The 144,179-nt window shown below is 42.5% G+C and overlaps 3 protein-coding genes and 1 pseudogene across 17 annotated transcripts in view; 3 read left to right on the top strand and 1 right to left on the bottom strand.

Annotated features, from left to right (window-relative positions):
• PLEK (pleckstrin) overlaps positions 1 to 29,437 on the top strand; it is a 41,616-nt gene extending 12,179 nt beyond the window's left edge. For 5 of the 10 annotated variants that reach the window (XM_061622612.1, XM_061622610.1, XM_061622618.1 and 2 more), the window contains 8 exons: positions 2,601 to 2,756; positions 7,602 to 7,783; positions 8,552 to 8,643; positions 9,727 to 9,911; positions 19,974 to 20,078; positions 22,812 to 22,895; positions 24,783 to 24,852; positions 29,063 to 29,437. In XM_061622612.1, coding sequence (XP_061478596.1) covers positions 2,601 to 2,756; positions 7,602 to 7,783; positions 8,552 to 8,643; positions 9,727 to 9,911; positions 19,974 to 20,078; positions 22,812 to 22,895; positions 24,783 to 24,852; positions 29,063 to 29,202 — 1,014 coding nt within the window. In that variant the 3' untranslated portion in view covers positions 29,203 to 29,437. Of the gene's footprint in view, positions 1 to 1,629; positions 1,852 to 1,999; positions 2,068 to 2,207; positions 2,415 to 2,600; positions 2,757 to 7,601; positions 7,784 to 8,551; positions 8,644 to 9,726; positions 9,912 to 19,973; positions 20,079 to 22,811; positions 22,896 to 24,782; positions 24,853 to 29,062 lie in introns of those variants that run through there. The other 5 variants (XM_061622609.1, XM_061622615.1, XM_061622613.1 and 2 more) reach the window with 5 other exon arrangements.
• Positions 12,096 to 12,214, top strand: LOC133384665 (5S ribosomal RNA; annotated as a pseudogene).
• A 37,989-nt stretch (positions 29,438 to 67,426) lies between the features above and the next one.
• Positions 67,427 to 80,562, bottom strand: FBXO48 (F-box protein 48). Its single transcript, XM_061626190.1, has 3 exons — positions 80,510 to 80,562; positions 71,477 to 71,837; positions 67,427 to 67,776 (listed from the first exon to the last, which is right to left on the bottom strand). Exons 2-3 carry the CDS (start codon positions 71,801 to 71,803, stop codon positions 67,615 to 67,617), a joined length of 489 nt encoding a protein of 162 aa, XP_061482174.1. The 5' UTR covers positions 71,804 to 71,837; positions 80,510 to 80,562; the 3' UTR covers positions 67,427 to 67,614.
• A 239-nt stretch (positions 80,563 to 80,801) lies between these two features.
• APLF (aprataxin and PNKP like factor) lies at positions 80,802 to 130,927 on the top strand. Of its 6 annotated transcripts, none has more exons than XM_061626189.1 (12): positions 80,809 to 81,061; positions 83,112 to 83,223; positions 83,634 to 83,705; positions 93,202 to 93,359; positions 98,135 to 98,300; positions 99,144 to 99,267; positions 107,649 to 107,728; positions 110,057 to 110,454; positions 113,262 to 113,387; positions 116,197 to 116,243; positions 119,066 to 119,107; positions 129,802 to 130,927. In XM_061626189.1, exons 4-12 carry the CDS (start codon positions 93,256 to 93,258, stop codon positions 130,008 to 130,010), a joined length of 1,296 nt encoding a protein of 431 aa, XP_061482173.1. In that variant the 5' UTR covers positions 80,809 to 81,061; positions 83,112 to 83,223; positions 83,634 to 83,705; positions 93,202 to 93,255; the 3' UTR covers positions 130,011 to 130,927. The 6 variants fall into 6 exon arrangements, with proteins under 6 accessions (XP_061482168.1, XP_061482173.1, XP_061482170.1 ...); XM_061626186.1 differs by having other exon boundaries at positions 80,809 to 81,069; XM_061626188.1 differs by lacking the exon at positions 80,809 to 81,061 and adding an exon at positions 81,159 to 81,211.
• Positions 130,928 to 144,179: the final 13,252 nt, after the last annotated feature.

Raw genomic sequence — 144,179 nt, 5'->3', positions numbered from 1 at the left:
CTTCAGCATTAATGCGTAAAGCACTCATCCAGTACTTTTTAGGCACACCTTGATCTCTACAAGAGTGAGCAAAAACTTGGAAGAAAGTAAAAATATCATCTGTCTCACGAAAGGTCGGAAAGGATTTTTTATGGAGGTCTGGTCTTCCTCCTCGCGGTTGTTGCATCTCACGAGCAAAGCTTTCCCTACTCCGGCGATCTTCCTCCATAGCCTTGAACTGCAGGGACAACAGCTTCATTTGCTTAGCCAGGTAGCGCTGCATGCTCCTAGGCAGCTCTTCCTCATCCAAATCTGATTCCTCCTCATCTTCGCTATCCTCAGTTTGCTTAGACACAAACTCCTGGTCATCCACAGAAGGCTGAGGCATAAACGACAGAGCAGCAGCGCCTTCTTCCAGCTGAACAAGCTGACTAGGCAACGCAGTGTCTGCCAGGAGCACATCCTCGGCTCCATTCTTTTGAGATCTGGTTTTTATCTTTTGCGACATTCTGCACTAACCTTACTACCCAAAGTAACAAACAATTGTGTCAGAAGTCTCTTTAAAATTTACAACTTGCTGCAATGCACTTATCTCACACAGCGTGTTCACTTAAGAGCAGGAATGGCTTCGATCCTCACCACTGCCAGCCATGTCATGCCCGCCCGACCCTCAGGGTCCCGGGAACATGCATCAGGCTCAGACCCCCACCCTTAGGGAAATGAGACTGGAACCGAAAAGCTATTACTTCACCCTTGCCAAGGCTGTGTACGCTCATAACAACCCTGCAAGGTAGAAGGTAGGCTGCCACCACCCCTGTATACTGGTCCACTCAGAGCCAGGGGATCTCTGAGCCCAGAAGGTATATAAAACCAAGGTCCTAAAAGGCAAGAGTCACAATTACACTCCTTGCCAGGCACCTCTGGTTTAACACTTAAAATCCAAGCTTTTAACTTCTTAACCCTCTTTGGTAGTGAGTGACTGAGGTTGGGTCAAAACACTGAATTTAGAACCACCCCTTCTCTCAAATGAACACACCAGGTTAAATAGAAGTAGCTTTATTAAAATAGATAAGTGCACATATCATATAGCAGCAAGTAATCCTTTAAGACCATTCACCCAACAGGGGTTTAGGTTCTTACAAGAGAATTCATACACACAACAAGAAAATAATAAACTAGCTCACCTAACTACTTACATACGAGGTAGTTGGTTGCGTGGCACCTCTCCTAAGAGAGATGGATGTTCAACATAAAGCAATGGAACCAGACATAGGTTGCCTTCCCATAAGCAACCCCAGGAACCATAAGGCAGAAAAGGTTTGGAACTCTGGTGCCAGTCAGCATAGGCAGAGAACAGAGAACAAAGGCTGTGGGTCCCTAGCCCTATACTTAAGGGAAAAAGATCCTAACGGTCCAAGATTAATTGACCAATCAGGAATTGACTGATGTAACTTTCTTCTCGATGTTTCTCACATTTTCGCGCCTTCAGGCCCCCCTCCCAACGGTGTTTTCCAACTGCATAGGCCAAGGATGACCTTGGGTGCCAGGCACTGGCTAATCAACAAAGATAAACAGGTGCAGCTTGTTAAGGCTTCTTCTAACCGTCTTCAGCTGGGAAAATGAAACTTAACTTTGCAAAGTGGCAAGGCCTGTCCTTTCTGACTATAACCATCTCCCAGAGTCCCTTACTGGAACCAAAGTGTTGTCATCAGATTTCTAATAACTCATGACCATTACAGGTTCATGACAGTGCCAAAACTATGGAGTGTCCTCCTGAAGGAAGCCCATGTGGCTCCATCACTGCTTGCCTTCAAACAAGGAAAACACAGCTGTTTATGAAAGTCTTTGGGGCAAGTTAATATTATCCACCATGTATGAATACATATTTCAATTTTTTATGGTGCTGTTTGTGTTTGCATTTGTTTTACTGGAAAATCCTAAGCATGTTTATTCAGAACTAGATATGATTGGTTTAATGATGGCTGGCTGGGGATAGGATGGGACATATGTGCTTCTCCATCAGCAAGTTGTCCGTGTATGCTGTGAAGGCCCATGGAAAGCTCAGCAGGGATAGATCTACAGCTGGTGGTAGGCCTTCAAACAGGACAGAGCGGTGGTAGAACTTAAGCAGATTTAAATCCACTGGCTCCAAAGTCCAGGCCTGGAGTTGTCCTCAATAATCCCCCCCCCGGTTTAGAAAGAACCCAAGAATTGCCAAGGGGAAAATAAGGAAACATAATTCTCCTCACATGCTGGCTGGTGCAGGGTTTTGGAAGTGGTGGACTGTCTGCCTTTTCACACCTTCCCCACTTAGGATTTAAGTTCTCTGAGGTCTGAGTCTGGTCAGTGCTTTGGATGGATAACTGCCTGGGAATCACTTGTATGCTGCCCTCGGTTCTGTGGTGGAAGAAAGGCAGAATTTAAATGTGTGTGAGGTGGGGGTGAATAAATATTGTATTTTATATTGTTGTAGAATCTCGTTGGCTTCTTTAGGATTGATAGATGTGGCTTGAAATGTTATGAAAGAATGAATATTGGTTTAGATGTAGTTTTTAAAAAAATGCTTTCATCAGTTTTGTCACGGTGCATAAGTAATGTTGCTCAAACTGGTTTGAATACAGGGTAGCATGTTTAACACCTGGAAGCCAATGTGGGTTGTCTTGTTAGAAGATGGAATTGAATTCTTTAAGAAGAAGACTGACAACAGTCCTAAAGGAATGATTCCTCTAAAGGGAAGTACCCTTACAAGTCCCTGCCTGGATTTTGGTAAAAGGATGGTGAGTATATATGTCTTTTGAAGTATACTGAATAAAGCAGGCAGAAGTGTGTGGGGTGCTCACACGAGCTCTGTAGTTATTTTGTCAGATCAACCTGGCTACCTAAGCTAATACTATCTAGTGTTTGGAGAGGCTGGCATCCAAATTCAGCCAGGGAAAAGGCTAAGGCATGTGGGGAACCTGGTGCCCTCCAGATGTTGTTTGACTCCAACTCCCATCAACCCCAGCCAGCATGGCCAACAGTCAGGAAAGATGAGATTTGGAGTCCAGCAACATCTGGGGAGCCATAGGACTCCCCACCCCTGTTCTAAGAAAAAAGTGCTAGTAATATTTGTACTAAGGACAAAATCACTTGACAGTTTTCTTCTTGTTATGAAGATTTATGTTGGACAGTGTTGTTAAGGTCCAACATGCACAGGAACTGTCCTTTGACAACCCAGCTCTTCATGAATCTTTATGCAAAACCAACAATTAGGGACTAGCGATAGAGTGGTGAGGAACCTTTTCCATTTCTGAAAAAATCACAAAATTTAATAGCAAACTGAATTGGTAATTGGAACCACATGCTCCTCAGTCAGAAAGAACAACAGCAGTCTGAACATATAGTTGTTGCTGAGCTGAATGGGATGGAAGTATTTAAAAATAAGCAAATAGAACAGAGAAGGTGCTGGCCCTTAATGGTCCTAAATATTGCAGTTTGATTTGGCTTAGTTGTTAAGCATGTTGTTTCTGTCCCAGAGACATCTATTGTATTACACAGTATATGGAAGAGATACATATGTAGGCTGTAATCCTAATCCACTTACCTGGGAGTAAGCCCCATTGAATTCAGTAGGACTTACTTTTGAGTAGACATGCTTAGAATTGCACTGTGAGCCACAGAGCAGATGCCGGACCACAGTGCTCTAAGTAATATTTTTCTCCCATGCCAAGTGGGCAGCAGCTGAAAATCCCACAATGCTACTTGAGAAACAACTCACATCATTTTCACACTACAATTCCTGTTCAAATACAGAATGTTGAGTACACTCATGCTACTGCTCTTCACAAAAACACCAAGCACTTCGTTGTAAAAGTTAAATGCTAAATAATGTACTATTGTTGTTATATTAACTTACAACAAGCAGCTTAAACAGGAGAGTATTCTAGTTTTGGTAGTCCCAAGGGCAGTTACATGGCCCAGCTCTTAACTATGGCTAAGGAATTGGAAATGAGTTGTTAGAGCACATTCTCCTTTTGCAGCACAGATCCCTGTCTCTGGCCTTAACCATGGTTAAATGTTGCATCAACCAGATTGAAAGCTACAAGATTCTCTGTCAATCAGGTTGGAACCAAAATTCATACCAGGGGTAGGATCCAATCTCAAGGCCTGATCTTGATTGTGATTAAGGGACAGGCAGCTTTATGTTTGCACTAGAGCTCTTAATGCTACAGTTGCTGAAATTCCCTTTTCTACACAACTATGGAAAGTGCAGGCACCTTGCCTTCTTTTAGATTGCTCCTTGTTTATAGGAACAGCCCTGTTACCACTTTTGTTTAAATTATTATTATTATTATTAAATTTATACCCCACCTTATGGCCAAAAGGCCCTCAAGGCGGCTTACAAAAACACGAATATAACACATCATAATGCATAAATACAATAATGCAATTCTCAAAATTAAATAACAAATAACATTATTAAAAGAAAAGAAAAAACATTTAAATGTGTCACAATAAGAGAACCAAACACTTTATAAAAAGGCCTAGATAAAAATCTTCAATTTCCCAGCAAATAAGTAGCATTCTTATTTTTAACATATAAATATACACAGTATATAAGTAGCCAAACAATAATAATAAACAACAAACTAATGAGAACATATACAATTAAACAATCCCCACAGACTTCACAACAGTGTTTAACAAAAATATGCTGTAGTCCAAATAACAGCAAAAATGAATCTCCAAAATTAAATCTTGACCCCCAAAACAACTAACCCCAGTAGTCTATAGACATCCCGAGCAACAGGTTCACACTCACAAACACTCACACACTCACACACTCTCTCACACACACACACACTCTCCCCCTCTCCCCCACTCCCACTCTCCCCCACTCCCACTCCCTCACACTCCCACTCCCTCACACACTCCCTCTTCCTCTCCCCCTCCCTCCCACTCCCTCACACACTCCCTCTCCCTCTCCCCCTCCCTCCCACTCCCTCACACACTCCCTCTCCCTCTCCCCCTCCCTCCCACTCCCTCACACACTCCCTCTTCCTCTCCCCCTCCCTCCCACTCCCTCACACACTCCCTCTTCCTCTCCCCCTCCCTCCCCCTCCCTCTTCCTCTCCCCCTCCCTCCCCCTCCCTCTCCCCCTCCCTCTCCCCCTCCCTCTCCCCCTCCCCCTCCCTCCCCCTCCCTCTCCCCCTCCCTCCCCCTCCCTCTCCCCCTCCCTCCCCCTCCCTCCCCCTCCCTCTCCCCCTCCCTCCCCCTCCCTCTCCCCCTCCCTCCCCCTCCCTCACACACTCCCTCTTCCTCTCCCCCTCCCTCCCCCTCCCTCACACACTCCCTCTTCCTCTCCCCCTCCCTCCCACTCCCTCACACACTCCCTCTTCCTCTCCCCCTCCCTCCCACTCCCTCACACACTCCCTCTTCCTCTCCCCCTCCCTCCCACTCCCTCACACACTCCCTCCCACTCCCTCACACTCCCACTCCCTCTCACACACTCCCTCCCACTCCCTCTCCCCCTCCCTCCCTCCCCCTCCCCCTCCCCCTCCCCCCTTTAAAAACACCTTTTTTAAAAAAAGCTTTAAAAACATCTTAAAAAGCAATTCCAAGAAAGATACATACTGGGATAAGATCTCTACTTAAAAGACTTCTTGAAAGAGGAAGGTCTTCAGTAGGCGCTGAAAAGGTAACAGAGATGGCGCTGGTCTAATATCTAAACGGAAGGAATTCCAAAGGGTAGGGACCAAACCTTAAAGGTCCGCTTCCTATGTTGACCTCCTGATATGATGCTATTTGCAGGAGACCCTCACTGTAGAGCACAGTGATTGACTGGGTATATAAGGTTAGCAATCATGCAAGGCTAAGGCTCATGATGACATAAGACTTGATAAATGTAATCTTATAGTTGTGTACTCAGAAATATGTACCATCAAGTTCAGTGGAGTTTATTCCCTGGGATTGCACCCTAGGGTTGCCAGGCTCAGGGCCTGAGACTGATCCTGTATCTGTAGGAGAAGAGAAAGTCAGCCAAGCGCAGGTGTTCTTGCAATACTGTAATGGGAAAAACCACAAGGTGGAATTCTCTCTTCCCCCTGTACAACTTTTAAAGATACAGAAGACCTCTTGGTTGTGGTCTTCTGTATCTTTAAAAGTTGTGCAGGGGGAAGGGAGAATTCCACCTTGTGGTTTTTCCCATTAGTGTTGCAAGAACACCTACACTTGGCTGACTTTCTCTTCTCCTAAAGATACAGGATCAGTCTCAGGCCCTGAACCTGGCAACCCTATTGCACCCTAAGGTTTCATTAGGCTATTTTGGGATCCTTCCTTTTTATGTTCCCCCCACTATTAAAGTTTCTCTGTACTTCTGCAAACCTTGCAGTTCCCCCAAGCCTGCCAATACCAACCCCTGATGCATGGATAGTGCTGCTTTTGGTTACATAAGGACCAGCATTTGGAGAATGCATTCAATATTAGGATTAGGGGTTAAGAATGGAGGTTTCAGAGTTCTGAAGTAGGATTTCTACTTTTTAACCAATCCTGTGCTTTAGGGCTGCAATCCTAGGCATTAAGTCCCATGGGGATAAAATTGACTTATTTATATCCAAATCAACATGCATCAGATGAGACTGCATTAGCTTTCCAAGATTAGGGCAAATTGATTAAATGTTTCTGTTCCTGGAATTCTCTACTAGCTGGAGTGTACAGTGCCTTTCTCCGACATCAGGTTGGACAGGGAAGCCAGAAAGATGATTGGACCACAGCAGTTTTCCAGAAAGGGGAATGTGAGTGGGTTAGTCTTTAAAAAGTTTCCACCAGCTTTGGAAGACATGCTTGTGACAAGGACCCTTTAAATTCAATGGGCTGTATCCAGCTAAGTTCTATTCAGAGGAGACTAACTGAAATTAATGAACCTAAGTTAGTCAGATCTATTAACATCAATGGGTCTACTCTGAGTAGGACTTGTATTGACTACAACCCAATGGAAATTTCACTTTCTTCAGTTGTATGTGGTTTGTGCCAATTCTCTGGCTTACGAAAATTATATATTCAACTTCTGCTATGCTGTGTCTAAGAGCTTCACACCATCATTTAGGGTTGCCAGGTTCAGAGCCCGAGACTGATCTTGTATCTTTAGGAGAAGAGAAAGTCAGCCAAATGCAGATGTTCTTGCAGCACTGTAATGGGAAAAACCACAAGGTGGAATTCTCCCTTCCCCCTGCACAACTTTTAAAGATGCAGAAGACTTCTTGGAGCCCGGGCTTGGCAACCAAGAGGTCTTCTGTATCTTTAAAAGTTGTGCAGGGGGAAGGGAGAATTCCACCTTGTGGTTTTGGCCGTTACAGTGTTGCAAGAACACCTGCACTTGGCTGACTTTCTCTTCTAAAGATACAGGATCAGTCTCAGGCCCTGAACCTGGCAACCCTAATCATGATGTCACAGTGTGACAGTGGGGGTGGGGTGCTGCAGCAAAGATGACTGGGCGTAAGCTCCATTGAACTTGGTGGGACTTGTTTCTGAGGAGACAAATGAAGTTTTGTGCTGTCAACTGATTGTTAATATGAGCTGTGCTACAAATGTATATTCTTATGCAACAAATAAATGTTAACCATTATGAAATGGTTCCATTCTAGTTTGTCATCAAACTCACTACTGCCAAACAACAAGATCACTTCTTCCAAGCCTCTCATCTTGAGGAGAGAGATGTCTGGGTAAAAGACATCAAGAAAGCCATTAAGTGCATCGAGGGAGGTCAACGATTTTCTAGGAAATCTACCAGGAAGTCTATCAAGCTTCCGACATTGGTCAACCTGGGGTTTGTTAAACGTTTACTTTCATTCATTCCAGTAGGAGAAGAGACTTGGTACTTACATGTGCTCCTGAACATCCCAAAATAGATTTCTTCAAATAATGTTTCATCAGTTGTATGAGATATGTAAGTGTGAGGTGAGCCTCCGTAAAGGATGTAGGCATTTGCTATGCCTGTCTAATGCATGTTTCCCCTGCCACATCTATATTGTCAAGTGTGTCTGGGAATTGCCCTGTAAATATGCCTTGAGTTGCAAACTGGGTGGCAAACTCAGAGTCAGTTCATACTCTGAATACAAACCATATGCTTAAGTGATCATTCAGATTTGAGCATGTAAGATAGAAGGAGCTGCCTTCTAATGAGTCAAGGTAATGGTCTATTTAGCACAATACCAACTACCCTGACTGTCAGAAGCTCCCTGAGGTATGTGGCATTGCATTTCCAGCCCTGGATGGCAGGATCTTCCTATTACATACAAAACATGTGCTCTACACTAGGTTATCTAGAATCAGTAGCCTCTTGAAAATGTTGATCTTGAAACAGTTGTCTTGGAATGTACCATGATGCACCTACATTATATGTTCTTTTTGGTTTGTTCATCTGTATATAAGCTCTTCACAGAACATATAACTGATACATCTGGTGCTATATTCATTGTACCATTAAGCAATGGAGTTGGCAGAGTTCTCTTGATGCATTTGCAGGAGGAATTTAAATTCCAAAGGGCCAAATTGAACATTGTGTCCTAATTATTCCCCACTTTTCTATGCACAGTACGCTGTATCTCTCAATGAAAGATCCTGACAAAGGGATACGGGAAATGAAGCTGGAAAAAAACAAGAAAATTTTCAACCATTGCTTTACAGGTAGAGAGCTCTTATTTCCCCCTTTTTAAAAACACTCAGTTGAGAAAAATGGGTACTAAAAATGGAGTCAGAATGGGAAGCAGTTAGATTGAAGGGAAATTTCAGTTGTCATTCCAAAATAGTTAAATGTGCCAGATCCTAAGAAAAAAAATCCCATAGAATTGGACAGAATGTGGCCATAAGAGGGGAAATTGTTTTTAGGAGATACACTGCTCATAATTAAGGCTTTCTGACCAAGTGGACCTGAGTCCATAAAAGCTAATGTCACAATAAATTTGCTAGTCTTTGATATGAAAGTTGTGTTAGTCTTCTAGAATCAAGAAAAAGAAATGTGTTCAACAGCACCTTGATACTAATTTTGAGGAAGCTTTTTTAAATTAAAAATGGCTTGAATGTTTTGTAGGCAACAGCCTAGTTCATCAGATGCTGAGCTGGAAGTGAGGAAAGTAAGGCAAAGTCAGTTAAAAGCTGACCAAGGGTAAACATTCTTAAAGGGATGATTTATGTAGGATCTTTATGCTGTGCATGATTTGCAGATAGCTAGTTGTGATCCAAGCCAATGAATTTACTTAATCAAGTGACATCTCTAATATTTACAATTAATAAACAGGATGGGTTGCATCCAGCAGCGTCATTCTAGCAAAGGCTTCTGTGAATGGGAGGAAATATAATTTTTGTTGATTACCCCTGTCTCCTGCAGTCCCCTCTGTCTCCCTTAAATCTGTTTCAGAGAGTTCAGGGGCCTTCAGAACAGCATGGGGGACTGCAGGTAAGAGAAAACTAGGCAGGAATTGCTCTCCTCTCAACCCCACTTCCATTCAGGGAAATCTCTGCTGGATCATAGAGCCTTCTGTGAATGGAAGGACGGCATCAGACACAAGCCTAAAAATTTAGTATAATTCACATATTCTCTGACAATTGAAATCTTGTAGGGCCCAGCTCAAATGAAGTCCAGCTACAGTCGTACAGACTTTATATTTCTGAACTACAAATTGCAATTTGAATTTAATTGAGAGCAGGCCTCTTCAATTTGCTTAATTATCACAGTCTACTGTATTTCATTTTCTGTTTTTCTGCCATTAGGTAGCTGTGTGATTGATTGGCTCCTGTCAAATAACTCTGTCCGACATCGCCAAGAGGGTCTAATGCTGGCGTCTGCCCTGTTGAATGAAGGTTATTTTCAGTCTGCTGGGGATATGTCCAAGAATGCAGCAGAAGGCCTATCAGAAACTTCCTTCCTTGACCACGAAGATGCCTATTATTATTTTGTAAGTAATAGGATGTGACTTCTTCATGGGATCCTCGGGGGGGGGGATCTAGAGAATATAACTTTCAGACTAGTTGAAGGATGAGGGTCTGATCTAATGCAGCATCTGTGTATCTCCCTCTTTCTGTTGGAATATATGCCCATGTATCTTTCTAAGTAATGTTCATGGAATCCCCATTCACTCTTTTTCAGGGTACATATTTCACATTGTTTAATGCAGATGAATCAGCCTTCTCTGCTGCTCTAGGTGAGATCAGAGCTGAATGGTGGCATATTTAGGGCAAACGCCTTCAAAAAATTGACCCACCCCCTACATTGCCCTCCTCAATTCTCAGCTTGAGGTCAGCTTCATTATTCAGCTAGCCTTATCTTCATATATAAACTAGAATCCTTTCTCCCATTTTAAAGTGAAGATTTACCTTTTATGGGGTTACTCTTCTGCAGTGGCGTAGCTAGAGCTTTTGCCGCCCGGGGCCGTCCCTGAGTTTACCGCCCCTCTCAATACACTCCAAAAATACGTCCGCCCCACCCCCCACTATGCCACTGTCGCATCCCAAGTGTTTGTGCTGGAATGTGTTCCTGAACTCTGATAATGTCTCTTGCTTGCCTGGATAGAGGATAAAGGATATGAACGTTTGTGTAGAAACTGGCCTACTGTACAAAGATAAAATTTATATTTGTTGCTCCACCCAGCTGTGTTTCTGGCTCCACCCATAACTGGCATATGACCCTCAGAAGGTTGCCCCGAGGGGAATGTGGCCCTTGGGCTGAAAATGGTTCCTCTCCATCCCTGCTCTAGGAATTTGCAGGTTAGACTGCTGCATTCACTGTATTTGAAGGCTGCCTGTAAACTGCCCTTAGTTCAAAACACAGCCTCTAGGGTACTACATAGTATGTATTGGGGATACATACCACCAGTGGTTTGATCTCTACTGTGTCAGGTCCATTTCCGGACATGATTCATAATTCAAAGCCATTGATGTCCTACATAGCTTAAAACCTGTGAACTTGAGCAAATGTCTTTTCTCATGTTAACCTGCCTTAGGGCCATCCTCCGGGTGCCTCTGCCACCTGAAGCCAGGCTACAGGGGAGAGGGCCTTTTCAGCTTGTGGAACTCTTTCTCTAGGGAGCCTTGCCTGGTGCCTATGTTAACACTGTATTTTAAGCAAAAGGCAAAGACTTTTTATTTTCCCAGGCTAGTAACCTCTGCTGTATTTTCCCCTGTGCTGTGATTGTTCTTAACACTGCCTTTTACTGTACTGTGCTTTTATTGATTATTGAAAACTACTCTGAAAATCTTGTGTTGGACAGCAGTATAGAAATTTTGTAAATAAAGCAGTCAATAACCCAAACCCCACTCCCATGATAGCAGTCTGATTCATTTCTGGAATTGGAGGCATGGTAGAGAACAAGGAATTTGTGTTGTCAACCATGAGGAGGTAAAGCAGGAGAGGGGGAAGTTCTTCCCATCCATGTGTCCCTTTTCATGTTAAAATAAGACCCCTCCCATCACTACTCTATTTGTGAACTGGGCAAGGATGCAATCAAATAAATGTAGCCTGCTGCCCTTAAGGAGCAATACATTATTTTATTACTGTATTTTTACCACCATTGGTGGTGAGGGAGCATCTGTATTTTCTGTCACTGGAACCAAAATGTTCTGTCACTGGAACCAAAAACCCTATCTCTTTAGCACCCCTGAGGCCTTCCACTTGAGTTTGATGTGATGATTTGGCACAATTCACTAGAAAGCATGACAAATAAGGGTTAGAATGCAAAATGTATGAGGGCAGACTGAAAGTTAGCCATGTGGCTCTTCTTAGACTGCATACAGATGTAGGTAGCAACAGGAGTGAGTGGTGTTGACTTTTTTTTTTTGCTGTGAGGTGCCTGCTTCCTTTCTTAAAGGACACACATACCAGGCTATGAATGGAAGGTCTATTGTTTCCTGTGCTACTGTGCTTCAGTCAGACTGATTTCTTTTGTTTATTTTCTCAAGTGCCTGCATGGATAAGTGATCAAACATTTGTTAAGTGCTTTATTTTTACTTTCCAATAAGTTTTTTTACACTTAAAAAAATCAGCTCAAAGAAGGGGTGATTGACACAAAGGCCAGCCAATCAGCACTGACGAAAGCCCTGCTCCAGCAAGAGAAAGAGGCTTTATATGGGCTGATCTATCAGCACTCCATGGCTATACTACCCTGAACACCCATTATCTCATCTGATCTCGGAAGCTAAGCAGGGTTAGGCCCGGTTAGTACTTGGATGGGAGACTGCCTGGGAATACTGGGTGCTGTAGGCTTAGAGGAAAGCCGTGCTAAACCACCTCTGAATACCTCTTACCATGAAACCCCTATGATTACATCCAAAAAAAGATTCATAGGGTCGCCATAAGTCATAATCGACTGGAAGGCATATAACAACAACACCAGCACATTGCAAATCTGGCTTCTGCTGCAAGGTGGATAAATAAGATACCCCAGAGTTCAATCCACAAAAAGAAGAAAGTGTAGATGCCTAAAATGCAGTGAGTACAATTCCATTGAAGGCTCACTAGTAAAATGATGTAAGCCCGCATGCACCCTAGGAGGAAAACAGATTAATGTGTGGAGTCTTGTTATGTTTCAGGCACTATAAAATTCATTTATTGGGATTTCTCTTCAAAATCAGGAGGCAATCCCTAGTTTCTTTCCCTCCTCTCTCTGCATACTCCCACACCCCCAAGTCTCTTCTGGGAGTTTCCCCAACCCTCTGGAGCAGATGCAGGCGCACACAGAGAATGGAAAGAGAGAGGAAGTCCTGTTGCACAGGCAGAATTAGCACTGCTTTTGCTCCAGAACTCAAGCCTCTCCCGCTGCAAGAATTACGACCCCAGAGAGCAGCCCCGCTCCGAGCCGCTCCAGCAGCACCAGCCACAAGGTGCGTGGAGGATGAACGCACGAACTGGCTGAAGTTCTCCGGTCTCGTGCGTATCCAACCCCACCACCCTCCTCCCTGGTTCGGATCTTGCCTAGAAAGTTCTCACCTGCCGCCTCAGCCTGGCGAGCCCTCCCAAACTAGGCAACACAAAGGATGAAGTCAGAGAGCAAAGCCCAGCTCTGGCTTGCCTGGGCTGGGAGGGAGGTGAAAACTGGTCGCCAGATAAAGGCGAGCCAGGGGGGAACACGCTACGCTCAGCGCCACTTTCTGCCGTCCTGAGGTGAGTTGGTCAGGAAGTCCAACCCTTCCATTCCCGCGCGTGCTCGAGCTGCCTCTTAAATAAAAATTTAATTTGTTAGTCGCCTATCTGTCCAATTTTTGGACACTCTAGGCGACTTACAGCAGCAACAAAATACAATATACAATACAATAAATACACTACCCAATACAATAATACCACCACATTAATCAATTAAAACCAACATCGAAAACATCAGTTAAAACATTACAATTAAACTGGCTCAAGGTTCCTGAAGGCCTGCCCGAAGAGCCAGGTCTTTAAAGCTCGTCGAAAACTCATCAGGGAGGAGGCATGTCGAAGATCATAGGCGAGGGAATTACAGAGGGTGGGAGCCACTACCGAAAACGCTCTCTCTCTGGTCCGCACCAGCCGAGCTGTTTTGGCCGGTGGGACCGAGAGGAAATCCTGCGTGGCTGAGCTTGTAAGGCGGGTCACTTTGTGATACTGGAGGCGGTCCTTTAGATAAACCAGGCCGGAACCGTATAGGGTTTTAAAGGTCAATACCAACACCTTGAATTGGGCCCGGTAAACCACTGGCAGCCAGTGAAGATCTCTCAGCACCGGGGTGATGTGTTCCCGACGACGGCTATGCGTAATCAAGCGTGCCGCCACATTCTGCACCAGCTGGAGTTGCCGGACCGTCTTCAAGGGTAACCCCATGTAGAGCGCATTACAATAGTCTAAGCGAGAGGAGACCAGGGCATGTATCACTCATGGGAGAAGCTGTACAGGAAGGTAGGGTCACAGCCTCTGTATCAGATGTAATTGATACCAAGCTGCCCGGCTCACTGCCGAAACTTGAGCTTCCATGGACAGCTGGGAGTCTAGAATGACCCCGAGGCTGCGGACCTGATCCTTCAGGGGTAATCCCACCCCGTTAAACACCAAGTTGATGTCTCCCAACCTTCTCTTATCGCCCACGAGCAACACCTCGGTCTTATCAGGTTTTAGCTTCAGCCTGTTCTCGCCCATCCATCCACTAACGGACTCCAGACACTTGGACATGGTCTCCACAGCCATCTCTGGTAAGGACTTAAATGAGAGATAGAGCTGAGTGTCATCCGCATATTGGTGGCACTGCAGCCCCAAACTCCTGATGATGGCTCCCAGCGGCTTCACATAGATGTTAAATAGCATGGGGGAGAGGATAGAACCCTGTGGCACTCCACAAGTGAGAGGCCAAGGGTCTGAAACCTCATCCCCCAGTGCCACCCGTTGGTACCTGCCTGAGAGATAGGAATGGAACCACCGTAAAACAGTGCCCCCTATCCCTAATCCCTTTAGGCGGCTTAACAAGATACCGTGGTCGACGGTATCAAAAGCCGCTGAGAGATCCAGGAGGATGAGGAAGGTACATTCTCCCCTATCCAACGCCCTCCTCATATCATCTACCAGGGCGACCAAGGCTGTTTCAGTTCCATGTCCAGTCCTGAAGCCCGACTGGAATGGATCTAAGAAATCCGCTTCATCCAAGTGCGTCTGTAGTTGTTTAGCCACCACTCGCTCTATCACCTTGCCTAAGAATGGTAAATTAGAAACTGGGCGAAAGTTCTTCAACTCTTGGGGATCCAAGGAGGACTTTTTCAAGATAAGTTTTATCACTGCCTCCTTGAAGTCTGATGGCATTGCACCCTCTTCCAAGGATGCATTTACCACCGCCTTGATCCCTTCGTCCAGTTTCTCCTTGCAGCTCACAATGAGCCACGAGGGGCAAGGATCAAACAGACAGGTGGTTGGCCTCACAGTAGAGAACACCTTGTCCACTTCCTCAGTGAGAAGAGGCTGAAACCGTTCCCATCGGACCAGAGTGCAACTGGCCGCTTCTGGCCCACTATTTGTACTCACGGCGTGCGGAATCGTGCCCTTCAGATGCTCGATTTTATCGGCGAAATGTTTTGCAAATATGTCACAGGAGGCTTTAGAATGTTCCATGGGTTCCTGCGCAACTGGACCGACCAGGCTTCGGACCACTTGGAACAACCTCCTGGGACAGCATTCTGCCGACACAATAGAGGCAGCAAAGAAATCCCTCTTTGCTGCCTTTGTTGCCACATGGTAGGCCGCTTTTGCTACTCTAACCAGTGTCCGATCGTCTTCAGTGCGAGACTTCCTCCACCGGCACTCTAGTCGTCTCACCTCCTGTCTCAGACCTCGCAACCGAGGTGTGTACCACGGTGCTGTCTGAGTTCTATTCAGGGGGAGAGGACGTTTCGGAGCCACTTGGTCTACCGCCCTGGTAATCTCCCTATTCCACTCTACCACCAGGGTTTCAACCGAGTGACCTTCTGACAGCTCCATATCTCCCAGCGCATTCAGGAATCCCTCAGATTCCATCAGGCGCCTGGGGTGAGCCATCTTAATAGGTCCCTGACCCCTGCGGAGGGTGAGTGGCATTAAGAGGTCTATATTCACCAGGTAGTGATCTGACCATGACACGGGGTTTGAAGAAACAGCCCCCATTTTCAGAGCACTACCCTCCCCTCCCGAGACAAACACAAGGTCAAGAGCATGACCGGCTTCATGGGTGGGCCCTATATTACTAAGGTGCAGTTCCCAAGAAGTCATGGTTTCAATGAAATCCCGAGGGGCCCCCGTGAGAGTGGTCTCAGCATGCATGTTAAAATCCCCCAAAACTAATAAATTGGGGGAGAACAGCCGCACAGCCGAGACCACCTCGAGCACCTCGGCCAGGGAGTCTGCTGTGCAGCGGGGTGGGCGGTACACAAGTAGAATCCCTAAACTGCCCTTTGGGCCCAACCTCCAGTACATGCAATCGACAAACTTGGTCTCGTGGAGAGGAGGTCTGGCAAAAATCAAGGACTCCCGATAGATCACTGCCACCCCCCCTCCCCGCCTACCAATCCTCGGCTGCTGTGCATATCGGAACCCAGCTGGACACATGGCCTCAAGTATAGGAGCCAAGGCCTCGTCCAGCCAGGTTTCCGTAATGCATACCAGGTCTGCGTCCTCATCCAAGATCATATCATGGATGAGAGATGTCTTCTGTACCACAGACCTGGCATTACATAACAGCAGTCGAAGATTGGATGGAGTCCTGCATCCCCCGGTTCTCCCTCAGCCTGCCGCTGGTCCTCTGACCTGCCAAAGCTTACTTTTTGTTGCCAGAAAACCCACCAGTTTGGGAGAGATGGACCGGTTAAGCAGCCCACCCGCCGGGGGAAGAGTCAGGGGAGGAGGTTGGCCTCACCTGGTGCTGCCCTCTTGAGGACACTGGGGGGCGCAGCCTCGGCAGAAGAAAGAGCGCACGGGCAACAGCGCGGGCGCTCCAGCGGGCGCGGATGGTTGCCCATAGCAGATTTCCTCGGCGTGAAACAAGAAGGCTGGCCCTGGGAGAATAGGCTAACCTCCCCGCCCTGTTCTTCCTTCCATATAAATAAAATAAAATTGTGTCTCACATGAAAAGTGCCGCCCCCCAAAAAGTGCCACCCGGGGCGGACCGCCCCTTCCGCCCCCTAGCTACGCCACTGCTCTTCTGGATGTGTTAGCTGTACAGTAGACAAGGGTAACTTCTTTCTCTGAGATTGATTTTAATTGTGTTACAGGATTACAGCATGATTTATCTTAGCCATCCCAATTTATTTAACTCTTGACTAGACACTTGGATGATCTAGGATGATTCAGTAACATTCCTGAGTTAATCTGTGTCTTAGTCTACATTCCTAAACACACTTACTAAGGAGTAAGCCCCATTGAACACAATGCCTTGGATTGGGCTAATCAGTCAATCCTCTGCTTCCCAGCCTTTATTTTATTGTAAATCACTTTGATGGCCTCTTCAGAAAAAGCATAACATGGCATTTCAGTGCTGCAGCTGTAGGAATAGGGCAAGCCAGTGTCTTTCATAAAGTTAATGACTGTGAATCACTGCAGTGTAAGAGCTGGTCTCAGTTAGCTGTCATTTCATAGGAAATGCCTTGTGCTCATCTGCAAATGTGTTCAACTTACACTTTGGTGGGTGTCCCCCCTCCTCACATCCTAAGATGGTTAATTGTATATATGACTCCAACGATTTACACAGGCCATTTGGAAATACAGGATTGTGTCCAAGAAAGTTCTACTCAAGGGAGATCTGCTGAAGTTAATGGTCCTAAGTTAGGCCTATCCTTTAATGTCAACAGGTCTACTCTGAGTACAACCAATATTAGATACAACTTGGTGTATCTATAAAGCCAGACCTCGGATTTGGGGCTTCCATCGTATATGTATGTGCCTTATGCAAGTGTGTGTTAGGGCCAAACTGGTTATGCATGTGTTTGCTAAACACATGCATGTCACTTTGTCTGTAAAGTGAGGTTGGGGATCTACGTTTACCACTAAATGGAGTATGGGGTGGGTGGGAATAAACCTGCCCTTCCCCCTATTACTTCCCCATACTCTGTTGCTTGAAAGCTTTAGTTATCAGAAGGGGCAAGGGGTGGGGGTTTAAGCAATGATGTTTTGGAAGGGAAGGGGTTTTGCTCCATCCCCTGTGTGCTCCATTTTGTGAAGATAGTGGACTCTTTCTACCCCTGCTTTGTAGCCAGATGAGTGAGTGCACAACTAGTTTGACTTTAAGGGTGGCCTCCCTAGTGTTCTGTATGCATAATGAGATAGACCGCCAACTACATATGCAAAGGGAATGTTAGTGGTATAGGTATTGGCAAGATCCCATATAATCAGTCCTGAGGGTCTACAACTCTGGCTGGCAACTAATTCTTTTAACACCTGTTTTGTGGTTGAACATTGGCTTTTCCCTTTGACTCAAGGTAGAGACACACTTACTGTTGTGCTGGTTCCAGTGCATCTCTATCTCTGTTTTCTGAAAATGGGGGCACACAACACAAGTCAAACTCCACCCCTTTTTATTCTAAAACCTGATCAGATCAGCTCTAGTGCACTTTTTTTATTCAGCTGCAGACAGATTTCACAACTGATTGGTAGATCAACCTGTTGCCCCTCCAGGTGTGGCCAATGTGAATGCTTTGTTACAGGGTCAGGCACAGACAATGATTGGGCCAGACTTTGTTGTGGGAGGTCCTGAAAAGTCTGAAGTCAGCAGTGGGGAAAGGAGGTGTGTCTAGCCGAGATCAGAGTTGCTTCAAAATGTAGCCAGAAAAACCATTCTCACTGCTTTTGAAGCAACTAGTGTGCCCATGACCTCAGTTCTCTTTAAACGGAGACAGAGGGGCTTCCCTATCTAGCTTTCCTCTTTGTGGAATGCAGATGCAGGCAGATAGTTCTTTAACTCTCCCCCACCCATACTTCAGTGTGACCAGCAGCAACAGAAGCTTTGAAAGCTCCCTCCCCATATTCTGCATCTCAGCTGTTCAATCCCATGTCCTTGGATCTTGATTTATGTTCCTGAGGAAGTAGCAAAACAAGGTGAGAACTTTGCCTGAGCCTCTGTTGTTGACGCTGGAGAGGAGGTAGTTTTAAAAAGCTCTTTGCCATGAAGGAAAAATAATTTTGGTACATCCTTCCTTCCTAATATGCGGCATGGCACATAAATAACAGGCCACTAGTATAGGAGCCACTATGGTAGTGATTTAGAAAAGTATCATACTAGTTACTTAAATAAAGTTAAAATAAGTACTAAATAGCAAGGACAGAAGAAGAACCGTGCTAGATCAGACCAAATGGCCTTTTTAGCCCAGCATTCTGTTTCCCACTATAGCCAACTTGATGCCCCAATAGGAAACCCACAAGCAGGGCATGAGATCAATAAACAATCTCCCTCTATTTTTCCCTAGTGACTGGTGTTCAGAATCGCACTTTCTGATCCTGCAAGTATTATAAGCTGATGCTATAATTATTAGTATTTTTATTCCACCCTTCAGCCAGAAAGGGCTGCCAGAGTGGCGTACAAATATCAGTGAGAAGACAATCCCTACCATTAGGCTCATAATCTAAGAGACATGAAGGAACAGGAAAAAAGCAAGCTCAGGCAAACTAGTAGCCATTGATGGCTTTATCCTCCATGAATTTGTCTTATTCCGTTTTAAACCTACCAAACAGATGACATGACTGTCCTGTGGTTGGGAATTTCACAGTTTAGCTATATGTTGTCTAGGGATGGTTAGAATATTTGCAAAATCAGATCTGGTATGGAATTCTGGGATAATCTGCAAGTTTGTCTCATCATTGAACAGGCACTCACTCTTTGTGTGCATTCACGGCTGTTAGCGACACCGTAATTTTAAATCTGTAATTTTAAAAAATAAATCTGCAGTGAGAATTACGTAATTATTTTTGTAATCTGCTATATAAATCTACAGCAGCATAAAGCATAATGGAGAAAATTATGTATTTTTTCAGAAAAAATAATAAAAAAAGGAGAACTGGGAATCGTGATAACTAGTAGAACACAATTTATAGCGAATAGGAACTAGCAGCCCATTTGACAAATTGAAAAATGGAATAGAATCAGACAGTGAACCCCATCTCTATTGCTGTGTGAAGATGTACCTCCTTTTGTCTCATCCACCATCCAGCTTCATTGGACAGCCCCAGCTTCTAGTAATAAGAGCATGAGACAAGCATCTCTCTATATATCCACTTTCTCTACGCTATGCATAGATTTATAGGGATGTCCTTTGCCTATGCCTCCAATCAAGTGAAAGAAAATGATAAATAGAGCCAGTGTGGAGAATAGTGTACAGACTGCTATTCTACAATAAAACACTTTTTGTGAGCCTTGAGAAGTTTAACAGATGTTGGTATTATTTGCCAATTTATTTAGAAATATTTTTAACTCTCACTGCAGAGCAATGAATCTAGAGTGACAGACCAAACTCTTTCAGGAAGTCTTTAGCAATGTGGCTTCTTCTATGTCTTAAAACAGGCAGACAGTGGATTCTTCTGTGAAGGCAACTCCAGTGATGATGATGCAGTCTTCAAGGAAGAGTTCAGAGGCACAGTGGTCAAACAGGGATGTTTACTGAAACAGGTCAGTATATACCTTGTTTGCTAAGATAGCACAGAAAGGAAATTGGTGCTGTACAGAAATATAGTCCTTCTCAGGATAGCTTCCTATGCCAAACCCTCTCTTGAATTTGTAGCTGTGTTCTATTGTGTTGAGTTTCACAGCATCAAGTGTTGTGTTGCTAGGTAGCAATCAGGCAGTGGGTGCATAGTGGCTCCTCCAGAAAAATTCTGGAGCTGGCTCATCTCTCATCTGCCTTGGCTTTGTTTAGAAAACCATACTAAGGGGAAAAAACTGAAGGAAGCTTTAATGGAAAGGCAAAAGCATTAGCAACATTAGAGGCAGCCCAAGGCATTCTGCTGCTCTGAGACAAAGGACAAGATGCACTCCCTCTTTCCCAAGGGCAGCAGACTAGCTTAGAGGATGCAAGCCAATCCATATTGCTCATAAAGTTCTGTCCTCCTGCACCTTGCTGCTGGTCCCTATTCCAATGTATTTTCTGCCTGGGACTGCTGCCTCACTCTATCTAATGGTAGGCCTGGCTCTGACCAGTATGCAAAAGCCACAAAGATATAGTAGATGGTAGTGTTGGGTTTGGACATGGGAAATCCAGATTCAAATGAGCAGGGCCTTGCTGCTATACATGTCAATGTGAAGGATATATTGTAACCTGCCCTGGAGACAGCATCGGAAAGAAAACTAGAACAGGACACAAACATCAGGAGATTATATATCTCTGCATAATGTATCGAGGCACATGTCCTACTTTGGATGTATGAAATATGACATTCTTCAAATGTCCAGTGACAGTGTGACAGTGGATTTTGTGTTGCACAATTCTAACAGAATTACAACACTGTGACCACGTACAGGACATATGAAGGTTTTAAAACCATGTGACTCACTGAGCTTGCCACTTGCCTCATGCTGTCCTAGCAAGAAGTTGCAACACTTGGAAGAAATGGTAACAGACTAAAACCACTGTCGAATTTTAGTCATAAATTCTGGGGCACTTTCAGGAATATCAATGACACAGCATCCATATGTGAAAGGAAAAGTTTTGTTTTCTTTCTGGTAGTTTTTGATTAATTCTTCTATCTGAATTACTTCAAAAGATACTAAGTTTTCCCACTCATTCAAATTGGCTCTTGGTTGAGTAGGTTTTTTCACCTATCCCTCAGTCTTTGCTATGCAATTTGTTAAGTGTTAATATGCTCCTGTTACAACTTAAGGTGGAAATGGTGTTGGGTAGGATCAAACATAAGGGGGAATCCCAATAGGGAGTCTAGTGGAGTACATACAGGCCAGACTCCTAGTTTGGGAGGGGCTGGGCCTCATCCAGCTCGCAATCACTCCTACTGGTTGGCCAGTGAGTTCATAACTGGATTGGATTACACCTGTCTTGGAGTCTAACACTGGCCAACTCCCAAGGGTGATTCCTCAACTGCTCATTGGGGCTGACACAACATTCCCTCAGCAAGGGCTGTTGGAATGAAAGCAGATCCTTTTCATACTGCCATGCCAACCCTACTTATTTGATGTAATTGATAAAGTTGTGGCCTGTTTTCACCCATAAACCATTGTTGGCTATTTTATTCCCATTGCTTATGGGAGGACACATCCTGCTCCTGCCTCACAGACTAAATTTTATAAGGAACAAAAAAGGGCACTATAAAAAGGGGGTGTGATGGAAGTTTCCCAGAAAAGAGTCCTACAAGATGTTTTGGATGTAAGCATTTTGGTGTAAGAAAGCCTTTTATTGTGATTTGTTTGAAGCTGAGCAGTATATTGCCTAAAGTTATCAACTGACATCTAAAAGGCATTGCCACAGACCTGCATTCTTCCTTAGAAAAAAAGTACACATTATGGTCTAGGCCCTAGAACAGTGGTTCCCAGCCTGGGGGCTGGGACCCTCAGGGGGGTGGTGAAGTAATCCAGAGGGGGCCGTGAACAGTAAAGAAATGAATTATTTATTATTTTTTTAAAAAAAGTCTTCACTCCCTCGACACTGTCTGCTTTCCACTGCCGCTGCAGATGACACCTCCCCCTTGCTCCAAACGAGAGGGGAGGCCTTTTGCTGAAGCGCCAGAGCATCTTTCAGGCGCACTAAGGGCAGGCATCTGCCTATAAAATACATAGCAGATGCCAAAGGAGGCTGAGGGTGGAGCTACCAGGAAGAAGAGGGGATTACTATCACTGATTCCCGTCTCCTTGCACTGCCACTACTGGCAACGACCTTACTTAGAATGAGAGGAGAGGGCTTCTTGTGAAGCAAAAAGAAGCAAGCCTGCAAAGAAAGGCTGCGTTCCCCCGTCCTTCCTGGAAGCCAGCCTGCCTCCCTGTGGGGAGGGGGTCACAATTTTTTTTCAGCTTATAAAGGGGGTCCCGTGCTCATAAAGGTTGGGAACCACTGCTCTAGACTATAACGGATATTTTTCCCAAGAAAGAATCAGCAGCCTTTTGAAAATGCAGATCGGTGGGAATGGCTTTTAAAGGTCAATTGTAGTTGCCTGGGAATTTTATTGAAGGGTGGGATATACATCCCTCAAATAAAGTAAATAAATAAATTATAGAACCTTGATTGTGTTGAGGCAGCAAAAGCAGTCTAAACCCATGGAAACTCTGCTTTTGACTTTACTGAGATGCAGATGGCACAACAGCATTGCTCAGCTATTGTAGTATTGCTCAGTTACATTTTTTGCATTTATTCTTTATTAAGCAGAAAATGAAAGTCATTCATTCATTAAATTTATTTAGGGGCACCGGAGGAAAAACTGGAAAGTACGAAAGTTTGTCCTGAGAGAGGACCCTGCCTATATGCATTACTATGATCCTGCAGGGGTAAGCCCCTTTGTCTGTGGTGTTGTTGCAGCATGTTTTGAAGGACATTTGAAATGAAACTCACCTTCAGAATCATGTGTTTGAGTGTCATGATTGCTTATGTGAATTGTGTTTAGTTGCTGGCGCCTATCCAATTGATACAAAGTGTCTTCAACAAAATTTTATCAACATTAATTCAGTGTTGGAGTCCCCTTTTCACAGCATTGTGGGTGGTATGAGGAAGGTGTCACTGAAGCATCTGCAAGTTCAGAATGCTGCTGCTCACCTCTAAGCAGATGCCGGAAGGCATGAAGACATTTAATCTGTCTTGCACTGGTTCCTTGTTAGCTTCTAGGCTCAATTCAAGATGCTGGTATATAGTTGCCTTTTAAAGCACTTCATTGGCTGCTATTTGTGTACCATAAAAACCACCTTTCCCGATATGAGAATAGAAGCCTAGACATGCCTGCTTGCAAAACAATCAGTTTTAGTGTATAAGTGGTGCAGTATGGCTTAAATGCTGCTACTGTGTAAAATGTGTTCTGTTTACCTCCTAATATGAACCCCCACACTATCTGCTTTTTGCAGGTCTAGCTCTTTCACTGAGCAAAGTAAGAATATCAATTGTAAAGACAAGGGCCCTTTGCTATGATTGTCCCAAGGCTGTGGAACGATCTCTTAGAGAATGTTGGGAGCAGCTATTCTCTCATGGCTATATATATATTATAAACTTATTTATAGGCAATCTTTTTGGGCATAGCCCTATCAAGGCGACTTATGTATCTTAAAAACACAATGCAATTCAGTACAAAACTGACAGCAGTGCAATAATTATTTAAAATACAAGCCAGTTTTTAAAAAAAATAAAACAGCTGTATAGCTTTAAAAAAAGCTATATATTATAAAACAGTTCTCTAATTCAAGCTCATGAAATAAAACCTAAAGCAGGAAAAAATGGCCTGAAATTTTGTAGTGTGTGGAGTGAGTGTAAAATGCACTTACTTCAGAAAGCATTTGTCAGAAGAGTTTTAGTACAGAGTGATTCCCCCCCCCTTTGTGGCTTGTTCTGTTGTTTTAACACAGCTTTTCTTCCATCTGTTCTGATCCTCCTGCCAACACACTGATAACACTGAGTTCTAATATTATGTGTCACTGAGAGAGAGAAAAAAACCTGTTCGTTCTTTCTACACACTTCATGACTCGCAGTCAAACCTGCTTCCCTTCAACTTTATTCTATTCTTAAGAGCCCAAGCTCTTCTGATTTTCCTCCTAGATTGCCTCACAGCCTGTGTCAACACACACACACACACACAGCCGCCCCTAGGCACCGGGAAGCGGGGCAGTTGCCCCGGGCCCTATGCTTTGGGGGGGCCCTGCACTTGGCAATGAGAAGCTGGGCTGTGGCAGGGTTTTTTCTCTTCAGCCGTGCAGTCTCACCAGCTGCTTCCCGCTATTGGGGAATCTCCCGCTCTTTGGCTGCATGCCTGAGTGGTTTCCCCCCTCTCCGCTCATCAGCTGTGAAGCGGGTGTGTGTGGGGCACTTAGCTAGCTAATTTTAGGTGGGAGGTTTGAATCCCCTGCCTGAGTGGCTTCTTTGTGCTGCCTGCTGCTCGCTCATCAGTGGTGCAGCGCGTTTACAGGCAGCGCTTGCTGGCTTATTCTGGGCAGGAGGTTTGAAAGAGAGAAAGAATGTGTGTGTGTGTGGGGCAACTATGCTTTTGCCCTGGGCCCCGCACATGCTAAGGACAGGCCTGCACACACACACATCCATGGTTGTTTTTATCTAAGTGTCAAGACACACACGGTCATGGTTGTTTCTATCTTGTTGATTTCAGCTCAAAATTTAATTGGTTTTCAAAATGAATTTTTAACCAAGATAAAGATGGTTTGTTTTGGAATTCCTTTCAGGGAGAAGAGCCACTTGGAGCCATTCACTTGAGGGGTTGTGTGGTGACAGCAGTTGAAGACACACCAGATGGTAAGCAGGAGCACAGATAGACCATCTCTCTTTCAATACGTCTTTATTCTTCATTCTTTGTAATATATTCAAGGCCTGGAAACAAATGGTTAAAACCCAAACTGGGGCTTCCAATGCCATTTTAACTGAGCAGCCATATAAACAAATCAACATATTCCTTAATAGGATGAAACATTTCTGGAGATGTCCCTTTTCAAAATAGCCATTTCATTCTGGCTTGACAAAATGGGTGGGGAGCCTTTCTTCACTTGAGGGCCTCATTTCCTTAGGAGCCATCTTCCAGGGTTTGAATGCCTGTGGTAAGCAGGGTGAGAGGCATAAGAGTGAGCTGGGCAAGGGATGTGACTTTTACCTGTATACAGTAAGCTCCATTCCATCCATACAGAAGTTCAAGAGGGTTCTACACACGTGCACATCTCTCTCCATTCAGGCAAGCACGAGGCATTATTACAATTGAAGGACACATTCCAGCCATGCAAAAGCACTCCAGGAGGGTGTGAAGCAGGGCCAGTAAGGAGCCTCATTTTGGGGAAAGGCACATGGCCTGGGGAGAGTCTCAAGGGAGAGCTGGAGGGGTGCATTTGGCCCCTAGGCCTAATGTTCCCCACTCCTGCAATAGATGGTATAGACGATCCAGCGGTCTGGGGCTGGAGAGATTTTTTTCTCCAAGAGAGATGAAGAGAGATTGGAACCCTATACCCACTTTCTTGGAAGTAATCTCCATTACACTCAATGGATTGTATCCAGTAGTGACTTATATGTTCTCAGAAAGCACTTTGCTTGTCCTCCCTCCCCGCTGTAGCTCTCCATGTTCACAAAAATCTGCTTTTGAGGGTTGGGCAAGCAGTGGGATAGGGTTCAGAGGACTGCGGTAGATGGGGAGATCACTGAAAATTGGGTGCCCTGCCTTTCACAAGCAGAAATGATTTCTAGGAGCACAAAGCGACCACTGGATACATAACCCAATGGTTATACATAACCCAAGTAAGCATGCATAATATTTCATGGTAAAATGGGATTACTGCTTGTGATGTATGCATTAAATATATCTGAAAGGCTGCCTCCTTTCCTACAGACCCTCTTGGCTGTTAAGATCAGCAGAGAGGGCATTCTTGGTAGTTCTACCACTCTCAGAAGTTCAGGGGTGATGGTGGCCCAGGAGAGGGCATTCTCTGTGCAGCTCCCAAGTTGTGGAATTCCCTTCTCCAGAGAAGTGCATCTGGCATTTTCACTGTACAGTGTCAGTGAATGCTGAAGACACACTTCTTTACACTGGCCTTTGACACTTGAGGTGTAGTTTTTCAGGACCCACCCTATGCCTGTGATTGTTCTGTTTTAATTGTTTTTAACATTGAATTTTACATGGTTGTAACCTGCCCTGGGGCCTACTAATGGACGGTGGGAATCATCATCATCATCTCTTTTTCAAAGTTTGGATATTGCCTCCAGTGTTGCTTCAAGGTTTTCAAGGGCTCTTCAACAAGAAACCCTCCATGGCTGTCCCTCCCTTACTGAGTCTGCCTCTTCACTGCATCAGGTCCAGGAGGATCTTGTCAGTTGGCCCTCTGCTGGGAAGTGGCCTCCAGGCAGATGCCAGACCATTCCAACCCTAGATGCTAGCCTTGATTGTTTCAAAAATCAATTGGGTCTGAGACAATAAACAAATGTGTGTACATCAAGGACCAGAGCCCCCCCAGGCATAGGGAAGCGGGGCAGTTGCCCCGGGCCCCGCGCTTGGGGCCCCCCCGCACTTGGTGATCTGCTCACCAGCTGGCTCCTCCCTCCCTGCCTGTTCGCCTTCGCCAGGCAGGGTGCAGCACTCGCTTGCTCTCTTTCTGCCCGGGATGGGGGCTTGCTTGCCTGCCCGCCCGCCCGCCATGCCGAAGCCGCCGCCGCCGCTCCTGCTGCGGTCAGTGAGTGGTAGTCTTAGGTTCAGTTTCCCACATTTCCGCAACTGTTTGCACATTGTTAAAAAAAAGGTCAAAGCATACTTTCCCTAATATTTATATTTTCCCTAATGTAATGCTTGTTATTTTCACTAATATACATACAGTAGGGCCCTGCTTTACGGCGCTTCGCTTTATGGTGCTTCACTAATGCAGAGGTCTCAATTAGACGCAATTAGACTAAAGCCCCACTCACAAGGCGCTTGTTCTGCTTTTACGGTGGTTTTCTGGCATCGCACGCCATTCTATTCAATGAGTTCCGCTTTACAGCGGTTTTCACTTTACAGCAGGGGTCCAGAACGTAACCCGCTGTATGAGTGGGGTCCTACTGTATTTTAAAGTACACTTTACCTTAGTATATGCATTTTTGTACACATTACTTGGCTGGAGAACTACACTGCAAAATTTGGAGAAGTGTAAATTTCAAAAGATAACTATTTTGGTTCACATAAGTTCACATTTTGGTTCAGAAAGTGCAAATTAGGTAGATTCACCTTTAAATGTGAACTGAATCAAATGTCTTCCCCATCTCTATTTCCTCGTCATAAGGCATTTTCATGTGTAAAGCTTACATTAGTTCATGCTTAAATCAACCTGAATGTAAAATCAACATTGGCTGGAAATTCTTGTGATTTATTCTGTATAATCACTACCCACACACTACAGAGCATGAGAGAGATTTTAAAAAGTGATGGATAACCTGTGGGCTTCCAGATGTTGGACTCCAACTCCCATAATCTCTGGCTATTTGCTGTGCTGGTTGGAGCTAATGGGAGTTGGAGTCCAACCACACTGGGCCACAGGTTCTTCATCACTGGCTTAAAAAGCTTTTTAACTTCATCATTGAAATCTTAAGGAGAATTACAGCAATATGAATGTTGTTAAAGTAGGAGCATAACTTCAGATGGAAGTGATTTGCCAGGAATAAGAGAATCACCATGAAAAGCAGGCACATAAACATTTGCGACTGGGATTGGCTGCCTGGGCTCCTACTGGGAGGAACGGCGGGATACAAATCTAATAAATAAATAAACAAAATAATAAATAATGGCCCGATTTAGCTGATTTCCAAGCTAGCATTCTGGGCGCTAACACAAACCCCTCTCCAGCAACTGGGGAAAACCTTTCAGAAGTCCTGTACAAGAATCCTGCCTTATTTATTTAACATCTTGTCCTTTCACCTACCTTGGTTTCTGGCTTTGGGAGGCAGTTCTGTTTCTCTCCTACACTGGCCAGTGCTGGCTCCTTGATTTTGGGGGACCTCAGTGGGGCATCCTAACCTGGAAGAGATGAGGCATGCAAACATGATGTTTCATTATTTATTATTTGTTTATTAAAAGATTTCTATTAGCACCCTTTACAAAAAATGGTCACAGGTTGATTTACAAAAAAGTAATATAAAAACATGGTACATAATAAACAAAGACATTAAAATAATTTTCATAAATTACATAAATAGCATAATTAGAAACACCATAAAATGGTGTTAGCCACTAAAAGCCTAGGGTTGAAAGGTGTGTGTTTAGTTTTTATCTGACCACATCTAGGGATGGAAAGATCTCTCTGTTTTGGTTCTCTCAGTCTTTCATTTTTCTAATGTTAAATTCAGTTCTCTACATTTAGAGAACCAATAGCGATTTGCAATTTTTTTTTAAAAAAAGATCCTCGTGAAAATTCTCCACCATTTTAGTGCAAATTTCTCCAAATATACACATTTTTGTAGGTAGTTTTGACAAAGGTACACATTTTTGCAAGCCATTTCTCATCATTTCATGCCTTTTTGCATGTTATTTTCACTCATGTATTCATTTTTATGCACACTTTCCCCTAATATATGCATTTTTGTAAATGTTGTTTATAAAGGATGGGTGTGTTTCGGTTCTCATATTGTTTTGGAAATTGTGAATTTGATAAATTCTGCTTGAAATGTGAGCTAAATTGAAATTCTCACCAATCCCTAACCACATCTGATATTTGATATTTCTGTGCAAAGTAAAAACGGTAGCGCTGTTAGGGCAAATGGTGGTGACAAATGCCTAGCCTATCCACTCTCTGGAGCTGTCTTTGATACTGGCAGGTATTGCTCCCAATTTCAAATGGAAGAGGGTCTTATATGTATGTAGATTTGATTTTGGAGGGGGAAATGGGAAAAAATCCTCCTGTTTTTGTAACAGTCATGTAAAAATGGAAGAAACTATTGAGGCAGAAGAACTGAAACATCTCCCCAACTCCTTCACTCACAGTCTTCTTTCTCTCATATTTAGGCAAGAAAAATGAAGTTGAAGGGAACCTGTTTGAAATCATTACTGCAAATGAAGTCCACTATGTATTGCAAGCAGCCACCTCTGCAGAACGTACAGAATGGATCAAAGCCATTCAGATGGTTTCCAGGACTGGAAAGTGAAGAACTACCCACTTGAGCAAAATATAACCATCTCTTATTCAAATGTGTTTTCTTTTCTTTTTTTTGCCCAAGCAACTCTCTGTATCCATTCATGGATATCAGAGTGATTCTACTTTTAAACCTTTCTTTGACAATTATCCAGCTTAAAATTGGCACAGTATTTAATATGCTTGTATCCTGATGGCTTTCTGTACCTACCGATCATCCCAAACACGACCATTCGGCCCAGTCACAATGGCCTCTAAATTTCTTTTATTAACTACCGGCAAGAAAAACAGAGCTACTCTGAAGCAGATGCATGAATAAGCATTAAGCAACCCTTATGGTTTCTGCATATGATAGTAGTGGAAAAATATTTATAGAAAAGGACTTTTGTATAAAAAAATTCTTCTCTTATATACAGATCTTCACATTTATCTGTAGAAGCCCCACTAAAGTAAATGGAGTTCTGTTTGTCCTAACAGTATCAGAGTCACACAGCTAATGCTGTCATGGAAATATATATTTGGGAGGAAAAAAAGGTTTGTTCTTCTGTCTGTCTATTTTTTTGGTAAACCAATGAGAAGAACAGTGAGGATTAACTTTCCACACACACATCTCCAGCACTACTGGCATTGCTGAATAGACCATAGGTTTCAGGCCACATTTGTAGGTATTAGTATGGCATAAATAACTGGTGGATTTTAACGTTAACACAAAGTGATAGGGAACCTGCAGTTCTCTGGATGTTGTTGAGTTCCATTTCCCATTAAGCCCAGTCAACATGGCCAGGGATGATGGAATCTAACAACATCTGGAGTGTTGTAGGTTTCCCATCATCACTGCTATCATTCAAATATACTTTTCTACTCCATTGTAGTAGTACATGCTCTACTAACCCATGCATCTTTTCCTCATTGGCATGTCCCACAAAGGGAGCTTTAGCACTTCTGTCAATTTGAATTTAAACGCTACACACCTCCAACTTTTCTATAAACTGAAACATTGGCAGTATCAAACAGTGAGACTATTACACATTCATTTCACCTGCTGATGTCTGTGTAATCCTATGGGGCCCTTACTTGGGACATTGGGAGTAGGTTCCACTAGAGACAATGGGCCTTCTATATCAGGCTGAATAGCAGGGGTGGCTAACCTTTTACGGTCCAAGGGCTGCATTATCCCTCCAGGGGCCAAAGTATACAAGTGAATGTGGTGAGAACAGTAGTTCTCAAGGCTGCCTTCCCAAAGGGTTTCCCATCAGCTATTTTGTAATATCATTTCAAATCACTAATCATCATTAAACACGTTAGCCTGTTATATGAACAGATTTTAGGGGGCTCTGGGATTCACAGACTTTTTGGCATCGAAGCAGATGACCTGTGGAGCAGTCAGTAAAAATGAAATTTTAAAGGGGGGGTTGGGAGGGCACAAAAACATTTTGATGGGCCAGTTATAGACCACAAGCTAGCCATCCATAATATATAGGATTGCACTGTTGTATGATCAAGTTGTATAAACTTCATCAGTCATCACCACCTTATAGTAAGCAGAGAGTCATTTTTCACATTTGACTTAGCATGAAGAGCAACTTGAATGAAACAAAGCCTACAATCCTAATGATACCTTTGGGCAGTTCACAGGTTTGCCATGCAGTTAGGTATGTGATTACATGAACGGAAAATCAGAGATTTCTTCCAAACTCATAGAAAATTCTATTAGGACTATGGAAGCCTCACTTCCAATTTGATTTGGAGGTTAATTCAGACTCCAAATCTGAATCAAAATTTGAAAATCTGAATCTTCAGTTTACTTGCATTAGGAAACCAAAATGCCCATAGCTTTTTTTGGTGTGTGTTTTTTCACATAGATGCATAAATTTGGAGATATGCTGGCCTCTCCAATGTTGATTAACCACACCAAATTTCAGGCAGGGAGATCCAATGGTTCTACACCTTTAAAGTCCCCCCCCAAATAATATTTATTTATGTATAAATGTTTTCAGTATATTTTAAAATTACTAACTATAAATAATTTATAAATAAAATATGCTTGTTTGCTTGTTTGTTTACAAACCTGTACAGTTAGTTTAGTGCTCAGTCCTGCCAATCTCATGGTCCTGTTTGGCCTGTTTCATGAAGATTTTAAAAATAAATGAATTGAAAGGTACAACTCCATCTCCCAGGCAGTTAAGACAACCTAGACAGGTGGGCACTAATATTCAGTACCACCCCTACGCACTGGGAAGCGGGGCAGTTGCCCTGGGCCCCGTGCTTTGGGGGCCCCCGCATGTGCGAGCGTGCATGCAGGCGGGTGTGCAGGCAGGCGAGTGAGCGAGCAGGCAAGTGACCGTGGGAATCCTGTGAGGTAGTGCGAAAGAGGTGGCCAGGGAGGTGGCGTCATGGTCCTTGGGCGTCAAATCATGAGCAGCGCTTTCTGATCCTTGTCTCTATGAGCCGCATAGCCTGAACTTCCCATAATCAATTAGAAGTTGCTCTCGGTCGTGGTTCTCTGTGGATGCTGAAACTGACATCTGCCACTCTAGCCTTTTTCGCAGCTCTATGCTGAAAGCCTGCTTTGCATTAGAAAATGAAGGAGCGGGAAAACCTCGCCTATCAAGAGCGTGTATAGCTCTAAACTATACACTGCTCCCCTGTATATAGTGTTTTAAAATGAGCCCTTCTCATAAAAAACCTAGTAGAACTCAACTCACAAGCCTGAAGTCTATTTTATTTTTCTTGTTCATATACGGTATACCCCCTCGGAGGTAATAGCTACAGAATGCACATGCATCTAGAGTTGCCATTCTGTTATGCAGGGAGATGTTGAAAGTAGTTATTATCCACTGCATGCAATACAAATTTAGTATTTTTGGTTTATTGCCGCTTTTATTTTGGAAGTCTATGCACTTAACAAGCTTTTAATCTTGGTTCTCAGAATTTCTTGCTCCTCCCCACTGACTTCAGTGTTTCATGTAAATACTCATAGCATTTCAAAATACTTAAATGTTTTGAGAATCTGGTAAGCAGCATTTATCAGTAATCTGGTAAGTAGTGTATCAGTTTTTAAAGTAAATTCAATGTTATGGTTTTAGAAAACGCAAGATTTCTTCACATCAATAAATGGAGCTCTAATACAGATGAACCTGGGTGGTGGTAGCTGGCTCAGTCATACATCAATTTTAAAATTGTAGTGTAGCATGAAAATAGTGTATCTAGACGACTAGACTAGTACTGTCCGCACTGAGAAAAAAAATAGTGCCAAAACAACAGAGGCATGAATTTGATGATAAATAATTGTGCTGCTAGTTCATTTGAGTGTCGACAACTAAAACGTAAGTACCACTGCATCTCCTTTTTTCTTAATTCATTTTTGTTTATGTTGTGATAATTTCATTTTAATTTCGTAGATCTATCTATAATTTATTATTATTATTTTAGATATTTAGAATGCAAGTCAAGATCGAGATAAAAACAGAAAATATGAAAATAGTGCTCATGGGGGGCCCCCAACTATGCTTTTGCCCCGCACATGCTAAGGGAGGGTCTGCTAATATTGTTTCCTAAGTGCAGAGTTGAATTACTACCCTGAAAGGAATGAGGTGGGCAGGCAGGCAAAGCAGCAGCACTGATGGCACTGGTGGAGTATGCCTGCTCCTTCTGCTCCTCCCCACTGCTCCAGACAGAATCACTGCTACCTAGGGAAGAGCAGCTTAAGAGATCCTCCTCCTCTTCTTAGATGTCCATCTGTGGGCTGGGATCCCTTCCCTCTACCACCAAATGTGGTGCCCCTGCCAGGCTGTTGCTGCCACCAGTGCCTACTACTTCCTCAAATAACTTCCTGGTAGTTGGAGCACACTTGTTTCCACTACTAGCAGACTCGGGACAGGGAGGAATCTGCATGTGCTGCTGCTCAACTAGGGATGGGGAAGAATATGCGCTAAATCAGACTTAGTACCAGATTTCAACTGAATTTGACAGTCCACTATCTCTTCGGACCGGCACTGATTTCTTGCAGCGGGCCACAGCTGCAATTGGCATGGATTTTTTTTCTGAATGTTTCCCATTTTACATAATTATCTTCATAATTTCCTCTAAGTTGCTGCATTCAAATAAAGGACAGTGGCCCAGACTTATGGTGTCTGCCAGTGTGTGTGTGTGTGTGTGTGTGTGTGGGCTCACTGTCACTGCGTGCTGTGGGGTGGTCCTTCAACATTGACATTGTTACAAAATTGACATTGCATAGCTCACGACCACAAAGCAAACATTAATGCAGCAAGCAGGCAGAAGGAACAAAAATCTCATTCGATCCCTGCCTGCTTCTTCACACCAGTGCCATGCACACATGGTCAGTCACAGTCACAGTCACACACAAGAACTCAAAACCAGAATAGCGAATAGTGAAAGGGAGGGGAATAATTAAGCAGCACGTCAGTTAGCCTAAGGCAGGAGTCAGACTCAAAAGCAATTATCTACCTCATCAATATGTCGATAGGAAAAATACACACATGGGACTCTGTGGTCATTTACACAAGCATTTATATTTAAAATTATGCAATTTTTTCATACACACACCCAAAAAACCACTGCTCAAATCACCCCCCTCCAAGTGGATCAAATCAGCAAGTACCAAAGCAAGCAGGAACAAAAAAAGGGCAGATCAGGATAAAATGACAGACTGTGGTGTAGTGGTTAAGGTGTTGGATGATGACCTGGGAGACCAGGGTTCGAATCCCCACACAGCCATGACGCTCACTGGGTGACCTTGGGCCAGTCACTGCCTCTCTGCCTCAGAGGAAGGCAATGGTAAACCACCTCTGAATACCGCTTACCATGAACACCCTTTTCATAGGGTTACCATATGTCAGAATTGACTTGAAGGCAGTCCATTTTCATTTTCATCAGAATGCAAGTGGTTTGGAACTAGGCAGCAAACCCCATATCTATGCCCAGCACTACAAGTAGCACTGGGATGGGCTAGCCTGGCTGTGAACAAACCAGTCTGGCCAGTGGTGGTGCTACTACACTGTGAATTGTTTGCAAGGCACTTCGAGGGTAAAGTTGCTCACCTCTGTAGCAATCTTGATGCCCCATCCACATCTACTGTAGTCCCAGTGAGGTGTCCAGTGCAACGTCTGCTGCAACTTCTTGGAACTGGTTTCAGTTGATGCAGCCTGATGACGTGGACAAGGTGCTTATGACAATGAGATCAGCAATGCATCCTCTCAACCCTTGCCCTTCTTGGCTTATTTAAGCTTGCTGAGGGGGTTTGACTGAGTGGATCCAGGGTGTGGTCAACGCTTAGTTGTGGGACAGAGTGGCTCTAGTTACCCTGAAAGAGGTGGTGATCCAGCTGCTCCTAAAAAAGCCCAACCTGAACCTATTTGTTTGTGACAACTACCGCCTGGTTGCAAATACCCCCCTTTTAGAGAAGATAATCAAGAGGGTTGTGGTGCAGCAACTGCAATTACTCTTGGATGAAACAGACTATCTTGACCCATTCCAATCTGGGTTCAGGCCTGTTTATGGGACTGAATTGGTCTCGGTCACCCTGATGGATGACCTTTATTGGGAGAAGGGCAGGGGGAGTGCAACCCTGTTATTCTTACTTAATCTCTCAGCAGCTTTTGATAGTATTGACCATGGTATCCTTCTGAGCTGACTTTATTTATTTTATTTATTTAATTATTGCACTTTTAAACCGCCCTTTAGCAACAGGCTCTCAGGGCGGTGTACAACAGAATAAAACCACATTTAAAAACCAGCGAATGTGGATTACAACATATAGGTATAAAAACACTTGGTGAGATGAGTATCGGAGGCACTGTTTTACAGTGGTTCTGATCCTATCTCCAAGGCCATTTTCAGAGAATTGAGTGATTGTCTTTTGACCCCCTGGCAGTTGTGCTCTGGGGTGCTACAGGGTACCATCTTGTCCCCGATGCTGTTTAACATCTATAAGAAGCTCTTGGGAATGGTCATCAGGAGATTTGACAAAATGACAAAAGTAAAAGCAGTGTCTTTACTACAAAGAAATGCTCGCATGTGGATAAGTCCAAAGGCTGCTTGGCACAATGGCTATGTTCTGCCTGCACAGTTGGAGGCAGTATGCTTCAGTTGCTGGACTCTACGGGAAGGGATAGTGCTCTTGTGCTTAGGTTCTGCTTGTGAGTTTCCCACAGGCGTTTGCTTGGCCACTGTGAGAACAGGTTGCTGGACTACATTTAACTTTTGTAAATTGTATTTTGTAAATTGTATTATTTTACTGATGTATTTTATATTGTATTTTTATATTTGTGTTTTTTGTAAGCTGCCTTGAGGGCCTTTGGCCAGAAGATGGAGTATAAACAAACAAACAAACAAACAAACAAACAAACAAACAAACAAACAAACAAACAAACAAACAAACAAACAATAATAATAATAATACATGGACTATTGGCCTGATCCAGCTAGGCTCTTTTTATGTACTTATTAGTTTGGAATTTGGGACTCATCTGGTTGCGTAGCCCTGAATTCTATCCAACTTTTGCTAACTTCAAACATCTATGTATATTTTCCCATCTGTCAGTTTTTATCATCGAAAACATCATTTTACTTTATGCTTTTATTTTCCACGTTAACACACACTTTCTACCTTTTCAGTTTTTATCAAATGGTTTCAAAGCACTTTACAACAAAATAAGAAACAAAATAGAGAAACAAAAATACAGTCCATATAAAAACCAGAAAGGGTAGAAAGCAGAATGAGACTAGTTTATTTTATTGAATGTATTTCTTGCCTCTTTTTTCTAAGAAGCTTAAGTGGTGTACATGGTTCTCCCCAACACATTTTATCATCGCAACTATCTTGAGAGATAGTGTCTGGCTCAATAATACCCGATGAACTTCATGGCCGGCGGAGCTTTTTAAAACTGTCCGTACGCTACTACATTCTGGCCCTAGGGACATGACAGATCCATCTGAAGCCCGTTGTAATGAATTTGCTAGGCACTTCCAGGATAAAATCTTTTGCATCCGTCAGGACTTGGACTCCACTGTTATAGCAGTGGAATCAAATGAGGTGTCCGGAGCGCAGTCTGGTCATGATTCTTTGGATGAGTTTCAATTGATGCAGCTTGAGGACGTTGACAAGGTGCTTGGACAAGCAACCACTTCTGTGATGGATCCTTGCCCCTCTTGGCTAATAAAAGCTAGCAGGGCTGGAACTGCCGGCTGGGCCAGGGAAGTGATTAATGCCTCTTTGTGAGAGGGAGTGGTCCCTGACTGCCTGAAGACGGTGGTGGTGAGACCACTTTTGAAGAAATCTTCCCTGGACCCAGAAAATCTTAACAACTACAGGCCGGTAGCAAATATTCCATTCCTGGGCAAGGTCCTAGAAAGAGTGGTTGCAGACCAGCTCCAGGCGCTCTTGGATGAGACCGATTATCTGGATCCATTTCAATCGGGTTTCAGGCCCGGTTTTGGCATGGAGACGGCCTTGGTCGCCCTGTATGATGACTTGTGTCGGGAGAAAGACAGGGGAGTGTAATTCTGTTGATTCTCCTTGATCTATCAGCGGCTTTTGATACCATCGACCATGGTATCCTTCTGGGGAGACTCGCTGATCTGGGAGTTGGAGGTTCTGCCTGGCAGTGGTTCCACTCCTACTTGGCGGGTCGTCTCCAGAAGGTAGTGCTTGGGGAATTTTGCTCGGCACCCTGGGCTCTCCGATATGGAGTTCCACAGGGGTCAGTACTATCCCCCATGCTTTTTAACATCTACATGAAGCCGCTGGGTGCTGTCATCAGGAGTTTTGGAGTGCGTTGCCACCAGTATGCTGATGACACGCAGCTCTACTTCTCCTGTTCATCTTTTTCAGGTGAGGCTGTCAAGGTGCTGAACCGATGCTTGGTTGCGATTATGGACTGGATGAGAGTGAATAAATTGAGGCTCAATCCAGACAAGACTGAGATGCTATTAGTAGGGGGTTCTCCTGACCAGATGGTGGATGCTCATCCTGTTCTGGATGGGGTTGCACTCCCCCTGAAGGAGCAGGTTTGTAGTTTGGGAGTTCTTCTAGAACCATCCCTGTCACTCGAGGCACAGGTAGCCTCGGTGGCACGGAGTGCTTTCTACCAGTTTCGGCTGGTGGCCCAATTACGCCCCTATCTGGACAGGGATAACCTTGCGTCAGTTGTCCATGCACTGGTAACCTCTAAATTAGACTACTGCAATGCACTCTACGTGGGGCTGCCTTTGAAGACGGTTCGGAAACTACAGCTCGTGCAAAATGCAGCGGCCAGACTGTTAACAGGGACTAGGCAGTCCGATCATATAACACCGACTCTGGCCCGCTTGCGCTGGCTGCCCATATGTTTCCGAGCTCGATTCAAGGTGCTGGTTTTAGCTTATAAAGCCCTACACGGCCTGGGACCGCAATACTTGATGGAACGCCTCTCCCGATACAAACCTACCCGTACAGTGCGCTCGACATCAAAGGCCCTCCTCCGGGTGCCTACTCAGAGAGAAGCCCGGAAGGTGTCAATGAGAAAAAAGGCCTTCTCAGTGGTGGCCCCTGAACTGTGGAATACTCTCCCTGATGAGGTACGCCTGGCGCCAACATTATTATCTTTTCGGCGCCAGGTAAAAACCTTACTCTTTTCCCAGGCATTTTAATAGTTTAATATTTAACATTTTAAATATTTTAATATTTAATATTGTAGCATTTTCATATCCTGACATCGCCACATTCTAATAATTTTTTAACTAATTTAATTTTAATATCGTGTACTTGGTTTTTAGTTATTTTATGTTTAATTGTGTTCCGTTTTTCTTTTGGTATAATGAATTTATTTTAAGCTGTTTAACATATGGTTTTAATTGTATATTGACTGTTTGTCTGTTGTGAACCGCCCAGAGAGCTTCGGCTATGGGGCGGTTGTGATGTTCCTGTATTAATGTAAATATGGTTAGTGCTGTTTGTATAGAAGATACATGGTAAGTGGAATGAAAGAGGAGGGGGGAGTAGATGAGCAGTAGAATGCTGGATGATTGGCTGAGCATTTGAATGGCTGAGAGTATAAATGGAAGAATGACAGTTGAATCTGAGAGGAGTTTTGGAAGGTGTTTGAGAGGTGTTTTTGGGTTGTTTTGGTGGTGTTTGGAGGTGGAGACTCAGGCAAGGTCTCTGGGAACATTGGTTATAGAACATGACTGGTGGTGCTGCCTAGCAGGGGGATCTAGTGAGATCTGTGCTAGAGCGGAGAGAGAAACCATAAAAAAGGACAGTCCAGACTGGTGGAGTCCCTGGTGGTGCCTAGTGAAAGGCAGTAGCCACAAGCAGGTAGGAACCTGACAGGGAGAGCCAGGGAAGGGCGTCACAGGTGGTGGCTGTAGCGGTGGGATACGAACAAAAGAGAGTCCCTAACAGTGGTGTGGCAAACAGAAATAACAAATAAAGATTACTTGTGACAGTGAATGTCAAAGAGTGTGTGGCAAAGAGTGAGTGAACTCAAACACCATGGCTGAATATATAAAGATGAAAAGAGAGGAGCTGGTGGAGAAGTGCATAACATTCAATTTACCTCATGAGGGTAAAGGAGTAGATGAATTGCGGGTAGCACTAATAGCATTTACAACTGTCCAGCAAAAACAACCTGTCAGGGAAGAGACCCCAGAAGGGTATTCAAGCAATCCCGCTCATATAGAGTATTTGAGAGAGAAGTTAAGATGGGAACGTGAGTTGGAAACTGAGAGATTGAGGATGGAAGGTGCAGAGAAGGAAAAACAGAGGGAGTTGGAATTTGAGAGAATGAGAGTGGATGCTGAGATTCAGGTGGAAAAGTTAAAGTATGAAAGAGAGAAGTTTCATTCTGATGAAACAAGAAAGGACAAAAATGAAACTAAAATAAAGGTTACACCGAAAGATTTTGCAGTGTTTGAGCTGGGACAAGATCCACAAATTTACCTCAGCACCTTTGAAAAGGCAGCTCAAATGTGGGGGCTACCGGAGGATAAATATATGCAATATTTATCAAACCTGATCAAAGGGGAATTGGCAGAGGTATACCAATATTTCCCCTCAGACAGGCCCGTCACATATGCCGAGTTTAAAGAGGCAGTGTACAAAAGATTCAGACTGGGACCTGACTATTTTAGAAAGTTATTCCGAAACTGTCAGATCCAAGCAGGGAGGTCTTTTGTTGAACTAGGAGCAAAGTTGATGGATATATTTGGAAAGTGGATGAGTAGTGCCAAAGCTCAGTCAGTGGAAGAGGTGAAAAGCCTCATGATACTGGATCAATTATTCCATCAGTTACCACCAGAAATAAGGCTCCTTGTCAAAGACCGTTCCCCTACATCGGTGCAGGAGGCCGCAGAGATGGCGGATCACTTTGCCTCCAATAGAACTGGCTGGGTGGGGAAAACATCAAGAGAGTTTAAACCCAGACCATATAATGGTGGCAGAAAGGAGGTAGTACCACAGCGAGTGAGTCCTCCAATAAAATCTGAAGGGCACAGGACACACCAGAGTGCATCTGTGTACCCTAAAATGGAGGAGAAATTATGCTATAAATGTGGTAGACCCAGGCACCTACGTTTTCAATGTGAAGTTGCCAACCCCATTGGTAATCCTGCTCAGGCAAGGGCAGTAAAAACAGAACCAAAAGAGCTGGAAGCGAAAAAGGTTCAGTTCTGCCAGATAAACTGGACAGAAGTAACAGACTTGGATTCGAGTCTAAGAGAGGAAGTGTGTGTTCAAGGGGCAAATGATTGGGCATTGCTTGATACTGGTGCCGCTCAGACGTTACTGAGGCCAGATTTAATAAAATCTGAGGAAATATTACCTCAGGAAACGGTGACTATCCAAGGAGTGAGGGGTGGACCAGAAAGCTTACCTATGGCCCTAGTAAACATACAGTGGAGAGCAGAGCTTGGAAAAGTTACTTTTTTGAACTACAATTCCCATCAGCCCAATCCAGTGGCCATGCTGGCTGGGGCTGATGGGAGTTGTAGTTCAAAAAAGTAACTTTCCCAAGCTCTGGTGGAGAGGCAGAGAGGCAAAATATAGAGTAGGTATTAATGCCCAACAACAAGAACCAGTGATACTGGGAAGAGATGTAATGGGGGCACAAGGAAAAATATATGTGGTAACCAGACGACAACTTGGCAGAGAAACAGAAGCCATGTTAAAAGGGGCTGAAGAAAACAGGGTGGAACCTGTTATCGAGCCTAAGGCTACCATAGCAACCCTTGGCAGGCCTGCTGAAAGAGACAACTTGTATCAAATGGTCTCTAGTGAAGAGGCAGAGCAGTTCAGGGAAGCACTGAATAGGGATATAAGTTTGAAGCAAATAAAGGACCAAGCCCTGACACAAAAGATTCCCTTTACTGACAAACTGAGGAATCAAATTGTGTGTGAGAATGGGATTTTATATAGACTGTGGATGCCTGCTGAGAGAATGAATGCGAACCAGTGAAGCAATTGATAGTACCTAGCAAATACAGAACCAGATTGCTAGAGGTAGCCCACGATGTCCCATGTGCAGGACATCTGGGAATAAAGTAGACCAAAAGGAGATTGGCTGCACACTATTTTTGGCCAAATATCTCTAAAGATGTAAAACAATATTGTTTATCTTGTAGTATATGCCAAAAGGTGGGGAAAAGGCATATACTAAGGCACCCTTAAAGCCCCTTCCTATAATTGGACAACCCTTTTATAGAGTGGGAGTAGATTTGGTGGGCCCTTTTTCCAAACCCACAAGGCATGGCAAGAAATATCTATTGGTGGTGGTGGATTTTGCCACCAGGTACCCAGACGCTGAAGCATTAAGATCCGTAGAAGCCCCTGTAGTGGCAGAGGCTTTGTTAAAAATCTTTATGAGGCTAGGTTTCCCTCATGAAGTGCTGACGGATCAAGGCAGTGTATTCATGGGAGAAGTGATGCAATGTATGTGGAAGTGTTGTGGTCTAAAACATTTAAAGACAACCACTTACCATCCAGCCACTAATGGATTGACTGAGAGATTCAATGGGGTTCTGAAGGGCATGATAAGAAGTTATGTTCAAGATCACCCACAAGACTGGGATGAACGTTTGGTGTGCTTCTTATTTGCATACAGAGAAGTCCCTCAGGAGTCAACAGGCTTCTCACCCTTTGAACTGATGTTTACTAGAAAAGTGAGGGGACCTTTGGAACTGTTAAAAAATTCATGGGAAGGAACCCCGGGAGAGTACAAAACATCTGTAGTTGATTTTGTATTAGACTTCCGCAGCAAATTAACATCAATGATGGAAGTTGTGCAAAAGAATTTGAGTCAAACTCAGGAGAAGCAAAGTTACTGGTATGACAGAACAGCCAGGGAACGTGTGTATGATGTGGGAGATATGGTTATGGCATTCATACCCAGGAAACACGATAAATTACAGGCTAACTGGGAGGGACCATATACCATAAGGGAAAAGCTTGACACAGTGACGTATGTAATTACCACAGACCAATTAAACAAACACAAAGTGGTTCATGTAAATATGTTGAAACCTTACCATACCAGGGATGCAAAGGTGTTGCAAGTTACCTTATTCCCTGAGGGAAGTGGGCCTGAACTTCCAGATTTGGTACAGGAAAGCAAAGACAAAGGAGGGGTAGATCAATTGGAATGGTCAGAGGAGGTGAAAGAAGAAGTAAAGGAAGAGATTCTGAGAGTTTTGAAAAACTATGGAGATCTCTTTAGCAATAAACCTGGCCGAACCAGTATAGCCAGACATTCCATTGATACTGGAAATCATGCCCCAATCAGATCTGTTCCGTACCGTGTGAATGGGAAAGTTTTGAGTGAAATTAAAAAGGAGGTTGAAGATATGCTGGAACTAGGAGTGATCAGGGAATCCATCAGTCCCTGGGCCTCAAGTATTGTGCTGGTTCCGAAAAAAGATGGAACCACAAGGTTTTGTATTGATTATCGTTTAATCAATAAAATTACTGTCCCAGATGCGTATCCTATGCCTAGGGTGGACGCAATGTTAGAGTTGTTGGGGGCAGCAACCATTATCTCTACGTTAGACCTCTGTAAAGGATTTTGGCAGATGGAACTAGATGAGCAATCCAGAGCCAAAACTGCCTTCAGTACACCAGATGGGGTATATGAGTTTGTGACTTTACCCATGGGACTAAGGAACCACCAAGTTCGTTTCAGAGGCTAATTAATACTGTGTTGCGAGGCATGTCAGATTTTGCAGTGGCCTATATAGATGACGTGGCCATTTTTAGCAAGTCGGTGCCTGAGCATGTCCAACACCTGACGGCAGTATTAGAGGCATTAAGAAAAGCAGGGCTAACAATAAAAGCTAAGAAATGCCAGTTTGGATTGAATGAAGTAATCTATTTAGGACATAAGGTGGGGAGTGGGAAAATAACCCCCTTATGGAGCAAAGTTGAGGCAATACAATCATGGCCTATCCCCTTAACAAAGAAACAAGTTAGGGCATTTTTAGGTGTGGCTGGATTTTACCGAAAGTTTGTGAAAGATTTTGGGGAAATAGCAACCCCCTTGCATGAGCTGACAAATTAAAAGTGTGCTGAACGTGTGGTATGGACGGATGAATGTCAAAAGGCTTTTGATCTTCTGAAGCAAGCCTTGTGCCAAGGACCCAGATTAATAGCACCAGACTATGAGCAACCATTCATCGTGGCTACGGATACGTCAGACCTCGCGCTGGGCGTTGTCTTGCTGCAGGAGAGAGGAGGCACCAGACATCCGGTGGTGTATCTTAGTCGCAAGCTAACATCGAGGGAGAAGAATTATTCGTCGGTCCAAAAGGAGTGCCTAGCGGTCGTGTGGGGACTGAACAAGTTGCACCCATACGTGTGGGGACGAAGATTTATGGTGACGACGGATCATCGGACCTTGTTATGGTTACAGACTATGAAAAATCATAACACTATGCTGCAGAGGTGGTCCTGGGCTCTACAAGACTATCAAGTGGACTTCAAGTTCATCAAAGGCAAGGACAATGTATTGGCCGATGGACTGTCAAGGCAAGTGGCCGGGACTGCAGTGACATGACGCAGACGTAGGAACAAAAAAGACATTTTCCCCATAGAGACTTGTTTTTATTGTTAACGCGACGTATGAATCCTAGAGCAGGAATAATACTTTGCCATTATTTTTAAGGGGGGGGGAAATGTGATGTTCCTGTATTAATGTAAATATGGTTAGTGCTGTTTGTATAGAAGATACATGGTAAGTGGAATGAAAGAGGAGGGGGGAGTAGATGAGCAGTAGAATGCTGGATGATTGGCTGAGCGTGTGAATGGCTTAGAGTATAAATGGAAGAATGACAGTTGAATCTGAGAGGAGTTTTGGAAGGTGTTTGAGAGGTGTTTTTGGGTTGTTTTGGTGGTGTTTGGAGGTGGGTGTTAGGTGGTGGATGTCAGGAGAGTGTGGAGAAAGAGGGAGTGGGAGTTCTAGTTAATGATAAGTCAAGTATCACAGGAATAGATGAAACCATATGCTTAAGTACCATTAGAAAAGTAATCTTGTTATTTCTGTTATTTAATAAATACTATTTTGGTTTACCGAAGGCCTGATCCTTGGCTGGGGTTTCACAGACCAGAAGGGAGGGTAAGGTAATTACCAAGGCTGAAGGGCAACAGTAACAAATGGTGGCAGCGGTGAAGAGGAGAATAATAACATTATAAGTATCCAGAGTAACCCCGAGTTATATGAGTTATCTACATTGATACAAGGGGGTTGGGAACAGCATAAGCACGCAGTCACAAATGTAACCGGATAGAGAGAGACTTAGGCAAGGCCTCTGGGAATACTGGTTATAGGACGTGACTGGTGGTGCTGCCTAGCAGGGGGATCTAGTGAGATCTGTGCTAGAGCGGAGAGAGAAACCATAAAAAAGGACAGTCCGGACTGGTGGAGTCCCTGGTGGTGCCTAGTGAAAGGCAGTAGCCACAAGCAGGTAGGAACCTGACAGGGAGAGCCAGGGAAGGGCGTCACAGCGGTATATAAATTTAATAAATAAATAAATAAATAAATGGCTGAGCAGGGACTTGAATCTGGGTCTCCCAGTATTAGCCCAACATTCTATAAACCCAGCAACAAAACATCTATAGGTGCTAGTAACTCCATAAGCTTCTATCTCTAATGACAACAGAAGATTTATGTAACTTTACAGTTGACAATGAGGACATTGAACTTGTCAGGGATTATCAATACCTTGACACAATCATTAACCAAAATGGAGACAATAGTCCAGAAATCAGAAGAAGGCTAGGACTGGGGAGGGCAGCTGTGAGAGAACTAGAAAAGGTCCTCAAATGCAAAGATGTATCACTGAACACTAAAGTCAGGATCATTCAGACCATGGTATTCCCGATCTCTATGTATGGATGTGAAAGTTGGACAGTGAAAAAAGCGGATAAGAAAAAAATTAACTCATTTGAAATGTGGTGTTGGAGGAGAGCTTTGCGGATACCATGGATTGCGAAAAAGACAAATAATTGGGTGTTAGAACAAATTAAACCAGAGCTATCAATAAAAGCTAAAATGATGAAACTGAGGTTATCATACTTTGGACACATAATGAGAAGACATGATTCATTAGAAAATATAATAATGCTGGGAAAAACAGAAGGGAGTAGAAAAAGAGGAAGGCCAAACAAGAGATGGATTGATTCCATAAAGGAAGCCACAGACTTGAACTTACATGATCTGAACAGGGTGGTTCATGACAGATGCTCTTGGAGGTCACTGATTCATAGGGTCACCATAAGTCGTGGTCGACTTGGAGGCACATAACAACAACAATGAACTCACGCAAAGTGGAATGAGTTCAGGACTTCCTTTGAATTTCACAACTTCAGTCAGTCTCATAAAGTAGCTTAATCACCAAACGGGAAGAAATAGTTATTGCTGAGTCAAAGAAAAGCTGCCCTGCTTTATGAACTTGAGGACTGTAAGAAGGGCATGGTTTGCTTTGAATGAGAACCATCCAGGAAAAAGATAGAATCATTGATGAGTAGTATCAAATAAACTGTATAGAAATTATAATGAAAGTTTGAACCCATTTTCCCTTCCCACATCTTCAACATTAACCCCTGAAGGAGAAGTGGAAGCCTCTTTGCTTCTAGTCTCATATGTCTGCAACACCTCACTGACTGGTAGATCATGACTGGTGTCCATCAAGAGCATGGTAGGGCAGAACAGAGGCATTCAAACAGTAAATAAACCCAGAGCCAATGACAGGCAGAGCCAACTATTCTAGTTTTGTCCCCATCCTCCTCCCTGATGACTGAGGAGAAAGCTGACAAGTAGTGCCGCCCCCCCCCACACTGGTTGTAAGAAAGAAGACAGGGATGTGGGGCTAGGTGTGATCAGACTGGGGTTGGTGGGGCACTGCCCCACTTGCCTAAGTGAACCAGCCTCCACTGATCATGACCAGTTGTTTAGAACAGGGGTTGCTCTCCTGTTGCCCTCCAGATGTTGCTGGCCTACAACTCCCACCACCTTTCACCACTGACCATGCTTTCTGGGGCTGATGGGAGTTGGGACTCCCAACAACATCTGGAGAAACCTTAGATTAGCCACCCTTGGTTTAGAAATAATACTTCAGTTTTTACCATTTGGTCTGTTTTGGATGATCTCTAATAGCTGGCCAAGGCTGTCTGAGGGGTTTTTGGAAATAGCATTGGTGCCCCTCTGCCAGTAGTCACACCTCTGGTGAAGCCACTGGTATGCTAAGGAAAAGTTCTGCTGGTGTAAATGGTTTTCCATGGCAATAGGTCCCCAAATAGAGTGGCCCATTGTGTGTTGGGGGTAGCCCTTGAACCACAGGGAAAGCACACAGCACTTCAGGGCTTCCCACTTTGACTTCTGCCACCTTCTGACAAGGTAAAAATCCCTACAAGACACCCCACTTTGCCTCAGGATTAGGGATTTGTTTGACTCTCATGCACAACCCTAGTATTCAGAGTAGGGGTGGAAAGAACTGTCAGTTTTGGTTCTCTCAGTTTCTCATTTTCCAATCTTAAATTCAGTTCTCCACATTCCTTCAGCAATTTGTTGATTTTTTAAAAAATCCTCATGAAAATTATCCAGCATTTTAGTGTGAATTTCTCCTCATAAGGACATTTTCATTGGGAGTTTTGACTAACATACACAGTTTTGCAAGCCATTTCTCATCACATAACGTCATTTTTGCATGCTATTTTCAATCATATATTCATTTGTATGCACACTTTCCCTCAATATATGCATTTTGTAAACAGTGTTTGGTTGGTGAATTGTATCTCAATATTTGAATGTGTGAATTTCAATGGATGGCCATGTTTCAGTTCTCATATTGTCTCAAAAAGTGCAGATTTGATACATTCAGTTTGAAATGTGAAGTGAATTGGAATTCTTGCCCATCTCTAATTCAAAGGGATACCACTATGGAAACTGGAGATAGCATATAGCCTTCATGATTAGCAGCCATTGATAGCCTTCTTGATAGATAGGGCTCTTTCACACGAGAGCTAAAAGATGTATTAAAGATGCAGCTTTTGCCATCACAATAGATTTGCAAGGTTCACGCTTCCTAACTTCAAATCCGCTGTTTTCAGTTCACACTAGTCGGCACCCCTCTGGGAAGGATTGGTGCCACTGTTTTGTGCCCCTGCCCCCAAATTTACATGTTTACTCCCTCCAGTGTATTGCTATTGCTAATGGAGAAGGGGATGGTTTTTTTTGTCAGTTTCATTGTTTCTTATCAATTGCATGCCTCTCCCTGCTGAAGCAGGACAGCTTCTGGGTGCAATTGACAGGATACTGATTGGGGTTTTTTTCTTTGTCAGTTTCATTATTTCTTCTTGTCAATTGCATGCCTCTCCCTGCTCAAGCCCAGAGAGTTGGGTGCAATTGACATGAAACTGATTAAAGTGGGGTGGGGAAGAAGGCTATAGCAAACTCCCATGTAGGTGGACAAAGAGGGAGGCAGAAGTGGCTGGTTAAGCTGCCAAAAACAAAATGGAATTCATGAAGAATTTAGTGGGTTGAGAAAGGGGAGTATCTGAAGCAAGGATCCACCTGCCCTACAAAAAACATCGAAGCAAAGTGTCTACATGGAGTAACGCTGCGAAGTGGAAAAAAAATTTCCTTCACTTTTTGCATTATCCCTGGTTTAATGTGGATTTAAAGGGGAAAACTAGGTCCTAGCTTCTATTTTCCTGCAATGTCATGTGAACCATGCAATTAAATGGGGATGCAAGTAGCACCAGACTCATGCTAAACCTCCGTGTGAATCAGCCCTTAGACTAGGAATGATGTGGGTAAATGGATACTAAAGGGCAGGGCTCAGTGTGCCAAGATTACACTGCAGTGCAGAAAACCCATAGAATGTAGCACTTGCCACAGAAGTAGCTTTCTGAGAGTATCAGACATTATGGCTGTGATGGGTGAATTTGAAAATGTGTGTTCAGAGGTGCTAAAAAGGACATCACAATGCACAGGCAGACTAACAGAAACTAAAATTCTCTGGTTCCTTTACCCAAAGAGAGTTGTTCATTCTCTACTAAGGGTTGGGCTGCAGGTTGTCATAATTTAGTGTCCCCCACAAACCTAGTCAAGCTCTGTAGCATGCTTTCTTGAATGAATGCATAAATTTATTATGATCAAATAACATTTGATACAGAGTAAAATGCATTAAAAGAATGCAAATTTATAGAGGGAACAAAAAGAAATTCTTACTTTATCATTTGCTTCCTGTTTTGTATTGAAGATTAGCTACCTGAATTTAGCTACCTTATTCATAACAAAGAGTCATAAATTAAACAGAAAGATATCAAAGTTTCAGAGGAAACTTCAAGGTAGCATACTTAACTAGAAGAAGAATCTGCCTCTCTCTGGACTGCCTATACAAACTGCAGCATAAGGGAGCATTACTCATGACTAGGGATGGAAAGATCTGTTAATTTTGGTTTTCTCAGTTTCTAATTTTTCCAGCATTTCTGCAGCAATTAGTGAATTTTTTTTAATCCTCATGAAAATTCTCCACCATTTTAGTGAGATTGTTTCATAATAAAACACATTTTGGAGGGAGTTTTGACTACTGTACATGTTTTTGCAAGCCATTTTTCATGAACTAATGCATTTTTCCTGGTTATTTTCACTCATATTCATCCTTTCCCCTAATATATACATGTTTGTAAACATTATTTGGTTGGAGAACTGTATCGCAAAATTCAAATACATGTAAATTTCAAATGATGGCTATGTTTCAGTTCTCATATTGTTTCAGAAAGTGCAAATTTGATAAATTTGGCTTGAAATGCGAACAGAATTGAAATTCTCACCCATCCCTACTCATGACTGACAGATTCATAACTCCAATTCCACAAGGACAAAATCTTTTACTTAAACAGAAACTTATTAAATTGGCCAATTAGAAGAGCAGAGGGGAAAACATTAAAACAAACAAGAATTAATGCTTTCCTGTATTTGTACATAGTTAATGTCTGCAAGTATGAAACTGACAATATCATAAAGTATTAAACTAGAGCATTATCATAGTATAGTGTGTCGGTGCCCCCCCCCTTCTTACTTGTGCTGTGTTTTATAATTTCCTTCCATGGACAAATTTCTTATTTCACAATTGTATTTTAATAACCATAAATGTTTTTAAAAAACAAAGTGGTCATGTTCACATACACACTGCCTCACTCCTTAATAATGTGTGTGTGTTTCATCATATCTGCGAGTTCCAAAAATTCATCTTTTATGGCAATCTACTCATAGCAAGCCCTTCCTGTAGGTCATCAATGCTGACAGGACCACAAATGTGTCAGTGGTTCTACAGCTAAAAGGGAAGCCAAGGAAGGAAGATAAAGCTTGCTTATTTAGCTAATGCCTTTTTGATAACCGCTGTGTGGTTCCTATCACCCAAGCTCTTAGCTCTAAAAATATGCTGTAATGTTGCAAACCAAGAAAACAGGAACTCAGCCTATATTTTTACAACTATGTGAAGTGTCAACCTTAAGAATTATTAAAAGGTCACTGGGACTAATAACTATGCAAATCTAGATCACTGCCTGTTCTTCTGTGTTATCTAGATTTCATTGCTTCAGGGTTTCTGTCCTCAGTTTAAATAAAGTAGTAGTATGCGTACCCCTTTTCCCTATTATCTGGTTTGGCTTTCTTTTAAAACTATTTTAATGATTTGTTATCATTTTTATCCCACCCTTCCTCCCAAATGAGCCCAGGGCAGTAAAGAAGAAAGTAGCATAACAACAGATAACAGAATAATAATAAAAAACCAGTAAGAATAACCAGAAACATTAGGTACACCTAAAAACAATTAAAAAGAGACACATATCCTCACAGTTAATAACTTCAAGGTTGCCAGGAACAGTATCTATGAGACGTAAAATGCATGGATGTTAATAATAAAAGAGACAGACATATTTCACCAGGTGGGTGGAACCGCCACCAAGAAGGCCCTATCACAAGTCAATGCCAACTGGGCAGCCGTAGCCCTCTCTCCGCGATTGTAGAGTTTGAGATGGTTGATGTTAGGGAGGCACTCTTTTGGAAGAGTGATCACTGTAGACTTTTGATGCTTTTGTAACATTTGGATTATTTATAAATGTAGAAGTGGAGCATAGGTGGAAGCAAGCGGCAAAACACTTTTCATAGGCATTAGATATGCTGCCCCACATCAGATTCACAGAGAGATACCTGCATCTGAGTACCTCCAGAGCTAACAACTACTCCTTAGTTTTTCACAAAAAGATAATCTCCCACCTTTAGTGGGGGAGGGGGGAGAGGGAAGATGTCACCTTGCCAAAGCTGATGCCTTTCACGTTCCAGGATGAGCTCTCCGCACTTCAGCCATTAGCTCCTGTTGAAGGTGTATCCTGAGCCATGAACAAGCTATTTCCTCAAGTAAATATATGATTGCTATAGCTTGACCTACAACCATAACAATGTGAAAGTCTATAATTACCTGAAGGTTGATAAGGTTTCAGATGAATAATGGTGGTTATTTTATGTGTGCAGTAGTGTAGATCAGTATAATGGCAGCATAGCTACTACATTCTAGATGTCCTAGCATATGTACATTTCCCCCCACCTTGGTTGGAGAACCAACCAGGTTGATATTTGTGATTTTCATGAGTTGCACTCAGCAAGTTCAAAACATTTAAATACATTTCAAACTCTTAAGTACATTTAGAAGTTGTGATTGTGACATAAGATTAAAGATACAAGGATTTATCATAATTATGATAGAGGAAGTGCTCTACTGAAACACTGCACTGTAGAATGTGCTATTGGCAGTATACACAATACATTTAAAGAACATCTGTTACATTCCCGTATGTCTATCTATCTCCTGATGCCCAATGCCTGGATCAGGAAATCCCCTCTGGGAAGTCTGCCTCAGCCTGGGCAAGATATGCCCTTTGAACCCCAAGTTCAGCCCCACCACCTTTTCCTACAAAAGGTGACCACTGGTGTAAACCACCAGTATAATTAGTATAAGTATAGCATAGGACCCTGATCTGGTAGCATGACACACAGGATTTTAAAACAAATAATAAATTTGATTATTTACAAGTTGTTAAATATTGACAATTATTTATTAAAATGTTGTCCCTGCTCTACCTACCTACCCTTCCCCTCTAACCACAATAAAGCCTCCCTCAGCACCCCAGCCCCTCTACCTAGATTTCCACTTCACAATCCTTACTCCTCTTTCCTCCAAGTCAATTTATTTCTAACTCTGTCAAAACCAACTGCTTTTCACTTTCAAAAACCATTGGGAACTCTCACTCACACATCTCCTCCCACCTGTCAGCCTTTCATCATCCACACCTTCTACCATTCCATTAACTCTTTCTTACCTGAATAAAAATCAAAACAGTTTAAACATGTAAACAAGTCTGATTTTGTTCTAATATCCAATGCACATTTAAAGCACATGACTTCCCTCAAAGAATCATGGGAACTCTAGTTTAAGGGTGATGGGAATTTATAGCTCTGTGAGGGGAAAACCACAGTCCTCAGAATTCTTTGGGGGAAGTCATGTGCTTTAAATGTGTATTGGATGTGTTTTAAATATACGGTGTGGAAAATCTGTAATTACTTGGAAGCAAGTCCTAAACATGTACTCAAAAGTCCCATTGAGCTCAATAGGGCTGCATTCAGACAGCGGTTTATTCCGTTTTCCCATTTCTTCCCTGATAATTTCCGCATTTTATTTGAGCTCCCATATGATGTAAAATCTAGCAGAATATAGTGGAAACTTAGTCCTCATTTCTGTGTTAATTGCTTTCAGAAAAAAATCAGTTTGCAACCCCATTAGCCCAGAAAATCACGGGATTCAAGTGATGAAATCTGGGGCAGTATACTGGCATACAGTTCTTTTCCATCATTTTCATGGGGAAATCAGAGGGGAACAGAAGTGTATATGTGCAGAAAGATGGGGGACTAGAGACATGTCCAGTGATGTTCATTGTTGTGTCACACCACGCCCACTGACGTGAATAAAAGTTAGCATGACATGTCAGTATATCAGTCAGAAAGCCACCATTCTATAATGCCACAGGCACTGGAGTGTGAAAGGAATGTTAGAAACGGAGGCAGAAGCACTACCATTATCATCAGTAAAATAATCTCAGTAAACCCCATGTCTGAATCCAGCATAGGTCATACTCCAGGGTAAGTGGGTATAGCAGCGATGGGGAACCTCATTTGGGCCCAAGGACCAAATGTGGTCCTCCACGCCTCCTTCTGGCCCTCGGGACTTTCCCCAGGCCACATCCCTTACCAGCCCTATTTTGCACCCTTTTTGGGTGTTTTTGCCTGGCTAGAATGTATCCTTGAACTTTGATGCTTCTTATTTGCTTTGATGGAGGATACAGAGTGATTTGTTGTGTGTAGAAACTAGCTTACTGTATAAGGTAAAATTAATATTTGCTGCTCTGCCCATTTTTGCCTCTGGCCTAGGGTTGCCAGATATCTGGCATTCGCCTGGAGACTCTGGATTTTTTGGGTCCTCTCTGGGTCTCCACGTGAGTCAGCTGAATCTCTGGACTCCCAGCTTTCATTTCTTTAAAAAAAATTAAGTTTCTAGGTGGTCTGGTTCAAGAGATACACACCAAAACATCAGCTGCCCCCACAACTTCTGTTAAATGATCTCTTAACTGGCTGCTTTAACCCTGCCCTTTTTGGTTTGTAGCCAATAAGTGAAGTCAGGGTTGTGATTGATAAGGGATTTCTGAGCCTCCAGGCAGTACCTAGACTTCATTGCAAAGGCAGAAAACTGTTTTCCCCCCGTTTATCTGAAAATCTCATAGATTAAGTATATAGAGGGCAATGTTTTGAAAACCTTCCCAATATTAAGCTTTAATCCAATACTTACTTTTCTGGGAGTAAGGCTGCAATGCTAATCCCACATACCTGGACAAAACACCATTGAATTCAATAGGACTTACTTTTGAGTAGACATGGTTAGGATTGTGCTGTAAATTAATGGGACTTTTGAGTGAACCTAGCAAAGGATTGTGCTTGGGTTGTAAATCTTTCTCTTCCTCTCCAATCCTATTTTTAAAGCAATTAGGCAGGGCTTGCTTATGTATCACAGCTTTTATTATGTAGGAAACTAATACTGATTTTTTTAATGTTCTGCAATGACCAACTGGTTTTGACAAAAAATTATTGTAGGGGTGTATGTGTTTTTATGTCTCCAGTGTGTGTGTCCCAACAACCCTGTGAGGTAGGATTGCCAATTGGAAACCAAGGCAGCTCACAACAAGAAATAAATCCCTTTAAAATCCAGTAACCATAAAAACAAGTATAAACAGTGGCAAAACAGCTTAAAGTGGCATGATTCTGAATTTTGGGTTGGATGAGTGTTCCTTATCACTTGAGACTGTAATTCTGTGCATGCTTCTCTGTTTGAGTAAGTCCCATTGAATACATTGGGACTTGCTTCTGAGTAAACAAACATAGGATTGCACTACAAATATCTTTACAGGTTGTGCAAATAATAAACACTTTTGACAGTCATGTTATATAAATATTTCTTCATATTATGTCCTGACAAGTATTTAATTTCATACTGTGGCTGTACATTACTTCCTCTACATTTTAAGTGTTCCCTTCTTCCTTTGGTAGTCATGGTTTCCCTCTAGGGTTGCCACGCTCAGAGCCTGAGACTGATCCTGTATCTTTAGAAGAGAAAATCAGCCAAGTGCAGGTGTTCTTGCAACACTGTAATGGGAAAAACCACAAGGTGGAATTCTCCCTTCCCCCTGCACAACTTTTAAAGATACAGAAGACCTCTTGGTTGCCAGGCCCAGCCTCCAAGAGGTCTTCTGTAGCTTTAAAAGTTGTGCAGGGGGAAGGGAGAATTCTGTGGTTTTTCCCATTACAGGGTTGCAAGAACACCTACACTTGGCTGACTTTCTCTTCTCCTAAAGATACAGGATCACTCTCAGGCCATGAACCTGGCAACCCTAGGCCCCACCCACCACTGGCATGTAGTTCCGACGACTGTCTGGAAGGGAATGCAGTCCTGGGGCAGAAAATGGTTCCCCATTCCTGGCGCATAGTAATGCCATTTAAACTACTGTGATCCTGTGTTGCAAGATTATTTTCACTCTAACTTATCTTGCCTTAAAGGATGAGATAATTGCTTAGACACTAGATATTATTTCCCCTTCCACTTATTTGGGTTTGAAGGCTGAGCTAATTGCTAAGATACTGGATTACATGAATGATGCTCTTTGCTTTCAGTGAATTTTCACGGTATGCCAGATATTAAGTCTCAAATGTTTATGGAAGGATTTTTTCAATCATCAATTTTGGGTCTCAGACCTAAAAAAACACAAATGTCAGGAAATATAGATGTTAATGCTTTCACAGCAATCTTAACTTGACTACAGAGCGTGTCCATCACATATAGTATTTTAGTTATTATTTTTTAGTTTGGTTATGAATATATGTTAGCACATCCTTGTAACCCTTTTATACAAATTTCATATACTTTCCAAGGAATCTAGTTCCCTGATATATAGTTAGGGATGGACGAGTTTGTCAGGTTTGGTTTCTCTCACTTTCTCATTTTTCCATTCTTGCCAAATTTTCACATCCCTTTGCAATTTTTAAAAAGGCCTACATGAAAATTTGTCGGCATTTTAGTGTGGATTTTTCTTAATATTCACATTTTCGAAAGCAATTTTTGCCAGCACAATGCATTTTGTATGTTATTTTCACTAAGAGGTGTTTTCTATGCACACTTTTCCCTAATATTGGCATTTTTGTACACATGTTTTGGTTGGAAAACTGCTTCACAAAATTTGAAGATGGTCACATTTTGAAGGACAGTTTGTGTCTTGTTTTTGGGAGGTGTGAATTAGGTAAGTTCACCATTAAATAGTACAGATAGGGCCTGAATGAGGCAAACCACAAACAGTGAATCTTTACAATACTATCAGAATTTCATCTGTCATTAGGGCTTCAGGTCTAAACTTGAAAATTTGATAGAAACCAAGAACTAAACAAACTAATGAATGAATCTGTCATCCTTGCATCTCTTTTATAGAGTTCTTCAGTGTATTGCTTCCATCTTCCTTTTATTTTATCTCAGTCAGTCAGTGTGTTCCCCTGTTGATTGTTCAACATCCCTACTCTCAGTTTTAATTTCCCTTTCATTTCTCTAATCTTTTGGAATAGGGCTCTTGTTCTTCCCTTTTTGTTGTCCTCTTCTATTTCAATACAATAACTATTGTAATCGTTCTCTTTGTCCCTACATACTAGTCACTGTATTGTTGCATTTAGGGTTCTGACCTTGTTTCTATCTCCTCTTGCTTTTGCTTTCCTTCTCTCTTTAACCATTTTAAGAGTTTCTTCAGTCATCCATTGAGATCTTTCTCTCTTTTTAACAAGAGGTATTGTCTTTTTGCATTCTTCCCTGATAATGTCTCTGACTTCATTTAATAGTTCTTCTGGCTCTTTGTCACCTAAGTTTAAAGCCTCAAATCTGTTCCTTATTTGATCTTTATATTCTTCTGGGATGTTATTTAAATTGTATTTTGGCATTATGAGTGCTTTGTTGTTGTTCTTTAGCTTTACTCTGATTTTCGATACGACCAGTTCCTGATCTGTACCTCAGTCTGCTCCTGGTCTTGTTTTTGCAGAAAGTATGGAACTTCTCCAACTTCTGTTTCCAGTTATATAATCAATTTGATTCCTATATTGACCATCTGGTGATGTCCACATGTACAGTCGTCTTTTTGGTTGCTCAAAAAATGTTTTTTGAAACACAAATTATTGGCTTCACAGAATTCAGTAAGTCTTTCTCCTGCTTCATTTCTGTCACCTAAGCCCCATTTCTCTGTTCCCTACTTTTGTATTACAGTTCCCCATGATTATCATCATATCTTGTTTCAATGTGTGATCAATTTCCTCCTGTACTTCTGCGTAAAATCTCTCAAATTCTTCTTCTGCGTTTGACATTGGAGTGTAGACTTGGATGATGGTTATGTTAATAGGTTTCCCATTTAATCTCATTGATATAACTCGCTCAGACCTTGCATTGTAGCTCCTAATTGCTTTTGCTACATCACTTCTCACTATTAAAGCAACCCCGTTTCTTCTTGATTTCTCATTTCCTGCATAAAATATTTTGTAGTTGCCTGATTGAAAATGTCCAATTCCTGTCCATTTTAATTCAGTCACGCCAAGTATTGTAATGTTGATACATTCCATTTCCTGCTTGACAGTTTCTAACTTTCCCTGGTTCATGCCTCTCACATTCCATGTTCCTATTATTTGCGTTGTACAACTCCGGACTCTCCTTTCGCATCTGTGCACATCAGCCTCTGGGCTTCCTTTCGGCTTTGACCCAGCTGCGTCATTAGTCACAGCACTACTTGTCCTTGTCCTTTGTTCTTCCCCAGTAGCTCAGTGAGTGCCTTCTGACCTGGGGGTCTCATCTTCCAGCACTACCTTGTGTTGCATTTTGGTTACTCTGTTCATAGGGTTTTTGTGGTAAGAGGTATTCAGAGGTGATTTACCATTGCCTTCCTCTGAGTTTGGATGCATCTTAGTCTGGTGTTTCAGCTTTGACCATTCCGCCTTGGGTGCCCCTGCTAGGAGTCTAGCTTCTTGGTCTAGACTCCTGACGGCATTGCTCTCTGCGTCTTCAATACTCTCAAACCCCTCACCACGTTAAGGTGTGAATCCTAAAGGGGGATCTAGAGTAAGGGAAATTATTTATTCATGTCAAATAAGCAGAATGTTTCATTATTGCTCTTTTTTCTGAATTATTGATCTTGATTGGCACAAACTTTTCAATGGCAGATAAACAGCAAATATAGCCATGTTTGTACAAAAGAAAAAAGAACTCCTAAAACCACAATTGGGCTCACAGACTGCTTTGTGTAACTTCCTGCCTGATTAAGAGTTCTGGAGAACTTGAAAGCTTGCCATTATTTTCGGTTGGTCGTAGTTAAGGTATTGCGCAACCGTGAATTTTAGAGACTTTTCCAGTATTGAAGTTTCTGTGAAAAAAAGTCTGTTACTTTTTCTGACTTTTCTAAAAGATACTGTTAAGGCTAAAATCCTATGCACATTTAAATCCTATGCACATTTACTCAAAAAATGCCCATTGCACTTATTAGAGATTACTCCCTGGTTCCTAGGTATAGTTAATCTACTACATACTTGGGAAAGTTGTTTGTCTGCCTGTTTGCTATGCATTTGGAGCCCTCTTAAGATATTGTAACTAAATTTGGCATGGTGTTTCCTGAGATCAAGGAGCAGGTTTTTTCTATGTTTGGATAACATTGGACATCATTTTGAATCAAGATGGCAGACTTAACCTTTCAAAACTGTACTGATTTCTTTCCTAAAATACCAAACAATGCCAGGTACAAGGCTGGTAGTTGCGAACAAAATCCTTGAAATCAGCAGGACATAGGCCTTGATTTCACATTGAGGTGATAAATCTGTGTCTGGCTGTACCACTTCAGATTTTAGGTGATTGACTGCTTTGCCATAGCTATTAACAACAACAATCCCTGCAGACAGAAAACCATTATATCAGTTTAAAACCTGTCTGCCTAATGTGCTAGTTTTTCACATGAAGGGAATTGTTCTGTGTGGAAGCACATTCAGTCCTATGTTCCTCTACTAGTAGTTCAGGTCAGTGGCGTCACTAGGGTTGGTGTCACCTGGTGCGGTAACTCATGGTGTCACCCCCATGGACCTTCTCCCATATCAGACCATACAGAATCCTTAGTAATGTTTTTTGTACTAATGTTACTCGTAAATCGTAATTCCCATATATCACTGAATGTAATGGCAATAGTAGTGACATAAACAACTAGCAAAATTAAAATTACACCTTTGAATTACAATATCATACGCACAGCTCAAATTCTTGCTCTTATTACTAATGGGAGTTAATTATCTTGCATATGCCTGTGACGCCCTTCCCTGGCTCTCCCTGTCAGGTTCCTACCTGCTCGTGGCTACTGCCTTTCACTAGGCACCACCAGGGACTCCACCAGTCCGGACTGTCCTTTTTTATGGTTTCTCTCCCCGCTCTAGCACAGATCTCAATAGATCCCCCTACTAGGCAGCACCACCAGTCACGTCCTATAACCAGTATTCCCAGAGACTCTGCCTGAGTCTCTCTCAATCAGGTTACCTCTGTGACTGCGTGCTTAAGCTGTCCCAATGCCTTTGATCTATATAGAATGCATATAATTCTGGGTTGCTCTGGATACTTGTGGTGTTATATTCTTCCCTTCACCGCTGCCACCAATTGTTACAGTTTCCCTTCAGCCTTGGTAAGCACCTTGCCCTCCCTTCTCGTCTGTATATTCCCCAGCCAAGGATCAGGCCTCCGGTAAACCAAAATAGTGTTTATTAAATATTAGAAATAACAAGATTACTTTATAAAGGCACATAAGCATATGGTTTCATCTATTCCTGTGGTACTTGTCTTAGTATTAATCCGAACTCCACACTTTCCTCACATCCACCAACTCTCCACACAATCTCCTCTCAAAAACTCCACCAAACACCTCTCAAACAACCCACCAACGTCCACCCAGATTCAACTGTCATCCTTCCATTTATACTCTCAGCCATTCAAACACTCAGCCAATCATCCAGCATTCTACTGCTCATTTACTCCCCCCTCCTCTTTCATTCCACTTACCATGTATCTTCTATACAAACAGCACTAACCATATATACATTAATACAGGAACATCACATTTCCCCCCCCTTAAAAATAACGGCAGAGTATTATTCCTGCTCTAGGATTCATACGCCGCGTTAACAATAAAACCAAGTCTTTATGGGGAAAATGTCTTTTTTGTTCCTACGTCTGCGTCACATCACTGCAGTCCCAGCCACCTGCCTTGACAGTCCATCGGCCAATACATTCTCCTTGCCTTTTATGAACTGGAAGTCCACTTGATAGTCTTGTAGGGCCCAGGACCACCTCTGCAGCATAGTGTTATGATTTTTCATAGTCTGTAACCATAACAAGGCCCGATGATCCGTCCTCACCGTAAATCTTCGTCCCCACACATATGGGCGCAACTTGTTCAGTCCCCACACGACCGCTAGGCACTCCTTTTGGACCGATGAATAGTTTTTCTCCCTCGACGTCAGCTTGCGACTCAGATATGCCACTGGATGTCTGGTGCCTTCTCTCTCCTGCAGCAAGACGACTCCCAGCGCGAGGTCCGACGCATCCGTAGCCACGATGAATGGTTGCTCATAGTCTGGTGCTAGGTCCTTGGCACAAGGCTTGCTTCAGCAGATCAAAAGCCTTTTGACATTCATCCGTCCATACCACATGCTCAGAACACTTTTTCTTTGTCAACTCATGCAAGGGGGCTGCTATTTCCCCAAAATCTTTCACAAACTTTCTATAAAAACCAGCCACACCTAGAAATGCCCTAACTTGTTTTTTAGTTAAGGGGATAGGCCACGTTTGTATTGCCTCCACCTTGCTCCATAAGGGGGTGATTTTCCCACTCCCCACCTTATGTCTTAAATAGATTACTTCACTCACAACTTTCCCATTCACACAGTACGGCACAGATCTGATTGGGGCATGATCTCCAGTATCAATGGAATGTTTGGCTATACTGGTTCGGCCAGGTTTATTGCTAAAGAGATTCCCATAGTTTTTCAAAACTCTCAGAATCTCTTCTTTTACTTCCTCCTTCACCTCCTCTGACCATTCCAATTGATCTACCCCTCCTTTGTATTTGCTTTCCTGTACCAAATCCGGAATTTAGGCCCACTTCCCTCAGGGAATAAGGTAACTTGCAACACCTTTGCATCCCTGGTATGGTAAGGTTTCAACATATTTACATGAACCACTTTGTGTTTGTTTAATTGGTCTGTGGTAATTACATACGTCACTGTGTCGAGTTTTTCTCTTATGGTATATGGTCCCTCCCAGTTAGCCTGTACTTTATCATGTTTCCTGGGTATGAATGCCATAACCATATCTCCCACATCATACACACGTTCCCTGGCTGTTCTGTCATACCAGTAACTTTGCTTCTCCTGAGCTTGACTCAAATTCTTTTGCACAACTTCCATCATTGATGTCAATTTGCTGCGGAAGTCTAATACAAAATCAACTACAGATGTTTTGTACTCTCCCGGGGTTCCTTCCCATAAATTTTTTAACAGTTCCAAAGGTCCCCTCACTTTTCTAGTGAACATCAGTTCAAAGGGTGAGAAGCCTGTTGACTCCTGAGGCACTTCTCTGTACGCGAATAAGAAGCACCCCAAACGTTCATCCCAGTCTTGTGGGTGATGTTGAACATAACTTCTTATCATGCCCTTCAGAACCCCATTGAATCTGGTTCTGTATTTGCTAGGTACTATCAATTTCTTCACTGGTTCACATTCATCCATTCTCTCAGCAGGCATCCACAGTCTATATAAAATCCCATTCTCACACACAATTTGATTCCTCAGCTTGTCAGTAAAGGGAATCTTTTGTGTCAGGGCTTGGTCCTTTATTTGTTTCAAACTTGTATCCTTATTCAGTTCTTCCCTGAACTGCTCTGTCTCTTTATTATCAACCATTTGATACAAGTTGTTTCTTTCAGCAGGCCTTCCAGGGGTTGCTATGGTGACTGTAGGCTCGAAAAGAGATTCCACCCTGTTTTCTTCAGCCTGTGTTAACATGGCTTCTGCTTCTTTGCCAAGCTGCTGTCTGGTCACCACATATATTTTCCCTTGTGCCCCCATTACATCTCTTCCCAGTATCACTGGTTCTTGTTGTTGGGCATTAATACCTACTTTATATTTTCCCTCTCGGCCTCTCCACCCCATTTTCACTAGGGCCATGGGTAAGCTTTCTGGTTGTCCCCTCACTCCTTGGATAGTCACCGTTTCCTGAGGTAATATTTCCTCAGATTTTATTAAATCTGGCCTCAGTAACATCTGAGCGGCACCAGTATCAAGCAATGCCCAATCATTTGCCCCTTGAACACGCACTTCTTCTCTTAGACTCGAATCCAAGTCTTTTACTTCTGTCCAGTTTATCTGGCAGAACTGAACCTTTTTTGTTGTTAGATCTTTTGGTTCTGTTTTTACTGCCCTTGCCTGAGCAGGATTACTAATGGGGTTGGCAACCTCACATTGAAAACGTAGGTGCCCCGGTCTACCACATTTATAGCATAATTTCTCCTCCATTTTAGGGTACACAGATCCACTCTGGGGTGTCCTGTGCCCTTCAGATTTTACTGGAGGACTCACTCGCTGTGGCACCACATCCTTTTTGCCGCCATTATATGGTCTGGGTTTAAACTCTCTTGATGTTTTCCCCACCCAGCCAGTTCTATTGGAGGCAAAGTGATCCGCCATCTCTGCGGCCTCCTGCACCGGTGTAGGGGAACGGTCTTTGACAAGGAGCCTTATTTCTGGTGGTAACTGATGGAATAATTGATCCAGTATCATGAGGCTTTTCACCTCTTCCACTGACTGAGCTTTGGCACTACTCATCCACTTTCCAAATATATCCATCAACTTTGCTCCTAGTTCAACAAAAGACCTCCCTGCTTGGATCTGACAGTTTCGGAATAACCTTCTAAAATAGTCAGGTCCCAGTCTGAATTTTTTGTATACTGCCTCTTTAAACTCGGCATATGTGATGGGCTTGTCTGAGGGGAAATATTGGTATACCTCAGCCAATTACCCTTTGATCAGGTTTGATAAATATTGCATATATTTATCCTCTGGTAGCCCCCACAATTGAGCTGCCTTTTCAAAAGTGCTGAGGTAAATCTGTGGATCTTGTCCAGGCTCAAACACTGCAAAGTCTTTTGGTGTAACCTTTATCTTTGTTACATTTCTGTCCTTTCTTGTTTCATCAGAATGAAACTTCTCTCTTTCAAATTTTAACTTTTCCACCTGTAATTCAGCATCCACTCTCATTCTCTCAAATTCCAACTCCCTCTGTTTTTCCTTCTCTGCACCTTCCATCCTCAATATCTCAGTTTCCAACTCCCTCTGTTTTTCCTTCTCTGCACCTTCCATCTTCAATCTCTCAGTTTCCAACTCCCTCTGCTTGTCTTTCTCATCAGCCTCCCATCTTAACTTCTCTCTCAAATACTCTATATAAGTGGGATTGCTTAAGTATCCTTCTGGGGTCTCTTCCCTGACAGGTTGTTTTTGCTGGACAGTTGTAAATCCTATTAGTGCTACCCTCAATTCATCTACCCCTTTACCCTCGTGAGGTAAATTGAATGTTATGCACTTCTCCACCAGCTCCTCTCTTTTCATCTTTATATATTCAGCCATGGTGTTTGAGTTCACTCACTTTTTGCCACACACTCTTTGCCAGTCACTCTCACAAGTAATCTTTATTTGTTATTTCTGTTTGCCACACCACTGTTAGGGATTCTCTATTTCGTATCTGGACTCTCTTTTGTTCGTATCCCACCGCTACAGCCAACACCTGTGACATATTCTCCTTTGTTCGTATCCCACCGCTACTGCCACCACATGTGACGTATTCTCCTTTGTTCGTATCCCACCGCTACTGCCACCACATGTGACGCCCTTCCCTGGCTCTCCCTGTCAGGTTCCTACCTGCTCGTGGCTACTGCCTTTCACTAGGCACCACCAGGGACTCCACCAGTCCGGACTGTCCTTTTTATGGTTTCTCTCCCCCTCTAGCACAGATCTCAATAGATCCCCCTGCTAGTCAGCACCACCAGTCACGTCCTATAACCAGTATTCCCAGAGACTCTGCCTGAGTCTCTCTCAATCAGGTTACCTCTGTGACTGCGTGCTTAAGCTGTCCCAATCCCTTTGATCTATATAGAATGCATATAATTCTGGGTTGCTCTGGATACTTGTGGTGTTATATTCTTCCCTTCACCGCTGCCACCAATTGTTACAGTTTCCCTTCAGCCTTGGTAAGCACCTTGTCCTCCCTTCTCGTCTGTATATTCCCCAGCCAAGGATCAGGCCTCCGGTAAACCAAAATAGTGTTTATTAAATATTAGAAATAACAAGATTACTTTATAAAGGCACATAAGCATATGGTTTCATCTATTCCTGTGGTACTTGTCTTAGTATTAATCCGAACTCCACACTTTCCTCACATCCACCAACTCTCCACACAATCTCCTCTCAAAAACCCCACCAAACATCTCTCAAACAACCCACCAACATCCACCCAGATTCAACTGTCATCCTTCCATTTATACTCTCAGCCATTCAAACACTCAGCCAATCATCCAGCATTCTACTGCTCATTTACTCCCCCTCCTCTTTCATTCCACTTACCATGTATCTTCTATACAAACAGCACTTACCATATATACATTAATACAGGAACATCACAATGCCCATAGTAAATTTTCAGATACTTTGAGACCCTCAGCAATTTTCAAGTGGTCTACGTAGAAGAAAGGTTTGGGAACCCCTGGAATAAGACACCTGCTTATATCCCTATGCTGCTCTCTCCCCTCATTTAGGGGCCTGGGATGCTTGCGTGTGGACACACCTCCTTACAATTATGGAAAGTGATTCTTAATAATAAGTTTCCAGACACAAAGTTACATAGGTATTTATCAGTTGTTTAGTAGAAAATTCAGAAATGCAGAGTCCCTTCATGATAGTTACAGCCACATACACCCTTTTTTGCTCCTGGATTAAGAATGAGATCTTTGTTAATGCATTCTCTTACAACAACAAACATCTCTAGGAGCCAATCAGCATGAAAGTGGAGAGCGTTAGCAACTGAGAAGAGTCTTCTCAGTGGCTGACTGACCTCCTTTCACTCTGATTGGCTCCAATCAGCAGAAAAGGCAAGGAAGCATATTAGAAGACTCTTCTCAGTGACTAACACACTTCCTTTTCATGCTGACTCTAGGATGCTTGGAGACATAGGGACCCTGCTCCCAAAAAAGCAGAGGGACTAAGATCCCCTGGGTGACTACCCTCCTGGTGCTTATGGACATGGCCGTAATATATTTTGTAAAGTGCAAGTTCGATATTATTTATTAAGTGTGTTTAGGATTACACTGATGGCATTTCCAAATATGTACTTTCACATAGACGTTGGTTTTCCATAACACAATGTTTGTCCAAGCCTCCACACTTGGGGGGGCACTACTTGCACACCCCTTCCATAAGCACATCAAAGTTGGATACACACCTGAGCCAAGACCCAGACAAAAGGGCACTCAAAACAAAAAGGTAATTACAGTGGCTGAGTAGATCTTGTACAGTGGTTATACTGACTGGGCAGCCACTGTCCTTCACATTTTACAAAATACTTTTTCCTATGCAAAGATTAACTTTCTGTGTATGAAAAAGTAATATATGAAGTGGTCTCAATAGTGAGAAAAGTAAACAAGTGAATGGTGATCCAAATGTTTTTCATTCTTCCATTATGAAGCTAGCTGCCAGATGATATATCACTTTCCCTACGCATGCAGCGTAGACTGAAAAAACAGCACCCAAGCCACCATTCAATATGTGCACGTGTCCTTTCCAACATGAATCTACAGGTCTCAAAAAGTAATGTGTGACAAAGTCCTCAAACACCTTATAACATGCCTCAAACATGGTCTCTTGTTCTACCAGCATGCCTCCACACCATCAGTTTGCCAAAACATAAGGATAGGAAATTGCTTTTAGGGAGGTTCACAATTATGATTTCCTATTTATTTAATCTAAAAATATTTAAAATACATAAAAACAGCCAGGAGAAGATATTGGAGAAATATAAAATAAATACAAATAAAAAAGGGGGGGAGGTGAAGAGACCTTAAATGTGCTACTCACCATCTCTCAGCCTATCCTCCCCTCAGGATGAAAACAATGGAGAACCATGACCACCCCCAGGAAGAAGGGCACACTTAAAATGTAGAGGAAAAAAGCATCTACAACCATAGTGTGAAATCAAATACTTATTGGGACACAGTATGAAGAAATATTTATATAAACATGACTCTCAAATATGTTTATGAATTACGCAATCTGTAAATATATTTATAGTGCAATCCGATGTTTGTTTACTCAGAAGCAAGTCCCAATGTATTCAATGGGGCTTACTCAAACTGGGAAGTGTGCAGAGAACTACGGCCTCAAGTGATAAGAACTTGTTCTTTTAAGTTGAGACCTTATCCCAGTCTGAGTCTGTGTTGGAATTGCTTTTTAATATGTTTTTAAGCCTTTTCTTTTTTTAAAAGCTTATAAAAATATTTTCAAAGATGTTTTAATATATTTTAAAGTCTGTTTTTATGATGTTTTAAAGTGCTTTTAGTGCTTTTGTTTGCCACCCTGGGCTCCTGCTGGGAGGAAGGATGGGATATAAATCAAATAATAAATAAACTTCATTCACCCAACCCAAAATTCAGAATCATGCCTCTTTAGGCTGTTTTCCAACTGTTTATTCTTGTTTTATGGTTATTGGATCTTAAATGGCTTTATTTCTTGTTGTGAGCTGCCTTGGTTTCCAACCCTCCCTCACAGGGTTGTTGGAAAGACTACACACACACGCACTGCAGATGTATAAATACATACAGCCCATATAATAGTTTGTCAAACCAGTTGGTCATTGCAGAAAAATCAGTATTATTTTTTAAAAAATCAGTATTCGTTTCCTACAGAATAAAAATTGTAATACCTAAGTAAGCCCTGCCTACTTGCTTTAAAATAGGACTGGAGGGGTGAGGGACAGAAAGAGAACACAAACACAATTCTTTTTTACATTCACTCCAAAGTCCCATTGATTTTCAGCACATTCATAACCATGTCTACTCAAAAGTAAATCCTATTGAATTCAATGGGATTTACTCTGGACATAGCAATGCTTTTACCCCCACAAAGGCAAGTATTGGGAAGGTTTTGAAAACACCGCCCAGGATCTGACTCCTACACACAAGAGGGGAAAAAACTGAAATGTATATACTTACCCAATTTATGAGATTTTCAGATAAACGGGGGGGGGACCACCATTTTCTGGCCTTGCAATAAGGCTTACTAGACACTGCCACAGGTCAAACAAACACTTCACTGATTGGCTGCAATCCTGAATGGGCGGGGTTAAAGCTACGAAGTGCTATACAGTAGTTTAAAAAAAGATTTAAAGGGGGCGGCTGACGTTTTTATGTATATCTCGAGAACTGGACCACCTAGAAACTTAATTTTTTTTAAATTAAAGCTGAGACTCACCCCCCTCTGATGTGTCACCTGGTGCACTCCGCACCCCCCGCGTGATGCCACTAGTGGGCGGCTGACGTTTTTATGTATATCTCGAGAACCGGAACACCTAGAAACTTAATTTTTTTTTTAAATTAAAGCTGAGAGTCACTCCCCTCTGATGGTGTCACCCAGTGTGGTCTGCACCCCCCCACACCCCCGCACCCCCCTAGTGACGCCCCTGGTTCAGGTACAATTGAGACATGGATTTACTATTACAATGAGAACAATTCCATATTTACAAATAAACCTAGAATGGATCAGATTGGGAAAGTTACATATATACCACGAGTTCTTATTAGCAATGGCAATCCAGACTCAAAATTCAAGCACTTGTGGCTGTGAGGGCTTAATTATCTTGAGTCCCAAGGTGAGTTATCTGTTGGGGTTCTAGGCAGCAACAAGCTCAAGTTCCTGAGTGACCTAGAGACAAGCTGTTTGAATAAAGTGCTCCCTTTGTGTTCAAAGTACCGTAGCTTAGTATCAGAGAATCTGCTTTGCATGCAGGAAGTCCCAGGTTTAGTCTTCAGGTAGGACTGGGAATGTCTCATCTGGAACCCTGGAAAGCTTCTGCCAGACAGTGGAGACTGATAGACCAATGATCTGACTCAGTGTAAGGCAGCTTTCTCTGTTCCTTTTTCTCCCTGTTTTTATCACCAGAGTTCCCCCTTGTGAGCACTAAGTGTTCACAACGTAGGGCCAGAGAGATATAAACCCATGCCACATGCCCTGACATCTGAATTATATGCTCCCTGTGTAGGGTATATATACTTGTGGTGGTGTGCTGTGATTGGGTGCTGAGTTGTAGCATATCCTCTGCTCTGTCATGGTGACATGAACAGGATGGCTGCTGATAGAAGGCCACTTTTAAAAATCCTTGTCTCTCCATCTCTATACTGATGCCAATGAGAGGGAAATTCTTTTGTGGCCAATCTGGTGCTGGTATACAGATGCACCATGGGTGGAATGTGGCCATGGACAGTAGTAGTTTAAGAAATGGCACAAGTGTACTCTTCTTCTGTGCCACCCATCTCAAGCACCTCTCCACCCCATTCTGGCCATGCTGGCACTTCCATTGGCCTATCTAGGATGATATGCTGGTGTATTGTTTGTGACACCCATGTAGCTCAAGTTCAACCAGCAGAGTAAGGCTTCCACCAAATCCTATGGGCCCTTGGCCAGCAGTTGTTGAATACAGGATTGTTCTGTCACTCAACTTTTTTTTTCTGGCCCAGCATGTTACATAATAAGAGGAGAAACTAGAAAAAACAGAGGCAGACATTCCTGGAAACAGACAGTGAATTATGCATTCTTTCTTGCATTCCAGATCTATACCAAAGTCCTTCTGATGACTTTATTAATGTTGCAGGCACATGCCATTCTAAGCTTTCACTTACAGCTAATTCCTACAACATGTCATGATAGAATAAAATAACGTTCACATTTTCAAAAGTATTTTGACATCATTTGCAAAGTGCATTTTGAGAAAGTCAATGTCCTTTTAACAGCACAGCAGAATGGAAACACACTAGCTCAAACTTTACAATAAATAATTAAAATATCAGCAGCTCTGAAAGTGCAAAACAAAACAGCAATGTGTAAAGCTGCCCCAATTCTATACAGAACAACATTTTTTGCAGATTAGTTCAGTTTTGGTTCCTTCTGTACAAGATCCTTATTTGGGCCTCTTATCTTTCTAGTTCAGCTTCCAGGATTTCTCCCCACGTGTCTACATCCATAGGATACATGCTCTTTTCCGGCAAGCCACTGCGGGAATGAATATTGCTATATTTCCCACTCAGCCACTCATGCTTCACTTTGCTTTTCCAGTAGTTTCTCAGGAGCGTGACCTGAGAGGGTGGGAAAAGGAGGAAGACATGAGCAAAGAATTAAAAAGGCAATTCAAAGGCTCCTTAAGAGCACCAGTAACTATGGTTTGCAAATGATTCATAAATAGAACTTACGACCTTTTTTAAAAAAAAAAATATTTTAAAACAATTGTACCCTGCCTTTCTACTTAAAAGCCCTCAAGACTGCTTATTCCTATTGCCAAACATGACACATTGGAACTTCTTTCTTGCAGGTTGTACCATGTGAAAATATTATTAATGCACAATAGAACAGGGGTTCCCAAACAGTGGCCCATAGTCTACAGCATTTGTCTGGAGCTGTGGTTGAAGTCAGGAGAAGGCACATCTGCTGCATTAAATATTCGTATTGATTTTAAATTGTATTTTATTGCTTTTTTATTTCTTGGATTGTATTTTATTGTATTACAATTTGATTCCATGGAATGCAAACTGTATTGCAATAAACTACAGTATGTAAGAAATAAAAAAGCAATAAAATACAATAAAATACCATACAGCCTCTATAGCACAGCACACTACAATTGCTACAACAGGCAGGAAAATAATTAAGTGGTCCGCAAAGACCCACAGCAATTTTCAAGTGGTCCATGAGAAAAAAAGTTTGGGAACCACTACAGTAGAAGATGGAAGATAAAATAAATATACACTCTAGCCACCATAGGTTTTACATTTGCATTGCTTATTTAAATCTTGCATATGAAAGCTCCCTTAAAGTGAGAATGACTTGCACCCAAAAAATGTTTTTAGAATAGACACTCATTTACAAGATATAGGTGTACTACTGCCCACTAGTGGACCATGGAAATCTTTACACTAAGGCAGCCAATGTGGTATCATCCAGGTTTTGCAGGACTTCAATTTCCATCATCCCTGACTATTGGCCATGCTGGTGAGGGCTGATGGAATTGTAATCTAAAATGTCTGGTGGGCATCATGTTGGCTACCTATTTTATAGTGGCACAGTACAAGATTAAGGACCTAACAGGCAAAGCAATCCTATAATTACTCTGGCACCAGACATATGCCACAACTATGCTAGCAGAATGGATACTATATCATGTGTGAGAGAGAGTGGGGGGAGGGGTATGGTGTCACACAACCAGAAAATACAAAAATGGTGGGAAAACAATGGACACCACCACACCATCACTTGAAACAGCACCATAGCCTGCCACTCAGGTACTATGCTGGTGACAACTCCCACACAGAAGCAACCAGTGACATGATAATAACAGGGACAAATACCAAGCACACATACTTCTGTTACTATACACGCAATACATAACCACAGCAATGGCCCCACTACTGCAAGTCCCCAGGCATGCTTACAGGTAAGGGTCTGAATCCCTTTTTGCTGTTTACAACCACAGCTTGGGCTAAGCAACCACTGTGAAGGTAAGTTAGCCTATGGCCTGGACTGAATGTTATCAAGACCAGGGAATGTAATGTAAACAAATGACTCAGTTACAGTAGTGTAGCATAATAATATACAAGACTGATAGTGCCTCCTTTATCCTCCGAGACCCAGAGATGGAGGAATGTGCAGTTTATAACTGAGTTTGGCCATTGCAATAACAAGAAAGGAGATTCTTAAACAACAAAAAGGTTGTATGTGCTTTTGCTTTGCTTTATGCTTTTTGTCCTCATTCGATGAATACAACAGTTAAACAGCACATTTCACATTTCTTTCATTGCCTATCTGATTCTTTTAAAAAACATTTGCCTCTGTGGCAAAACAGCTTGTAATGGGACTGTAAAATCTACATTGACCAGAATGCTCATTCCCATTACAAATGCCTGGGAGACCAGGGTCAAGTTCTCACTCAGTCATGAAGCTCACTAAGTGACCTTGGCCCAGTCACTGTCTCTCAGCCTAACCTATCTCACAGGGTTGTTGTGAAGGTAAAATGGGCAAGGAAGAACCATGTATACCACCTTGAGCTCCTTAGAGGAAAGATGGGATATAAATGTAATAAGTACAAATAATCAGGTGTTCATATACGTAGTGTGAGAGAAGCTTAAAGCCAATATTTTGTGTTGATACTATTTTCCCCATCTTTTTTGGTATGCTTTGTATGTGAAATGTGCTGAACGGTACAGCAGACACCACTGTTGAAATTGCTATGCCTATATTAAGCAAAAGCTCCTGTGTTATACAAGAATTCCGCAAGAGAAGGGGAGAAGGCTTTAGATGTATTTTGGCTAATCTGTGGCCATCGGATGTTGTTGGATTCCAGCCCTCATCAGCTCCAGCCAGCATGGCGAATAGTTGCAGAGTTGTAGCCCAAAAATATCTGGAGGACCATGGATTAGCCACCCCTGCTTAAAGTAAGCAGAGAAACATACATGTGGCTATATGAGGGTTGCTGTTGCTGTTTTATTGATTTGTTTGTATTGTATGAGATATTTGTGTTTTTTTAAAAAAACAATGTTGTAAGTCACTTGGATATTTATTTATCCAGTATAATATAATACATCTGGCTCAGTCATCCCAAGAGTTGCAGGGGTAACATCATTCACTGAATGTGGAACAAATTAGTGCCAGAAAAAGAGGATTAGAAAAGGTTTGACAGGTTCAAGGACTGACCTGCTTGCCTTGCATAGGATACACTTCTGTAGCTGTTGTAGACAGTGCAAACTAAAGACAAAATAGAGTATGAATAACCATATTGCTGAATTAGGGCAAGGAATCAGTTACTAGTATCTGTCTCTTTGCACAGTATTTCTTTTTTTCAGATATAGAGAATCATCCCTCTTGCTTTCAGACTTGTTTTCACCAAGATAACATCTAGGTTGAAGAAGAAGACTTCAAAACTGCCCCAGATAACTGGATGATGCAGAAGGACTGCTAGAGAGTACTCCTCTGAAAAACCTAGGCTAGTTTAGAATGCCTTTGCTCTAGAAAGGACAGCTGGACTGCAGAGATATGAAATTCCTGCTTTGTACCTACCTCTTGCTATTGAAGGCATTAGCAATTGTGAGAGAAGAAACAGTATCAAAACTGCTGTCTTCTCAACCACTAGTGCTACATGATGGCACAGCTTATTTTAGTAGTTATACCTGCCTGTTATTCCATAGCATTTTCCAGTACATGTAAGAGGAAAACATGGCTGAAACATTGTTGCTCAAAACAGCCTGATCTGATCTCTTCTTGTAACGGAACAGAACTGGACAGCTTCATTTCCCCCTTACCTCTGAAAGCAAGGGAAGAACCATTACAGCAGCCAGAGGTGTAATGCTGAATCAATGCTAAAAAAGAAGAAGCTGTGACTCAGTTTATGAGCCTCATGACAGCATGCAAAAGACTGATAGTGGCACTTGAGCAAGGAAATAAATATTTCCTGGAAATGGTATGGGAACCCCAGACCTGATCCTAGACTTTGCTTAGGCTGATCTGATCAAGCTCCTAGAAACAATCATTTTCAGAAGTCTTAAGAATAAATTGTTCTTTTTTCCTAGTCATTTGTATTATGTGTGTGCTTTTTGAAAAGCTAAGCTATGCTTTTGTGTACTACTGTGGTGGTGTGTCAAACTGCCCTGTTAAGTAAGAATGGCACTTGAGATGACTGACATTACCAAATGGCAACTGTGGCAACCAACTTGGGTGCTTTTTTTCATTGGACAGAAAATCTGAATGTAAGATTTTCATTCAACCCAATTTCATCACTCAAATCCTTACCTTCCATGAATAACCATTTCCTCTGTCATCATCAATCTCTCTTTGACAAACAGCCCTTACAGTCAAGCAGTGATGCTTCCATAAATGATCACAGTTCTCAATGGTTTGGTTCCAGCTCTTGCATGTCATTGCAGCATTGCATAAGCTCTGGATGTCAAGATCACTAAAAACCTTTAAGCTGACTTCTAGTGGGAACAGCTGCACAAAATTCCTTTGGTTAGTGTTCTTCTTCTGCTCGGAGGGTTGAATGGACAATTTCTTACAGGTCGTGCTACCAACACTCTGTTTGTTTCTTCTGGAAGTTGTCTGTTTAGAGCCTTTCTTCATAGTTTAGATCTTGCTGAAATACCAACCACCCTTTCTGGAAAAATATAATGGTCAGTGAATGTTATGTTAGCTGACATGGAATTCATAGTATAAAGTCTGCTTAGAAATACTTATTGAGGCTTTTTAGGTATTAAAAATAATGCTGCCTTTATATAAGCAAAACATATAGCAGACTTTGTGTAGGCTTCACAATAGCATCATTTTGGGAGTTTCTCTAGTGATACTAGTATTTTCAGCTTGTCATGATACAGATAATATTTTACTATCCTTTTAGTTAAAGTGAGGGAGCATCTCCAGAAATTAAATGAGAGGCAAACACAAAAGCATCAGTTGTTCTGATCTGAGAATAGAAAAATAATTATTTGCATGTGGCTGTGAGTTGTATCTGATATAAGGAGCCATTAGATTTGCCATTTCCCCCCCACAAAGTTAAAATGTATTAATTTAACCTAACAATGATCTAACATTCCTTTTAAAGCAGTAATACAATTAGTTTTTAAAAAATAGTTGGCTGCCCTGACAGGAATGGGGAGAATACATTCTAAATGGTCACATGTGATTGGTGGCTATGTGATTGTTCTAATTGATTTGTGTAGCTGAGTTGTTCTAATAAAGTACTAATTTGTAACACTAAAGATTTTGGGTGGTATTCAATTCTAGTCCTACTCAGAATAGACCCATTGACATTAATGGGCATAATTAACTTAGGTTCATTAATTTCAATGGGTCTACTCTGAGCCAGCCTTATTTGACCACAACCCTGTCTTGTTTGCTAAGGTATTGTTAGAAAGTGTGTCTTATGTGCCTGCCTTCTATACATTTCTTTAAGAAACCAATGTCTACAACTTAGGGGCAAACTCATACTTTGTTTCATTTTCTCAAAAGCCAACCCACCATACTTGACTGGATTTGTGACATCCATCACATTCTGGGTTTTAGGGGTGCCAACTCTGGTTTTCAAAAGATAGCCCTTCTCTCCCAGGGGAAAACAGATTGCGGCCTATTGCCGAAATAAAACACAAACACCATTCATTGGGTTAAATCATGGGCCACTTTATTAAACGGAATCAATTAGAATAATGACCCTGCAGAGGGGAAATCAAGTGCGGGAGCATTCTGATGATCCAGGCAAAGCCTGCTTGCAGCCATAGGGTGACCAAACCTTGTCTGAGCCCGGGGCTGCCCTGTGCCAGACCCCAGCTCAGGCCACACTCTGAAGATGTGTAGGGGGTCCAACCCGCATCACCGCCCCCCGGAGCCGTGAAACTCCGAGCGGATGAGGCACGTTGGCCCCAAAGGCGGCCCGTGTTCTGCCCCCCGGGCCGTATAGCCCTGAGCTGCAGGCCCCCGGACCGCCAATCGCCCCCAAAGGTGCCTCAAGGTGTCACCTAGCTGCCCTTTCCCTTTAAACCTTTTCCCACACTTCTTTGCCACAAAAGGGGGACAAGCCTCTGCTTAGTCTCCCTTTACCCCACACCCGATAAGAATCTCGTGCAGACCCCTCTGCAGGTCCATCAGGAGGATGGTATTGTTGCCTCCCGAACTGCATGTCCACGCATGCCTGCCACTGAGGGCCTTGCCCTCTGAGGGCCTTGCCCTCCATGTCTGACCACAGCAGACGATCCGAGGCTACTGAGGCCTCAACTGGATGTCCTCACATGCCTGCCACTGAGGGCCTTGCCCTCCATGTCTGACCACAGCAGACGACCCGAGGCTACTGAGGCCTCAGCTGCATGTCCTTCCTGAACCCTGCTGGAACAACATGGGTAGGAGACCATTCCAGCGCATACTCTGTCGACCCAGCCACCAAACCGTGGCCCACCATCAGAGGCCCAGCTGTGAAACAATGTGCGTTTGCGGCCCAAGGCCAGCCTATGAGATCATGCCAAGGCTGCAGAGTAGGCTGCGCATCTGCTCCATCCCCGTCCAGCAACCTGCCAAAACAGAAACAATTGTGAACAGTTGGGTCCCAGACCTTCAGACTCGCCCCCGGGGTGAATGTATTCCATGCGCCCCCTACTTCCACCTCCCGACGGCCTGCACCTGCATATACAAAACCAAATAGACTGTCCCAGGTAGGCAATTTCACTGCCAGGTGGGCAACCCCAATTCCGGAGGAGCATGTCCCTAAAACCCCCATGGGTCTGCTCCCAGGCACTGCAACACTAGACCAAAACTTTATGAGGGAAGATCCCTCCCCCTGAATATCAGGCAACCAGGCCTGTAGCTTCAGGCCAAAAACACTATGACGCCCGCATGGGGAAGTGTCCAGTCCAGGGGGAGGATAAAATAATGTGGAGTGACTCTTGTACCCCTGGTCTGCCTGGAAACAAACCTCGGACCGCAGGATGGCTCGAAGGGAAGTCTGACCTGGCCCCAAACACCCCCGCCCCCATCCAGAAGGCTCCAAAATTAAGTGTGAGGGCCGCTACATGCAACTGCTGAGCTTTGAAGCCTGATGGTCACAGGGCACCTCCCTGATCAACAATCCCTGGCAGGTCAGGTGAACACGGAGGATGAGGATAAGGGGTATGGGGGTGTGCATGGGCCAGCTGGCCAGCACATGACATATCCCAAGACATCAGAATGGTCCTAAAGGCTCCCTGCCAGCCTACCTTGCGACACACTGACAGACAAGCTTTACTCCTACCATCTGTGATGAATTCCAGCACGTGATTCATAGAAATAGACACACTTTGCATAGCCCCTGCCAGCCCCTAACTCCTAGGAATCCCCTCCTGCCCTCTGATAGCTGGTGTGCATGCTGGGGCAGCAGATAGGCATATGGCCATCTCTGACTCCCCTCCCCCATCTCCCAGTATGTGGTATGGGACTAGCAGAGTCAGTCCTTCCTCTAACTGTAACACCATTGACGCACTGCAGGAAAGGAGGGGGCCACACCACAGGTTGACGCATAAGGCAGCCAAAAACTTTGAACCTGTGGTAAGGCTGTGAAATCCCTGTTGTGGCACCATAAACCCCACCATAGCAAGCCCCCAACACCTGAAGGGCAGAAAGCAAACACCTTCCCCAGCCCCTGAAAACTCCAGGATCTTGATATGCAACAGTTCAAGCTTTTCCCGGGCAGCCGGCAGCCCTGGGTCCAAAAGTCAATTTTAATACCCTGGAAGGTGAACACTGGGGCAGGATCCTCCATTTTCCCAGCTGCCAAAGGAACCCCCCAGTTCATAGCTATGCTATAAACTGTGCCATCAGGTGCTAACATGCACCCAAAGTCTGCCCTACCCGTGAACTGTAAATCATGAAAGTAGTGCCCCACTGCTTCTGAGCCCTCTCGTCTCCTGACTATCCCTTCCAAGAAGGGGCTGAAGTGTTCCATGCAAGAATACAGCAGCCCATAGCTAATGCTCTGCTGCATAGTTGACCTAAAGGGCAAAACTCAGCAGCTCAAAATCCACCATGTGTAACAGCTGGCAATGCAGGCAGATCAGCTGCCACACTTGCCCATAAGGCATCACTGACTGACCCCACTTGTATGACAGATGGTGAATCAGGTAGACTTCGCCCACTGCCACGTTGGGCACTATACGGGGGGGCACTGAGAGAGCAGAGGTAGGGGATGATGGGAAGGGGCCAATAACCCTGCCCAACTGTATGTCTTCATCAATTGTCCTCTGGACCAGTGCGTCCATACCTAAGACTGATTTAAGATTGCTGGCCATAAGGGTGAGCCAGGGGCCACGGTATAGGATCCGGAAAACCGCATAATAAAGAAAAAACACATAATAAAATGAGTCATGGGCAGTCTGCAAGCAAGGTCCATAGCCCTCGAGCGTAGCTGGGAAGGGACACTTTTCTTGAGCAGCCTCTGCTGGGGGCTGCTTCCCACTCCTTTGAGGGGCCTGGCCCCACATATCCTTCTGGCTTGTTGTTGTGCCTTTAATTGCAGGTTCGTATTCAGCAGTTATTAGATGGCATGGAGTTGAGCAATGTCATCTTCTAATGTCTGCAGATCAAATGACTCTTAAAAGCACAGGACTAGTGGCCTGTAAAAAAGGTGGCCACCTTATCTACAGACCAGTTTGTAAACTAGCTAAAGAGAAGATGCAAGCTAATGTGCAGCCTGCACGTGATTACTGAAAAGAATTCCATTATGTCTAAATAATTTACTCAGAGAAATATGAATTGGACCAATTCTATGCATATGTACTTATGAGAAAATCCCCCTGAGTGTATCGTTACTTCTTCCCCCGGAAGGGTGCATGTGATTGCACACATACAGCAGAATCCTATGTATGTTTACTCAGAATATCACAGATTAAATGGGTCTTAGGACAGAGGTTTATGGGACTTAACTGATGGAAAGGTTCGTAGATTTTTACCTGGGTTTTGAAGAACGTATTTGGGGAGGGGAAGCTTGACAGTGAAAAAGAGGGGGATGAGTTCCCTTTTCATTTTGGAGTTGAGGTTGCAGCACTAACTGGGATCCCTACTGGCTCCTGCAGCCTCCTTTCTGTCTCCGGCTGCTACCCACCATCCTCAAAAAGCCTCTGCTCTTCGTAATTACATTGCATTGCTCCAATCCAAATGGCCGCTAGGTTATGACAGAGCATCTTTCTAGGTTATTCTGCAAAAACAAGTGGCGGCCACAGGCAGCAGGAGGGTATGGGAGTGCAGGCAAATTTTGCCCCTCTCATCTCCTCAAGTTCTCCCTAATTGACTAACCCCCTCTCTGAACTTTCCTGGTTTGCAAAAACAGTGTGGAAGTGGAATGGCCTTCTAAGTACATCCCTTAATAAAAGCATCCCCACAGATGGCTGTCCAGCTGCCCCTGGAATGCCCCCAGTGTCAGATAGCCCATTACCTCTCTAGGTAATTGGTAAATGAAAAGTAACATTTAGTTTAAACTAAAAATACACTGCAGCATCAAGAAAAGGAGTCTATTCCTATTCTGCTTTCTGTAATAGGAAGGGGACCCCAATAGAAGTATCTCCTAGCCCTAACTGTAGGCGCTGAGGGCTGCACCTGGGGACCCTCTGCACGCAAAGCAAATGATCTGTTACTGAGCTACAATCCTCCCTCTCCATGGTCCGAGATTAGGGTTGCCAGGTCGGAACCATCCAAAAACCTGAGAAAATGGAGGCGGGCCCTAGTGATGTCATGGGGCGGGCCCTAGTCACGGGGCGGGCCCTAGTGACATCACGGGGTGGGCCCTAGTGACATCATGGGGCGGGCCCTAGTGACATCACGGGGAGGGCTCTAGTGACATCATTAAACATGATACATTGTATCAACCACAGTTGCTTGGAGCATACCATTCAAAAAAAATTCTCTGGAGATTAAAATAGAAATTTTATCTAAAATAGGGTGTTCCTAGGTCCATCTGAAGTGACAAGGTCATTCTTTCTCACAAGCTTAGGGTGATGCAAAATGGAAATGGACTGCCTTCAAGTTGATCCCAGATAGGATCTTCATGGTAAGCAGTATTCAGACAGAGGTGGTTTACTATTGCCTTCCTCTGAGTCTGAGAGGCAGTGACTGGCCCAAGGTCACCCAGTGAGCTTCATGGCTGTGTGGAGATTCAAACCCTGGTCTGCCAGGTCACAGTTCAACACTTTTAGGGAACATTTAATCTAGCTTACTTGCTTCTGGCTTTACAAAGTACACAATGTCACCTACATATATTTTCAGGGGACTATTTATATACCATTTCATTGTTCTAAAATAATGCAGAGGTGTGTGTTCTCTCTCCCCCACCCCCCATTTAGGACTTGCCTCCTTAAAAGATAAAGAATATGCATATATGTGTATCACTTATGTTTCCTGCCAGTAGCATACTATCGTCATTATCTGTGGGCTTGTACTGACTGGCCAACAAAGAGGAGTATCCACTGTCCTCCTTTCCATTGTCCATTTCACTAGCATTCCCAACATGCCTCCACAAAATTTGTTGTTTTTCTTTGTTATTATGTAGAGGTTTTCCTTCGCTTTTGATGTCAACACTCTTGGGGCTTCCATAGTGCTGGTCACTATACAATAGCTTCTGATACTCTTTAGTGCAGTCTTTACAAAACTCCTTATTATAATTAGCAATACAGAGCTCTTCTGATCTTTTTTCTGTTCCAAATGGTTTTAACGGTGAAAGTCCACAGTGAACAGTGTGTCCTTCCCTGTCCACTTTGGAACCTGTTTCCTCGCTTTCGTGTTATGTCTGGCCCCGAGATCTCCCTCCCCTCCCCCGTCGCTTCTCCCTTTCTCTCTCCGCCCGCCCCCTTTCCCTGGTAATAATGACATGTATGCCCTCCTGCCCACATTCTAGCAACTGGGAATGTGCCAAGCGCCGCAGCAGGCAGCTGCTGCCACCCACTCGCCTTGCCTTGCCTTGCCCCCTTGCGCAATGCAACGGACCCCCACCCCGGAATCCTGCGCCCCCTCCTCTTTCCCTTGGGAAAAAGGGGTGAGCCAGCGAGGAAGGGGGCTCTCTTTCAGCCTCCCCCCCTTAATTCAGGGCTCCCAAAGGCTCCCAGTCTCCTCTCTCCGCCCGCCAAGCCACCAGCCTGAGTGCCTGCTGCGCCACTCCCCAGGTTGCTGCCATGCCTCGCCGCTGCCGCTACTGCGCCTCTCCTGAGAAGAAGAGGGATCGCCACCGCCGCCGCTGCACGCAAAGGCCTGGCCGCCCAATGTGGTCCCGTGCCGCTTCCACTAGCAAGGATCGCCGCTGCTTCTGCTGTCGCCGCCCGGCCTCACTGAGCCACCGGCTTTCCCCCGAAGCCTCGGAGTCGCTTCTCCCGCCTGTGCCGTGAGGCCTCCTTGAAGCCTCGCATCCACTGCTGGCCCAGAAAGGCCCTGCCGCCATAGGGCTCCTCAGCCAGGCCTCGCGCAAGGCCTCCTGTTACTGCTGCCGCCGCCGCAATGCCGGCACGTCAAAGGCCTCGCCGCGGCTGGAAGGCCTCCTGCGCCTTGTTGCAGCTGCCGCCGCCAGGCCAGCACATCAAAGGCCTCGCCGCGGCTGGAAGGCCTCCCGCACCTCGCTGCTGCTGGAAGGCCTCCCGTGCCTCGCCGCCGCAAGGTCTCACTGCCCTGCAGACCTTGCCGCCAAAATTCAAAGGAGGGCGGGAGGCTGGTGGAGTGGCCTTAAATGGCCTTCAGCCGCCCCGCCTCCTTTCTGTGTGTCAACGACGGCGCACTGGTGTGCCGCGTGCACACACATACACACCCCTGATGGTGGCCTGGGCTTTGGCTGCAGCCGCAAACTCACCCCTTTGCCCGGCAAGTACCAGGCACAGAACTGGAATTTAGCAAGTCATGGGAAGAGTCAGGGAGGAAATTGGTAAGTCATGAACAGAGCCTGGAGGAATCTAGATGGTGAGAGTCTAGCCAGGACTGAGTCTGTCAGTATAGTCCGGGAATGGTCTGAAGGCATATGAAACCACCAATTTGTTGAAGCTAAGCAGGTCTGGGTTTGGTCAATGACTAGATGGGCAACTGCCTGAGAAACACATGTACACTGCCTTGGGTTTCATGGTGGAAGCAAGTTAATAACTTGGTGAATTATAGGTGAAGATTGCAACAATCTGGAGTTTACTGGCTTTTCGGCCCTACTATTGGTTATATGACAAAATAATGTTTTGCTGGTTGGACAAGTAAATATTGGTTGATTAGGAGTACTTATAGGGTTTTAATTAATTAATTAATTAAACAAACTAACAAACTCCTCAGATACTAAGCCAGTCCTGCATTCCATATGACAGATTATGCAGCCTGATAATTTAATATAATACTGATCTAGTAAGCAATATGATCTAATACTGATTCTGTTATCTAGCTGTTACTGCCATCTGGCAATGTTTGGAGTGATGATTGGAAGGAAGTAGTAAATGCTAGGAGCGGTCCTCTGTTGGCAAGGGGAGAACTCGCCCTCTGACTAGTACCACAACCACATCACTTTTTATTTTCTCTGGCATAGTCAGTGAGTGAGGTGCTGCATAGAAGTGGCAGTAGGTTTTTACCTTTGTAGCAGGCATTAAACAAAGATGTAAAACCTCACTGAAGAAGCCTTTGGTGGTGGTGAGGCTGGAAAGCAAGTGAAGGAGGACAAAGGAAGCATAGGAATTACAACATGGTGAGGAGCTGAACTGTTATAAACCAAGGAAGTCTAGGGCTAGATGAACAACCTAAGTGGCATACAGACAGCCTGATAGCTTATGTAAGTGTTTTTAGGTAAGTAGTAAATGTAATATAGCATTTGCAGCAGTTGTCCACACAGGCAGATACTTGGTATCAGGTGCAATTTGAAAGAAATTTGAAATGGTGAAGATGTAAAAGAGTACTACTCAGGAATCCTAAGAGCTGAACCTCAGTGTTTTTAAAAGAGCCCCTTCCCCCCCCCTTTTTGACTGGTTAGCTTCAATATAGCTTTACTGGACATTAAACGTTTTACATTTTAAACCAATTAATTGAATAATGGGCTTTCCCTTTTCTTGGTGAAAGATGTAATGTCCTGAATATGGTTTTTTTTTGCGGGGGGGGAGTTACTTTTAGATTATTGATCATAAATATTAGTATCCTCTTAATATGCGTACAAGTTTTTTTCTGTCCGCACAGATGGACGTGGTCTGAAATAGCAAACGCCGGTGTCTGTTTATGCAGTCGCCTTTATGGACTTTAAGTACCAGAAGGTGCTAATTGCTTTGGATCAATTTATGCAGAGTACAAGGATATAAGAGGATATATTGTGAAACGTACGTGCTTTTCCTACCAGCCCTATAAGGTCTAAATAGAACCGAGGCGAGTTGGCGTAACCAAGTTTAGCTAATCTCTGCACTCTCCTTTTCCACTACAAACAATTTTGGCCAATGGGAGCTTTGGGATACTCTTCCATACGCCCCTATCGTTTAATCTGCTCCCAACTGCGCCCCCCTCCCCGCTCCACCCTATTCGAGGATTGGATGACTGAGCGCTCGCGACACCACCCTCGCCACTCAACAACACGGGCAGTCTCGAGGCCTGTCACTCATCTGGCTTTTGTCCCTTCACTTTCTATTAACGGCTTAAATTATTCTCCATTCGAACGTCTTTGTTTATTCCTTTCGTTCCCCTCCGCCCATCCCAGTTTACGTAATCACACGAGAAGGATTTGCGTTGTTGACGTGCATTCTGGGGGTTGTAGTTTGATAACGAGGCAGGAACTTGTCTCGCGGTTGTTGTTTTTAACAAAGCGGACCGCTGGTCGCGCCGGAACTCTTTAATCTCAGTTCAGCGGCTAGGAAGGGGAAGCGAGGCACGGATGCAACAAGGGTGCGACGGTATTTACCACCCCCCCATGCGAAGCACTGCTGTGGGAGGCCTGCTGCAATGTCAGGGTTTGAGTTAGACCCGGTGGACAGGGGTCGCCCTGTGGCGCTGCCGCCCGGGGAGACAGTGATAGGAAGAGGTGTCGTTTTGGGAGTAAGTCCTAACCTGCCGGCGCTCCAAAGGCGTTTGGGAAAGGCTCGGGGGATGAATTTCGTGTAAGAGGAAGAGGGCGGTGTGGGGAGTAGTGAAGACACTATCTGTATAAGCCAATTCAGTGTTAATGATATATAAATTATGTAGCTGGACTCATGAGGTTCTCCGAATAAAACGGTTAATCCAACTACTCAAGTGTGGTCTAATCTGATTAGTAGAGAAGTTTTCCAATGGCTTGGGTACAGGTCTTTCACAACGTATAAGAGATCATTTTCAGCAGAGGCAAAATTACTGAAGTGGTCCTCTGAAGCCGTAGGATTGGGTCTTTAAATGTTTAACATCTGTAGTAGACAAGGGAATAGGAGAGCTGCAATAAGCTGCTTTCCCCCCTAAAAATAGTAGCTGGTTATGTTTAAATCGGCCATTTTAATCACGAAAGGGGGACTCAAGCTTCCCATTTTATAATCAATGTATTCCTGAACAAGTACACTTTTACAAATCAAGGAACAACAAAACACACAACTAAATGAATTCTTTGTACAAACCCAGGAGGAGTACACTTCAGCTAACGTGTTAGGGAAGTATGCATGAAGCCTCTCACACATGAGAGGTGTGTAGGATGCCAGTTAGCACCCCTACCCAAATTGTGATATGTGTGATGTTTCCATACCCACCGGTCTTCTGTTTGGTTTTTCTGTGAAATGGCTCTGTGTGCGTACAGATATGTTCCCATAGGTCACCTTCATGTGAAGGAGGATCCTGATAGTCCCAAGATCCCCCTCCTGTGAAGGAATCCTATGTGATATCATATGGCCAGATATGCAGGCAGCAGACCATGGGCCTAGCTGGTATGACCTGTGTTTTCAATACCTGAAAGAGTTTGTGTAAACACACACACACACACACACATCAGTGCCCACAATCCCAGGACTAGTGCCAGTGTGCTGCTCTCCACTGCTGGAAATACTCCTTAGTAGCATTAGGAAAATGCACATGGACAACCAGCATTAGGGACAGTTTTGGGGTGAGGTAGGGATTCTCTATCCTGATCGTCACTGGTCCTGTAGCCCCCCCTTTCCTATCCCCGGTATACTTTTGTATGGTGATGTTTGTGATACTTTCATTCTAAACACCTTTCAGAGTGATAGATTTCTATGCTCCTATATTTTCTGATGATTGACTGACTAAATATTTAGCTTTCCCACTAGTGTGATGTGTTTTAGTAGTTTTTAATAAAAGTATTGCCCCACTGTGGCTTTTGGATTTTTTTCTCCTAATGAACCTACACTTTTTGTGAGATACTAAATAACACTTTTTAAAAAACATTGCTCTGTTGTATCTTTTACATCATAATCCCCACTATGCAAATAGAGCTTTAAGGAGATGTTACTTTCATTATGGAGATTACAACTTGTCTTCTTCATCAGTTGTCCAACGAAGGTTTTGTGTTAAGTAATGACAGGAACTTTTTTTTCTCCTGAGTTATTTGATCAAGTCAGTAACTGTGTTACCCACTAGAGGTCACAATCCACTAATACTGTACTGTAAATAGAAGCCCCCCCCCTCCATTCAATTACACTTTTTGAAGCCTATGTTGTATGTTGCAGTTATCTGTTTGGAAGTAATCAGAGGATGTTGTTGGGAAGTGACCACTCTAAATTAAATTATAATTACTTTAATTACTTGTCCTCTTAGTTGCATGAGTTTCTTGTGTCTGTGAGTTGTACATCTGATTTTATAATGGTGTTTTGAATTACCACACTACACCAATTGTAGAGCTAGCTTCTTAATTTCTACTAGAATTCCCTTTGCAGGCCAGATAGAATGGTTAAGATAATCTATGAAGAATTTGTCCATGAGACATGAGTGAACCCTTCCTTCTTGTATGGGTCGCTTGCAGCTAAAAAAAGGAAGAAAGAAATTACCCCTCTCCCACCAGGAGCCAGTTTATTCCGGCAACCAACAAGTGCCCTACTTTATATTAACATCCCAAGCATCCTTCTAGAATCCTAGTAAGTAGCCTTAACATTGCATGTATACAAAATATTATAAATACCACTGTTTGGAATTGGCAGTTTTCCTTGGAATGAGTTAGTTAAGTAGACAAAAGGGTTAGAGTTTTTTTAAAAAACATTCACCCACCCAGTGCACTAGCCAGAAGCTCATGAGTATAAATTGAAGGTCCCCTCTTATTTTGATAACTTAAACCCAGATTTAAAATCTCTAGGTTGCTTTTTTTGGCTTTAATGAAGGTCTTAGCATGCAGCTTGCTAACAAAGTGAACAACCTTTTTATACTAAAAAAAAAACCTAACAAATTTTGCTCTCAAGTATAAATTGTAGAGTTGTCTTTGTTTTAGAGATCTTTATTGGAATTTTTAATGCATCCACTGTGGATATCTGACAGCTTTGTTTCTTTCCAGATTACAGATAAAAGAGTGTCCAGAAAACATGCTATTCTGAAGGTAGTTGGCAACCAACTTAGCATCAAGCCGGTAAGTAGCAGTTTATTTCTCAGCACGGTAAAAAATAAAAAGTTTCAGTCTTGTAGGGTTGGTTATGATGTTGCAAGTTCCAACTTGCGTCTTTCATGCTCCAAACAGGAATTAGGGTAAAAATGGTGGAAGATACCAGTGTATTCCAAAATGAGGTTATTAAGCCTGAGTCTGATGCTATTAAGTTTTGAACCTCTTGAAGAAGGTCTAGGCTGCATGCTTTAGAATTGCACCATTATTCTGACAATGGAAAGACTTGCAGGGTTAAGGAAAAAGTAGAATCTACTGTTGGGCTAGATTTAACCTTAACCATTAATCACTGTTCTTCAACCTTGGATCCCCAGCTGTTGTCTGACTACATCTCCCATCAACCCCTGCTAGCTTAGCCAATAAGCAAGGATGATGGGAATTGTAGTCCAACAACATCTGGGGACCCAAGGTTGAAGAACAGTGAGCTAAATAATGGTTTGGCTGTCAAGAACATACTTCATGCTTGCCCTGTCCTCTTCTCATGCACTGTGATTAATTTACTCATTACCTGGTTTGTGCAAACCGTAGTTTGCCTGATTTGGATGTCATGGCAAATCGTTGTTTGCCCAAACTAAGTTATGAGCACGTGAACTGGAATGCAGGAGGGGAGGGGCTGCATGAGCCCAACACACAGCAGTGACGGCAAAACTGTGGTTTGGCCATAACATTTGAACCTGAACAAGGCCTTAGAAATATATTGAGACTTGTAGCAGAGTGTATGTAGATAGCTAAAGGGTTTTTTTTGTATATACTAAACTGAGAAGGCAGGGTACTTGCAAGAAGATGAATATTGTTCTTTGGTCCTTCGTTTCTTCTTGTTCTCTCTTCTCTTTAGTGCATCTTCAAAGTGCTCCTTTGGTTTTTACCAGATGTAAAAATTGGGCTCCTACTGGGAGGAAGGGAGGGATATAAATTAATTAAACAAACAAACAATGTCCCACTGTGTGCTTTAAGTTCTTTAGACATGAGGATAGAGTGATAGGCGGTATTCTGCATATCTTGAGAAATTATTTTTATTTATTTATTTTATTTAATTTACATACCGCCCTAAGCCCGAAGGCTCTCTGGGCGGTGTACAAAAAGATAAAAAAACAAGCAATGTATAAATACAATAAATACAATAAATCAAGAAAACAAAACAAACAAACAATAAAAGAACCAAACAACATCCAAAATACAAATAATGATGAAAATGCTATTAAAACACACTTTAAAATGCCTGGGAGTATAAAAAGGTTTTCACCTGGTGCCGAAAAGATAGTAGCGTCGGCGCCAGGTGCACCTCATCAGGGAGGCTGTTCCACAGTTCGGGGGCCACCACAGAAAAGGCCCTGGTTCTAGTCACCACCCTCCAAGCTTCTCAATGGGATGGCACTCGGAGGAGGGCCTTAGAAATGTTATTTTTTCTTCTGTGGTTGGGGCACTTATACTCCTTAGCGATGTACTGTAATGGGGTAGCCAACATGGCATTCTCCATATGTTGTTGGACTACAACTCCCATCATCCCTGACCTTTGTAGGTCAACATCTGGGTACCACGTTGGCTATTGCTATGCTATGATTAGGACAACAAGTTAATCGGAATCCTCTGTAATGACAGTAGTGTCCAAGGATGGGGCAGTTGTCTGGGAATCTTCATTGATGTCAGTGTGGTTGTTTTACCTTATATCACCTCTTCTGCAGATGTAATATTACATCATTATTGGGCAAGGACCAACACCTAGCAAGCATAGGACTCAAGCTGTCATCCACCCCTTATCTCCCATGACCTCAACTCTGCCTAATTTCCTCCCATGCATCGGTAGTTTTGGTGCTCATCCAGTGTAGATTCCTTGCATTTTTTGACATCTGCTGGTGTAAGGGGGCTTAGGAGTGATTATGTCTCCATCCAGCAACTGTAAGTTAGGAAGAGTTTGTGGTGTTGATGGTGATTACTGAATCAGGCTTGTAGATACTTGCAGTCTGTGCTACTGTTGCTCCACCATGAAGTAGTGTAACATGAACTCAAACCATGAGTTCCCTTATGCAAAATGTGATAGACAGTGTTAGGCCCAAGAGTGACTGTTATAGCTCTGAGTTATATTAACACCCATGCTGCTGTGTGGAATGAGATCACTCATGCTGATGCAACAAGTTCTGAGCATAGCAAGCTGTTATTCTGACATTGCCTCAGCTTATGGATAGGACATCAGGTTACAAATAATTTGCTTCCCTAGTGCATCCCATTATTTCCTTTATTGTTGAGACATTTGTAACTCTTTTTCCAGAATTGCTATGAGCTGTGAACTGGATGCTTTGTTTTGAAGTTATAACTTAAGGAGCAGGGTACCACAACAAAATGTTGCTATGTATTCCTGGTGAGCTTATGTTGTCTGGGCTCTGGCTGTGTGACCTGGGGGATGTGAAAAAGAAAGTTAGCATCAAATGCAGGCGTTCTGTTTTAACTTCAGTTTTACTTCATGTACATTTTTTTAAAAAGTACTTGAACCTTTAAAAGACATACAGACTAGTCAGTGACGCATGAGGTTTCTGAATGCTTTCTTTGGCGCGGAAGAGGTCTGAGGAGGCAATTTAAATAGACTGAGCTTTGCTGCAACCTGTGAGAGGGGGGCTTTTTGGTTTGCAACCAAAATCAACCCAAGCCTCGCCTCTGACCTGCAGTATTAGCGATGGGCTAGATTGCAGACTTGCTCTCTCTCTCTCTCTCTCTCTCTCTCTCTCTCTCTCAGCACAAGCCCTCCAGCCTGTAGTAGGGGTATAACAGTGAACTATATGGCTGGGTTGTTACCTACTAGTTTGTCATTCCAACCTTCAATGTGTGTATAAAAACAATAAATAACTGTGCTGGATTGCCATACCCTTTTCTCAGCTTCAGCCCAACTTGCAATAGGGATCTAACACGCATGGACAACACTCCTGGGTTGCTGTAAACTACTCAGAGCCTGTTCTTCAGTATTCATTGTGAACTTCAGTGCAGGGCTGTCATAAGCTGTGCTCTCTCCCAGCCACAGCCCCTTCCAATCTGCAATATGCATTTGCTTTTCAATGAATGTCCATGAACAGTGGATTTTTAAAAAGTGTTTCACATTAAATAAGAACTGAATTAGAAAAAGCAAGAATTCTTCTCTTTACAATTTTTTGTGGGGTGGGATGAACAAACTGGTGCCCAGTCCCAACTGCATAACAATCATCATCTATTTTTAGGTGCCAGGCAAAAACCTCCCTTTTTACCCAGGCTTTTGGCCCTCAGGTTGAAGGGCTTTAGCTATCAATAGCCTTCTTTAATGTGGCAGGTCTTGTGAGATCTGTCTTTATTTGTACTGATCTGTTTTCAGGTTGTTGTGTTTCCTGTTTTAATGGATTGCTGTTGTAAGTCACTTTTGGTTCTTTTGCAAGGAAAGTGACTTATCATCATCTCCTCTTTTCTAATGTCTCACGTGACTAATGCACCTTCTCTAAATATGTCTTCTACTCTATATTTGCCTAATAATGTCATTCCCAGTTGTTTGGTTCTGTGTTGCTCCAATAATATCTGAATGGAAGAAATACATGGGTGAGGCTAATGATGTGGTTCTTACCAACTCCTAGGCAAGGAGTACTCTTAATAGACTAGGTATCTCTGGGAGATGCTTGCTGTTTCTGTTCCTAAAATCCTAGCAAGTGGGGAGCAGAAGAGGAAAATAATTAAAACGCCTGGGAAAATGCTCTTTTCATGTGCCCTCCCTCACTTCTTCCTTTCCTCTCTCAATCGTTCCAGCTCTGGCACTGCCGCCGCCAGCCCCCTCCGGCGGCTCCTAACATCAGCATTGCCTTCTCCAGGGTCTGCCGGAGCAGATGGGGGGCGGAATGCCAGAGGCGCCTCATCCCAGCCCTAGGAGTGCGTCCCCTTGGCGGCCGTCTGCAGCCTTGGGGCGTGCAGGCCTCTCTGTCTCTCTCACTCGGCAGAGGCTGCCTGCTGGCTGGTTTGTGCTTTGCACGTAGGCAGGAGCGGAGGCGACATCAGGAGAGAGGGATGGGGAAGGTTATGGGGGGGAGGGAAGAGACCTGTACCTTGGGGAGATCAGGGGCGGGGCCTCTTCGCGTTTCAAACGGCAGGACCCTCAGCTCAGAAATGCGTGCCTCTCTGAACCTGTGCCTCTGGGCATGTGCAGAGACAGCCAGTCGAGCAGCCAGGTTTCGGTGAAGTGTCTGGGTTCCAGCTTTCTTCTGAGGGCCAAACTAGACGGGACTGGCGTGATCAATCTCTTTGTCTCTGGTTCAAAACAGCTGTTTGAGCCGGGGTTGGGATTTAGATCAGGGTCGCAGCACTGGGGAAAGATCTGCCAACCCTTTCTCTCTCCGTGGTGGGACGGCGCTTGGAATGCTGTGTACGGTTCTGGTCGCCTCACATCAAAAAGGATATTATTGAGTTGGAAAAGGTTCAGATAAGGGCAACCAAAACGATCAAGGGGATGGAGGGACTCCTCTATGAGGAAAGCTTGCAGCATTGGGGGCTTTTTAGTTCAAAGAAAAGATCAGTAAGAGGTGACATGATAGACGTGTATAAAATTATGCATGGCATTGAGAAAGGGAAGTTTTTCTGCCTCTCTCATAAAACTAGAACTTGTGGACATCCAAAGAAGCTGAATGTTGGAAGATTCAGGACCGGTAGTGTAGTGGCATATTCAGAGGTGTGGGGTCTCCTCATGTTAGTCACAACCACGCTCCTCCCCCATTTTTTTGCTGCTGGGTTGAGAACAACATCCTTGTTAACACCTTCTCCCACAAGAACAGAAGTCCCTAGGAGCCAATAAGAAAGAAAGAGCTACTGAGAAGAGTGTTCTCAGTGGCTGACTTACCTCCTTTCACTCTGATTGGCTCCAATCAGCAGTAAAGGGCAAGGAAACATGTTAGAAGACTCTTTTCACTGGCTAACACATTCCCCTTTCAAGTTGATTGGCTCGTAGGATGCTGGAGATACAGGGCCCCTGCTGGGAACCTGCTCCCCAAAAAGTAAGGGGTCTAAGACTCCCTGAGACCCTGGACAACTACACTCCTGTTGAGGACAGAAAAAAGAAAGTATTTCTACACAGAGAGCATAGTTAAACTATGGCATTTACTCCCACAGGAGGTAGTGATGGCCACCAACTTGGATGGCTTTAAAAGAGGATTAGACAAATACATGGAGGATAAGGCTACTTATGGCTACTAGCCATGGTGGCTATGTCCTGCCTCCATGGCCAGAGGCAGTATGCTTCTGAATAGAGTTGCTGGAAATAGCAGGAGGGGAGAGTGCTGTTGAACTCGGGTCCTGCTTGTGGGCTTCCTATGGGTATCTGGTTGGCCACTGTGAGAAGAGGATACTGGACTAGATGGGCCATTGGCCTGATCCAACAGGGCTCAGTTCTTATGTTCTCTCTAGGTGTGGCTTTGCTGACTTAAATTGCTCCCACCCACCTGAAGCTACTACAAGCAGCAGAAGGCTGATGGTGATGGTAGACAAGTACCTGTAGTTTATTTGCCTCCCCCCCATTAATAGGTTTAACAGAAAACCTGTCAACATAACCATCATCCAAGTCTATGCTCCAACAGCATAACACAGAAGAAGAGGAATTGGAGAGATTTTATGCAGAAGTACAGGAAGAAATTGATCATACACCAAAGCAAGATGTGCTGATAATTCATGGGGGACTGGAAAGGAAAAGTAGGGAGCAGACAAGAACTAGAAATTGTGGGAAAATGGGGCTTAGGAGACAGAATGAGGCAGGAGAAACACTTATTGAGTTCTGTGAAGCCAATAATTTGTTTCTTGCAAACACCTTTTTGATCAACCAAAAAGACGACCGTACATGTGGATGTCACCAAATGGTCAATATAGGAATCAAATTGATTATATAATTGGGAGCAGAAGATGGAGAAGTTCCATACTTTCTGCAAAAACAAGACCAGGAGCAGATTGTGGTACAGATCAGGAACTGGTCATATCGAACATCAGAGTAAATCTAAAGAACAACAACAAAGCAATCATAATGCCAAAATACAATTTAAATAACATCCCAGAAGAATATAACAATCAAATAAAGAACAGATTTGAGGCTTTAAACTTAGTTGACAGAGAACCAGAAGAACTATTAAATGAAGTCAGAGACATCATCAGGAGAGAATGCACAAAGACAGTATCTCTTGTTAAAAAGAGAGAAGGACCTCAATGGATGACTGAAGAAACTCTTAAATGGTTAAAGAGAGAAGGAAAGCAAAAGCAAAAGGAGCTAGAAACATGGTTAGAACCCTAAATGCAACAATACAGCGACTAGTACATAGGGACAAAGAGAACTATTACAATAGTTATTGTATAGAAATAGAAGAGGACGGACTTCCCAGGAGGATCCCTCCGCCTGTGCAGCTCTGAGACGGGCTCCCATCTTGGATGAAACTTTTTCAGCCTTAAATCCAGTCAGAAGGGGGTTTTTTTTGACTGGGGATAATTTCTTCCGGATAAGGAAGAAACGTGAGATTTCCCACACAGCTTTGTTGTGGTTGTGGGAGACTGGAATTCGTCAGAATCGTCTGTGAAAGAAGGTCTTCCAGCAGCTCGGACAGAGCGAGGATTTATAGCTAGCTCAGCTGAATAAGTGACCCTTTTTTTTCCTTTTTTAAAAAAACGGACTAACAGGCAAGCATCCTCCTGTCTATGCTTATCACTTTCTTATCTATACAGCTAAAGAGATTTGTCAAAGGATCGGCAATTAAGAAAACCTGGGTGAGCCAAAACTTTCCTTTTTTTTTTACTCACGGAATTAAGGGGGAGGAAAATAAAAATAGCCTATCTTTTTCCTATTGCAAAAAGCTGACATGGAAAATGGCATTGTAAAGATTACAACGGATGAGGGGTTTCTGATTGGAAAAGAAAAGAAAAATCTTTTTGATTTATAAGACTTTTGTGTAATATATGTCTGGAACTATTTTTTCTGATCTACTTTTTCTTTTTTTTCTTTTTTGACGAATCTGCTCATTCTCGTTGCTACTAGTCATTAGGACGCTGTGAACTAAAGCTGTTTTTGCACTTCTGGGCATATAAGAGATAAGGGCTGTCTAGTGTGTGACGCCAGTTGGTTTGAAAGATTAACTCCTTTATAACTGGATAAAGAAATAAACTGCTCTTTGCTTGGGACATTGAAAATTGGAGTGTAGTTCCTTTGGCTTTAAGAATGACAATTAAGAAGATCATGGATGTACAAGAAGGGATTTTATCTTTAGACATGTTTCAGAAAATAATGAATGGGATTAAGTCAATAAAACAAGAATTGAGAAATAATAGACAAGCATGGAGAATTGAATTTGATGAAATGAGACAGGAGCTGAAAGAAATTCAGGATTCTATGAGAAAGGAGAATAAAGATAGATCTGGAAAACCAAAAAAGGATGAAAGAGAAATTAAAGGCAAGGTTCAAACTATGGAGATTGGATTAAATATGGACATGGAAAAAGATTTGGATTTCCTGGTTGTGATGGATCCTGGAGACAAATATTATGGTTTGGAAATCAGCGCTGTCCCTGAAGGAATTGAAGAGATTGGAGATAAAGATATTATCAGTTCAAAAAAATTCCTGGACTGGAAGGATTTGATGGAACTTGAAATGGAGAAAGTTAACAGAATTAATCCCTGTTTTGTGTTAATGGAAAAATCTTCAAGAGATGTGCTAGTGTATCATGTATAAAAGAGGAACAGAGATGCGGCTTTGCAACAATACTTCAGTGATACGTTCGGAATTGATGGCAAGAAAATATCTGTGATAAAGGAAATTCCTATCAGACTTTTATTATATGACTATGACAGCAAGATTATTGGGTGCGTAAAGATGGAAGATGGAACCAATATGGATAATGGAAGAAGAGCGATTTGAAATTACTGGACTTAGTAGACTTGATGAGTTGGATTAATTGACATGTTTATTTAGAAAAAAAATTGATGGACATATATCTCAAAGATTGGAAACTTCTCTTTGACTTTTTGTGGAAGAATGAAATGATATGATGTTAATGAGATTTGAAACCAATTAAGATAACCGCTGGAGGAAGGTGATTTTATAATCTATTAAGAGACAGGCTTGTTATATATTATAGATTTATAGCTGAACTACGACAAATCGGAAGTCAATATTTTTATTTTTATTTTTTTTATTGTATTAGTTATTGATTTGTGTTTTTTTTTCTTTTTGTATTGTTTTGGTTTTGAAAATCTGAATAAAAATTAATTGAAAAAAAAAAGAAATAGAAGAGGACAACAAAAAGGGAAGAACAAGAGCCCTATTCCAAAAGATTAGAGAAATGAAAGGGAAATTAAAACCGAGAGTAGGGATGTTGAACAATCAACAGGGGAACACACTGACTGACTGAGATAAAATAAAAGGAAGATGGAAGCAATACACTGAAGAACTCTATAAAAGAGATGCAAGGATGACAGATTCATTCATTAGTTTGTTTAGTTCTTGGTTTCTATCAAATTTTCAAGTTTAGACCTGAAGCCCTAATGGCAGATGAAATTCTGATAGTATTGTAAAGATTCACTGTTTGTGGTTTGCCTCATTCAGGCCCTATCTGTGCTATACATTTAAAGTATTATCATACCACTTTAAATAGTCATAGCTTCGCCATAGAGTCCAGGGAGCTGTAGTTTAAGGGTTCTGGGAGTTGTTAGGAGACCCCTATTCCTCTCACCAGTTATGGTTGGCAGAGCAGAATTGCTCATCTGCTTTTCTGATGTTGAGCATTGCTGCCAGTTTCTGAGAGGGGTGAGGTGCAGGGAGCACAACATGCTGTGGGTGCAGCCATGACGACATTCTCACACTCCTACTGCCATGCCTGCACCACACTGAGCCTTACCTATCCCCCTTTCCCTCTCAGGATCCAGCAGTGGCTCTCAGTGTTGGGAAGGCAGGTGAGCAACGCTGCCCTCCTAACTGCTACTGCCCCTCACAGAACTACAGTTCCCAGAGTTCCCTGGGAAGAGGGATTGATTGTTAAACCACTCTGGTAATTGTAGCTCTGGGAAAGGGAGTAGGAGTCTCCTAACAACTCTCTGCACTCTTAACATACATCTCCTAGGGTTATTTGGGGGAAGCCATGGCTGTTTAAAGTGGTATAATAGTGATGGCGCTGAACTATCTCCTTTAGGCTATAGCTTCTAGAATGGTGAGGATGAGTAAGAAATCTGATAAACCTCCTTTCCATGATACAAGGAGCCTCCGGGGCTTCTGCATTTTTAAATTTCACATTCAGTATATGAACTCATCATGATGGGGAGAAAGGCAACGTGGACTATGTGTGCACCACATATAGCTGAAAATAATATTGAACTCATACCACCACCACCCCAGCAGTTACTGGTGCATTGCAGTGGAATTTAAGTAGCCATTAAGCCTGTGAATAGTGGAAAGGGACTGTCATTGGTATAGCATCTGTACTAAGAGTCTTTTCTCAATTGGCAGGTCCATGTAAACCCTTGCTTTTATCAGTCAACTGAAAATGGCCAACTATTGCCTATGGATACAGATAAATGGCACCGACTGAGCCCGGGTGACAATTTTTCCCTATTAGTAGACAAATATATCTTCAGGGTTCTCTTCAGTCCTTCAGAGGTGGAAAGGTAATGTTATCTGATGTGGAAACATAGAACAAGTGTTGTGTGCATTGTGCAACAGCCCAATTTCATCTGTCTATACCATAGGGGTAGGGAACTTGTGGCCTTCTAGATATTGTTGGACTTCAGCTCCCATCATCCCTGCCCATGGGCCTTGCCATCTTGGGCTGATAGGGGCTGGAGTTGAGCAGCATCTGGAAGGCCCCAGGTTCCCCTGCCCTGCTGTACAATATGCTAAATGTGTCAAATTATGATTTAGTCAAGATAATAACCGATAGCTGAATATTTATCTTGCTGGTTAACTAATGCTACCAGGCAGGGATATTGCCTTGTCTTCCAAGGAAAAATTGATGAGTTGCTGTAAAAAAAAATATCTTTGTGTGCATGATGTAATTTGAAGACATATGGTATTGAAATACTGATATAGATATATAATATCTTAAATCTATGATCATCCTGTAATCTTAGATGATATTAAGGATATTTTGCTGAGAATGGAAAACAGACAATGGGAATTGCCATGCCAGAAACTTAAGTGGAAAAATGTAGCAGGTCAGTAGATGCTTCTCTGTAGTATCCGAGATCCAATAATACTGCTTTTTTAAAATCAAGTATGATAAATGGAATGAGGTAGCATAGTTGGTTCTGTTATAAATATTGCTTTCTGTGTGAAGAACAGTGTAGTGTATCTAACATAGGGATGCAGAATTTCTAGGCCAATCATAGCCCTTCAGGGGTCCCATCTGGCTCCTGAGGCCACTTTCCCCTAGCCACACCCACCCGCCCATCAGATGATATCACTAGTGATGTCAGCTGATGGGTGAGATGACAAGGTTTCATCTGCTTTGGCTGCACAGGGAACAAGGTTGCATAGCCAAGGCAGCAAGATTTAATCCCTGCTCATCAGCTGAGTGGAGAGTAAAGCCCTGTTCAAAAGTGCCTTTTGAAGCAGCTTTGCATATATGAGCTACTTCAACAAGGCCTTTGCATTGGCTTTAAGATGGCTTCTGTGCTCCCATTTGCTCAAACAGGAGGGCAGGGGCTGCCTTGAAACCCCTTTCCAAGTTTCCCTGCACTCTCCTTTTAAGTCTCTGACTTGGAAGAGGCTTTGCAAGTCCCCCCCCTTTAAGTCCTCCATCTTGGACACCTAAAAGCGAAGCACACAGGACTCATGCAATGTCATAATTATACCATGTGACTGATGGGTGGCCCACCTCACCCATTTGTCAAATTTGGCCTGTGAGGCAGATCCTAATAAGGATCTGGGCCATGGAGCCAAAAAAGTTTCCCTGATATAATGTAACATAAAATGTTCAGTTCATGGTAGTGGAAAAGTATTTTTGTCTCCAACTAAAAATATAGTAAGAGGTACTATGGGAATCCATGTAATATTCATGCATAACAATGTCTGAGTAGTGGGTGTGTATATATATTTGGGCTCCTGCTGGGAGGAAGGGCAGGAGATAGATAGATAGATAGATAGATATTTTCTAAATTAGAGTATGTACAGATGAAACCATTATCACAGAAAAAATAATTTTAAACAATATATTGGATGAAATTCCTGTGCTTTTAAAGAACATGAAATTTAATATATTACTTTAGTTTCTTTACACTATTTTATTAGATTTAATTAAATACTTGAAGGTGCACATAGTTGAATGTAATAGTTAGAAAGGTAGCATAGATTCCAAAAACGTGATAATGCCCCCCTGTCCAAATCTCTATCATTATTAACATGTTTTTGGAGCCTTATGATTCTGTTTTCTGAAAAAATACTAGGGAAGAGTTGCCAAATACTAGGGAAGAGTTGTGCACAATGGTTTTTAAATTAAATTTAAGTAATCACAATGTGCTTTTTCTCAGCTATCCATATATAAAATGTTGTTTTAGAGCAGGACCTGGTAAAACTCCGCATATACAGAAATTCTCTTTCATACTGATAGCTATCTTGGCAGCCCAACCATTATAGTATAGAGTTCTGCATCTAGTTTCCCCCCCTCAGTTGTATAAAGTAGAATCATGATCCAGTCAAAGTAAGATGTTTATTTTCAGGCCCCATTGATTTTAATTGGAGAAAATTAGGACATGTTCCTGGTGACTAATGAGGAATGAGACCTTGGGGTCATAACAGATAGCTTGATGAAGATGTTAACCCAGTGCAGCAGCTGTGGCAAAGGCAAATTCCCTGCTAGGAATCATTAGGAAAGGAACTGAAAATAAAAATGTTGATCTTACAGTGCTGATAAGCCTATAGTGTGACAGCACTTGGAATACTGTGTACCGTTATGGTTACCTTACCTCAAAAAGGATATTGTAGAGTTGTTAAAGGTTCTGCAAAGTGCAACCAAAATGATCAAGGGGAGGGAACAACTCCCCTATGAGGAAGAGTAACAGCATTTGGGGCTTATTAGTGTAGAGAAAAGGTAAGGAAGAAGCAACATGACAGAAGTGTATAAAATTATGCATAATGTGGAGAAAGTGGATAGAGAGAGGTTTTCTCCCTCTCTCATAACATGAGAACTCAGAGAAATCCAAGGAAGCTGAATATTGAAAGATTCAGGACAGACAAAAGAGAGTACTTCTTCACACAGCACATAGTCGTATTATTGAGCTCAGGGCTGGTTCTAAAGGGCAGCCAGGTCAGGCACTGACCCGAGGGCCCCGGAGCTACAGGAGCCCCCGAGGGGCCCTCTGCTCCGTGCCCCCCCCACGCCCCCCACTTACCTGTCAGCCGGCTTTTTAGCATTGCCCTTAATGAAGATGGCAGCCGCAGCTTCCATAAGGTACTGAAGCCACTGCCGCCATCTTAGTTGATGGCAGAGATGTGCGCGCATAGCACGCACGTATGCCATCAACAAAGATGGCGGCGGAGGCTTCATTCCTCTTAGGGAAACCGCGGCCGCCATCTTCATTAAGGGCAATGGTAAAGACTAGACAGGTAGGGGGGCCATGCACGCGAGTGTATGTGTGTGCGCGCACACACACACACTGACCGGGGGGCCAGGGCAAGTTGATGCCCAAGGGCCCCCGCATGCCTGGAGCCGGCCCTGATTGAGATCACTCCAAAAGGTTTTATTATTATTTATTATTATTTATTAAATTTATTAGTCGCCCATCTGGCTGGTTGTCCAGCCACTCTGGGCGACGTACAAGATAAAAACAATACATTAAAACGTTAAAATTTAAAACCATAACAGTAAAAACCTAACCCACCCCAAAAGCCTGCCTGAAGAGCCAGGTCTTCAAGGCCCGGCGGAAGCTCATCATAGAAGGGGCATGGCGGAGATCATTTGGGAGAGAGTTCCACAGGGTGGGGGCCACTATTGAAAAAGCCCTCTCTCTAGTCCTCACCAGTTTGGCTGTTTTAACCGGTGGGATCAAGAGAAGGTCTTCTGAGGCTGATCTTGTTGAGCGGCATCCCTGACGATGCTGGAGGCGCTCCTTCAGATAGACTGGGCTAAAACCGTGTAGGGTTTTAAAGGTCAAAACCAACACCTTGAATTGGGCCCGGTAAACAACCGGTAGCCAGTGCAACTCCTTCAGCACTGGAGTGATGTGATCTTGCCGGCGGCTGCCTTTAATCAAACGAGCCGCCGGATTCTGTACCAGTTGCAGCTTCCGGACCGTTTTCAAGGGTAACCCCACGTAGAGTGCATTACAGTAGTCTAGGCGAGAGGTGACCAGGGCATGTACCACCGGTGGGAGCAGATGGTTGGGAAGGTAGGGGCGCAGCCTCCGTATCAGATGGAGTTGATACAGCGCTGCCCGGCTCACAGCCGAGACTTGAGCCTCCATGGACAGCTGGGAGTCAAGAATGACCCCCAGGCTGCGGACCTGGTCTTTCAGGGGCAATTGTACCCCATTGAGCACCAGGTCCACATCCCCCAGCCTTCCCTTGTCTCCCACAAACAGTACCTCGGTTTTGTCAGGGTTCAGCTTCAGCTTATTCCTTCCCATCCAGCCACTCACCGACTCCAGGCACTTGGACAGGGTTTCTACAGCCAACCTCGGTGAAGATTTAAATGAGAGATAGAGCTGCGTGTCATCCGCATACTGATGACATTGCAGCCCAAATCTCCTGATGATTGCCCCCAGCGGCTTTATATAGATGTTGAACAGCATCGGGGAGAGGATGGAACCCTGTGGCACCCCACAAGTGAGAGGCCAAGGATCCGAGACCTCATCCTCCAATGCCACTCTTTGGTACCTACCAGAGAGGAAGGAATGGAACCACTGCAATACAGTGCCCCCCATGCCTAACCTCTTCAGGCGGTCCAAGAGGATAACGTGGTCAACGGTATCGAAAGCCGCTGAGAGATCAAGGAGGACAAGGAAGGTGCATTCGCCCCTATCCCACGCCCTCCTCATATCATCTACCAAGGCGACCAAGGCTGTTTCAGTCCCATGTCCAGGCTTGAAGCCCGATTGAAATGGATCCAGATAATCCGCTTCCTCCAAATTCATGGAGGATTAGGTTGTCAATAACTACTAAATCTGAGTACCGCTTCCTGGAAACCATAAGAGGGGATAGAGTGGTTATGCTTTGGTCCTGCTTGCATGCTTCCTATAGGCATCTGGTTGGCCACTGTGTACTAGATGGGCCACTGGCCTGATCCAGCAGACTTTTCTTCTGTACTTAATTCTCTTACTGAAATCACTGGGATCTAAAACTGCTTAATTTTCTACTGTACTCTGCTTTTTCTTTGCTTTTACTAACTCTGATTAGTAATGCACCATGACTGTTTTGTTTCACTGAGAGCCTTGTTATCATGTAATAGGAAAAGTGATGACGTCTCTGTAGAAGACATACCAAATCAAATTCCCTCAACACTTCATCAAACGAAGATGCCTCAGAGACAGCCTTCACTACAGCAAACAACCTCTTCTAGCAAGAGCCAACTTCTGGAAGTAAATTTACAAAAAGCAGCTGAAATGCCGAAGAAGGTAACTTTCAAACATTAGGGTGCATAGCAGAGCTGAATAGGTTGTGTTTTTCTTAGTGGGCAAGTTGATTGAACTTAATGGTACTGTGAATACATATCAAGTACAATATGGTACAGAATTGTCCATTTCAAAGGATTTATTTCTAAATAATGTTACCTGTGTTTTTGTCAAATTAAGATTAGCAACTCTGTCTAGTTTTTAAGACTTGTTTTCTGAGTTGCATTAGGAAGACTGACTGCAGCCTATAGTGCTATTCCACAAAAGAGGCTTAATGTTGAATTTGGTCAACATGAAACTATTTTCCTTTTGGAACAAAATGTAGACAAAGTGATCTAGAGCACATTTCCTCAGTCCTTTTGTGCACTTCTCTTATAGAGTTGTTTGTTATGCTAAGCAACAAAGTAATTTCATTTTAACAAGATTGTTGTATTTGTTGTGTGTGCTCCTTCCCAAAGGTTTTTGCAGTGTGTGTGTAGCAGAATTCATGCATCAAGTGATAAGTCTTTTCAATTTCAATATATTGTGGGCGGTGTTCCCTTTGCTTCTTCCCGCTCTTCTGTATTTGGCGGGGGATAATGAAGTGAGAATGGATGTCGCTAGTACCATAGTAAGAGGGAAGAACCTGCCTCTTATCATGGTTGCCTCTTGCCTAACAGCCTTCAGTATATGAAACTGTGCTCAACAAGGGATAATGCAAGTCATTGACATAGTTGCAGAAATCCATTTATTGAAGTACGTTATGGAAATAATAATGGTAATTAAATCCTCAATATGTTGTGTTTCTTACCTTAGTGCACCTAATAGAAAAATACATACTATACAAATTAATGTTATTTTTTTCAGTTTTCTGCTACCATTTCTGAAAATGAAGAACCGGGGCTTGCTCAAAGGAAAAGAGTGCTTCCAGCATGGATGCTGCAAGAAGACAAAATGGTCCAAAGTCCATCAGCCTCAGGCTTGGGAAGAGGTAAGTGTGGAAGAGAGTTAATCTGAAAGACTTTGCCTATGTCTTCATTGAATTCTGACTTTCTAAAAAATCCAGTTAACGCAGCTATACAAATTGTGAACATATTACTATGTTGAAGAGCTTGGAAGTAACTAGTTACAGGTAATGGATTACTTGTAATTCATTACTTTTTTGAGTAACGAGTGGGTAATTCCTTTACATTTTGACTGTAATAGAACTAGGAGTAATTTTACTACTTTTGTGGAGTAATTGTAATGTTTCCAGAATTACTTTTGGGCATTACTTGGGGGAGGAGCAGGGGAAGTCTTCTGCTCCTCTGATTTGTGGATGAAAATCATGTGCCTCAAACTGGGCTTCTGTACAGCGTCGCTCTTCCCTCATGCTCTGTGGGTGGATAGGAGGCAACGAGGGAGGAGGTAGAGAGTGAGATGGTGTGGAGTGGAGAAAACAATTTTTTTATAAAAATTGAAAGTGGTGGTGAAGAATGGAGTGGAGGAAAAAAGGATCCGGAGGTCAAGAACATGGATAAAGGAGGAGAAGGAGGCAACAGCAGAATGGAGATAACGAACTGTGGAGGTGAAAGATGACAACATGTTTTGGCACACAAAGTGGCCTCCACCACCCTCTCTGGCTACTGTGCTGCATTTGCAGTATTTTAACTTTTTTGCATCTCAGGAAAATGTGTGCTTGAGTGAGTGTCCCTTAGTTGGTGGCAGGGCAGGGTCTGGGAGGTGGTTAAGTGCTGGCTGGCTGAGTGGGGGGGGGTGCACTTGGTTTGACGTGCAAAGATCTGAGTAGTGGCCTCAGCCTCCCTCCCCACCACCCTTACCAGTGGAGAGACCACCATTGCTATCTTATGAATAAAAATAATTATTCTACTGCCTTTGTATGTATTTGTTTATTTTTAATGTTGTTTTAGGCTACTTAGATGTGCAGCAGCCAAGGCCAGCACCTTGTAGGCATTTTTTAAAGTAACTGAAATGTAATTGTAGTGATTACTTTGGAGAAAAAGTAATCAGTTACTTTCAGAGCAATTGTAATTGTAACGGTAATTACTACCTTTTGGGGCCATGTAACTGGGACTGTAATTTATTACTTCTAAAAAGTAATCTTCCAAGCTCTGCTATGGTGTCTCCACTACTTCTTGTGCATATCAGGCCTATTCACAAACTGAATAGACAATGTATAGCGAGTTTCCACATCCATTCATTTGATGTAACAGATAAATGATTGATGTATGTGTAGATTCCTGTGCATATATGTCCAATAACACTCCATTCTTATTCTTCAGAAGTGGGTATGGAGATCACACAATAGAGACCTGTGTGCTCATGTATGCATAGATACAGCATCATATATGTGTAGGTGAGGCAGGTTTGACACTTGCCCTTAAAACATTAGCTCTTAACATATATTACTGCAAATTGATGTTTTAAATTATTATTCATACTTTTAGAGAATACAATTATCCAAGTTACAGATAAATTCTTGAGATTGAAAAACTATTATGTTGGTCACATCTTTTAAAACACAACAAAAAGAAGGCATTTAAACTACTTTTTGGTTATTTTTGTAGATCAATCTAGTTCAACAAATAATTCAGTAATAGGCAAAAAAATGTGCAGTATAAGAATGTACCTATAGCCAACAGATATTTCTATCAAACTTTAAAAAGCAGGGAAATTGAGCAGCTATAGTGAATGCACCAAGGGAGCAGGAGACCTGACCTCCTCTCTGAGATATTGGACTGCCCTACAAATTTGTCAAAATGCAAACACAGTTTGGGTTGGTCTTTCACAGTCCAATCCACTTGCTGTGTAGTTTGGAAGAATATGGTATGTGCCCCTGAGCATATGGTGAGTGGTGGCAACACCTGCCATCTCCAAAGATGAAGAATTACGTTTTTGTATGTTTGTTGGTGTTCTTCTTACTTGGCTTCTTTCCTGAGTTACTGCTGTTTCTACAGAGAATCTAATCTAGAAAATTATATTTCTCTCATTATTCATCCTAAAAATCTGTGTCAAATTTATTTTTAATCATTTCAAAGTCTTTTTATTGGTCAGTGTCATATGATGGTGAAGACAGCCTTTTGTGTTTCAAACTGGAAGCTATGTTCTATTTAGAGTTCATTAACAGTTGAATCTGAAAGTGCAGTTTGATGTAAAATCAGACTGATTACAATATGTTACTACTTAAGCAATTATTCTAGTTGTTGGAAAAAAACAAACTTGGCCTGCCCAAGATTCATGTTTTCAGCCTGCTATGCTTAAACTACGCCACTTAAGGAAAAGTGGACATGGTCAATTAAAAACATAGAGCACACCTAGAATTTTGCTAGAATATATTTCACCTCCCACTGTTTTATCTTGTGCAAACTGAGACACTCCTCATATCCATTGGAAACTATTCTGCAGAATAGTCAGTGCCATTATTCCACAATTGTTTTTGGAGTTCTTTTAGTGTTGAAAAGTGTTGCTGTACTTTACATATTCACAGAAACAGAAGCAAAAGAAAATGATATAGGAAACTTCACTAAAATTGCAAAGTAAATTATACATATTTAAAGTAACTATCTGAACTATATCAACTGTCTTAATATTGTTGCTTCCTTCCTGCTAAAACAAGATCAGCACAGCACATCTGTTATTTGGGCTGATTGCAAGTGTTGCTACCACTCACTATATGCTCAGAGGCACATGTTACCAAATTCTTCCAAGCTACAGAGGAAGTAGATTGGACTGTGAAAGACCAACTCAAATTGTGTTTATATTTTGACACATTTGTAGGGCAGTGCAGTATCTCAGAGAGGAGGTCAGGTCTCCTGCTCCCTTGGTGCATTCACTTATGCCCCAACAAGTGGCATAATCATGTACATTCACCCAAACTGACGTTCAAACATGACAAGTGTTATTGTTATGTGCCTTCAAGTCGATTACGACTTATGGTGACCGTATGAATCAGTGACCTCCAATAGCCACCCTGTTCAGATCTTGTACGTTCAGGGCTGTGGCTTCCTTTGTGGAATCAATCCATCTCTTGTTTGGTCTTCCTCTTTTTCTACTCCCTTCTGTTTTCCGCAGCATTATTGTCTTTTCTAGTGAATCATGTCTTCTCATGATGTGTCCAAAGTATGATAACCTCAGTTTCATCATTTTAGCTTCTAGTGATACTTCTGGTTTAATTTGTTCTGACACCCAATTATTTGTCTTTTTTGCAGTCCATGGTATGTGCAAAGCTCTCCTCCAACACCGTATTTTCAAATTAGCTGATTTTTCTCTTACCCGCTTTTTTCACTGTCCCAACTTTCACATCCATCCATAGATATCTGGAATACTTTAGTGTTCAGTAATACATCTTTGCATTTGAGGACCTTTTCTAGTTCTAGTTTGATAGAAATTTCTGTTGACTATAGGTACATTCTTAAACCGCAAGGTTTTTTGCCTGTTAGTGAATTTCTCTGTTTTTTAATCTGGGAAGTAAGAAATGGGATCCTGTGCAGGTTTCCTGAGAATGGATTGATCATTTGCATGCTTATTGAGTTCAGTGGGATTTAGTCCTGTGCAATCATGCTTAGGATAGGTAAAACTGACCATGGCGGGGAAGGAGGAAGAAGGAAAAGGGGAGGGGAGGGAGGAGGAAGAGAGGAGCAGAGAAAGAGGGGAGAGGTCTGATCATTTGCATGGTTATTGAGTTCAGTGGGATTTACTCCCATGCAGTCATGCTTAACATAGGTGAAACTGACCATGGAGGAGGAGGAGGAAGGAATGGATTGGAAGGGGATGGGGAAGGAGGGGCAAAGGAAAGGGGAGGGAAGGGGCAAAAGGGATGTGATGGGAAGGAGGGGATGGGCAGGCTTTATTATTTGCGTAGGTAAAACTGACCATGGGGGAGGAGGGGATTGGAATGGAATGGGGGAGGGGCAAGAGGAAGGGGATAGGAGGGAAGAGGAGGGAGGGCAAGTTTGATCATTTGCATGCTTTTTGAGTTCAGTGGGATTTACTCCCGTGTAGTCATGCTTAGGATAGGTGAAACTGACCTGGGGGAGGGGCAAGGAGGGGAGGAGGAGGGCAGGAAGGGGAGGGAGGAAGGGGAGGGGAGGAGAGGAGATTGGGTGGGTGGGCACTGGGCAGAGGGGAAGCCCCTTTCCTTTCGAAAAGGAAAGCATTGTGAACAGTATCATTCTTTTTCAGCGTTTCCCCCACCTTTTTATTCTACAGCAGGCACATGTAGTCTCCCACCCAAATTTAAACCAAAGCTGTCACTGGACACATCTACACCAGACCTTTGTTCCACTTTAGACAGTCATGGCTTCTCCCAAAGAATCCTAGAAATGTAGTTAGTGAAGGGTGTTGAGAGTTGCTAGGAGAGGCCCTGTTCCCCTCACAGAGCTTCAATCAGAGTGGCTAACTGTTAAACCACTCTGGCCACTGAAGCTCTGTCAGGGGAACAGGAGTCTCCTCTCAGCACCCTTCCCAAACTACTCTTCCCAGGATTCTTGGGGGGAAGCCATGACTGTCTCAAGTGAGATCAAAGTCTGGTGTGGGTGTTGGTTCTTACTGAGCATGCCCGGGTTTATCATTGAGTTCAAGCCAAAATTTCTTAAATTAATTAAAAATCAGCCAGGCATTTTTTTTAACTTTTAAACTGCAGAAGATGAAGATCAGAGTATGGGGCAAGGTGAGTAATAGGATTAGAGGTACTCTGTGAACATGGCTGATTTTTAATTAATTTCAACAGATTATGAGAACTCTGATAGAAAAAAGTTCAAAAGGGGTCTGTTTTTTCTCTCTTTTTACACTTTGAACTCTCGATTCTCTCTGACTGTTTTGTTTATCGCCACTCTTGTGGCTGTATAATTTAGTGTTAATTGGAGTTTAAATAATATTACCTAAAACGTAAAATATTATGTAAAGAAACTTACATATGTTATGTTGGTCACTGTGGAATTGCCCTGAGTGCTTCGCTGTACTACATGAGGAGGGGATTACAAAAGTCCAGTCCCACGGAGCTCTGAAGGCTTTATCGCAGTGTGACAGACCATAGGGGACCACCCCTCAGCCAAATGCTCTTCTGTCTCTCAGACTGGGACATTCCAACCACAAGGTAGCAACCCTCATCAACCCACCAGGATGACAGCCTAATGAGGAACAGCTGGATGGCAATTTGCCTGCAGTTGAGTGTTCATGAAGGGCAGGGAGAGAGAAAAGGAACAGAACCCAGGAGGAAGGGGGAAGGAAGGAGAGAACACAGGGAAGCTGATGAGGAGAGGACCAAGCAGCCAGGAGAAGGAGTATTGGCTCCCTGTGTAGGGAAGAGATGCCCAACAGGAAGATGAGTCCAGCCCTAGCATGGGGCTTACTAAGGAATGAGTAAGTCCCTTGAGGGAGACACTCCGACCAGGGAGAAGGGGCTGGTGGATTCTTGAAGAGCTCTTGGGTTGGAGGGACGAAGGTAAGAATGTATCTGCTCTAGCTACGTGGGGGGGGAAGAGAAGCGAAGTTAGCAGCAGAGTTCATCCATTGGTCTCCTAGCCTCTTCCAGCCTACAGTTATTCTCCTGGGTTATGCAGAAGACCCTGAGGAGAATGGGTCTAACCACTGGGACCACTGGGTCATCTTTCAGGCAGAATCCTCATCAAGAGAAGGCTGAGTTAGAAGTCCAAGAGAAAGAGTTCTGTCCTAGAGAAGCCTAGGGTACATGAAAGAGGGGAGGAGAGCCTACTTGCCTTGATTATATTGTAGTAATTTGCCCAGGGAAAAGTGTCACTGATGGTGCTGTAGAAGAAATTGTTGCAATCAGTGCCTGCTTATCTTGATTGTACTATTATAGCCCGCCCAGTGAGAAGTATCACTGGGGCAGCTGTACTCAACTGTGGTGTGAGTTATCTAATAAAACCTATACTGGCACCACAAACCCTGCTTCAAGATCTTTTGGAGAAGACAGCTTGGGCGGCAGGCCAAGAATCCAGGATCGTCTGACATGCTCTTAAGAATGGAGGTGCAACAGGCAGTAAAGTTTAAATGAAAATTTAAAAATAAACATCTAAACAAATGACTATTCTATGGACCAAATTGTACTAAGCTTCTGATTATGCTACATGCATTGCAGGTTGATTGTTTGGATGATGATTAATTATACCATAAGCAGTTAAAAATCAGAAACGTGCATTTCTAAAATCATTTCTAGGCCAGTAGTTTGGGCTACTTGCACTGCTAAATTAATTGCACTGCTAAATTAAATGCAGGAAGATTATTATACCATACTGACGGAAGTCTTAGAGTTCAGGCTTCTCTTATGAAACCCTGCAAGATGTTGTACCCCCCTCCCTTTCCTTATGATTGATTCAGAAAGCTTTAATAAGGTGGATTAACTGAACACTGTAGCCAAACTGATTGGTGGTATCCCCAGTTGAAGATGGCAGAACCCATGGTCACTTGAGTTGTTTCACGTCAGGGTATTACTCCATTAGCTTCCAAAACCTAAACATTGAAAGAGATTTTATATATAAAATAAGTTTTACAACTTAAAGTTTTACCACTGTAAACAACTTCCAGGTTTAAAGCTCCTTTACTGGGTTTCAGAATAACAGAAATTAAACAATATAAACAGAAATTGTAGGACATTCAATATTTTTTTAAAACTATATATTTTTTAAATAAGGTGTGAGTTTACTATTAAAATGCAACTACTGTACTAGAATGGATATCTGTGTAAATGTCATCCATTAGTTTGTTTCCCTGTTCCCTCCATTTGTTCAGCAACTTTGTTTTCTCATTGATCTAGCAGACCAAAACAAAGAAATGTGTTTATTTTGCTGTACATGTAATCTGATGTCCATACAGATAAATGAGAGCTCTTCTGATATATTGACAATAAAATGGACAGGTAAAAATATGAATAATTCTTTTTCATCTAGCTATAATAATGTTTGTAAGAAATGAATAACAGACTTTATGAAGAAGACAAATGGGAATATTGCCATTGTGGTACAGTATTGAAGTGTGGTTAATTCATGCTAAGTTCTGTTATTTCTGTCATTACCAGCAGATATTACTGAAACTGTATCTGTACTAGCAATTGTTTCATAATGCATGTAGCTGATCAAGGTCGTTGTGGAGTTACAGTCTTCCAGGATGGTATTTATTTGATTTCATGGTAGTATTCCATTTGGTGTCTATTCCAGTACACTTTTAACCGCTGTAATGCCATAAGGAAATAAGTCTCAGCTCATCAATTCTGATAGGCCCAAAATGTGTTAGGTTAAAAAAAGTCTCTTTGGCCACTGAAGAAGCGGCAGATGGCTGTTGGTGTTCAATAGGAGCTGGTCTGCATCCCAAAATACAGAACAAATGAAGATTTATAGCTAGCTGTAATTTAGAACTATCAGAGTATATATGGTATGGCCAGTGACTGATAATCTTGCACCCAAATACAAGCTCATGAATGAACTGCTTTTTTAAAGAGCCAGTTCAGCTCTCAGTGAGACTTATGAATGTTCGGTAGTTTTTCTTATTAAAAAAAGTACAAAGAAGTCCATTGTTAATAGCATCTAGCAGTATTGTTAGGGTCCATATTCATGTTTTATTGTATTTTTTTTTTTTGCAAGTATGCAATAGGACATAGAAAGTAAGCATAAAAATTTGAATATGTTATACAGGCAAACTGGGTATTTAGCAAGAAATGCAGAATAGCAAAATAGCCTTTGGTTCTTGTGGCTACAACTGTCTAATCTTTGCCATTGTTTTAGAAATAAAACATTGAAGGATTATTACATGGCTTAATGGATACTTGCAGTCTGGGATAGAGATTGGTAAGGATAGGACTAAAAATCTTGTAGAAGACATAACACAGATGATACATCTATAGTGGAGAAGAGGTGATACGAAATTTGGCACAATAGAATAGTGACATTCATGAAGTTGCTGGTTGAAGCTAAAAACAATTGAAAATAACTATTTACGAATACTGGCATCACTTTTTACAGCAGCAGCATGTGTGTTTGATACTGTTGACAGGCAAGGAGTGATAGGGTGAATCTGGACCAAGTCTGGATCCACTGACTGGATTTGAAGGGTCTGTTTTTCCTACCCCACATATGAAAGGTAGAGGTGGATGTCCACCCATTACTACAGGTTACTTAAATTATCTTGTCTAATTCTGTGTTGTTCCTATTGAGGTAATTATTCAGTTTGCAGAGATACTCGCATATGAACACAATTGGTTTTAAACAGCAGAACTGTGATATTTTTATTTCAAAATAAATATTTTAGAAATGCACTGTGATTTATTTCTTTTAAAATATATTGCATTGTAAAATCTTATAACTTGGTCAGTTCTTCATCGTTACTAGAAATATTCAGTGTCCTCTGCATTTTTCACAGGAAATAGTGGAGAAATAAAAAAATATCCTGGGAAAAAGCGAAAAATCACTGAGAGTGAGGATGTTGCTCTTGCTACACAGGTAATAGTTTTGTTGTCTGTTTTCTAGTTTGTTTCAAATTACAGTATAATTCTAACAGGCAAGGGAGTAGATTGGAAGGGCATGGTGTGTAGCGGTCTTTTGTGCACAGAGATGCATTATTCCCCTATTTCATGTGCCCTGTCACTGGAGAGCCAGCTGACAAATGTCAGGGCTGAGAGGCCAGTTTTGTGTGTGCTCCAACACTGGCCTTGACTATACCCTGTTACCTTCTTCCACAGAAGTGGAGGGCAGTCATTTTTTTGCCCCTATTCTGATGGTGCCACAGAATAAAGCTGTTTTTTCTTCTGTTAAAGTTAATGACTACCTATCACTTCAGTGGAAAAAAGGCAAGCACTGCAGGGACACCAGATGTGGGCAAAACCTACCCCTCTACTCCTGATACTGGTGACCTCAGTGTGAAGGGCAGGTGGCAGTGCTGCTCACTCAGTTGGTATCGCTGAGAATAGGACCTTACTTCATCCAATACAACCGAATGGCTGCCATTCAATTAAATAGGAAAAGCAGTGTGTTGGTTATACTACTGAGTTCTGCGATCTAACTGTGCAATCATTATCAGTCCCTGTGCTCCGAAAAATCAATCACTCAAAACATAACAGAGTTATATTTATTAAAGGGTAATTGGGCTTGTTCAGGTATATGTGCATAACTCCTAATGAGCTTCAGGCTTGTATCCTCCATCCAATCCTTCTCACTCTTCTCCTTGAGCATGGCAGTTCCCTGCTTCTGGAACTTGTTTGCCATTTCATCCAAATGACCTATGGTTTGTCATGAGCTATGGTTTGCTGCTAGCAAGGATTGAAAGTAAGGAGTCACTGTGCACTGTAGAACCAACAAAAAAATCTATTTGTGTTTCTGTGTATGTACATATATGTGGTTTGGGGGGGGCATTGGGGAACTGCAGAATTCAATTGGCTGGCAAGGTCATGTTAACTTTACTACTGCTGTGTTTTAGCCAAGAGAGATTCTATTAAAGGAATGACATGTTTTCAGTTCTTACTAATCAAAGCTAGTCACAAGAGAGTGTTTTGGGTACTAATCCTTCAACATCTATTATGAAGATATATGCCAAGTGGTAGTATATTTAAATCCCAGTGTTTTTCTTGGCACAGTAGTGAGAATTATTATTGGAAGTATTTACAGAATACTCAGACATTTTGCAGATAGGTGTGTTGAAAGATACTGTGGGGACCGTCTCAGAAGACACAGGTGGAAAGAAAGCTATGCCATCAGTTGCTTAGAATAATTTTCTAAAGTGTGTTGGCCATTCTAATCTGTCAAGCATTGAGACATGCATAATCTCCTTTAATGCTGTTTCAAGCCAATTTCTTCTTTCCCATTTCAGATTCTTAATGCTGGGAAAGCTGCTTTGTTATGAAATCTAAACTATGTTCCATCTTGCAGACCCTTAACAGCTCCTTTTCTTGAAATAAACAGAGGCTTGACCAAAAATTGCCTTCTATTTTAGTGCATTTATAACTTGTGTCTGAAAACCTTTCATCCCACATCACATGACCTTTACCTGTCTTATCCTTATACTTCATTCCTCTCACCTCCTGCCACAATAATTCTCCTCTCTTATCACCGACCATGTGACAACCCTTTCTCAAGCTCTTTGCCTTTATTTTAAAGTAGGGGTGAGGAACTTGTGGCTTTCTATATGTTGGTAGACCATAGCTCCCATCATCCCTGACCACTGGCCACCCTAGGTGGCGGTGGTAGGAGTCCAACAACATTCAGAGAGCCACAGGTTCCTCATCTCTCCTTTAAAGGCTTTCTTTCCTCTCTTTCAGCATTTTTAAAAATTATATCCTTGTTGATTACCTCTGTTCTAACAGCTTTGCTACCCTTAATTGTTCATACACGGTTTGGTTTTTAACATGACTTTGGCCATTCTTCCTTCTTGTCCACGGGGTGGAATTCAGCTCTCTTTCCTCCTCCCCGATCTTCCATCAAATCCCACCTCAAATCCCTTCTTTTAGGCCTGTGGCTTATTTCCTATAGGCCCTACTCCCAGGATAGCAGCCATAATGCCTTCATCCCCCCCCCCCAATAGTGGCCAAGTTTAAATACAAGTAACTAAATAACTGTTTAGGCTCACATTCATTACTTTATACCCTTGACTCTTCAACCCTCTATTGTCTTCCTGTCTCTTTAAATTATAGGCTCCTTGGGGAGAGAGACCTGTCTCGCTTTTGCTCTATAAAGTGTCATGTCCATATATGGATTAATCCATCTGCACTAGGTTCTATTCTTGTACATTGTGGAATAAAATGTGTTTCATGAAGTATTTCACACTAATTTCCCCAGGATGTAACTAGAATATCTGCTGAACCTGTTGTGAGAGAAATGGAAGACAACAAAAGCAAAACAGTACCTCAAAGAGCTGCAAGTCCTGCAGGGCAATGTAACCGTCAGCTTCAGAATGAAGAGTTCAATCCAGATGGACAAGTTTGCCAGCTCACTGAAACAGATACAACTAATAAAAGGGGAGACAAATTGGAGAATCTTAACTCAAAAACTAAGCAATTCCAGCAGGACAAACCATCACAATCTCCTGTTCACCAGGCTGAGATTCAAGAGCTTCCTGTAAGTCAGGCTACTGAAACAGACATTTCTAACTTAGCTGAAAGTCAAGATGTACCTCAAAGTTATAACACAACCGGACGCCAGAGGGCAGCTTGCCTGTATGGGACAAGCTGCTACAGGTAAAATCAAATTATAAATCTTCTAAATGGACAGATTCAAATAACGTGCTGATACATAGCGATGTAGCCTATGGGCAATGGAGACCTTATATTGTCAGCTGTTGGGTGAAAAGCATACTTAATTAAGTTAGAGTTGCAGATGAGAAGTGAATATAGGAAACTTTGTTAACCAGAGGATGTGGTGATCTATTATGGCAGATAAGCAATATGTAATATAGGTGAATAAAAATGTTTCCTCTTGGCAATGCAAAAATAATTTTATGAGGTAGTAATAGTCATGTTGCCTGTACTATGAATAGGGAATTTTTTCTAGACTGATGTTTTTGAGCAGAAGATAAAGTTCAGCTAAATAGTGTGATCCTCAGCTTCTGTACTCAAATCAGTTCTACTGAGTCTACAAGGTAGACCTGTAAATCTGGAAAACGTGCTTTTCGAATAGGATTTATCATTCCTGTGCCAGGATGTGCCATTTGTTTAGGGCTGATGTCTGTAATGAACATATGGCATGCACCAGGGAACTTTCAGGTGTCCTATATATTTTATATACAGTTTAATAATGTTGGGAGATGTATTTTTAAATGGGCAGACACATGTCCAGGAGGGTTATTTATTAATTAATTATATCTCGCCCTTCCTCCCAGCAGGAGCCCAGGGATGCATGCAAACAAAAGCACTAAAAACACTTTAAAACATCATTCTGTAAGAATTTCAGATACAGTCCCTTGATACTTTTATAAATGTTGCATCAGATTCTCGTGGCTATATAGGCAAAATGAGTTATTCAAGAGAATTATATGCAATTGGTTCTGTATAAAAATATTTGTGGGGGAAATGAGTGCACATATCTAAGCAATGAATCCCCCTTAATTTGTTGTAGCTACTTCAACAGTAACAATTGGCTCACTGTCACAGTAGGAACATTGCAGAGATAGCTCATTCATTTGATTACGGCATGTAATCTTTTGTTTAGCAGGTGACACTGTGTTGCACCAAATACATTGACAGTAGCAGTATTTTTGAAAATCAAAAGTGTATCCTGTTGAAAAAACTCATCTGAACTTATAACAAAATATGTAACATCATTAAAAACCGGCCTCCTTACCAGAGGATTAGAAGGCAGTCGATTTAACATTAATTTTTTGAAGAGGGATCCAGAGGAATCTGAGAAATTAAAGAACCGTCAGGCTAACATCTATCCCAGACGAGCATTATAAAAGTTATAATTGTTAAAACATGTGAAAGAACAGTTCTTGCTAAGGAAAAATCAATGTGGTTTCTGCAGAAGTCAGTTCTGTCACACCATCCTTTTAGAATTCTGAGAGTGTCAACAAGGATGGAGATATGGCAATTTGGTAGAAGTTATATACTTTCAAAAAGTCTTCCAGCAGCTACTCCTAAGCAAACCTGGCAATCAAGGATAAAAGAACAGAAAGCTGAGGGTAGGCATAATTGGCAATATTCACAATGGAGGGGAATAAGCAACAGGGATGGATGGGTCTGTCTGTTTTGGTCTGTGTCACTTGTTGTTGTCTTAAACATCTGTGTAAAATTTTGCATTTTAAGTACATTTTTAGATGCATTTTCCTATCAAAATCCACATTTTAAAACTTATTTTGATACCTTTTGAGCCAAGAAAAGCATTACACAATTCAGAAAAGTTTGGAATCTGACTGATAAATATGTTCTGATCTGCACATTAGTCTGGGAGGTGCAAATCAGGTCGGTTTATATTGCAATTTGCAAGGGGGTTCCTCCATTTATTTCAGACCTGTGCTGTTTAATTTGTTCAAAAATGACAATGAGTTGGCAGTAAGCAGAAGGTAACTACCAGAGTTTGTAGAGGACACCAGATTTTTCAGGATGATGAAATATAAAGCAAACAGTGAAGAACTTCAAAAGGATCTCTATAATCTGAGTGACAAAATGAAAAAAAAATGAGAATCGGTGTAATTGGAGGGAGAAACCTGACACTGAATCTGTACTGATGTGCTTTGAATTGGCTGAGACTTCCTAGGGAAAAGATCTTGTGGTCATGATGGAAAGCCCACTGAGAATGTCAACATGGTGTGCAGTGGCTGTGAAAACTGCCAGCTCTGTCTTGAGAGCTGTTTAGGCTCATGCAAGGGGTTCTAGTGGAATTTTTGCGTTTGAATAGCTAACCTTCATGACATTTAGATGCCTTTTGAAAAGCTATGTAGTTTATGGGTGAATATACCAGTAACTGTGAATACACCATATGCTTTTAAGTACATGGAAATGTAATCTTTTAGAATTCTCCAGATAAATACAATTTATTTAATAACACGTGTTGTAGTATTTGGCACAGAACTCCCCCTAAATATCTATGGAACTGTATCCAAATATGCGTGGGCAATAATTAAATGCAAATGTGTCTTTTTCCCTGATTAAATCTGACATTCTGACTTCTGATCTTAGAACTGCTTTCGATATTTTCTCCTTGAGAGTCATGTTACACAGAAATACAGGTTATGAAGATGTGGAGGAAGGAAAGACGGTATAAAAATTTAATAAATACATAAATAAAAATAAACTCTTATTTGAGGCAACCAGAGGAAAGAATTGTTATCTTTCACAGGAATTAAACCTGAGCAAGCCTGTGTGTGTGTGGTGTGATATATGCAAATAACTTAATTCAATTTTACATAAAAACATGGATGCTTAAGGAAGTAGAGAATGTTAGTGTATGCTCTTGATTAATTCTGTTGCATAGCATTTTCCCAGCCTCATGCTTAATAAATTATATCTTTTCAGAATAGTTTATGGTGTATTTTTTTTTAATTTCACAGGAAGAATCCTATACATTTTCAGCAGTTCTCTCACCCTGGTGATAGTGATTATCATGACACGGAACCTGTAACACAAGCTGACAGTGATAACAGACCTGAATGCCCTTATGGAACTGCTTGCTACAGGTTAGAAATATTGCCTAATACAGATTATTTATTTTAATATTTAGAGAGAAGGGGTGGGTTTATATCTCTGGAAGACTATTTTAAAGGGTGATAATTAAATATTTCAAATTTAGCCTGACATTTGCAGGGCATGCTATGGTGATGTGTCAAATGTACCTTACTGTGATTAGCTTAAGAATAACAGGTGAATATCTCAGAACTATGTGGATTTAATTTTTAACCGTGTTTGTGTCTTTATATCTAAACCATTGTTAAAGGCTGGCTGTAAACCAGGATGTGAAGCTATGATTTAAAATGGGTTGACAAACCTCAGATAACAGTTCTGGATGGTCTCTGTAAACCATGCTTTTACTGCATGTTGGAGATTGTAATCAGGGCTGAGCAACAAACCATGGTTAAGCATCATGCCTGCACTATTTGGACCTCCTTTGAACAGGTTATCTGCTCTGTTTCACATGGGATCAGATGGGCAAATAGAAGAGAGAGGCCTTTCTTGCTGATGGTACTAAAACTGTGGAATGCTCTCCCATGGAAATATGCCAGGCTTCCTTTCTGGTTTTAAACAGTTGGAGGATTCTCCAGAGCAGGTTCTGGAGGGGGCGGGAGGGCTAAAGGGGAATGGGGAAATTCCCTCCCTCCCTATCCTACTGATAGATGCCTTCCTTTAGTGAAGTGATATCGTTGGATACCACTCTTAATCTTTTGTAAGCTACTCTGAATGTTATAAAATATAGTACTGAACATTATAATTTATTTATGCAAGTTTAGTAACTGTGTAGATTAGAGCGCAGGTACCGCAATTTTGAAATATGCAAAAATAATGAGTCACTATTTGAATAGTTATATTTTTATTTATAATATTTCTACCTTGCCTTTCTGAGGCTCATGCCCCATTCAAGGTAGCTTACATAAATTAAAATTACAATAAAACATAAATAACATAAAGTGAAAATACAAAAAACAGGAAAAAACAGTTGTCAACTCATATTCTTATCTAAGACAGTGCAGGAAAAACCTGCTGGTATAGAAGGAACTTAGAAAAAGGCAAGGGGATCATTCGAATCTCCAGGAGCAAAGTGTTCCATCACTTTAATACAAACTGTTAGGTTTGACAAGCCCACTTCGATCTTTGAATTTGCTGATTTAATAAATTGCCCTGTTAGACACCACAAATTGCCCTGTTGGGCACAGGGGTGTCTTAATAGGTTCTCTTCTGTGATATGGGCTCCTTTGGGGAGGAAGGGTGGGATATAAATTCTTCTTCTTGGCGATCACTCGTGACCTAAGATTGTCTTCCAAAATATAGTCTTTAACAAAGGATCCGTATGAATCCATATCCACCGCCGATGTACCAGACCATGACTAGGGGGCTTCTGGATTTCACAGTCCTGCCCCCATCGCCATTTGCCAATCGCCATGGGACTTTTGTTATGGAAGATGCCTGTTCGTGAATTTATTTTATGTGGGGAGATCGGTGCACCACGATCAACACATAATCTTGACAGAAAAAGGCTTTGATCCAATGGCATGGGTACCATGACGATTGGAAGTCTTTTATCTGCTGCAGCCTGCATCTGCCTTCACAGCCGTTGTAACATACACATTGTTATCCTCCACCTGTTCTGCCGTTGAGGACTTTCTTGGATTGTTCTTTGTCTGGTTCCTGTCCCTTGACCTTACTGCCATGGGTGACCCTGCTGGGAGTACATGACTCCCGACGGCATCGCTCACAGGGTTCATTGGAACACGCAAGCCCACTCACCACTACAAGGTGACGATCCAGCGAGGGGAGGGATATAAATAATAAGTAATAAATAATATGAAATTAGATTTTGAATATCCTACTGGTGTATGGGGGAGTATACTGAGATGTATACTAGGGTGGAAGGAAGTGCTATTATAAAATGATACCAGAAGGAAGTAGATAATCTAAAATTGCATAAGCATCATGATAATTTCAAGATTCCATTTTTCTTAAAACATCTTTTGTACTAACATACCATTGGAAGGCAGCTTATGTAACTGATCTTTCTCTTCTCCTCCATCACCCCTTCTGCACTGCAACCCCTTGAGCAAGGTTCCTCTACCCAATTTCAGGTGATTCCCCCACACACACACTACCACTGCAGCCCTGTACAGCAGAGCTCACACTCTTCAGAAGCTTCTCCCAAGCCTCTGAAGGGGCTTCGCAAGGGCTGCAGGGAGGAGAGGAGGGGAAGAGAAAGATCAGTAGCATGAGCTGCCTTCAGCTCATTGCAGCCATTTGATACAACCCTATTTTGCAAATGCTAATTACGCAATACCTTGGGGGGAAAACCACAACAAAATCCAATTGTTTCTTGGCTTTCATTTCATTTTCCCTTTTATGCATTTTCAAAATACTCAATGCTATGTACAGTTTACCCTCTTAATGTTTCTTTTCATTTTTGATAGATGTACACGTTGTTGAACAATGTAAAAGTATGGAAGAAGAGCAAACAAAACTTAAACCAATAGCTCAAATTGAAATCTTATTTCCCTGGAAGTGAGAAAACAAACCTCCAATTTGACTGAGCCTGTTGTCTTCCCTTTTAAACAAAAATGAAAAACATTTATTTTGCCTATTTTTTTAATTTTCCTGAAAGGCTCAGTTAAACAACTTGAAGATACGGTACACAAAATAATTGATGTCTCCTCTCCCTTCAATATAGCCCCCTGGAGCATTATGATTAGAGCTTTTAGTGTTCAGAAAATATTATGAATGTTCCAAAGACTATAAGACGGGAAGTTCAGCTTTCATCTCTTCTCCCCCCGCCCCTTCCCTTTTCAGGAAAAATCCACAGCACAAGCTGGAATACAAACACACAGCCCCCCCAGGTAAAGTGCTTTTGTTCCATCATATAGGAAATACAGATTCCTATATCTGTTAATACAGTGTGGTGTGGGAGTCATAGTGGTGGAGGGCCAGACAGTGGGTCCAGGTAGTGCTTTGGCAGTTTTAGCGTATATTACATAAGGCTCCTTTACTCCCTTGTAAATGCATTTATCTATTTATAAAAAATATTTATATACCACTATTTTGTTAAAAAGGTCAAAGCGGTTTACAACATGTTTAAAACAATAACCACAGAATATTTTTTTTTAAACCATTAAAAATACAATAAAAACAAAGGTCAGTTGTGAAAAAAGCATCTTCTTTATTGCCTTCATAAGCCTGGCAAAACAAAGGTTTTCATCACGCACTTAAAAGTTAAAACAGAAGGCACTTGCTGAATCTCTGTTGGTGGAGCATTCCAGACAACTGGGCCAATGACACCGAAGGCTCGATTTTGTGTCGATGTCAAATGAGCCTTGCCATCTCGGGGGACAACCAGAGCCGCTCCTGCAAATCTTAGCGATCAAGCTGAGAAATAAGGGTTCAGGCAGTCCCTAAGATACCCTGGACCTAAATTGTTTAGAGCTTTGTAAATTAATACAAGGACCTGCAGATGGGCAGCCAGTGCAGATGTTTTAAAAGTGGTGTCGCATATTGTCGGCCATATGCTCCCATCAGCAATCTGGCTGCTGCATTTTGCACCAGCTGGAGCTTCTGAACCAGGGCCAAGGGCAGCGCCACATAGAGCGCATTGCAGTAATCTATCCTTAAGGTTACCAATGCACATACCACAAAGGTCAGTCTATCCCTGTACAGGAATGGCCATAGCTGATGAACCAAACAAAGCTGGTAAAAGGCACTCCTAGCCACAGAGGATACTTGGGCCTGTAGTGACAAAGATGAATCCATGACTACCTCAAGGCTATGGGCCTGGTCCTTCAAAGGGAGTGCAACCCCATCCAGAACAGGTAACCTGCCTGTCTCCCAGACATGGAAACCACCTACCCAAACAGCCTCCATCTTCCAAGAATTTAAGCACAGTTTATTAGCCCTCATCCAGTCCACTATAGCATTCAGGCACCAATCCAGAGTGTTCACAGCCTCTCCTGATTCAGATGTTATGGAGAAATAGCGCTGTGTGTCATCGGCATATTGCTGACACGTTGCTCCAAAACTCCTAATGACCATTCCCAACAGCTTCATATAGATGTTGAATAGCATTGGGGAGAGAATTGTACCCTATGGAACCCCATAGCACAAATGCCAGGGGGCCGTGGGACACTCACCCAGTGTTAGTCTCTGGGTGCGACCTTGAAGGTAAGAGCAGAACCACCATAATATGGTGCCTCCAACACCCATCCCACTGAGTCAGTCCAGGAGGATATCATGGTCAATGGATTGTAGGATTGCAGTCTTAAAGTGTGATCCAATATACATTTACAATATACAATATACAAGATCAGCCACTCAGGACCTTCTCTCAGTCCCACCAACTAAAACAGCTAGGTTGGTGGGGACTAGAGAGAGGGCATTTTCAGTGGTGGCCCCCACTCTCTGGAACTCCCTCCCATACGATCTTCGGCATGCCCCTTCCCTGAACATATTCCGCAAAGCCTTGAAGACCTGGCTCTTCAGACAGGCCTTTGGGACTTCCGGGGAGGGTTAATTTTTTAGGACAAATTGCCTATTACTCTGAACTGTTACTATTTTACTGTCATGTTGTATTTTATTTGTATTTTATTGTGATGCATTATTGCAATTGAATTGTACGTCGCCTAGAGTGGCCATCGGCCAGATAGGCGACACACAAATTAAATTATTATTATTATTATTATTATTAAGTCCAACGAAGAAGAAGGGTGCTTCCTAGGAAGTGTGTTCAGTTTGCAGTCTTAGACCTTCTCCCTCCCTCAGGATTTATGGCAAACTGCTTTTGAAACTGAGGGTAATTTCAAAGTCAGCTGATGATAAGGCATGTATGGAACATATTTGTTGTTCAAAGAAAAAATAATAAATTCCATAGGGCTATTCCAAGCACTTTGTGTTAATCTAAATAATGATTCCCTTCTGTGAATGGAAGAGAGTTCACATTCACAGTATGGGGCTTTTGTGCCTCCCCCCTTTCCTCTGCAGCCCCTATACCTCTCAAAATTCTGCTCATGGGCATTGGAGGGCCCTTGGGAATGGTGTGGGACATGTTGCAGAGGGCTACAAATGGAGATGGGAGTTGGTGGAAACCTCCCCTCCTTGCATGAACGGAAGAGCAAAGTAGGATTCAAGAAATGTTTCCAGTAATCTTGGGGCCAAAATACACTTGATGCAAAATGTGTCATTTGCAGGTAGCACTCCCTTGGTTTTAAAAATGTTTAATAGTAGGTGTACCCCCCCCCATTTTCATTGGGACCTGCAGTATATTGGGAGGAGAGGTTTAACCTTTCTTTTCCCAGCTGTGATTCCGATGAAAATCATTCCCAGTACCCCCACACACTGCCATTAGCTTTAGGAAGAAAGCTCCCATTGGTGTCAAAGGAAGTTTTCTGCATAAGATTAATAACAGCTAGGGGAGATTTTTATTGGGATTACAGCTGGGGAGAGAAGGGTTAAGCATCTCCTGCCCATGCACCGTGATCCCAATGACAATTACCCCGTGCCTACTATTAAATTGTTTGTGCTTCCAAGCAGGTCATGTGTAGTTTGGACCTCCGATGCTATTAAAATATGGAACTGTACATGAAATCGAAAATGTCTCTTCCCCAATTTTAATAACATTTCCTATTCTGTAGTTGCCTTGGTAATCTATTGGTTTCTATTCTTCTTTCTTCAGAATCGGAGAGAAGGCAGACAAGACCGAAGACCATTAAAAAAGGTTAGGATACTATGCATTTCCAAATGGAACAAGGAGAATAGCTTTGAGTAATTTCTTTATAATATACTTAAACAAGCCTCTTGTAGAGGCAAGCCCTGCATTTCCCTTTGAAGTAAGAGCAAATGTATGTATTTATTGAGTATTTTTATGACCTTTCTTCGATCATGGATCTCAAGATGGTATATGTTGTGTTTCCAGGTGGTCTCTCATCCAGCCACTAACCTGACCCAGACCTCATTCAGCTGTCTTTGGCTGAGTCTCTGGAAAAGTTAAAACTGTCAAAGACCTGGGGTCCAACCCGCTAACCCCAGGGTAATTGTCCCCAGCCAGGCACTCCCTGTGTTCCCCTTACCAAGGCTGAGTTAAACCTAACACCAACCGTGTAAGGTAGGTAGACTGCCACCACCCCTTAACCTGGTTTCCCACTCTGAGTCAAGGGGAACTTGGAGCACCAATAGCAGAGATTCTCAAGAGCAAGAGCCAAACATTCCACTCATTGCTCTGGGGCCTCCAGCCAAATCCAATCCAGTAGTCAATAGCTTTGTGATCAAGATACGTGTTTCAGAGCCACAACCCCAAGTAATGCACGCCAATAAATATGAGGTGGTTTATTAGTTAAAATATAAGTGCATATAAAAAGAGCAGCATACAATTTCCTCTAAGCCGAACGCTCTTGAACAGAGCTAGGCATAGTCAACATCCATACAAAAATACAGAAGTTCTATACAGACATAATATAACTCACCTTTCCTATGCTAAATACAAACAGGAAAGTATAAGAGCCAGTTCCCCTGGCTCCTTATACCACTAGACATCACACAGGTAAGTCAAGATGGAATGGGACAACTAGCTGAGGGATAGCCCCTCTTTTCTGGGAATTTGCCCAGCAACAGCAAGAGGGCCAATTAGGCCATCATGACACCTCTTGATGATGGAATAGTCAGAAAGATCACTGCAAGGGCAAGCCTGCTAATTTACGGCTACTCAGGCCTCCCGATCTTGGTACCAGGCAATAAAGATAAGCTTCATCTGCTTACCTTTTAGACCAACAAGCTGCAGCTGGATGTTATGAGACGCCCTAATTTTTCCTAGCTTAAAGCATCCCAGAAACCTATGCAAAATATTCCTTACGATTCCTTCAGGCTGAGCCATTTTATTTTGGCCAAGCTTGCTGTTCTTGACAAAAGCCATAATCTTTTCTGTAGTCATAACATTCAAAGGTCTAATCTTACTTTGATTATTAGAACAAGCTTGGCTTAGCAGTGCTTTTTAAAGGAACGATGGGTCCTTGTTGAATCCACAGAAAAATGTGGATCCAGATTTAGTCATACTTTGGACTCATTGAAATAGTCATTACTAACTTTAGTTCCATTAAATTAAATGTCATATAATTCAATGGGTCCACTGTAACCATGACTAAGTCTAGATCCAACCTAATGTTTTTTTAGGTAGATTAAGTAGAATATATTGCCATATACCCAAACTAGTAGCATGTTGTGGAGTATCGTACAGCTAATGTACATGGTTTGCATAAAGGTCCATGTGTATACAGACACACATGCAAAAACATCATGTCACATGATGTACAGCTGCTCTTCCCCCCCTCCCCCGAGAATGTACAAGCTGGATGATTGTATGAACCTAGTCCTAGGAGTTTAATAGTCTAGTGTGGTAGGCAAAGCAAATTGAAGTAACTTTTATCTGATCCAGTGTTCTGAATTTTTAGTTTTCAGCATAACGTTGATAACCATACATTGTGGTTGGTCCATACAAAAATTTGTTGTTCCTACTCAATACTACAAAAGTCAGTGGACATACATAAATATTCAGGCTTTCAACTTATATTCTGTATCCTTCATATACATAAATATATATGAAGTAACATTAGGAACTAAATTATACATATCGCACAGAATGTGTTGTATAACCTAGAGGTTTCCTATCATATTTTCATTAGTTGTTATAATACACATTTTCCAGAAGAATTTGTCTATTTTGTATTCTTTCAGTAGCTGGGTCATTTTAATACAGAACAGACAATATAGATACTTCCCTGTTGCTGAACTTTTAAGAGGTACAGATCATGAGTGGATCCATGGGCGAACTACAAGGTGTCAGATGCGTCAATTTAATTGTCCCAGATAAATTGGTGTAAAATGTTATTGAAGCTAATAAAGTTAAAATCTAAATAACAGCAAACCTTGCTTACAAATCAGAATGGTTTCTGATCATGGAAGTTGCGAGCCTTCCAGAATTTTTTTTGTAGTTGTAGCTCCATTAATTTTAGAGGGAGAGTTCATGTGGTTATTCAGCCCCCGCCCTTGAAATCATTGGGACAAATACTTAACCTGTTGGTTAGCATCCTAGCTTTATATGGTTGTTTGTGCCTCAATGAGACCATCTTGGCTGTAAGACCCTCTCCCTGCTTGGTGGCCTCTTTCCACCTGGCCTGGAAGGGTGGGGCCTTGACTGACTGCAGCTGTTAAAGGTATCACTACCTGAAGATGCCAGAGACCACCTTGACTGTGGGGTGTTGTTTAGAGGCTTCTGCTTGGGTACAAGTAATTCCTGATGGTCGGTCTTTTGTTTTGCTGTTATTGGGATTATGCTTCTGTATTTTATTGTTGGATTTTATTAGGAATGATAAGGATGTATCAATTTCTTGTATGTTTTTTATGATGTTTTTGTTAACTTATTGACCATTTGAATTTATTTCTTACAGTGAGTTGTGTAACTTTTTCCCCTTCATGTTGTGAGCTGCCTTGTGCATAAATTGTTATGGAAAGGTGGCATACAAATAAACAGTGATGATGATGATGAATGTAATCCTGAAGAAATGCCCAGAGCACTTAGGCTTTAAGAAAGTCAATAGAAAGTGGACACTGATCCTCCAGTCACACCATGTTATTGATTGCTAGTCCTTGCCAGCTAGGGAGTTACTGACAAGATGGAGAATTAGAGGCATAATGGAGCATGAAGGTGAAGTGGTGTTGATCTGGCAATCCCTTTGTATTGGTTCCTGTGACTGCTGTCAAGAGTCAAAACTTGTTAAAGGTCAGCATAGATGCATTTAATACATTTCTGCTGATTTGTGTGGTCTTTATCTTGCAGCTATGTATAGCTTCGTTTACATACCAAATTGATCACACAGAGCCTCCTGCTGATACCATCTCACCAGAAAGTCCATGCTGTGTAGGAATCAGATTTTTAGTGTGGCAGCATCTACCTTTTGGAACTCCTTCCAGTGTATATTACTGTCTTTTTGGCACCTGTTGAAGACCTTCCTCTAATTTATCTTTTTCTTTATCTGTATTGGCCTAGAAGTTTATTTATATATGTTTTTATTGTTGATTATTTTAAATCACATCAGGATGTTTTGTGGGAAGTAATGAATAAATTAAGTAAATAAGTGACCACCGAAGAAGTAAGAACACTAGCTAGAAAACATTTGGTTCATCAGTCCTTGAAGTGATTGCTCTAATTGTTAGGAGAGATTGCTGATTGTTTTGTGTGTGTAGGGATCTGCCAGCTTTTTGAAATATTTTCTAAGGACACATGTGTGGTTACAGCATCAAACACAGAGCACTGAAGCATCACAATCTTTTATTTTGCTCTTGTCAGCGTGATACCACTTTTAGATTCCCCATTCTAAATATGCTTGGATAGACCATATCTGCTGGCTAAAGACACTCTGCAGTCTTGCTACAGTAGTTTTGATTTATTTGGAAATTGAAAAAAGCTGTTCTTAGGAACACTGCAAAGAGAATTAAACTCCCAAGGTCGTAGCAGCATGCTAAGGAAGTGGAATTACTTTTTGAATATAGTAATTAATTTGCCTTAGCAGTGCTCTGGAAATTAAAAGGGGGCTAACCTGACGCTATGTCTGAAAGCCCAATTACTTTCATATGTTCCACTGATACATTTTTGACTTAGTTAAAAAAAGTTACATATGCTTAGTTTCATGGAGCCTCTCATCTAAACCAGCATTTACAATTACTAATGGTGAGACTTCCACCAGTGAGCTTGACTGCACATGGTTCCAAGTAGCATCACTGGAATGGCTCAAGTAAATGATTAGTAGGGTATTTCAAATCTTGTTGCATGCCTACAGAGAAGATGGCCAAAACTATTGAATTTCAATAGTTAGAAGGCTTCTGCTTTATAGGGCACTATAGAGACTGGCAGCCATTCAGGTTCAGATCTGAATACATATTTACTCAAGCTCCTGTTAGTATTTGTACCAATTTTGGTACTTAATCTTGGGAATTGTCAATTTAAATATTGAGTCCATTTTTATGTCTTGTACTACAGTCTCGCATACTTTGATTGTCAGAGTGCAATATTTGGTTTTTTTAAAAGCAAAAGCTACAGGAATGAGTTCATTTTACACAGACTAACTGAAAATTATCTTGTTAAGAAATACCTGTCTCCCTCACAGACATATGGTTCCTTGGACAGAAGGAATGACAGATATACCAACTTAAGTCTGTGCAAAATGAACTCATTCCTGTAGCTTTTGCTTTTAAAAAACCAAATATTACACTTTGACAATAGAAGTATGTGAGATTGTAGTACAAGACATTAAAAAATGGACTCAATATTTAAATGCTGAGGGATCTTGCATGGAAAAGGACCATCAATACACAAGTCTTGTCAGGAAATATTACTAACAGTTTCAGTTCTCTCAAGGCCCTTTCTCTCAAGTTGTTATGACTCTCCAACTACACTTTTAAGAACATAAGAACATAAGAAGAGCCTGCTGGATCAGGCCAGTGGCGCATCTAGTCCAGCATCCTGTTCTCACAGTGGCCAACCAGGTGCCCGGGGGAAGCCCGCAAGCAGGACCTGAGTGCAAGAACACTCTCCCCTCCTGAGGCTTCCGGCAACTGGTTTTCAGAAGCATGCTGCCTCTGACTAGGGTGGCAGAGCACAGCCTTCACGGCTAGTAGCCATTGATAGCCCTGTCCTCCATGAATTTGTCTAATCTTCTTTTAAAGCCATCCAAGCTGGTGGCCATTACTGCATCTTGTGGGAGCAAATTCCATAGTTTAACTATGCGCTGAGTAAAGAAGTACTTCCTTTTGTCTGTCCTGAATCTTCCAACATTCAGCTTCTTTGAATGTCCACAAGTTCTAGTATTATGAGAGAGGGAGAAGAACTTTTCTCTATCCACTTTCTCAATGCCATGCATAATTTTATACACTTCTATCATGTCTCCTCTGACCCGCCTTTTCTCTAAACTAAAAAGCCCCAAATGCTGCAACCTTTTCTCATAAGGGAGTCGCTCCATCCCCTTGATCATTCTGGTTGCCCTCTTCTGAACCTTTTCCAACTCTATAATATCCTTTTTCAGACGAGGCAACCAGAACTGCACACAGTATTCCAAATGCGGCCGCACCATAGATTTATACAACGGCATTATGATATCGGCTGTTTTATTTTCAATACCTTTCCTAATTATCGCTAGCATGGAATTTGCCTTTTTCACAGCTGCCCTACACTGGGTCGACATTTTCATTGTGCTGTCCACTACAACCCCAAGGTCTCTCTCTTTCTACCAGTTTTCCAGGGACAGAAGTTAAGCTAACTGGCCTGTAATTTCTGGGATCCCCTCTGGATCCCTTTTTGAATATTGGCGTTACATTTGCCACTTTCCAGTCCTCAGGCACGGAGGAGGACCCGAGGGACAAGTTACATATTTTAGTTAGCAGATCAGCAATTTCACATTTGAGTTCTTTGAGAACTCTCGGGTGGATGCCATCCAGGCCTGGTGATTTGTCAGTTTTTATATTGTCGATTAAGCCTAGAACTTCCTCTCTCTTTACCACTATTTGTCTCAGTTCCTCAGAATCCCTTCCTGCAAATGTTAGTTCAGGTTGTTTATTATTGAAAGTCTATACTGGCTGAGAGGGCAACTGGCATGGTGACATGGGTTTTGCCATATTGACTAGTCACTTGACCACCAGTTTGCTCTTTGACCAGTGCTGGATAATACTGAGTGTTGTGTTCATGCCAAAGTATGGCTCCTGTACCTGCATGCTGGTAATGTATACAATGATCCTGGTGTTCTCTCGCAGGCCTATCTCTGAGAAAAGTTACTCATGATTGAGAGATGCAAACAAGACTTGCAGGTATTAACTAGCACTGAGCAAGATCCTATGGTCACAGGCTATGGTCGGAAGGCACATGAGGCCAGCACCCTGGGTTGCGTCTGGTCAGTGCCTGGATGGGAGACCAGCTGGAAACCATATGTAAGCTGCCTTGGGTTTCTATCATAAAAAGAAAGGTGGGGTATAAATGTAATAAATAAATAAGATCCTTCTTGGCTCACCTTGTAATTCTCTTTTTTCAAGCTTTCTCAGAGAGCTCTTAGATAAAATTGTTTTGTAAGACTGTGTAGAAAATTCATAAAAGTAGCTCCCTGCCAGCCCCCTCCCCTTTCCAAAATTTATTCTAGTGAGGGAGGACAGCGGTGATAAGGGTAGAGGCATCTGGATGCTCTACCTGGGTGCTCATGTAGCTAGCAACGTCTGTTGTCATTCAAAACACAGAAAACTCTCTTGTCACTTTGGAGCTTGGAGTTCTCTGTGACTCAAGCTATTAAACCAAGACACATGAGCAACATCCAGCGCCCAGGCATTAATGGATATCCTCACCATGGAAGCATCGAGGCTTTTAAAGATGCTGCTGTAATCCCTCCCCACCACCATACCACACTGTTGCAAAGTGGGTGGAGTAGGAGTAGGGATTGTTGACTGGCAGCAGGAATGCTGGAGCTGAAGTAGTCCCAGATTTGAGTGGAATTGTGGGCTTGGCTCATAAGAAGTTTAAGAGACCTCTAGCCCCTATATACAAAATTTCAAGCTGTCACTACTATTGATTGTAATTTTTTCCATCTATTTGATCTATATCCATTGCTATAGCAAGTTTAACTATACAGTGATTTGTACTGGGAAGATCAATTGTGTAAGTCAGTGATTCCCAACCTGGGGGCCACAGCCCGCAAGGGGGTCGCGAAACAATCAGAAAGGGGTCGCGAAGATGACAGTGTTTTTTTTAAAAGGAACTGCAAATAATGGTAAGCCACGGGTGGAATGGTGGCTCTACTCCTTTTCTATCTCTGCGGTACTACCCCGCCACCAGCGACATAACGTTTCCCACCCATGACGTCGATCTCATGACACTCCCATTGTCTCCTCTCACGGCACTAGATGAGCTCACCCTTCCCGCCTAAATCCATGAAGGGGACACGTAGTTGCAGAGTGGAAGTAATGCAATTGGCTGTGAGGCGGCTGGAGCTCCGCTGGAGCTGTGTCTTTTTCTGGTCAGCCCAGCCCAGCTACTTGGCCGCCTTTCCCTCCCTTCTCCCTGGCTGTGTCCTCTTCTTTCCTTTCTTCCTCCTCCTCCACCCCCCCCGCTGCCAGCCCTGCTTGCCTGTCATGTTGGCACCTGGAGGAGCCAGCAGCGTTCAGCAACTTGCTGCGCAAATTCAAGTTAGTTTTCCTCGGATGGCAGAATGGTCAGCACATGGCTGAGGCTGGGGCAGGCAGCAGGTGAGGGCATGGAGGGTGGGAGGTCTCTGGAGCAACAGGAAGCTACATGGAAGCAGGATTACTCCCGAGGTGGTGTTAGTGTTATGCTCTCAAATGCATACGGTACCTCATAGAATTATATCAGCAAAATCAGGTAAGATATATCCCGCACAAGTCAACACCTGTGTAAAATCTCATGCCCACAAACAGGCTTTCAGGTACCCTATCTTTCCTGGGTGGGCAGCAGATGAGGCTCAGTGTGTGTGTGTTTGTGATGTCATTCTAGGGAATTTTGTGAGAAATCCTGAAACAAGTTCAAAACTAAAGGCACCACAGCTGCATGTTAGTTAAGGGTGCTAAATGCTACTCTTCCCCAGTCCCAGACATAACACTGCTGCACCACCACCTAACTAGCTGCCTTCCTCCTGAACTAGATGGTTTGGGCTGAACAGGAATATGTGCACTGCAAGCTCTTTTTTATTTATTTAATTATTTATAGAATTTATTAGTCGCCCATCTGGCTGGCTGGCCGGCCACTCTGGGTGACGTACAACATAGGCATATAATACCTAGACATTGAAAATCTAAAAACAATGAAGATAAAATCTAGCCCACCCCGAAAGCCTGCCTGAAGAGCCAGGTCTTCAAGGCCCGGCGGAAACTCATCATAGAAGGGGCATGGCGGAGATAATTTGGGAGGGAGTTCCACAGGGTGGGGGCCACAATTGAAAAAGCCCTCTCTCTAGTCCTCACCAGTTTGGCTGTTTTGACTGATGGGATGGAGAGAAGGTCTTTTGAGGCTGATCTTGTTGGGCGGCATAGCTGATGATGCTGGAGGCGCTCCTTTAGATAGACTTGGCCGAAACCGTATAGGGTTTTAAAGGTCAAAACCAACACCTTGAATTGGGCCCAGTAAGCAACTGGTAACCAGTGCAGCTCTTTTAGCACTGGAGTGATATGATCTCGCCGGTGGCTGCCTTTAACCAGGCATGCCGCCGCATTCAGTACCAGTTGCAGCTTTTGGATCGTTTTCAAGGGTAGCCCCACGTAGTCTAGGCGAGAGGAGACCAGGGCATGTACCACCGATGGGAGCAGATGATTGGGAAGGTAGGGGTGTAGTCTGCGTATCAGATGGAATTGATACAGCGCTGCCTGGCTCACAGCCGAAACTTGAGCTTCCATGGACAGTTGGGAGTCAAGAATGACCCCGAGGTACAGACCTGGTCTTTTAGGGGCAATTGTACCCCATTGAGCACCAGGTCCAAATCCCCTAACCTTCCCTTGTCTCCCACGAACAGTACCTCGGTTTTGTCAGGGTTCAGCTTATTCCTTCCCATCCAGCCACTCACCGATTCCAGGCACTTGGATAGGGTTTCTACAGCCAACCTTGGTGAAGATTTAAATGAGAGATAGAGCTGTGTGTCATCCGCATATTGGTGACACTGCAGCCCAAATCTCCTGATAGTCCCCAGTGCCTTTATAAAAATGTTAAATAGCATCGGGGAGAGGATGGAGCCCTGTGGCACCCCACAAATGAGAGGCCAAGGATCCGAAACCTCATCCCCCAATGCTACTCTTTGGTGCCTATCAGAAAGGAAGGAATGGAACCACTGCAATACAGTGCCCTCTATGCCTAACCATAGGGGCTGCACAGCTTAAAACTACCCAACATACATTCTATATCTGGTAATTTTCTGCTAGGCAGCCACTACACATGCAATCTGGATCATTCCTATTCTAGAGTGCCTACACTGCACATCTTCCTGCCAAACATGGTGTGCAGGAGGAAGCCAGCCCAGATTGAAAACCTGCGGTAAAGGGAGTGGAGGCAGGAGAAGCTTTACCAAGGCTTTTCTCCTCTTTGATGAAGGGGGAGCAGAGCTGGGCTGAAAAAGTCAGAAGGCATGTTTCTTCTTCCCTCCCAGCTTCCCTCTTACTTCTTGAAAAGTAAGAGGAATCCCTTTTCTTGCCGGGGTGGGTGGGTGGGTGGGTGAGAAGAAGCCAATGCACTTGTTGCACTGAAATTAAAATATCAAAACAAGTTAGATGTGGAACCAGATTTAAGGTTGAAACTTACATCGCTTCAACCAGACTTCCAATCTCTGACAGCTGCAAAACAGCACCTGCCTTCTCATTAACTCAGTTAAACCATGGATGTATGAGTCTGATTTTAAGAACCTGTCAACAGTTAAATCATTTGGTCACCTGGACGCTCTTGGGCTGCATTCACTGTACATTTATTCCACTATTATTCCACTTGAAACAGTCATAACTTCCCCCAAAGTATGTAGTTTCTTAAGGGTGCTGAGAGTTGTTACGAGACCCTTGAACGCCACACAGATCTACAATTCCCAGAGTTTCCTGGGAGGAGGGTTGGAATGTTAAACCACTCAGGGAACTGTAGCTCTCTGATAACAGGAGCCTCCTCTCAGCACCCTTCACAAACTACACTTCCCAGGCTTCTTTGGGTGAAACCATGATTATTTAAGTGGAATAATAACAGAATAAATGCATGATGTGAATGTGGCCTGGTTTCACTCTTCTTCACATTGTGAGTTTCAGAAGTAATTATCTGAGCAGATTCATTTTGGGAAGGGCCTGTTCTGGAGTTCCTCTGTGTGTGTGCGCATGTGCACACATGCGTGTGGGGATCCCTGGGGGTGGGTGTTGGGGGTGGAAGTGTGTTTTGGGAGCTCTGGGATGTGTGTGTGCATGTATGTGTATGGGGTTGGTGCGTGAAGCCCCTAGTTACCTAGTAAGTTGACTATCCTTCAAAATTTGTTAGAAGTTGTTTATATTCATTCTGTAATCTGCCCTGGGACTTTCTGGTGAAGGGCAGATAAATATAATCAAATAAATATCATATTTGTTGTTGAGATTAATAACAAAATGACATTACTTAATACTTCATCGTGTATTATTTTCAATTAACAGAGACTAAAATTACAACAATTAGCATGTGGGGGTCACAAAAAAAATTTGAGTTTACAAAGGGGGTCCTGTACTCATAAAGGTTGGGAAACACTGGTGTAAGTGATACAATTTTATTTGAGAATTCAAATATTAAATGATATAACGGTTTTATAGCACTATGATTTTGCATTGTCAGTTTAAATTCAAGTTTTTAATTTTGTTTAAAATGTTGTTCTTCTTCCCCTAAAGGTAGAAGCATTTTAGATGATGATAATGATAATGATGGTGAACCCAATGAATACAACTTGAATGACAGCTTTATAGATGATGAAAATGAAGGAGAGTGTGACCCTACTGATGAAGATTCTGACTGGGAGCCAGATTCTGAAGAAAAAGATAATGAAGATGTTGACACACTTCTGAAAGAAGCACAGAATTTTGTTAAAACCAAGAAGTAGTTGTACATGTTTGCGAATGTAAAGTAAAATCAGTAAAATTGTATTGAACTACATGAAACTTTCTAAACTCAACTTGGAAGTAAGTGTTTCACTTAACCCTTAAATCAAATTGATGTAAAAGTTCTCTAGATTGTGCCCCTTGTGTTTAAGAAGACGAGGGACAATTTTGAAGGCAGTTGTAATACTTGTCTGAAACCTGTTTATATCTGTAGTTGAAACCAAATATGCTTTATGAAGAAAAATACATTGGTCACGATTCAGCCAGAGTTAAGCATTTTGACATGCTATACAATTTAACAAGGGAGAGTTACGCATTTTAACTCTACTGCCACCTTGTGCCCTCCAGATGTTTGGGGCTACAACTCCTAATGGCCTGTGGTCAGTGATGATGGAAGTTGTGGCTCAAAATATGTGGGAGCACCAGGCTGAGAGGCTTGTTCTACTCCATTGCAGTGAATGGGATCAAAGTGCTTAAATCTGGCTGGATAATGCTGTTTGAGTGGTAATTTCCCTCCATGAATAGTGGCTTAGATGAGCTTTTACCTCATAAAATTTGAACTTATATACTTAATGTATGTAAATCTTAAATGCAATTTCCCCGCAGCTGATAATGTTTGAGAAAAAACCTTGTATATTGGGGTGTAATAACTCTGCTGATACTAATGTCTGAAGGTATTGTGCAACATATGGCATTGGGCTTAAACTGGGGAGTTTTTATTTGCATTACTAAAGTTTGTAATACACTTCATCTTAAATGAAAGGAACATTATATTGGATATAGTGGGACAGATAATAAGAATTCAAGATTGACAGTTAATTTGGAATTTGGTTCATTAGCTTGTACTGTCAGACTGGTAACCAGGCTGTAAACAATGACTGTCTTTCATTACTTGTAATACACAAGCTAACACTACAAACAGCATTCTGTTGTTTCTTTGTATTTGGGGGAAATGTTTATAAATTTATCATGAAAGGCAGTTATGTCCCAAAACTCTTTCCAGTTTTTTTAGTTCTTCTGAAAATGGTTATACAACACTGACATTCTGTTGGCTTGCGGTGAAGCATAAATCCCAGATGACTTGGCTTTACACTGGGATAGAAGGTACAAGTTTGTTTATAAAATGTCTGATTTGCATTTTAATATGCCATGTAGAGACATCGAATATGGAAGTCTTCTTTTCAAGGAAATGATTCAACTTGCCATTCACCTAGGGCAAATAGCAATTTCCTCTCAGACAAACAGCCAAGTGGCACCACCTGTTCACTACCCACTACTGCAGTACTTTTTTTTATTCCAAAAGAGTGTTTTGCACAAGTTTTACTTATGTTTATGAGCAAGAGAGTCAGGCTTTTCATTTTTAATGGCTTTCTCCAACTTAGGGAAAGAGTCTTGTGGGGGTATCACACCTCCTTTCTCAGAACCTTTCAAGTTGTATTAAACAGAGCCTGGTTTTCTTCCTGCCTGTCTGCCCAAGGAAGACTGCAGCTGTGTTACTTTTCCCTCCCCAAAATTTAGCCACACAGGACAGTCCCAGCTTTTAAAGAGCCATGAGAGAAAAATGGTATAGCTCTGGGAGGGAGAAGTGGCAAATATCATGGGATGGAGATGACAGATGGCAGCAATGTGAACTGGACCAATCATAAGAACATAAGAAGAGCCTGCTGGATCAAGCCAGTGGCCCATCTAGTCCAGCATCCTGTTCTCACAGTGGCCAACCAGGTGCCTGGGGGAAGCCCGCAAGCAGGACCTGAGTGCAAGAACACTCTCCCCTCCTGAGGCTTCCGGCAACTGGTTTTCAGAAGCATGCTGCCTCTGACTAGGGTGGCAGAGCACAGCCATCATGGCTAGTAGCCATTGATAGCCCTGTCCTCCATGAATTTGTCTAATCTTCTTTTAAAGCCATCCAAGCTGGTGGCCATTACTGCATCTTGTGGGAGCAAATTCCATAGTTTAACTATGCACTGAGTAAAGAAGTACTTCCTTTTGTCTGTCCTGAATCTTCCAACATTCAGCTTCTTTGGATGTCCACAAGTTCTAGTATTATGAGAGAGGGAGAAGAACTTTTCGCTATCCATTTTCTCAATGCCATGCATAATTTTATACACTTCTATCATGTCTCCTCTGACCCGCCTTTTCTCTAAACTAAAAAGTCCCAAATGCTGCAACCTTTCCTCGTAAGGGAGTCGCTCCATCCCCTTGATCATTCTGGTTGCCCTCTTCTGAACCTTTTCCAACTCTATAATCTTTTTGAGATGAGGCGACCAGAACTGTACACAGTATTCCAAATGCGGCCGCACCATAGATTTATACAATGGCATTATATCGGCTGTTTTATTTTCAATACCTTTCCTAATTATCCCTAGCAAGACTCCTCTTAGCACATGTTGTTCTAAGGTGGCATGTTTGGACGTGTTGCTTTTTTCACAGACCTGTTGCTGTGAGAAATCATCGCTAATAACCAAGTTTGTATTAGCGCAGTACAGGCTGACCTAGGGAATACCCGGTCTGGATCCAGACCCAGATTAATTTGGGGCTGGAGCTAATGTTTAATTAGGGTTTTTAAAACCCTAATGAAGCATACAGTCCTAAGGGGGTTTCCACTACACACATACACTGCAGAGAGCAAACAGGAGGGTTTAGTCCTGCTGGGTGCTACTGTGCCAACGCATTCCCTGTGGGGAACACACAAACAGCATCCTGCAGCCAGCAGGACTGAACCCACTGCTTGCCATCTGATGTGCAGAGAGTGCAATGCTGCTCAGTGCTGCTTTGCAAGTGCATTCCCTGCACACACAGCTAAAGTGTAATGTGGAAGCTGTTTGAAAGCCGTCTTGCAAACAGCCCCCACATTGCTCCTTGAAGAAGCTTCCTCCTCCTTCGTACCTGACACCTGGCCCCTGACAGGCCCAGATTGCTCCAGGCAGCCTGACCCAGGGCAATCCAGAGCTGGCTTGACCCAGGTTGAATGAGCAGCAGTCAATGCAGGGGGAAGGGGAAGAGTGAGGACTTGTTATCTAAGTGACAGGGACAACACATACATTTCACTGCTTTGCAAGTTTTATTGGCTCCCAAATCAGAGATGGTGTCCTTTTGAGATGGTTGTTGCCAATAATTCAAAGATGACCAAACCTTAGCCTTTGTGAATCAGTTTCCTCATAGGGAACAATGCCAAAGTTGTTTTGTTATTGTTCTGGGTGGAAGGAGGGTGATCTGGGATGAAGGAACTTAATATAGTTCCATTGGTTTATTATTATTGTCACCGAAGTGTTCTTCAAATGGTTAAAGTATTGTTTCAATTAATGGTAACCACCTTGGGCTTGTTGAGGAAAGGCAGGCTATATATTTTTAAATAGGTTTCTGTATTTGTCAGAATTCAGTGTTGGAAGCATGGGGTCTTTGGGGCAGGTGTTGTGAATATTACAGACATGGTAAGAAGTAGCTGTACTGTCACAAGATTTGATTGATTCTAGGATCTCCACATCCTTCCAGAGAGGTATCAACCAGTTCAATAGCCTCCTACTGTTAGTGTCACTGAAGGGTAAAAATAATAGTGTGCTAAGAGAATGAGAACATTTTCATTCTTGGAGGTGGTTAATTCACAGATAAAACCTACAAATACCATTTTGTTTGCTGGCTTGGTTTTATATAGTTTTAAAACTTTAATTTTGAGACAGATTCCAGAGGGATAGCTATGTTAATCTGTTGCAGCAAAAAGAATTGAGTCTTATGGCACCTTAAAAACTTAACAGTGCAATCTTAATGATGTCAGTTCAAAGTAAGACCTAGTGAATTCAATGGGGCTTGCTCCAAGGTAAATGGGGTTAGGATTGCAGCCTTACACAATTATTATTGTACAAGCTTTTGTGGACTAGAGTCCATCAGATACATAGAATGTTATCCTGAGTTAGTAGGACAGAACATATACCTACAAAACAATATATTCATATTTAGTGCTACACATAGCTAATAAATTGCAACCCTGATTCGTTTTATTTGGAGTTGAAATACTGTTGCTCTGAAACCTGAAGTTTGGCTTTACTGTTAATACAGTTTGTAAGTTTCTTTTCCATCTCAGTACCATTCATCGTTCATTAAGGAATGCATTTTATGAATTATGCTCCGCTCTGCCCTGCTGCCCTTGAGTTCTTTAGCACATTTCTAGGATTAAAAACTGATTTGGAATAGTTGACATTTTGTTTATATAAATATGTGAAGCTCTGTCCAAAAACCCCAAAGAGATCTCAATGTATGATAATGCTGGCATCACTGATGACATTTTTTTAAAAAACCCACTCTAATCAGGTGGAGATACTTTTTCATATACTCAAAACTAAATCTGCATTGGGATAACTTAAACTCTACTTGATTTTTTTTGGTAATGCAAATCACTAGATGGGCTGAATATGCATATCTGCTGGCCTAATTTATGGCATTGATCTTCACAAAATGAACATCTTCAGTTCAAAGAACAAGTGCAATCATTTTTTCTCCCCCCACACTCTCCTGCCTCCCAAAAATCAGTAGCTACTTCTGTGTCACTGTATAAGAGAAGGCAGAGGCTGAAGGAATTGTATTGGTCAAGAGAAATTTGTTATGAAATAAATTTCATTTAATGTGTACTGGCAACACTTTTCCTACTGCTCATCACTGAAACTTTTATCATAGTGGCACAAGGGCTGGTTAGGAGATAATGATCTTGATTTCCTAAACTGTAGGCTGGGAACATTAGGCCTACATGCTCACTTCTTTGCCCTTCCACCTCCCTCGCCACCTCCACATGCCAGCTTCAGCATTTCAACCTGGTCTGTTTAAATGAGATTTTCCTGACTCCTTAAATGGGGAACTCATTTAATGTTGGTTTATTCCCCATACTTTTAAACCACAGTAAAATGTCATGTTGGTTTGCACAACATGGTAATCCAAACGACAGTATAGTTTATAAAGATTATGCTAAAATATGGGCACATCAAGAGGTGATTGCAGCCACTTTGCTTCTCTCCAATCCTTTTTGCTGTTACCTCGTGCTGAGCTAAGCCAAGGTTTGACTTAGCGTTGGGTTGGAGGAACCTTTGGCCTTCCAGATGTTACTGAAGTACAACTCCTGTATCCCTGGCCTTTGGCCATGCTTGCTGGAGTTGATGGGAGTTGTAGTTCAGCAACGTGGAGAGCCAAAGGGTCTCCACCCCGATTACATGTGTCATCTGAACTGGGAGTTGTAGTTAAGATCTCACTAACCATGAGCTATAAGCAAGAGCAAACCTTGGCTGCAGCTTGTGGTTAGTGAGGAGAGAGCTGAACCATGACTCCCAGTTTGGATGGCATGCTAAGCCAAACCTTTTCTTAGCTCAGTGTGGCTTGCTGGTAAAAAGGACCAGGAGAAGCAAAATGACTGCAAGCTCCTCTCCAGGAGACTGCATATTGGTGTGTTTTGTGAACCAGGTCACTGAATCAGAATTCCCTGTTTTGACATTACTGGCTATCAAGAGGTACTGGCTATGATGGCTATATTGTACCTCCGCTGTCGGAGGCAGTATGCTTCCGAATACCAGTTGCTGGGAATTGCAGGTGGGTAGATTGCTATTGCACTCAGATTCTGTTTGCAAGCTTTCCATGGGCTTCTGCGTGGTCACTGAGAATAGGATGCTGGATTAGATGGGCTCTTGGCTTAATGCAGCAGGGCTCCTTTTATGTCCAGGAACTCTGATGCAAGCAGATGAGGATGGAAACACTGTAGCTAGCCTGTGAAAGAAACGGGAGGCCATGTCTGAAAGGGGTCAATGATTAGGAACTTGAATCTGCAATGATACTTACATTTAAATGTATGTTTATGGTACATAGTGTTTGGTTGAGTGAGGCAGGGAGTGAGTATTTGCATGTGCATGGTGATTGGTTGAGAGTGGAGTGGGAGTATGATATACGTGTAGAGAGGGTGTCCTTGAGAATTCAAATAGGGCTTGGTAGGATGAGACAGGAGACGGACAAATAGGGCTTGTTGTTGTTGTTGTTATGTGCCTTCAAGTCGATTACGACTTATGGCGACCCTATGAATCAGTGACCTCCAAGAGCATCTGTCATGAACCACCCTGTTCAGATCTTGTAAGTTCAGGTCTGTGGCTTCCTTTATGGAATCAATCCATCTCTTGTTTGGCCTTCTTTTTCTACTTCCTTCTGTTTTTCCCAGCATTATTGTCTTTTCTAGTGAATCATGTCTTCTCATTATGTGTCCAAAGTATGATAACCTTAGTTTCAACATTTTAGCTTCAAGTGATAGTTCTGGTTTAATTTGATCTAACACCCAATTATTTGTCTTTTTTGCAGTCCATGGTATGCGCAAAGCTCTCTTCCAGCACCACATTTCAAATGGGTTGATTTTTCTCTTATCTGCCAAATAGGGCTTAGTGACAGACATTTAGGGTCTGGGTTTAGAGATGGTTGGATAGAGACAAACAGATAGATAGTGTATGGTTAGGTTCAATTAGAATTGTTAGGTTCAATTAGAATTAGAATCTTAATTGTTTTACATTTATCAAATATATTCATAAAGATCTTTTTATACGGTTTTTATATCTTTTTATGACTATACGGTCTCGGCCCAGTTTATCTAAAGGAGCGCCTCCAGCATCACCAATTATGCCGCCCGACAAGATCAGCCACACAAGACCTTCTCTCGGTCCCACCAGTTAAAACAGCTAGGCTGGTGCGGACCAGAGAGAGGGCATTTTCAATTGTAGCCCCCTCCCTCTGGAATTCCCTTCCTTTCGATCTTCGTCATGCCCCCTCCCTGATAAGTTTCCGCCGGGCCTTGAAGATCTGGCTGTTCAGGCAGGCCTATGGGAATTCTGGGATGGGTTAGCTTTTAATACTGTTTAGTTTAATTATTGAATGTGGTTTTTTGGTTTTATATTGTATTTTATTATGTCAGTGTACGTCACCTAGAGTGACCGTTAATTCGGCCAGATAGGCGACTCAGAAATAAAATTTTATTTTTTTATTATTTTTCATCATCCAATGCCTAATGCTCGCTTACTGAAGAGAGACACACTACTACAGTATAATAAAGTTTACACATACTCTCACACCCTGAAGCGTATAAAAATTTGGACCTAAGGCAAAGCTCCTGATGACAGCAAAATACAATGTGAGTTATAAGGTGTTATCTGTTGTGGTAAGGGCCTGGAAGGACAGGATTATTGCCTTTTAAAGTGAGCAGGAATGCCGCAGGATCCTTTTTTAAAATTAAGATATCGCTTATTTTTTTGTCTGCACGCTAGCAAGTGTTTATCCTCATGTATGGCTTATGGGTTATGTTACCTTAAAACCTTAAGACGTCACCTCTTTCAGAGGGATCTGAATATGAGAATGCAATTTAATGTCACTGTTCCATTAACTGTCACGATTTTTAAAGCTCATCTATCAAAGAAACAAAAAATGTTCTCCACTTTTAGAAACTTAAAAACATGATAGACATTTTCAGAAAGATGGCCTATCAGACTTCAAGGCTTGGATGCAACATTTTCCCCAGTTTAATTGTGCTACCTGTTCTGAGCAGAAGTCATGTTTGTTGCCCAGTGCCAGTGTGTCAAGTGATGCAGAATTGGACTTGGTCACTAGAAACCCATTAGCTTTGAATAGTTCATTGAGGGGTGGGGGGCACTTTGTGTGTTATGGTCCTGACCTTTGCCAGCGTTCCATCTCTGAGTGGATTTTTTTGCCCAAGCTGATGAGTAGACTACCTTCCTTCATTTTATCAGCTTATGCTGGCCAACTGCACCTAGAAAAACACATGTCAGGCAGAAATTACCTGGCCTAGCTATCTCCAAAGCAGGTTAGTTTTCTCTGTGCAGGGTATGTTTTTGCACGAAGGAATGACTAAGTGTGCCGTTTGAAAAGGTTACAATCCATAAACAGCTTGCCACCTGAATGAGAGTGAAGTCTAAGTCTTAAGATTTCCCAGCCTTCACTAATGATTACAGTTTTATGATATGATAATCAATGCAATGTTGCCTCATGGGAAGCAAAATTAGTTTATCAGTGGAATTCTTGCTAAGGAAGATCCAGGCATTGCCCAGCTGGGTGATAGAGGGAGAAACCAAATACAAGAACTGAACAAGATTTTAGGTGCTTTAACAGTCAACCCTGGTGTAGAACAACGACATAAACTACAGAAAACAATTTTCTTGACAGAGGGTTTATGTCTACAATGTACACAAAATGCAGATGTTGAATTATCCCAGTTTTTGGAGGCTGGGTAATGCTATGATGGAAAAAGCTATTGTTCCTTCCCTCTGTTGCTCATATGAAACTTCCCCATGCTCATAGTAAAAGTAAAGGTGTCCCCGCACTTGTAGTGCGAGTCGTTTCTGACGTCTTGTGACGTTTACTAGGCAGACCGTATATATGGGGTGGGATTGCCAGTTCCTTCCCCGGCCTTTCTTTACCCCCCAGCATATGCTGGGTACTCATTTTACCGACCACAGATGGATGGAAGGCTGAGTGGACCTCGACCCCTTTTACCAGAGATTCTACTTCCTCCTTCCGTTGGAATCGAACTCCAGCCATGAGCAGAGCTTTCGGCTGTGTTACAGCCGCTTACCACTCTGTAGCCAAAATCACATCATATGTACAGAAGAGGGACATATCAACAGATTTGGGGTAACCCTAAGGTTTGGAAAAAAATAGAAAAACTTTAAAGGGGGCCTCCCAAATAGCCTAATGCCACAGAATGTTTCCTGACTGAGTCAGAAAAAAAATCTGACAACCATGGAATGTAGTGAATGGCTAGAAAGGGACACCACACTCTAAAAAAGGATGATGGTAATTAATGATAATTTCATTTTTTATATATACTGCCTTTCCTCCCATGGAAGACCAGAGTGATGTGCAACATAATAAAATGCCATACAAACAAAAATTAAAAATCTAAGAATGCATCAACAAAATAATCAATGTATATAAAGATAAATTCAAAGTTGCCACTGTTTTAAGACAACATTTTTGTCTCAAAAAGCCTGTGTAAATAAATACATCTTCAGTGGATGTCTCAATGTCATCAGTGTAGGAGACAGCCATGTTTTCATGGTGAGGCAGTTCCACAGTCAGGGAACTGCCACAGAGAATGTCCTGTCCCAAGTCAATCCTCAGGCCATAGTCAGGGACACTACCAACAGGGCCTTCCTCTGCAGATCTCAAAGGACAACTCAAAGGTTGGGTGGTATGAAAGAGGTGATCCTTTAAGTACTTGGGTACCATGATGTTTAAGGTTGTATGCACCATTACCAAAACCTTGTACTGTGCCTAGTAACACAATGGGGAACAATTGCATTGATAGCTCTACCCATCTTGCCATTCCACTGTGAGATAAGGTGTCATGCCACCTGAAAAATCCTCAGTGTTTAGCAATCTGGTTCACCAAACTTGCCTGGCCAGGTCTCAGCAACGTATGCCAGCTCAGGTCCCTGACCATAATTGTCATATTGTCGACAAGAGTTTTCTGTAGACTCCTCTGGCTTTCGGCAACAGCACCAACAAATGGGAGGGAAAGCTGACCTTTCTGCCCAAGACTTGCTGGTTAAGGGGTGGCTATAAACTGGCTATGTGAACCATTTTATTGTATGGGTAAGTCACTTCTTGGTTTACCCTGAAGTGTTTTAAAATGTCTCTAAGGATGGAACAGAGAGCTACCCATAGACATCAATTGGGAAATCAAATATGTTAAAATAGCTGGGCCGAGTGCAAATTTTAAAAACAAACCAACTCATTGAGGGAAAGGGGGAAATTGTCTCACATTCCTGTTAGGTTCCATGATTCTGTCCTGTGCACATGCAATTTCATATGTGTGACTGCTATTCTTCAACAACAAATTAATAGTTAAGTGCCACCAGATTTTTTTTTCTGAGTGTTGAATTCTTGAAGTACCTGTAAGTTTGTGTGAGGACCTGAAAAAACTTAATTCAGAACCCTACTCTGCCATAAAGTTCAGTTGCTGTCTTTGGTCAGTCACTGTCTTAGCCTAACCTACCTTGCTGGATTGATGTGGGGATAAAATGGAGAGAGGGGCCTTGTATGCCACCTGACCTCCTTAGAGGGGAGACAGGATTGATAAACATAGTAAAAATAATGGGAGAATCTACCATTAGGCTTACACATTAGAAGCTTCCATCCTTGGAATCAGCAGAGAAGTGGTACTTGAAAAATACTCATGACCAGACTTGAGCATTGATACACAAATTCTACCTTCACACGAGCTCAGTGATGTAGTGGAATGGGAGTATGGGGTAGTGCAGGTCTGGGACTTTTTCCAGTGATTATGTAACTACTGGAGTGCCAAGGTAATTGACAAACCCTCTCTGACAACTGAATGAGGTGATAACAAGGCTGTCAAGTTGTATTGCTGTGTTTGACATATAAGCACAGAGAAAGTTGCAGAATGAGCCGGGATACTCTTTTATGACTGCCAGCTGATTGTAATAAATTGGATATTGTGCTATGTACAGCTGCTCTTTAGGCAAGGGGAGAGGAGTGTCCCCCCCCACACACACACACCCTACATTTTTGGACTCTCCTTGTTGTGTCCAAAGGGGCTGAGCTCCTGTACTTCAAAATTTACCACTACACCACTATGTGAGACCCAAGAAGAAATGCAAACTATGCAGCTTCTTCCAGATCACACACACAGAGGCAATGTTAACAGGGTCTTCATCATTTGTTCAGCTTGTCTAAGAAATGCTTGTTTCTTGTATGCAGCACAGTTTGAAGGTAGCTTTCATATATAGAATGGTGAAGGTCAAGTGTTTTCTTGCATCTTTGCTTCTGCTAACTGCTGCTATGAAAAAACAACTGTTCCCCCCCACACACACACACTAAGGTCAATACCTTCAAACTCCTAGCTGCTACTTTGCTTCCAGCAGAGCATGGTGTGATCACATAATATAGCTTGCAATGATTAAACTTGAGATGCTAGCAGGATAGCTTCCAAGGATAACATACCATATTGCCCAGGTAAAATAAAATGAAATTGCAGAATATGGAATGTCCCTGGTGATTGATAAAACAATAAGACTCTAGCTTCTACAGGTGAAAGTGATTGTACTTCAATAAATAGATGGATGCTTCTGGGTAAGCTGATCCTACCTCAGGAGATTTTGTGTGTGAATGGATGACTTTTTCATCATACCTTCACTTTCCAAGCATTAATATTTCCATAGTGGCAGATGGAAGTAGTGATTTTTTTTTAAAAAAAAGGGTGGGGGAGCAAGGCATTTGCATCAACTCTAGAAATGCTACCTCTGCTGGGTATAGTACTTGCATCTTATATACAGTGAGTGCATCTTGTAACTGTATTCAGATACAGTACTTAATCAACAGATTTTGTAGTGGGTTTATCTACTTTTTTCCTATTTATATTCTGTTGGCACCCCCAAACCCAAATGCAAGAATATCAAAAAGACCATAAACAATTTGCCTACATGACATCTTACATCCTTACTAGGGATGGTGTGGCTCTCTTATAAGAAGTGTGTTCCCCCACCCCACTCTCAATACACAAGACAAGTGGTGCTCTTCCATATCACTTTGTGAATATTATGGTTAAAAGCTCAGTTGTTATATTCTTCCTTTAATTGTTAGCTGTACTGAGAACCCTTCAGGGTTAAAGAGTGGGATGTAAGCATATTAAATAAATAAATAGTCATCTGAGGCAACTGTGATGTTTATACTTCTCATTCAGCATTTTAACTAGTGAGTGGATTGACCTAGGTATATTAGTAGCTTCCTATCAAAATATGTGGGTCCTGCCTTGGTGAAGACCATACAGAGCCAATGAGGTGCCCTCCAAGGTGGTACTCCAACTCCCATCATCCCTGATCATTGGCTTATTGGCTGGAATAGGTGGAATATACAAGTCCAACATCATCTGGAGGGCATCATGTTGGCTACTCCTAATAAAGAAATGCAAGTAACCTGCTGCTCTAGGAATATGTAAATGAAAGCAATGGTTAGATGAAGTTTGATTTTGGCAGGTATGTTGTTACATACACCCCATTCTCTGAGCAGTGAGAGATTTCAGGGGTGCCAGCACATCCTTGGAATGAAGGTCACTGGAGATGGTGGTGTCTTTGTGCTATTTGGCTTTATTTACACATGTATACAGGGTGAGTATAAGATGGAAGGGTTTACAATGTTACCACTCCAACAAAAACCATTAGCTTTCTAGAGTTGATTGTGCTTCAAAGACAGCTTTGAATTCAGCACAGACAGGAAGTCAAGTCTCTGTCAGCTCCACATGAGACTCTCCCAGGTCTGTTCTCTTACACTCACCAATGATATCTCCTCCAGCTAGGGGATGTGGGGAGGACTTCCCTCTTTTGGAAGCATCTCCATAAGAGCATAAGAAGAGCCTCGTGGACAGCATGAGTGGCCAACCAGATGCCCATGGGAAGCCTGGAAGCAGGCCCTGAGCACAACAGCAGTCTCTCTACTTCCAATTCCCAGCAACTGGTATTCGGAAATATACTGTCTCCAACTGTGGAGGCAGAGCACAGCCATTATGGCTGGTAGCCTTTGATACCATGATTCTCCATGAATTTGTCTAATCTTCTTTTAAAGCTCTCCAGTCAATAGTTTCTGTGGCATCCAGTTGCCTGTAAGCTTTAGCCACGCAAAGGGATACTTAACAGACTTGGTTAGAGCCATTAACTTTTTTAAGGGCTGGTTTGACCACATTAGCACTCTCTTTTCCTACAAAATGCCACCTTACAGATATACAACCGCAGGCTTGGAGGGAACTCAAAGATGACGCCCATGTTTTAACAAAGAATGTGGTATCTCAGAAATCAGTGGGTGTGGAGCTTGAACAGAACAAAATAATAGTGGGATTGATTGGGATGGGGAAATGAAGAGTGAGGAGAAAACCAAGAGAACTAATTCCAAGTGCTGGTTTTGACCTATAAGGCTCTTTACAACTCAGGACCCCAATATCTTCTCAAATGCCTCCCCCAATATGAACCTACCTGGACTCTTAGGTCTTCTTATGAGGCCCTTCTCTGGGTCCCTCTTCTGAGGGAGGCGTGAAGGCTGGTGACAAGGAGAAGGCCCTTTTCAGCTGAGGCTTCCCAGGTGTGAAATATGCTCCCCAGTGAGGTCCGCTTGACATATTTTCAGCACCCGGTAAAGACTTACCTTTTCCCCCAGGAATTTGATAGATTAAGATGTTGTTGTTTGTATTAGTGTGCTGCTAAAGCTTTCTGTAGCTGTATGGTGATGGTTGTATTATTTTGTTTTATGGTCTGATATATTTATTTTGGTTTTAACAATGTTGTAAGTTGCTTGGAGACCTTTGGGTAACAAGCGACGAATAAATCTAAATAATAGTTGTTGTTGTTAACAACAACTGTTTAGATTTATTTGTCGCTTGTTACCCAAAGGTCTTTTTACTATTATTGTTGTTGTTAACAACAACAACAACTAAACCTGCAAGTAGGATAAGGTGCAGCATGTTATGCTTAAAGGAACACTTTTATAAGACAAAAATCCAGTACATTGTAACTTAGAAGTACATTGATTGACATTGTTCTGTGGGCCATGTCCTTCCTAGTGGGGTGGTCAGACATCACTGGACACATTCCTATACATGCATACAGGTTTTTAGATAATACAAACACTTTTTTCATACAAGATCTCTCTCTCTCTCTCTCTCTCTCCCTCCCTCCCACATTTCACTCTCTCTCTCTCTCCCTCCCACATTTCAAGTACTGGAAAATGTAAGGTTTTCTAAAGAACAAAATGCACTAATACATTTCCAGTGACAGCTGGCCTGCTTGCATTCACCTTATTGTTTGCCATAACATTGTGTTAAAAAAAAAAAGATGACCAGGACAAAACAAAATTAGAACTGAAGAACTGAAGTCAGCAGAATCATAACTACAGAATGATGGCTTTCAGCCATGTCCCGAATAAAGAAGGGTGCAATCTTGTAAAAGTAACTGACACACACCATAATGTTAAATAATCTCAAGATTGTTCCAAATGATTGAAAATGATTCCTAGTCACCTGGTGAGGTATATGATAGTGTTGGTTATGTGGTAAAGCTGTCATTTGACTGCTAAAGTGTAAGAACGTATTGGCTTTCCTTTTTAACTCACAGTATTTTAACAATTTCAATATACATTCC

Source organism: Rhineura floridana, chromosome 4, assembly GCF_030035675.1.
Source record: "Rhineura floridana isolate rRhiFlo1 chromosome 4, rRhiFlo1.hap2, whole genome shotgun sequence".
NCBI classification, from domain to species: domain Eukaryota; kingdom Metazoa; phylum Chordata; class Lepidosauria; order Squamata; family Rhineuridae; genus Rhineura; species Rhineura floridana.
Note: the sequence above shows the minus strand (reverse complement) of the source record. Positions and strands in the feature narration are given on the sequence as shown.

What these genes read in the sequence shown, in the direction of transcription:
- FBXO48 (XM_061626190.1), bottom strand. Translation starts at nt 71,803, where the DNA reads ATGAAGAAAGGCTCTAAACAGACAACTTCCAGAAGAAACAAACAGAGT. An exon ending in GAAATGGTTATTCATGGAAG is followed by an intron (nt 67,777 to 71,476) that starts GTAAGGATTTGA and finishes CCACCCTCTCAG; the next exon opens with GTCACGCTCCTGAGAAACTA.
- APLF (XM_061626184.1), top strand. Translation starts at nt 81,119, where the DNA reads ATGTCAGGGTTTGAGTTAGACCCGGTGGACAGGGGTCGCCCTGTGGCG. An exon ending in ATGTTGCTCTTGCTACACAG is followed by an intron (nt 107,729 to 110,056) that starts GTAATAGTTTTG and finishes TAATTTCCCCAG; the next exon opens with GATGTAACTAGAATATCTGC. An exon ending in CAAACACACAGCCCCCCCAG is followed by an intron (nt 116,244 to 119,065) that starts GTAAAGTGCTTT and finishes TTCTTTCTTCAG; the next exon opens with AATCGGAGAGAAGGCAGACA.